This window comes from Nicotiana sylvestris, chromosome 3 (genome assembly GCF_000393655.2).
Source record: "Nicotiana sylvestris chromosome 3, ASM39365v2, whole genome shotgun sequence".
Taxonomy (NCBI): domain Eukaryota; kingdom Viridiplantae; phylum Streptophyta; class Magnoliopsida; order Solanales; family Solanaceae; genus Nicotiana; species Nicotiana sylvestris.
Window position 1 is genome coordinate 123,036,538 of NC_091059.1, and position 144,179 is coordinate 123,180,716.

Genomic DNA, 144,179 nt, shown 5'->3' on the forward strand with positions numbered 1-144,179 from the left:
TTTGAGATCGAGCCTTATGCGGGTCAGATAAATACCCAACATCGGCATAACCAACAAGATCGGGATTGCAATCATTGCCATAAAATAATCCCATATCGATAGTCCCTTTTAGATATTGCAATATGTGTTTGATCCCATTCTAGTGTCTCCTTGTAGGAGCAGAGCTATATCTTGCTAAGACATTAACCGAAATAGTTATGTCAGGCTTTGTAGTGTTAGCAAGATATATTAGTGCACCAATTGTACTAAGATATGGTACTTTAGGACTAAGAAGCTCTTCATTCTTTTCTTGAGGTCAAAACGGGTCCTTATTCACATCAAGTGATCGAACAATCATCGGAGCACTTAATGGATGTGCTTCATCCATGTAAAACCGTTTCAATGCCTTTTTAATGTAGGCAGATTGATGAACAAAAATCCCATTTGTCAAATGTTCAATTTGCAAACTGAGATATAATTTTGTCTTTCCGAGATCTTTCATCTCGAATTCCTTCTTTAAATAATCAATTGCCTTTTAGAGTTCTGTAGGAGTTCCAATAAGGTTTATGTCATCGACATATACGGCAAGTACAACAAATTCCGATGTTGTTTTCTTTATAAAAACACATGGACAAATGGCATCATTTATATAACCCTCCTTTAATAAATACTCACTATGACGGTTATGCCACATTCTTCCTGATTGCTTTAGACCATACAAAGATCTTTGTAATTTGATTGAAAATATTTCCCGGGACTTTGAATTCTGTGCGTTAGGCATTTTAAATCCCTCGGAAATTTTCATGTATATCTCATTATCAAGTGATCCGTAAAGGTAGGCTGTAACTACATCCATTAAATGCATGTCAAGCTTTTCATGGACAGCAAAACTAATAAGATAACGGAATATTATAGCATCCATAACAGGAGAATATGTCTCTTCATAATCGACACCAGGCCTTTGTGAAAATCCTTGTGCAATAAGGCATGCCTTATATCTTTGTACCTCATTTTTCTCTTTCCTTTTGCGTACAAAGACCCATTTATAGCCAACAGGCTTAACACCATTAGGTGTTTGGACTACAGGCCCAAAAACTTCACGTTTTGCAAGTGAACTTAACTCTAATTGGATTGCTTCTTGCCATTTTGGCCAATCAAGTCTTTGTCGACATTCTCCAACAGATTGAGGTTCAAGATCCTCACTTTCTTGCATAATGCTAGATGCAACATTATATGCAAAGATGTAATCTGCCACTATATCCATTCGATTCAAATTTGTCTCAATATCGATTGGATTTATTGATAGTTCCTTATTTTCTTGAGTCTCAGGCTCATTGATTTCCTCATGAATCTCAGGATTGGTTAAATCGTGAATTTCTTTATGAGACTCTTTCGTAGTGTCATCTTGATCATTTGTTTTCCTTTTTCTAGGATTTCGATCCTTAGAACCTAATGGTCTGCTACATTTTAGGCATGCTTTTGACTCATTAGCTATGACACTAGAAGATTGTCCAATAGGGACATCAATACGGATTGGAACATTCTCTGCAGGGATATGTAATTTTGTTATCCTTTTCAGATCCGTAAATGCATCTGGCATTTGATTTGCTATTTTCTGTAAATGGATAATCTTTTGCACCTCTGTGTCACAAATAGAGGCACGTGGATCAAGATGAGACAATGATGTATTTTCCACAAAATTTCACGTTTGGTTTCACTAATTTTGGGAAAAATGCCTCATCGAATCGACAATCTGCAAAACGAGCAGTGAACAAATCTCCCGTTAATGTTTCAAGGTATCGAATAATGGAGGGCGATTCAAACCCAACATATATTCCTAACCTTCTTTGGGGACCCATCTTGGTGCGATATGGGGGTCTACAAGCACATATACAGTGCATCCAAAAATTCTTATATGAGATATATTAGGTTCATGACCCAAAACTAATTACAACGGGGAATATTTGTGATAATTTGTCGGTCTGAGACGAATTAGCATTGTTGCATGCAAAATGGTGTGACCCCAAACAGAAGTGGGCAACTTCGTTTTTATGAGTAACGGTATTGTTATCAATTGCAGACGTTTAATTAAAGACTCTATAAGGCCATTTTGAGTGTGAACATGAGCTACGGGATGTTCCACTTTTATCTCAATTGATAAGCAATAATCATTAAATGTTTGGGATGAAAACTCAGCAGCATTATCAAGTCTAATAGACTTAATTAGATTATCGGAAAATTGTGCCCGTAATCGGATTATTTGTGCCATTAATTTTGCAAACGCGAGGTTGCGAGATGACAATAGGCATACATGAGACCATCTAGAAGATGCATCTATTAAGACCATAAAATATCTAAACGACCCACTAGGTGGGTGAATAGGTCCACAAATGTCCCCTTGTATACGTTCTAAAAACGCAGGGGACTCAATCCCAACCTTTGTTGGTGATGGTCTTATAATTAACTTGCCTTGATAACAAGAAGTGCAAGAAAATTCATTATTTAAAAGAATTTTCAAATTCTTTAATGGATGCTCATTTGAGTTTTCTATGATTCGTCTCATCATAATTGATCCAGGATGGCCCAATCGATCATGCCAAAGTACAAAAGTATTGGAAGCAGTAACCTTTTGGTTTAAAGTAGAATGTGCCTCAATTGCACTAATTTTTGTCCAATATAGGCCACAAGATAAAGATGGGAACTTCTCAATAATTATTTTCTGGCCAGAGACATTCTTGGTAACAATGAGATATTCTATAGTATTCTCATCTATTGTCTCAATATGAAATCCATTTCTGCGGATATCTTTAAAACTCAACATTTTCCTCTTGGACTTGGAGGAGAACATTGCATTCTCTGTGATAATTATTGTTCCCATGGGCAGAGTTATAGTAACTCTCTAGAGCCTTCAATTAGATTACTACTACCAGAAATTATAGTAATATTTGCCTTACACATACTTAAATGAGAGAAATATTTCTTCTCTTTGAATATTGTATGTGTTGTACATGAATCAATTAAGCAAATATTTTTACAATTGAACTTTGATCCAAGTTTGCTTTGAAAGATATCCATATTTGCTTCTCGTAGTTTGACATACAAAAGAAGTATATGAATAAATATTAGTATTTTTCGAGAAAAATGAAAAAGAAATAAAGTTAAACCAATAATTCAATATCAGCCTTTAATGCATTTTCTGGCAAATTCTAATTATTATACAAATAATTACGCAAAAAATAATACAAGTACACATATGACTAATACAACTACAACAAATTTATTTACATGTATAAATTATTTGCATTTTCCTACACATTGTATGAAAAACAATAGATCCGTGTAAGACTCATAAAAAACAATTGAGGGTGAAGTAACAAAAGTTGTTCAGGGTGCTTGTAAAACTTTTCTTAAAGAGAATTAAAGCAACGCAAAGGAAAGTTAAAATTATTAAAAGATCACTGAGACTAGAATACTAATTAATAGGATATTACTCATTGTTTGTGAAATTTATAAAATTTCGGAAATAAAAATATTCTTAAGAATGACATAAGAAGAATTATAAAGTGCAATAAAAATTACGAGATGTTTATTCATTACATACTACGAGTAGGAAAGCATAAAACTTAAATTACTCAATCATCTCTAACCACAGATCCATCACCGATCAAGTGGTTTATTTTTTTCATCAGTGTGCTCCAAAAAATCTGCCATATCCAAGTGGGTGATGTCAAATTCATTGTCATAGACAAGATTGGCTTCAGGGCCTTTATTCTTCAGAGATGCTTAATAAAGCTCAACCAAATATTTTGGTATGCGATAAATTTTTGCCCAATGCCCTTTTCCACCGCAACGATAGCATTTAGTTTCTGAACCCTCTGCGTTTCGCTTCTCATCTTTTCCTTTCCATTTTTGGAAGTTATTTTTCGGTGGAGGATGATTAACACCAGGAATTTTTTTCCTTGGATATGGCCACGACCACGAATATGACCACGACCTTTTCCACGATTAGCATAATGGGAATACACCTCATCCTCTGTAGACCCAGTGGGTCGATTTTCGTGATTTCTCATAAGCAATTCATTGTTTCGTTCAGCCACAAGTAGAAGATAAATCAACTGAGAGTACTTTGTGAAGCCTTTCTCTCGGTACTGCTGTTGCAAGACCATATTGGAGGCATGAAACATTGTAAACATTTTTTCAAGCATATCATAGTCGCTGATATTATCTCCACAGAGTTTCAATTTAGAAGTAATTCTAAACATAGCAGAATTATATTTAGAAACAGACTTAAAGTCTTGGAGCCTAAGATGAGCCCAATCATATCATGCTTGTGGAAGAGTGACCAACTTTAAGTTGTCATATCTTTCCTTTAAACCATTCCACAAAACAAGTGAATCTTTCACTGTGAGATATTCAATTTTCAACCCTTCATTAAGGTGATGGCTGTCACACCTCCTTTTTGCGCGCCCGCCCCGAAGGGTAAAATGCGCGAGGGAGTTTTTCCAATTTAAGTGACAATATTCGAAATGGGATTATTTATTTAATTCAGAGTCGCCACTTGGGAAAGGTTTGGCTTTTGGTGTCCCAAGTCACCGGTTTATCTTGAATCCCAAATCGAGGAAAATATTCGACTTTCCAAATGAAGTCTGCGAAGCAGAAATTCTAAGTAAGGAATTCTGTTGACCCGAGGGAAGGTGTTAGGCACCCTCGAATCCCGTGGTTCTTGCACGGTCGCTTAAATGTTATAATGGCTAGATATCTGATTTAATACATGTTATTACTTATGTGCTTTCATTAAGTTTAAACCGCTTTTATTATTATCATTTTTATAGAATTGCAATGTCGTAAAAATGCATCTCGAACCACGTCACAGTCAATGCACCCATGGTTGTTAATACATTACGACTCCGTTGAGATTTGAATTTGGGTCACATAAATGCGCACCCGAGTTTAAGAACGTAATTTAATTAAGTCGCGCCTAAAGAGTCTAACGCGTTTATTGTCTTTGGGGAAGGCAGTGAAATTCACTAAACGGTCCATCCCAAATTCTAAGTATTTTATTATGACCAGTTATTGAGGGCCCCGCAATTTGCATTGTTTTATTTGGTGAGGCTAGTCTCATTTTATGAAAGGATAAATGTACAATGACTACATTTTTTCTATTATGTCTCTATAAAATAAAAGAGGAAAGATCTTAATTTATTTACATGCTTGAGTTGTTATAGTCGGGTTTCGAATATGATTCATAAATCTAAAAAATGATGCAAGCAGGGCAGTCCGTTGCCAATGCGGGCCTAGGCCCAACGTGTATGACATAAAACTAGACCCGGGCCGTCTTATTCACATGTTACTACCTAGTTACATTATACTAGGCATGTTCTCAGTTTGTCAAATTAAAAAAAAAACTTAGCAATCTAGTTTTAATCCTAAACAAAAAACATGCTGAAATTAACCAATACTACTAAACAATATTCCTACAAGTTCCGAAATGGTCTATTCGTTTGATTTTTAACTAGACGGAGTTACTACACCATTCATTTATTTTTAGGCAATATATATAGATAGTTCATCCGTTAAACTATCGTCAGATGTTCCACTATATATATTAAATAGCTACATGATTCTGATTTTTGTAAGCTAAATAATTTATATATACAAATAAAATTCAGAATATAATAAAAATAAATTTAGAACTTCAACTCTTCATTTTTCGTATTCATGCTTCCTGTTTCAGTTTACAATAATCAGCGTGTCAGTTGTGTACATGATATTGGAAGCAAAAGAAAAGGGAGATCAGCAGAAATTCAGTAGCATACAACAACAGCAACCCCAACAACCAGTAACAACCAGCAACGAGAAACTTAGTGACAGATTTTAAAATCGAGACAAAAATCCAGAAACAACAACAACAATCAACGGACAGAAGCAAAGGGAATCTTTTCAGATTTTTGAAAGACTAATTAGTGTTTAACCCTAAATTTGTCAATCCGTATGTCAGAATATTTGGATTGTATATCAGGTGTATATTCTTCTTCTTTTGAATTTCCAGAATGTTTTTTTTTTTATCTTTTTTTCTAAATTCTTAGTATTTTTTCGGAATTTTCTCTCTCTTAAAATTTTCTTCTGTCCTCTCTCCCTAAATCTGATTCAAGTCCCTCTATTTATTTCCCATCCCAAACACTTAAATCAATTAATAAAACCACCACTTTCTCCTTCCAAACTCACTATCTTTCCACTCATCCCCCACTACATTAAACAAATATATCAACTCAACCCATTATATCTTGTCCCCCATGCCTACCATAAACAATTATCATATTCTCCTCCACTACATCTTGTCCCCCATGCCTAATATAAACAATTATATCACCCACACCCCATTACATTTTGTCCCCCATGCTTAACATAAAGAATTACAAAAAATATTTAATTACCAAACTACCCCTCCGACCTTATTGCAATTACCATCTTACCCCTGAACGTACTGCAATTTACCAAACTACCCCCATCAGCTATAACAAATCAATTAATCAAACTCAACCAAAATATAGTCAGTATGACCAATTCTACACAAATTCAAACAACAAATCACATGAACACGATTTCTGAACCAATTCAACAACAAATCACATGAACACAAATTGAACAAAATCAAATTAATGTGTGTAAATTAACCATATTGGGAACCAATCCTGGTTAAATTAGGCCCAAAATTGATGAACAAGGAAAAAACAATATTAACAACACAATACATGATTCATACTAAATCAACAAATAAAAAACCAAAACATAAACTCACATTAAATCACTGGATTAAAAATGAACTTCAAACAAAGATGAACATGAATTAAATCTATTTTAAACAACAAAACATGACGGATTCAAATGACTAAACCAACATATTTCCCTATTACAACTAAATTCTTTTAGACAAATAATAAAACAAAATCGAAGAAGAAACAATTATGAATTTAAACTTGAATCTAACAAACATTAACAATTTCTGAAAAAATACATAACACATGAAACAAACTGAAAATAATTAATTAAACTTCAATTATAATCTAACGAACATTAATCTAACAATTTCACATGAACAAACTGAAAAATTAACAAAACAATGAACACGAACAAAACAAAAATCAAATATTTACCGATTTTAGATTTGATAACATCAAAATAAAATACAAACAAAAGTGAAATTCAAAAACCACTAACTGGATCGAAACGACAAACAACGACTAACCAAGACGAACTCGGATGGACTGTTTTGACGACCCCAACCAAAACTCGAACAAACGACGACGAAGACGAACCTAAGAAGCAACTGAAGGAGGTGAAGCAGAAGAACACAGCCATGGGAGCGATGAAGCAGCTGCGGGCAGCATGGTCGTCAATGGGGTTTGGGTTTAGGTGTGAAATGGATGGTTGGCCATCGCGGAAGCAGCAGATGCAGCAACGTCAGCTGCCATGGTAGAAGGAGGAGAAGCAGCGGCGACGAGCCTCGATGAAGCTGGAAAATGCAGCAGTGACAGCAGTTGTCCATGGCTGGACGTAGCAAAGAAGAAACAGTAGCAGCTGGCCGTTTGGATGGAGAAGATGACGAAGCAGTGGCAGTGTCAAAAAATGGAAGAAAAGAAGCAGCAGCAGCGGCGAAGAGGAAAGTACGCAGCAGCAGCTAGCAGGCAGCAGCAGGTCGTTTGGTTGTTTAAATGGTGGACGCGGGCAGCAGCAGCATCGAGGAAGGGGGGTAGTCGTCGTTTGAAGCTAGAGCTTGAGGGGTCGTTCATGGCGAGGTGTTGCATTCGACGAAGAAGATGAAGACATGGCGACCAACGACCATGCGAGCTCATGCTCGAGCTCGACGAGGCAGCGACGATGGTCGTTTGGAGCTCGTTCGACGATGGTGTTGGAGCTTGTTCTGGGCGTGAGGAGGTGGAAAGGCTGCCATGGTTGTGTGTTTTTGAGTTTGGGGAAGAAAAAGATAGGGAGGGGGGGATGGTTTAGGTTCTTAGGGTTTGGGTTTCTTTTTTTTTTTGTTTTGTTTTGTGTTGGACCAAAAATGAAAAAATGAAGATAGGGGTGTTGGGTATTTGGGTTAATGGGGCGGACCGGGTCGACCCGCGTGGAGATGGACCGGGTCATCGGGAAAGGTTGGACAATTTTTTGGGCTCGTGGTTTGAAATTGAAGAAGAGGCCCAATTCCGATTTTCTTTATGTTTTCGCTCTCTTTCTTCTTTTATTTTTCTAAAACTAAATTATAAAAATACTTAAATTATTATTAAGAACTAAATTATGTTATAAAAGCGCAAATTAACTCCCAATAACAATTAACGCACAATTAAGTAATAATTAAGCATAAAATTGTATAATTGGACATTAAATGCTAAAAATGCAAAAGATGCCTATTTTTGTAATTTTTAATTTTTGTAAAACAAACTTAATTAGTAACAATTATAGAATTAAATCCTACATGCAAAATGCGACATATTTTTTGTATTTTTATTAATTTACCAAATAAACATGCACAGACAAATATAAATAATTATCCAAAAATATCACAAAATTGCACACCAAGGAAAATCATTTTATTTTTGAATTTTTTGGGAGTAATTCTCATATAGGGCAAAAATGACGTGCTTACAGCTGCCCCTCTTTGCCCGAAGACACGAAGGGTTTTTGTGCAAAGATAAAGTGAGCGATTTTTGCCCATCCGAGTACTCCGTATGAAGCATTTTTGAAAAAGATTTGACCGAACCTTTGCTTCAGAGGTTTCCTACAAATCCTGGGCTGAACAGGAATCAAGTCAATGTAGTTCGGGAAACTGTGGTAGCTGGGACTACCCTGGGATTGCGATGCTTGTTGTTACTGCTGTTGTTGTTGCCACTGTTGCTTTACTGATCGCCTTATTACAACCAAATGAAAATTGAAATTGAACTAACTACTTATGCGTGTCAACCGCTAGTTACAAGATTCCTATCTATAATTCTTTTGCAACTTGATCTTGGGTCTTAGCTGATTCTGCTTGTAGACTTCGATCCGAATCTTGATGCTTGCAAGTTGTAGGCGCTTGTTTATTTCTTCAGTATTGAATGAAACGGAATTGGCGGAGCTCGGAAATTTGATCCAATTTTTGAGCGACCTGCCCTTTGTTTGTTCCAATATGTGGGAACATCTTCTTTTTGTCCTTTTCTTTATTCAAGATTGAGACTCATCCCGTAGGTCATCTCGATCAATGTGCCTCGAGGTCAAACCTGGTGAGACAAACAAAACAAACGAACAAAATTTTTCTGCCCCAGTTTCACTAGGAAAATTTCGTGAGTTAATTGCCATAATAATCTATAGCACTGATGCGGGGATTGGAAAAAACCCTAGTCTACGAAGTGCAACTCAGGGATTGGAGCCCTAATGTCGCAAAAGGTAAAAATGCACAACTTAGGGATTGGAGCCCTAATGTCGGCTTAACAGAAAAATGCTCAGTTCAGGGATTGGAGTCCTAATGCTGGCTAAACAGAAGAACGCTCAGTTCAGGGAGTGGAGCTCTAATGCTGGCTGAATGGAAACTTGCTCAACTTAGGGATCGGAGCCCTAAATTGGGAGGATTTCCAGGTTATGCTGGAAAGGGTCCACGGGTTATGCCGGGAAGATTCATCGGGTTATGCCGGGAAGATTCATCGGGTTATGCCGGAAAAGGTCCACGGGTTATGCCGGGAAGATTCATCGGGTTATGCCGGAAAGATTCATCGGGTTATGCTGGAAAGATTCAACGGGCTATGCCGGAGAAGTCATCGGGTTATGCCGGAAAAGGGAAAGAGATCCCTGGGTTATGCTAGGGAGGTCCACGGGTTATGCCGGGGAAGTCATTGGGTTATGCCGGAAAAAGAAAAGAGTCCTCGGGTTATGCCGGGAAAAGGGAAAGAGGTCCCTGGGTTATGCCAGGGAGGTCCACGGGTTATGCCGGGGAAGTCATCGGGTTATGCCGGAAAAGGAAAAGAGTCCTCGGGTTATGCCGGGGAAGTCATCGGGTTATGCCGGGAAAGGGAAAGAGGTCCCTGGGTTATGTCAGGGAGGTCCACGGGTTATGCCGGGAAAGGGAAAGAGGTCCCTGGGTTATGCCAGGGAGGTCCACGGGTTATGTCGGGGAAGTCATCGGGTTATGCCGGAAAGGGAAAGAGGTCCCTGGGTTATGCCAGGGAGGTCCACGGGTTATGCCGGGGAAGTCATCGGGTTATGCCGGAAATGGAAAAGAGTCCTCGGGTTATGTCGGGGAAGTCATCGGGTTATGCCGGAAAAAGGAAAGAGGTCCTCGGGTTATGCTGGGGAAGTCATCGGGTTATGCCGGAAAAGGGAAAGAGGTCCCTGGGTTATGCCAGGGAGGTCCACGGGTTATGCCGGGAAAGGGAGAGAGTCCTTGGGTTATGCCGGGGAAATCATCGGTTTAGAAAAAATGCAGGAAAGAATCGGGAGGAGACTTCCCTTTTGGGTTGATTATTGCAGCATAGCTATTTCTAACCCTTGCGCATTTCCTTTTGGCTGCACCTGCCTCTCGCAGGGTTGTACCTGCTTCCTGCTTAGTTCATTTTGTATCGCAACTGCTTCAACTTCAAACAAAGGAAAATTGTTAATTTGAAATTGTGGTCGGTTTTGTGGCCTTCATTGTTTTTCTTGGTCCCAATCCTCATTTCTGTTGAGAAAATTCGCCATTGATTGGCTTCCAAGGCGACCTCCTTTCAAACTGATAAGACTCAATATTTCAGAATTTCACGATGATTTGCGCGTGTACGGCTCTGTTTCTTCCGTCTCACTCTGCTTGGGGATTTTGAGGTAATCAAACGTCACGATCAGTCGGGATTGGACTGACGCATCATTGAGGCCGGGTATGTTCTCCACCTCTTACTAGACAGAGCCCTGTGAAACCGGTCCTGCCACCTTTTCTTTCTAGCATGTTTTGGGGCTTAGGGTTAAACCGAAAAGGAATCCAAAGAAAGGTAAACAAAGAGCGAAGAAATGAATTTAAAAAGAAAAGCGTCCTTTTCGGGGAAAAGAAAGACTTATCTGAGGTGCATGCTGGCTTTAAATTGACATAACCTGCTTTTTGGACTGGATGCCCGACTCTCACGAACCTACATTTTCTCACGAACCAAACGGATCTATGTTTCCAAACCAGGGAACCTTGCCAGAACCTTCTGTGGTGAAATCCTCTTTTCGGCCGACAGCGCCCTTTGCGAGTTTTCGCTAGCCGACCTCTCTCATTTCTCTTCTTACCGTCGCCTTATAGTGCTCGTCATGAGTTTTCACTAATAAGACTCTCTCATTTTGATTTCTCTGCTCGCCATCGCCTTATGGTGCCTGTAGGTTTTCACCAATAAGACTCTCTCATTTTGATTTCTCTGCTCGCCATCGCCTTATGGTGCCTGTAGGTTTTCACCAATAAGACTCTCATTTTATTTCTCTCATACTGACTGCGTCGGATCTGAGCAACTGCGTCCTTTGATTTTAAAGAAACTTTTGCCGATTGATCGGAAGGACTTGCAACAGGTTTGGGGTCAAAAGAACTTGGATCGAATTACAACTTTGGAACCGTCCAGGCGGGATTATCGCCGAATTATTATAACGTCTGCCCCAGTTTAACTTTTGGGGAAAAACTGGATTTTTGTTTTGGTGTGACTGAACCCCATAGAGAGGCTGCCTACGTATCCTTTCGGAATCAAGTCAAACGTAGTTCAGGCGACTTTCATTTTTATGTTTTTTTTACTAGCACTTCCGGGTTCCAAAGAGGGTAATGAAAGAAAGGTAAACGGCTCAAAGGGTTAGCAAAGGATTTGAGTGTTTGGGTAGCGGGAATGAAAGCCTTCGTCCTCTCAATTGTGCAAAAACAATCAGAGCAAGTTCAGACATAGTATCTTTTTACTGCATCCGCATTCACGGCAATTAGGAGCATTCACGGCAATTAGATATAATGCTCCCCTGGGCAATATTTTCCTGATGATGTATGGACCTTTCCAATTAGGAGCAAATTTTCCTTTCGCTTCCTGGTGATGTGGAAGAATGCGCCTTAACACCAGTTGACCTACTTCAAAATTCCTGGGTCGCACTTTCTTGTTGTAAGCACGGGCCATTCTTTGTTGGTACAACTGCCCGTGACAGACCGCAGCCATTCGCTTTTCATCGATCAGCGTTAACTGTTCCAAATGGGTTTTGACCCACTCACTGTCTTCAATTTCAGCTTCAACAATGATCCGGAGAGAAGGGATTTCTACCTCTGCCGGTATTATAGCCTCGGTCCCGTAAACCAACAAGTATGGGGTTGCCCCTACTGATGTGCGTACTGTAGTGCGATATCCCAACAGGGCGAAAGGTAATTGCTCATGCCATTGTCTGGAACTCTGGGTTGTCTTCCTCAAAATCTTCTTAATGTTTTTGTTCGCTGATTCAACATCGCCATTGGCCTTGAGCCGATAAGGAGTGGAATTCCTATGCGTTATTTTGAACTGTTCGCACACATCCTCCATCAAATGACTATTCAGGTTTGCTGCATTATCTGTGATTATAGTTTTAAGAATACCGAAACGGCAGATAAGATTTGAATGTATGAAATCCACCACGGCTTTATTAGTGACTAATTTGAGAGTGACAGCCTCGACCCATTTTTGTGAAGTAGTCGATAGCGACCAATATGAATCTGTGCCCATTTGAAGCTTTGGGCTCAATCGGACCAATGACATCCATACCCCAGGCAACAAATGGCCAAGGTGCAGACATGGGATGCAGTTCTGTGGGAGGTGCGTGAATTAGATCTCCATGCACCTGACACTGATGACACTTTCGAATGAAGCTGAAACGGTCCTTTTCCATGGTCATCCAGTAATACCCGGCCCGCAGGATTTTCTTTGCCAAAATGTACCCGTTCATATGAGGTCCACACACTCCTGCGTGTACTTCATACATGATTCTGCCTGCTTCTTCAGCGTCAACACATCTTAATAAGTTGAGATCAGGGGTTCTTTTATACAATATCTCACCGCTCAAAAAGAATCCACTTGCCTGCCGCCTAATAGTTCTCTTATGATCTCCAGTAGCATGTTCGGGGTATTCTTGTGTTTTCAAGAACCTCTTAACATCCTGGTACCATGGCTGGATACTTGGTCCTGCCTCGATGGCATTGCAGTAACCATGCCTTTCCCTGATTTGATTTCCAAGGGATCGATGTGGGCGTTGCCTGGATAAGGCAACATTGAAGCTAAAGTGGCAAGTGCATCGGCTAATTTATTGTGACATCGTGGGATATACCTGAACTCTACTGATCTGAACCGCTTGCTGAGATCCTCTACGTGTTGCCGGTAAGAATAAGCTTGACATCTCGAGTTTCCCATTCACCCTGGGCTTGCCGGATAATCAAATCAGAATCCCCCATAATCAACAAATCCCCAACATCTTGATCGATAGCCATATTCAAGCCCATGATGCAGGCTTCATATTCAGCTGTATTGTTCGTGCAAAAGAAACGAAGCCTAGCTGTAGCCGGATAATGTTGACCAGCAGGTGAGATCAAGATTTCCCCTATTCCTACACATTTGGCATTTACGGCCCCATCAAAGAACATCTTCCAAATGTGAGTGTTTTCCGAGACCACTTCTATGGTATTTATTTCTTCATCTGGAAAATAAGTACTCAATGGCTGGTATTCCTCATCAACTGGATTTTTGTCCAAATGATCTGCTAATGCCTGGGCTTTCATTGCCGTGTGGGTGACATAGACTATGTCAAATTCAGTAAGCAAGATTTGCCACTTGGCCAGTCTTCCAGTAGGCATTGGTTTCTGAAATATATACTTCAAAGGATCCAGCCTGCTTATGAGGCAAGTAGTGTGAGTTTGAAGATAATGTCTCAATTTTTTAGCAACCCACGTCAAAGCACAACACGTTCTTTCCAGCAGAGTGTACTTGGCCTCGTAGCCGGTGAATTTCTTGCTCAAGTAGTAAATCGCCTGCTCCTTCTTTCCGGTTATGTCATGTTGCCCGAGGACGCAACCGAAAGAATTTTCCAAGACTGTCAGATACAAGAACAGGGGTCTCTCTGGCTCTGGCGGGACCAAAACTGGGGGATTTAAAAGATATTCTTTGATCTTGTCAAAGGCTTCTTGACACTCAGCCGTCCATTTGATCACTGCATCCTTCCTTAATAGCTTAAATATGGGCTCACACGTGCTAGTTAGCTGGGCAATGAATCGACTAATATAGTTTAACCTACCCAACAGACTCATCACGTCTTTCTTCGTTCTTGGGGGAGGTAAATCTCTGATAGATTTTATCTTTGTTGGATCTAACTATATACCTCTCCTGCTTACTATGAAACCCAAAAGCTTGCCTGATGGGACTCTGAAGGCGCATTTGGCCGGGTTCAGCTTCAAGTCATACTTTCTCAGTCTCTCGAAGAATTTCCTCAAGTCTTGGATATGATTGTCCCGAGTCCTGAACTTGATTATCACGTCGTCCACATACACCTCTATTTTTTGATGCATCATGTCATGAAAAATGGCAGTCATGGCTCTCATGTAAGTTGCCCCGGCATTCTTCAGACCGAATGGCATAACCCGGTAACAGTAAGTGCCCCATGGTGTAGTGAAGGCAGTCTTCTCGGCGTCTTCTTCATCCATCAATACCTGATGATATCCAGTGTAACAATCTACGAAAGACTGGATCTCATGTTTTGCGCAATTATCAACAAGGATGTGGATGTTGGGCAATGGGAAATTGTCTTTGGGACTTGCTCTATTCAAATCTCGATAATCCACACATACCCGAGTCTTCCCATCTTTTTTCGGCACTGGAACTACATTCGCCAACCACGTGGTGTACTGGACTACCCGAATTACTCCCGTTTTCAGCTTCTTGGTGATTTCTTCTTTAATCTTGTCACTGACATCAGTTTTGAACTTTCTTTGCTTTTGTTGAACTGGAGGACAATCAGGGTGAATTGGAAATTTATGCACCACTAGATCAACGCTTAATCCTGGCATGTCATCGTATGACCAAGCAAACACATCTTTAAATTCAAAAAGGAGTTGAACTATCGCGTCTCGCGTTCTCTCGTCCGTGTGATGCTTATTTTGGTCTCTCGAATTTCCTCAGGAGTTCCCAAATTAACTGGTTCGGTGTCATTCAGATTCGGCTTAGGTTTGTTCTCAAAGTGTTCCAATTCTCGATTTATTTCCTTAAAAGCCTCTTCTTCATCGTATTCCATTTCATGGTTCATTATTTCGCAGCTAGACTGCATGTTTGGATCCGGGCATGAAGTCCGCAAGCATATCATGTTATTTAAAACCGCATTATTAGAACTGAAAGAAATAAAACAAAAAAAAAATCAGAGAGAATAAATAAGATAAAAGATGAAATATTTATTTCATTTCATTGAATTTTGAAGATAATAGGGTTTACATCAGAATTTAAGGACAGGAAACTAAAAGGAAATCATTCGAGTTACACCCCAAAATAACTCGTGATGCAGAAAAGGTGGCAAGACTGGTCTACCAGGATTCCCGCTTGATCGGAAACGGAGTAGCCTTCCAGTTTTGCAATTTGGCACCAGGCCCCATGTAAAGCACCTCAGCGGTGCTCGAGCCTTCTCCCGACTGAACCATATGGGTTTCGTACAGCATTTGCCTCATAACCCCACAGATTTCTTCAATATCCTCTGTCGTGAAGGTCTCATCCTCTCTTTCTTCATTGTACTTGGGTCTGACGAATGTTCTGTAAAGATGCGAAATTGGCTGAGATAAAACCCAACCATTGGTCTTCCGTTGGTTTGCCCATATTACGTCAGCTTCTTCGGCGTAAAAACCAACACCGAAGAACTTTTCGGCGGCAGGTAAAGTGATAGGTTCGGTGATACCTTGCAACGATGCCCCGAGTCCCTTCCCCAGTTTATAACCATGCCTGATCATTTCCTTGGCAACCATAACTGACGCTTTTGAGAGAAAAGGTTGAGGGTAAGGGCTTCTTTCTTCGCATTGGTCTGCGACCACAACCTCGAAAACTTGATAGACTATGTGTTCACTACCCTCCTTAGCTTCGAGGCATGGAACCGACGGGTCTCGATAAATTGAATGCTCATCCTCTCCGTGGACTATAATCTCTTGATTTTCATATACAAATTTTACCATCTGGTGGAGAGTAGAAGGTATGGCTTCCGTCGCATGAATCCAAGGCCTTCCTAGAAGGAAATTGTAAGAAGTATCCATATCTAGGACCTGAAAGGTCACCTCAAAATCCACAGGTCCAATAGTTAAAATCAAATCGATCTCGCCTAGGGTGTCCCTTTTGATGCCGTCAAAGGCACGAACACATACGCTGTTGGACCTGATTCTCCCTGTCTCGATCTCCATTCTTTGGAGAGTCGAAAGGGGACAGATATCTACTCCGGACCCGCCATCCAGCATGACCCTCTTCACATAGTACCCTTCACATTTAACTGTTAGGTGGAGGGCCTTGTTGTGAGCGGCCCCTTCCGAGGGCAGATCATTTTTGCTGAAGGAAATCTGATTGATCATGAAGAATCTTTCTGCCATCCTCTCTAGCTGTTCCACGGTAGTTTCAATTGGGACGTAAGCTTCGTTGAAGGTCTTGATCAACACTTTCTGATGCTCAGTTGAATTCATTAATAGAGACAACAACGAGACCTGAGCGGGAGACTTTCGGAGTTGGTCAATTATCTCGTAGTCCGCAGTTTTCATTTTCCTGAAAAACTCTTCCGCTTCCTCGGCGCTAACTGGTTTCTTGAGTGGGAAACGCTTCTTTGTAGAATCATTCAACTCCTCCAGGTTGAGGTATTTCTCAGTTGGGTTAGTTTCATTCACTTCTCCCAGGATTTCTTTTCCTTTGTAGGTTACTACCGCCTTGTTATAATTCCACGGGACGGTAGTAGGATCTGTCATGGGCCTCTGCGGCGCGCGTCCAATAATCACGGGCTCATTCAGCCTTGGTGAAATTATTGGCCCCCGTTCCGCATAGGTCCCTTTGGGCACATACATTTTAGATCCTTTGTTCAGCTCAAACCTTCTTGGAGGGCTCAATGTCACTTGTCCTTTCTTCGAACCTCGGGGGACATAAAGGACGGCATCTTTCGAGGGTACTACCTCAGTTTTGGTTTCCACTGCTTTTTTTGTGTTTTGAGGGGGTTTTTTACTCTTCTTGTCCACCTTTTCTTGCTTTGCATACGTCTTGGGCTTTTTCTCAATGTCGGCGATTGCAATGATGGCTTTCAAGACAAGATCAAACTCTTTATCTTCGCAGATCATCCCAATAATCGGTCCATTGTTGTGAGCCGGTAACGGATTGTTGGTCACATTAGGAATGTCTTCGTCCTTTAACACTATCCGCTTTTGTTTTATGAGGTTTTCAACAACCCTTTTCAAAGTCCAACAGCTCTCAGTGTCATGCCCTTCCACTCCAGAATGATAGGCACATCGGGTACCAGGTTGGTAAGAGGGTGACTCTGGGTTTTGCCTATTTGGGAGTACGGGTTGTAACAAACCCATTTGGACCAATTTAGGGAAAAGTTTGGAATATGACTCACCAATAGGTGTGAAGTCCATTTTCCTGGGCGGCTCTCGAGTGCGGGCGTTGTAGGGGAGATTATTTTGTGGAGGTCGGGGATTATACTGAGCATGGTGGGGAGGTTGATTTCTTGGAAATTGAGCTCGCTTTTGGTGAAATTGTTGTTGTGGCCTAATATATGGTTGTGCATTCATTACTGTGTAGGGATGAAGGTTCATAGCATAGGCCGCATCTTGATGGGGGTAGTAGTGTTGCGGGGCTCTTTCAGAGAAATGAAATCTGGATGGATGGGGTTTTCTTACACTCGAAGTTGCCATTGTTGCTTCTTCCTTCTTCTTTTGGTTTGCTCCTCCTCCAGACCCGCCTTGGATTGCTTGGGAGGTGGCCCTTATAGCAGACTGACTCAAGATTCGCCCTGTTTTTAACCCATTCTCCACCATTTCACCGATTTTGATGGCTTCAGCAAACGGCTTTCCCAATGCAGACATCATGTTTTGATAATAATCAGCCTCTTGGGCTTGAAGGAAAACGCTGACCATTTTTGTTTCATCCATCGGAGGTTTGACTCTGGCCGCTTGTTCGCGCCATTTGACAGCATATTCTCGGAAGCTCTCCGAAGGCTTCTTCTTTAGATTTGACAATGAATTCCTGTCGGGGGCAATGTCGATGTTATATTGAAACTGCCTGACAAAATCCCTAGCCAAGTCGTCCCAAATGTGCCAACGAGATACTTCCTGATCCGTATACCATTCAGAAGCAATGCCGATCAAAGTTTCTCCAAAGTAAGCCATAAAAAGTTCTTCTTTTCCGCCCGCTCCCCGCAACTGGTTGCAGTACCTTTTGAGGTGGGCTATGGGGTCCCCATGCCCGTCATATTTCTCAAACTTTGGGGTTTGAAACCCAAGGGCAGATGTACGTGCGGGAACATGCACAGGTCAACGTAAGATACGCTTTTTTGCCCGCTCAGACCCTGTATATTTTTGAGCGTTTGCTCCATGCTTCTCATTTTTCTGGTCATTTCCTCTTTTTCAGGCATTTTCTCAGCTTTCTCCTGTCCTGCGATAAACTCGTACCGAGACGGCTGAGGGTAAGCGTTGGTAGTGAACTGGCTAGGTTCCAATGGAAGAGGTGGTGCTTGAAATGTGAAGGATGATAAATCGATGTTAGGCCTGGGTAAAACAGGTTGTGTCGTGGCTGAACAAGGTGAAGCAGTGAATATGTTTGAAACCGCACCGGCAGCTAACACCTGGGGGCGAGACTCAGAAGGTGTTCCAGTAAAGTAGGTTGAGATGGTAGGAAATCCCAGTGGGGTATTTGGATAACTTGTGGGGATGTTGGAGGTCCCACTTGCCCTAGGAAAAAGCTCAGGGAATCCAGGGATCGCACTTGGTGGCTCTTTTCCATTGGCCCAGGCGTCCCACATTTCCATCATGCGGAGACGCAGAATCCTATTTTCCTCGACAGTTGCTGACTCAGAAGTTGGGATGACTGAGATTGAACTTTCCTCCGAAATAGGAATCGTTGGCAGAGGAATTTCTGAAGACATTTCGACACTTCCCTTTGACCTTGTGAAGTATGTATGAACACTTCCTCTTGATTTAGCGACGGGTGGCTGAACGCTTCCTTTTGACCTCGTGAAGTACAAATGTGAGGCCAGATTACCACAAAACCAAACCACTTTTCTAGGAACCTGAACTTATCAGCAAACAAACGGTTAGTTTGAAACAAATAACAGACAGGTAATCTCACATTGGGGTGTGATGCACCTATACAGTTAGGTGAGTTTCTTCATGCTTGCAACAAAGACATGTGTTATTCCGGCTTCTACTTAGGCTTTCCTTTTATTTATCACCATTTTATTTCTTTGTTTTTTTTATTATTGTTTTCATTATTTGTAGTAAAAAATGTGACCGGATCCGATGAGGATTGCCTACGTATCACGATACCGCGTGAATCAGATCTTGCGTAGTTCGGGATAGAGGAGTGTAAAAGAAGCACACATTTTATTACTAAAGCAATCCATTACAACCAACATTTGAAAAAGGGAAAATAAACAAACCTTGAAAATAAGTACAGACTCAAACAGACTAATGCACCCTGATGCGAAAAGACGGACAGAAGATGCTAAGATGCAGACTCGACTTATGAATACATTAAGGTATCGAGAATTGGCGCCCGCGGGGCATCGTTCAGCCTCGCCGCGGTCTTAGGTATGAGATCCCTTTCAAGTTTTTCCAGCTCATGCATGGTCTGCTTGACATAAACCATTACTGCCGAGAGAACGGTAATGCTGGTCATGTTTTCAAACCGTAGACACCTTCTGATGATGGCATGGGCAATGGTCCTAATCTTATCTCTGGTTCGCCTCTTTTCTATAAGCAAGCGTTTCATCTGATCACTGCATGTTTTTAACGCCTGAGAATCCTGCATATGCTGATTCTTCAGTTGCCGCACTTCTACTTCCATTTGGGCCAACAAGTCGTAATAGTGTCTGCTTTCGATTTGGAAATCCTCGGCCTGCTGAACTGCTTTAACCTCAAGTGCAACCACTTTTCTCTTCATGTTGGCAAGAGTTTTCTCGTGGTCGTGTTTCAATTGATTCAAGTATCGGCGATGCTTATCTGCTCTTGTTCTCCATTGCACTTTGAGCTCTGCCATGACGTTTTCAGACTCTTCTAAACCATCTCGCCATTCCCTGACTTCACTTCTCAGCCCTTTTATCAACTGCTCGTCTGATCGACTCCTTGGTTGTTTATCAAGAGCCATTCTCAATTTCTGGATTTGGGCCCCAAGTTCTTCATTTTCTTGGGCTAATCTATTCTTTTCGCCTCGATCTGCAGCGACCTGCATACTGTTATTGAATTTCAGACTTTCAACCTGTTGTTTCAACTCACCGATCTCTGTCCGATAATTTTTCTCCTTTGCTAACCAGTTCCATTGCTCCTGGGATGACTCAGCGAAATCTCTGAGATGAGGTCTTTTAGCTGGTCTCTCGTAGGACATGTCACCCCTAAACCAGGCGTGATACCCCAGGGAGACTTCTCCTTTAGCTGTATCCAACACACAAGTGTTTGCCGTCAGATGTTGACACTCACTCCAGATCTGGCGAACTTCTTCTTCGGGGAATTGACCGTCCGGACTGATTTCAACCACTTGGGTACTCAAGTCTTCATCTTTTGGCACTACTTGATACCTCCCAAGTTGCCTCAAAATCCGATACGGTGCATAGGGTTGGATGCTTTTAAGTCCCATCAACAGAAAGTGGGTCCTGGTTGCCGGCATGTATATGATTTCCTCAATAGCCAGCCATCCGAGCGTCCACTGAATTTGGTCGGCAGTGAGAGTTCGGAAGAATGACGTCCAAGCTGTGACTCCCTCGGGCAGACTAACCCCTTCGATTCTTGTGTAGAATTCTCCAATACAAGTCTTCTCGGGCGAACCGTAACCCAAGAGCGGGGAGCGGTGGCACAAATGATCGGTCATCCACATTTGCAACAATAGGTTACATCCTTCGAAAAAGTCGCCTCCGGCTCGGAAAATAGTGAGAGCCCGGAAGATGTCAGCCATAATCATAGGCGCTAGAGTACTCTTATCATGGGTGAGCAAGGTACTGACGACCCCAACTACTTTTAGATCGATGTTTCCGTATTTCCTTGGGAATACTATAAGGCCCAAAAAAGCTATCATAAAAGCTACCAGCCTGTGTTCATCCCACTTTTGTCGGTTACCTCTACTGCATAGTTTGAAGTCTGGCATATTGAACCCGCCCACGTGGCCGTATCTAGCATATATGAGGCGGAGACTGCAGAAACCTTTGGCGAGATCTGGATGGTGAAATGTTTGGGGTATTTTTAGGAAATCCAGAAATAGGTGTACCGTGACGGCCCTAGGAGCAATCAAGTACTTGAACCTTAACGGAGCTTCATCACTTCCGATGTATCCCGCTATTTCTTCCAATGTAGGGGTGAGCTCAAAGTCCTAGAAATGAAATACATTGTGTGCTGAATCCCAGCAAGTGACCAATGATCTGATAATATCACCCCGAGGCTGGATGTCTAGTAAATCCGGGAGATCTTTCAGATATTTCTTTACTTTGCCTTGCCCTTCCTTGCCTAGGTCATTCCACCATAATCGCAACTCAAAAGGGATCTTGGTCATTATCGAAAAGGGTTTGTTTTGTATCGTGCTCATCCTGCATATTTATTAAGGTGATTATGCCAACGAAAAACTTTTATTAGACTCAAAAAAAATAAAACTATCTATGTTTTTTTTTAAAAGATTTTGTTTTCAAAATAATGGACTCGGTTTTCAAATGCGGCCTTTTAGCACTTCTGGAACGAAGATTTTAAGGCTGCGAAGATCAACCGGTCAAAAATCAAAAACGATGACCAAAGATGACCGATTATGCAATGTCAGCCTTCCGCCGTCCCTTTCGGGAACATTCGGCTGTTTTTGACAACAAAAACATCACTTGATTTATTTTTTTATTTTTTTTTAGAATGGTGACCCGACATTGGGGACATGGCCTCACAGAGCCTCGGGGACGAGGATTCCAAGGCTGTCGGGCAAATTGGTCAAAGTTCAAAATGACCAAAAATGGCTGTTTGTGCAAAGTCAGCCTTCCGGCGTCCCTTTCGGGAATATTCGGCTATTCTTGACAAAACGGCATCACCCTACTCATTTATGATGAAGTTAAAATTCTGACATTTTGGCTATTTCTGAAAAAGGGGAGGTTGGACCCGATGAGGGTTGCCTACGTATCTCACACCCTGTGAGAATCAAACCGGCGTAGTTCGGTCCGATCAGGAATAGAGGAAATAAACTAAACCCCCTCTGAATACAATCTTTTAAAGAAAAGGAAAAAATATATTTATTTATTTTTCTGGATTTTTATATTTTGTTTTATTTTTGAAAAGAGATAAAGACCAAAGAAAATCTTTTTAAGGAAGTATTTGGACTATTAGTTTTAATTTATAAAAGAGATACTACAAAAGAAACAACATTTTTTTTTGAATTTTGAATTTTTCCTTCTTTTTTTTTTACTTTTAAATAAATATATATATTTTTTTTTTTGATATTTTTTTTTTGATTTTGAAAGTGATTAAAAGAAAAAAAAATTTATATGTTTTTTTTAATAAATCAAACTAAAAGACAAATTTTTGTTTCCATTTTTTTCTTTTCTCTTTTTTTTTTAGAAAATTCCAGCGAGGTTTTGACACTACTTGGACATTTCCAAAAATAGTTGATTATCTCCCTACGCTGCTACTATTTTTCCTATTTTTTTGAATTTATTTTTTTAAATCGGTCTGCATGCAGATCTGAAGCAAATAAATGCGCCAAACAAACGGGATGCAGCAGGATGGTCTTTTCATTTCAGGTTGCCTGTCCTAGACGGACCCAACCCCTGTGTTGAGTCCCCTATGTAAAATGCAACATGATGCAAATAAGCGTTCCTACTAGGGATTCGGTATGAGGTTTCGTTATACTAGGTTTATAACCTGGGTATATGTTCTAGACTGTGTACCCGAGCGGACAACTCGAGTCGAGGAGGGGGCAACTTACCGGGAACCAAAAGGCCATCCGGCTTCGTAACTTGTCCGAGCCTCTTTTTTTTTTATTTCAGGGTATTTACACTAATAGAATGGGGAGTCTCGACCAGCGAGCTTCTCCCCGGAGGTAAGAAGAGAAGGGTTTCGGCACAGTTTATATACAGTTCAGGTAATATCAAAGCGGTAAAAGACAATATTTAGCACGTTATGTCAAAACATGTAATAAAGATCAGATAATAAAGCCAAATATAACAATTATTCTAAGCTCGAATTCTTGAACCCTGAACCAGTGGTTCTGGGTTAATGTCCCCAGCAGAGTCGCCAGAGCTGTCACACCTCCTTTTTGCGCGCCCGCCCCGAAGGGTAAAATACGCGAGGGAGTTTTTCCAATTTAAGTGACAATATTCGAAATGGGATTATTTATTTAATTCAGAGTCGCCACTTGGGAAAGGTTTGGCTTTTGGTGTCCCAAGTCACCGGTTTATCTTGAATCCCAAATCGAGGAAAATATTCGACTTTCCAAATGAAGTCTGCGAACCAGAAATTCTAAGTAAGGAATTCTGTTGACCCGAGGGAAGGTGTTAGGCACCCTCGAATCCCGTGGTTCTAGCACGGTCGCTTAAATTGTTATAATGGCTAGATATCTGATTTAATACATGTTATTACTTATGTGCTTTCATTAAGTTTAAACCGCTTTTATTATTACCATTTTTATTGAATTGCAATGTCGTGAAAATGCGTCTCGAACCACGTCACAGTCAATGCACCCATGGTTATTAATACATTCCGACTCCGTTGAGATTTGAATTTGGGTCACATAAATGCGCACCCGAGTTTAAGAACGTAATTTAATTAAGTCGCGCCTAAAGAGTCTAACGCGTTTATTGTCTTTGGGGAAGGCAGTGAAATTCACTAAACAGTCCATCCCAAATTCTAAGTATTTTATTGTGACCAGTTATTGAGGGCCCCGCAATTTGCATTGTTTTATTTGGTGAGGCTCTTCTCATTTTATGAAAGGATAAACCTACAATGACTATATTTTTTCTATTATGTCTCTATAAAATGAAAGAGAAAAGATCTTAATTTATTTACATGCTTGAGTTGTTATAGTCGGGTTTCGAATATGATTCATAAATTCTGAAAAATGATGCAAGCAGGGCAGTCCGTTGCCTATGCGGGCCCAGGCCCAACGTGTATGACATAAAACTAGACCTGGGTCGTCTTATTCACATGTTATTACCTAGTTACATTATACTAGGCATGTTCTCAGTTTGTCAAATTAAAAAAAAAAAACTTAGTAATCTAATTTTAATCATAAACCATTTACATGCTGAAATTAACCAATATTACTAAATAATATTCCTACAAGTTCTGAAATGGTCTATTCGTTTGATTTTTAACTAGACGGAGTTACTACACCATTCATTTATTTTTAGGCAATATATATAGATAGTTCATCCGTTAAACTATCGTCAGATGTTCCACTATATATATTAAATTGCTGCATAATTCTGATTTTTGTAAGCTAAATAATTTATATATACAAATAAAATTCAGAATATAATAAAAATAAATTTAGAACTTCAACTCTTCATTTTTCGTATTCATGCTTCCTGTTTCAGTTTACAATAATCATCGTGTCAGTTGTGTACCTGATATTGGAAGCAAAAGAAAAGGGAGATCAGCAGAAATTCAGTAGCATACAACAACAGCAACCCCAGCAACCAGTAACAACCAGCAACGAGAAACTTAGTGACAGATTTTAAAATCGAGACAAAAATCCAGAAACAACAACAACAATCAACGGACAGAAGCAAAGGGAATCTTTTCAGATTTTTGAAAGACTAATTAGTGTTTAACCCTTAATTTCTCAATCCGTATATCAGAATATTTGGATTGTATATCAGGTGTATATTCTTCTTCTTTTGAATTTCCAGAATGTTTTTCTTTTTTATTTTTTTTTCTAAATTCTTAGTATTTTTTTCGGAATTTTCTCTCTCTTAAAATTTTCTTCTGTCCTCTCTCCCTAAATCTGATTCAAGTCCCTCTATTTATTTCTCATCCCAAACACTTAAATCAATTAATAAAACCACCACTTTATCCTACCAAACCCACTATCTTCCCACTTATCCCCCACTACATTAAACAAATATATTAACTCAACCCATTATAACTTGTCCCACATGCCTACCATAAACAATTATCATATTCCCCTCCACTACATCTTGTCCCCCATGCCTAATATAAACAATTATATCACCCACACCCCATTACATTTTGTCCCCCATGCTTAACATAATGAATTACAAAAAATATTTAATTACCAAACTACCCCTCCGACCTTATTGCAATTACCATCTTACCCCTGAACGTACTGCAATTTACCAAACTACCCCCATCAGCTATAACAAATCAATTAATCAAACTCAACCAAAATATAGTCAGTATGACCAATTCTACACAAATTCAAACAACAAATCACATGAACACGATTTTTGAACCAATTCAACAACAAATCACATGAACACAAATTGAACAAAATCAAATTAATGTGTATAAATTAACCATATTGGGAACCAATCCTGGTTAACTTAGGCCAAAAATTGATGAACAAGGAAACAACAATATTAACAACACAATACATGATTCATACTAAATCAACAAATCAAAAACCAAAACATAAACTCACATTAAATCACTGGATTAAAAATGAACTTCAAACAAAGATGAACATGAATTAAATCTATTTTAAACAACAAAACATGACGGATTCAAATGACTAAACCAACATATTTCCCTATTACAACTAAATTCTTTTAGACAAATAATAAAACAAAATCGAAGAAGAAACAATTATGAATTTAAACTTGAATCTAACAAACATTAACAATTTCTGAAAAAATACATAACACATGAAACAAACTGAAAATAATTAATTAAACTTCAATTATAATCTAACGAACATTAAACTAACAATTTCACATGAACAAACTGAAAAATTCACAAAACAATGAACACGAACAAAACAAAAATCAAATATTTACCGATTTTAGATTTGATAACATCAAAATAAAATACAGACAAAAGTGAAATTCAAAAACCACTAACTGGATCGAAACGACGAACAACGACTGACCAAGACGAACTCGGATGGACTGTTTTGACGACCCCAACCAAAACTCGAACAAACGACGACGGAGACGAACCTAAGAAGCAACTGAAGGAGGTGAAGCAGAAGAACACAGCCATGGGAGCGATGAAGCAGCTGCGGGCAGCATGGTCGTCAATGGGGTTTGGGTTTAGGTGTGAAATGGATGGTTGGCCATCGCGGAAGCAGCAGATGCAGCAACGTCAGCTGCCATGGTAGAAGGAGGAGAAGCAGCGGCGACGAGCCTCGATGAAGCTGGAAAATGCAGCAGTGACAGCAGTTGTCCATGGCTGGACGTAGCAAAGAAGAAACAGTAGCAGCTGGCCGTTTGGATGGAGAAGATGACGAAGCAGTGGTAGTGTCAAAAAATGGAAGAAAAGAAGCAGCAGCAGCGGCGAAGAGGAAAGTACGCAGCAGCAGCTAGCAGGCAGCAGCAGGTCGTTTGGTTGTTTAAATGGTGGACGCGGGCAGCAGCAACGTCGAGGAAGGGGGGAAGTCGTCGTTTGAAGCTAGAGCTTGAGGGGTCGTTCATGGCGAGGTGTTGCATTCGACGAAGAAGATGAAGACATGGCGACCAACGACCATGCGAGCTCATGCTCGAGCTCGACGAGGCAGCGACGATGGTCGTTTGGAGCTCGTTCGACGATGGTGTTGGAGCTTGTTCTGGGCGTGAGGAGGTGGAAAGGCTGCCATGGTTGTGTGTTTTTGAGTTTGGGGAAGAAGAAGATAGGGAGGGGGTGATGGTTTAGGTTCTTAGGGTTTGGGTTTCTTTTTTTTTTGTTTTGTTTTGTGTTGGACCAAAAATGAAAAAATGAAGATAGGGGTGTTGGGTATTTGGGTTAATGGGGCGGACCGGGTCGACCCGCGTGGAGATGGACCGGGTCATCGGGAAAGGTTGGACAATTTTTTGGGCTCGTGGTTTGAAATTGAAGAAGAGGCCCAATTCCGATTTTCTTTATGTTTTCGCTCTCTTTCTTCTTTTATTTTTCTAAAACTAAATTATAAAAATACTTAAATTATTATTAAGAACTAAATTATGTTATAAAAGCGCAAATTAACTCTCAATAACAATTAACGCACAATTAAGTAATAATTAAGCATAAAATTGTATAATTGGACATTAAATGCTAAAAATGCAAAAGATGCCTATTTTTGTAATTTTTAATTTTTGTAAAACAAACTTAATTAGTAACAATTATAGAATTAAATCCTACATGCAAAATGCGACATATTTTTTGTATTTTTATTAATTTACCAAATAAACATGCACAGACAAATACAAATAATTATCCAAAAATATCACAAAATTGCACACCAAGGAAAATCATTTTTTTTTGAATTTTTTGGGAGTAATTCTCATATAGGGCAAAAATCACGTGCTTACAGCTGCCCCTCTTTGCCCGAAGACACGAAGGGTTTTCGTGCAAAGATAAAGTGAGCGATTTTTGCCCATCCGAGTACTCCGTATGAAGCATTTTTGAAAAAGATTTGACCGAACCTTTGCTTCAGAGGTTTCCTACATATCCTGGGCTTAACAGGAATCAAGTCAATGTAGTTTGGGAAACTGTGGTAGCTGGGACTACCCTGGGATTGCGATGCTTGCTGTTACTGCTGTTGTTGTTGCCACTGTTGCTTTACTGATCGCCTTATTACAACCAAAGGAAAATTGAAATTGAACTAACTACTTATGCGTGTCAACCGCTAGTTACAAGATTTCTATCTATAATTATTTTGCAACTTGATCTTGGGTCTTAGCTGATTCTGCTTGTAGACTTCGATCCGAATCTTGATGCTTGCAAGTTGTAGGCGCTTGTTTATTTCTTCAGTATTGAATGAAACGGGATTGGCGGAGCTCGGAAATTTGATCCAATTTTTGAGCGACCTGCCCTTTGTTTGTTCCAATATGTGGGAACATCTTCTTTTTGTCCTTTTCTTTATTCAAGATTGAGACTCATCCCGTAGGTCATCTCGATCAATGTGCCTCGAGGTCAAACCTGTTGAGACAAACAAAACAAACGAACGAAATTTTTCTGCCCCAGTTTCACTAGGAAAATTTCGTGAGTTAATTGCCATAATAATCTATAGCACTGATGCGGGGATTGGAAAAAACCCTAGTCTACGAAGTGCAACTCAGGGATTGGAGCCCTAATGTCACAAAAGGTAAAAATGCACAACTTAGGGATTGGAGCCCTAATGTCGGCTTAACAGAAAAATGCTCAGTTCAGGGATTGGAGCCCTAAGGCTGGCTAAACAGAAGAACGTGCAGTTCAGGGAGTGGAGCTCTAATGCTGGCTGAATGGAAACTTGCTCAACTTAGGGATCGGAGCCCTAAATTGGGAGGATTTCCAGGTTATGCTGGAAAGGGTCCACGGGTTATGCCGGGAAGATTCATCGGGTTATGCCGGAAAAGGTCCACGGGTTATGCCGGGAAGATTCATCGGGTTATGCCGGAAAGATTCACCGGGTTATGCCGGAGAAGTCATCGGGTTATGCCGGAAAAGGGAAAGAGGTCCCTGAGTTATGCTAGGGAGGTCCACGGGTTATGCCGGGGAAGTCATCGGGTTATGCCGGAAAAGGAAAAGAGTCCTCGGGTTATGCCGGGAAAAGGGAAAGAGGTCCCTGGGTTATGCCAGGGAGGTCCACGGGTTATGCCGGGGAAGTCATCGGGTTATGCTGGAAAAGGAAAAGAGTCCTCGGGTTATGCCGGGGAAGTCATCGGGTTATGCCGGGAAAGGGAAAGAGGTCCCTGGGTTATGTCAGGGAGGTCCACGGGTTATTCCGGGAAAGGGAAAGAGGTCCCTGGGTTATGCCAGGGAGGTCCACGGGTTATGTCGGGGAAGTCATCGGGTTATGCCGGAAAGGGAAAGAGGTCCCTGGGTTATGCCAGGGAGGTCCACGGGTTATGCCGGGGAAGTCATCGGGTTATGCCGGAAATGGAAAAGAGTCCTCGGGTTATGTCGGGGAAGTCATCGGGTTATGCCGGAAAAAGGAAAGAGGTCCTCGGGTTATGCCGGGGAAATCATCGGGTTATGCTGGAAAAGGGAAAGAGGTCCCTGGGTTATGCCAGGGAGGTCCACGGGTTATGCCGGGAAAGGGAGAGAGTCCTCGGGTTATGCCGGGGAAATCATCGGTTTAGAAAAAATGCAGGAAAGAATCGGGAGGAGACTTCCCTTTTGGGTTGATTATTGCAGCATTGCTATTTCTAACCCTTGCGCATTTCCTTTTGGCTGCACCTGCCTCTCGCAGGGTTGTACCTGCTTCCTGCTTAGTTCGTTTTGTATCGCAACTACTTCAACTTCAAACAAAGGAAAATTGTTAGTTTGAAATTGTGGTCGGTTTTGTGGCCTTCATTGTTTTTCTTGGTCCCAATCCTCATTTCTGTTGAGAAAATTCGCCATTGATTGGCTTCCAAGGCGACCTCCTTTCAAACTGATAAGACTCAATATTTCAGAATTTCACGATGATTTGCGCGTGTACGGCTCTGTTTCTTCCGTCTCACTCTACTTGGGGATTTTGAGGTAATCAAACGTCACGATCAGTCGGGATTGGACTGACGCATCATTGAGGCCGGATATGTTCTCCACCTCTTGCTAGACAGAGCCCTGTGAAACCGGTCCTACCACCTTTTCTTTCTAGCATGTTTTGGGGCTTAGGGTTAAACCGAAAAGGAATCCAAAGAAAGGTAAACAAAGAGCGAAGAAATGAATTTAAAAAGAAAAGCGTCCTTTTCGGGGAAAAGAAAGACTTATCTGAGGTGCATGCTGGCTTTAAATTGACATAACCTGCTTTTTGGACTGGATGCCCGACTCTCACGAACCTACATTTTCTCATGAACCAAATGGATCTATGTTTCCAAACCAGGGAACCTTGCCAGAACCTTCTGTGGTGAAATCCTCTTTTCGGCCGACAGCGCCCTTTGCGAGTTTTCGCTAGCCGAACTCTCTCATTTCTCTTCTTACCGTCGCCTTATAGTGCTCGTCATGAGTTTTCACTAATAAGACTCTCTCATTTTGATTTCTCTGCTCGCCATCGCCTTATGGTTCCTGTAGGTTTTCACCAATAAGACTCTCTCATTTTGATTTCTCTGCTAGCCATCGCCTTATGGTGCCTGTAGGTTTTCACTAATAAGACTCTCTCATTTTATTTCTCTCATCCTGACTGCGTCGGATCTGAGCAACTGCGTCCTTTGATTTTAAAGAAACTTTTGCTGATTGATCGGAAGGACTTGCAAGAGGTTTGGGGTCAAAAGAACTTGGATCGAATTACAACTTTGGAACCGTCCAGGCGGGATTATCGCCGAATTATTATAACGTCTGCCCCAGTTTAACTTTTGGGGAAAAACTGGATTTTTGTTTTGGTGTGACTGAACCCCATAGAGAGGCTACCTACGTATCCTTTCGGAATCAAGTCAAACGTAGTTCAGGCGACTTTCATTTTTATGTTTTTTTTTACTAGCACTTCCGGGTTCCAAAGAGGGTAATGAAAGAAAGGTAAACGGCTCAAAGGGTTAGCAAAGGATTTTGAGTGTTTGAGTAGCGGGAATGAAAGCCTTCATCCTCTCAATTGTGCAAAAACAATCAGAGCAAGTTCAAACATAGTATCTTTTTACTGCATCCGCATTCACGGCTGTGTTGGGATCTTTTCCTTCAATATCACCTAGATATAATGCTCCCCTGGGCAATATTTTCCTGATGATGTATGGACCTTTCCAATTAGGAGCAAAATTTCCTTTCGCTTCCTGGTGATGTGGAAGAATGCGCCTTAACACCAGTTGACCTACTTCAAAATTCCTGGGTCGCACATTCTTGTTGTAAGCACGGGCCATTCTTTGTTGGTACAACTGCCCGTGACAGACCGCAGCCATTCGCTTTTCATCGATCAGCGTTAACTGTTCCAAACGGGTTTTGACCCACTCACTGTCTTCAATTTCAGCTTCAACAATGATCCGGAGAGAAGGGATTTCTACCTCTGCCGGTATTACAGCCTCGGTCCCGTAAACCAACAAGTATGGGGTTGCCCCTACTGAGGTGCGTACTGTAGTGCGATATCCCAGCAGGGCGAAAGGTAACTGCTCATACCATTGTCTAGAACTCTGGGTTGTCTTCCTCAAAATCTTCTTGATGTTTTTGTTCGCTGCTTCAACAGCGCCGTTGGCCTTGGGCCGATAAGGAGTGGAATTCCTATGCGTTATTTTGAACTGTTCGCACACATCCTCCATCAAATGACTATTCAGGTTTGCTGCATTATCTGTGATTATAGTTGTAGGAATACCGAAACGGCAGATAAGATTTGAATGTATGAAATCCACCACGGCTTTCTTAGTGACTAATTTGAGAGTGACAGCCTCGACCCATTTTGTGAAGTAGTCGATAGCGACCAATATGAATCTGTGCCCATTTGAAGCTTTGGGCTCAATCGGACCAATGACATCCATACCCCAGGCAACAAATGGCCAAGGTGCAGACATGGGATGCAGTTCTGTGGGAGGTGCGTGAATTAGATCTCCATGCACCTGACACTGATGACACTTTCGAACGAAGCTGAAACGGTCCTTTTCCATGGTCATCCAGTAATACCCGGCCCGCAGGATTTTCTTTGCCAAAATGTACCCGTTCATATGAGGTCCACACACTCTTGCGTGTACTTCATGCATGATTCTGCCTGCTTCTTCAGCGTCAACACATCTTAATAAGTTGAGATCAGGGGTTCTTTTATACAATATCTCACCGCTAAAAAAGAATCCACTTGCCTGCCGCCTAATAGTTCTCTTCTGATCTCCAGTAGCATGTTCGGGGTATTCTTGTGTTTTCAAGAACCTCTTAACATCCTGGTACAATGGCTGGATACTTGGTCCTGCCTCGATGGCATTGCAGTAACCATGCCTTTCCCTAATTTGATTTCCAAGGGATCGATGTGGGCGTTGCCTGGATAAGGCAACATTGAAGATAAAGTGGCAAGTGCATCGGCTAATTTGTTGTGACATCGCGGGATATACCTGAACTCTACTGATCTGAACTGCTTGCTGAGATCCTCTACGTGTTGCCGGTAAGAATAAGCTTGACATCTCGAGTTTCCCATTCACCCTGGGCTTGCCGGATAATCAAATCAGAATCCCCCAAAATCAACAAATAACCAATATCTTGATCGATAGCCATATTCATGCCCATGATGCAGGCTTCATATTCAGCTGTATTGTTCGTGCAAAAGAAACGAAGCCTAGTTGTAGCCGGATAATGTTGACCAGCAGGTGAGATCAAGATTGCCCCTATTCCTACACCTTTGGCATTTACGGCCCCATCAAAGAACATCTTCCAAACGTGAGTGTTTTCCGAGACCACTTCTATGGTATTTATTTCTTCATCTGGAAAATAAGTACTCAATGGCTGGTATTCCTCATCAACCGGATTTTCGGCCAAATGATCTGCTAATGCCTGGGCTTTCATTGCCGTACGGGTGACATAGACTATGTCAAATTCAGTAAGCAAGATTTGCCATTTGGCCAGTCTTCCAGTAGGCATTGGTTTCTGAAATATATACTTCAAAGGATCCAGCCTGCTTATGAGGTAAGTAGTGTGAGTTTGAAGATAATGTCTCAATTTTTGAGCAACCCACGTCAAAGCACAACACGTTCTTTCCAGCAGAGTGTACTTGGCCTCGTAGCCGGTGAATTTCTTGCTCAAGTAGTAAATCGCCTGCTCCTTCTTTCCGGTTATGTCATGTTGCCCGAGGACGCAACCGAAAGAATTTTCCAAGACTGTCAGATACAAGAACAGGGGTCTCTCTGGCTCTGGCGGGACCAAAACTGGGGGATTTAAAAGATATTCTTTGATCTTGTCAAAGGCTTCTTGACACTCAGCCGTCCATTTGATCACTGCATCCTTCCTTAATAGCTTAAATATGGGCTCACACGTGCTAGTCAGCTGGGCAATGAATCGACTAATATAGTTTAACCTGCCCAACAGACTCATCACGTCTTTCTTCGTTCTTGGGGGAGGTAAATCTCTGATAGATTTTATCTTTGTTGGATCTAACTCTATACCTCTCCTGCTTACTATGAAACCCAAAAGCTTGCCTGATGGGACTCCGAAGGCGCATTTGGCCGGGTTCAGCTTCAAGTCGTACTTTCTCAGTCTCTCGAAAGAATTTCCTCAAGTCTTGGATATGATTGTCCCGAGTCCTGGACTTGATTATCACGTCGTCCACATACACCTCTATTTCTTGATGCATCATGTCATGAAAAATGGCAGTCATGGCTCTCATGTAAGTTGCCCCGGCATTTTTCAGACCGAATGGCATAACCCGGTAATAGTAAGTGCCCCATGATGTAGTGAAGCCAGTCTTCTCGGCGTCTTCTTCATCCATCAATACCTGATGATATCCAGTGTAACAATCTACGAAAGACTGGATCTCATGTTTGGCGCAATTATCAACAAGGATGTGGATGTTGGGCAATGAGAAATTGTCTTTGGGACTTGCTCTGTTCAAATCTCGATAATCCACACATACCTGAGTCTTCCCATCTTTTTTCGGCACTGGAACTACATTCGCCAACCACGTGGTGTACTGGACTACCCGAATTACTCCCGTTTTCAGCTGCTTGGTGATTTCTTCTTTAATCTTGTCACTGACATCAGTTTTGAACTTTCTTTGCTTTTGTTGAACTGGAGGACAATCAGGGTGAATTGGCAATTTATGCACCACTAGATCAACGCTTAATCCTGGCATGTCATCGTATGACCAAGCAAACACATCTTTAAATTCAAAAAGGAGTTGAACTATCGCGTCTCGCGTTCTCTCGTCCGTGTGAATGCTTATTTTGGTCTCTCAAATTTCCTCAGGAGTTCCCAAATTAACCGGTTCGGTGTCATTCAGATTCGGCTTAGGTTTGTTCTCAAAGTGTTCCAATTCTCGATTTATTTCCTTAAAAGCCTCTTCTTCATCGTATTCCATTTCTTGGTTCATTATTTCGCAGCTAGACTGCATGTTTGGATCCGGGCATGAAGTTCGCAAGCATATCATGTTATTTAAAACTGCATTATTAGAACTGAAAGAAATAAAACAAAAAAAATAAAAAAAAATCAGAGAGAATAAATAAGATGAAAGATGAAATATTAATTTCATTTCATTGAATTTTGAAGATAATAGGGTTTACATCAGAATTTAAGGACAGGAAACTAAAAGGAAATCATTCGAGTTACACCCCAAAATAACTCGTGATGCAGAAAAGGTGGCAAGACTGGTCTACCAGGATTCCCGCTTGATCGGAAACGGAGTAGCCTTCCAGTTTTGCAATTTGGCACCAGGCCCCATGTAAAGCACCTCAGCGGTGCTCGAGCCTTCTCCCGGTTGAACCATATGGGTTTCGTACAGCATTTGCCTCATAACCCCACAGATTTCTTCAATTTCCTCTATCGTGAAGGTCTCATCCTCTCTTTCTTCATTGTACTTGGGTCTGACGAATGTTCTGTAAAGATGCGGAATTGGCTGAGATAAAACCCAACCATTGGTCTTCCGTTGGTTTGCCCACATTACGTCAGCTTCTTCGGCGTAAAAACCAACACCGAAGAACTTTTCGGCGGCAGGTAAAGTGATAGGTTCGGTGATACCTTGCAACGATGCCCCGAGTCCCTTCCCCAGTTTATAACCATGCCTGATCATTTCCTTGGCAACCATAACTGACGCTTTTGAGAGAAAAGGTTGAGGGTAAGGGCTTCTTTCTTCGCATTGGTCTGCGACCACAACCTCGAAAACTTGATAGACTATGTGTTCACTACCCTCCTTAGCTTCGAGGCATGGAACCGACGGGTCTCGATAAATTGAATGCTCATCCTCTCCGTGGACTATAATCTCTTGATTTTCATATACAAATTTTACTATCTGGTAGAGAGTAGAAGGTATGGCTTCCGTCGCATGAATCCAAGGCCTTCCTAGAAGGAAATTGTAAGAAGTATCCATATCTAGGACCTGAAAGGTCGCCTCAAAATTCACAGGTCCAATAGTCAAAATCAAATCGATCTCGCCTAGGGTGTCCCTTTTGATGTCGTCAAAGGCACGAACACATACGCTGTTGGACCTGATTCTCCCTGTCTCGATCTCCATTCTTTGGAGAGTCGAAAGGGGACAGATATCTACTCCGGACCCGCCATCCAGCATGACCCTCTTCACATAGTACCCTTCACATTTAACTGTTAGGTGGAGGGCCTTGTTGTGAGCGGCCCCTTCCGGGGGCAGATCATTTTTGCTGAAGGAAATCTGATTGATCATGAAGAATCTTTCTGCCATCCTCTCTAGCTGTTCCACGGTAGTTTCAATTGGGACGTAAGCTTCGTTGAGGGTCTTGATCAACACTTTCTGATGCTCAGTTGAATTCATTAATAGAGACAACAACGAGACCTGAGCGGGAGACTTTCGGAGTTGGTCAATTATCTCGTAGTCCGCAGTTTTCATTTTCCTGAAAAACTCTTCCGCTTCCTCGGCGCTAACTGGTTTCTTGAGTGGGAAACGCTTCTTTGTAGAATCATTCAACTCCTCCAGGTTGAGGTATTTCTCAGTTGGGTTAGTTTCATTCACTTCTCCCAGGATTTCTTTTCCTTTGTAGGTTACTACCGCCTTGTTATAATTCCACGGGACGGTAGTAGGATCTGTCATGGGCCTCTGCGGCGCGCGTCCAATAATCACGGGCTCATTCAGCCTTGGTGAAATTATTGGCCCCCGTTCCGCATAGGTCCCTTTGGGCACATACATTTTAGATCCTTTGTTCAGCTCAAACCTTCTTGGAGGGCTCAATGTCACTTGTCCTTTCTTCGAACCTCGGGGGACATAAAGGACGGCATCTTTCGAGGGTACTACCTCAGTTTTGGTTTCCACTGCTTTTTCTGTGTTTTGAGGGGGGTTTTTACTCTTCTTGTCCACCTTTTCTTGCTTTGCATACGTCTTGGGCTTTTTCTCAATGTCGGCGATTGCAATGATGGCTTTCAAGACAAGATCAAACTCTTTATCTTCGCAGATCATCCCAATAATCAGTCCATTGTTGTGAGCCGGTAACGGATTGTTGGTCACATTAGGAATGTCTTCGTCCTTTAATACTATCCGCTTTTGTTTTATGAGGTTTTCAACAACCCTTTTCAAAGTCCAACAGCTCTCAGTGTCATGCCCTTCCACTCCAGAATGATAGGCACATCGGGTACCAGGTTGGTAAGAGGGTGACTCTGGGTTTTGCCTATTTGGGGGTACGGGTTGTAACAAACCCATTTGGACCAATTTAGGGAAACGTTTGGAATATGACTCACCAATAGGTGTGAAGTCCATTTTCCTGGGCAGCTCTCGAGTGCGGGCGTTGTAGGGGAGATTATTTTGTGGAGGTCGGGGATTATACTGAGCATGGTGGGGAGGTTGATTTCTTGGAAATTGAGCTCGCTTTTGGTGAAATTGTTGTTGTGGCCTAATATATGGTTGTGCATTCATTACTGTGTAGGGCTGAAGGTTCATAGCATAGGTCGCATCTTGATGGGGGTAGTAGTGTTGCGGGGCTCTTTCAGAGAAATGAAATCTGGATGGATGGGGTTTTCTTACACTCGAAGTTGCCATTGTTGCTTCTTCCTTCTTCTTTCGGTTTGCTCCTCCTCCAGACCCGCCTTGGATTGCTTGGGAGGTGGCCCTTATAGCAGACTGACTCAAGATTCGCCCTGTTTTTAACCCATTCTCCACCATTTCACCGATTTTGATGGCTTCAGCAAACGGCTTTCCCAATGCAGACATCATGTTTTGATAATAATCAGCCTCTTGGGCTTGAAGGAAAACGCTGACCATTTTTGTTTCATCCATCGGAGGTTTGACTCTGGATGCTTGTTCGCGCCATTTGACAGCATATTCTCGGAAGCTCTCCGAAGGCTTCTTCTTTAGATTTGACAATGAATTCCTGTCGGGGGCAATGTCGATGTTATATTGAAACTGCCTGACAAAATCCCTAGCCAAGTCGTCCCAAATGTGCCAACGAGATACTTCCTGATCCGTATACCATTCAGAAGCAATACCGATCAAAGTTTCTCCAAAGTAAGCCATAAGAAGTTCTTCTTTTCCGCCCGCTCCCCGCAACTGGTTGCAGTACCTTTTGAGGTGGGCTATGGGGTCCCCATGCCCGTCATATTTCTCAAACTTTGGGGTTTTGAAACCCAAGGGCAGATGTAAGTGCGGGAACATGCACAGGTCAGCGTAAGATACGCTTTTTTTCCCGCTTAGACCCTGTATATTTTTGAGCGTTTGCTCCATGCTTCTCATTTTTCTGGTCATTTCCTCTTGTTCAGGCATTTTCTCGGCTTTCTCCTGTCCTGCGATAAACTCGTACCGAGACGGATGAGGGTAAGTGTTGGTAGTGAACTGGCTAGGTTCCAATGGAAGAGGTGGTGCTTGAAATGTGAAGGATGATGAATCGAAGTTAGGCCTGGGTAAAACAGGTTGTGTCGTGGCTGAACAAGGTGGAGCAGTGAATATGTTTGAAACCGCACCGGCAGCTAACACCTGGGGGCGAGACTCAGAAGGTGTTCCAGTAAAGTAGGTTGAGATGGTAGGAAATCCCAGTGGGGTATTTGGATAACTTGTGGGGATGTTGGAGGTCCCACTTGCCCTAGGAAAAAGCTCAGGGAATCCAGGGATCGCACTTGGTGGCTCTTTTCCATTGGCCCAGGCGTCCCACATTTCCATCATGCGGAGACGCAGAATCCTATTTTCCTCGACAGTTGCTGACTCAGAAGTTGGGATGACTGAGATTGAACTTTCCTCCGAAATAGGAATCGTTGGCAGAGGAATTTCTGAAGACATTTCGACACTTCCCTTCGACCTTGTGAAGTATGTATGAACACTTCCTCTTGATTTAGCGACGGGTGGCTGAACGCTTCCTTTTGACCTCGTGAAGTACAAATGTGAGGCCAGATTACCACAAAACCAAACCACTTTTCTAGGAACCTGAACTTATCAGCAAACAAACGGTTAGTTTGAAACAAATAACAGACAGGTAATCTCACATTGGGGTGTGATGCACCTATACAGTTAGGTGAGTTTCTTCATGCTTGCAACAAAGACATGTGTTATTCCGGCTTCTCCTTAGGCTTTCCTTTTATTTATCACCATTTTCTTTCTTTGTTTTTTTTATTATTGTTTTCATTATTTGTAGTAAAAAATGTGACCGGATCCGATGAGGATTGCCTACGTATCACGATACCGCGTGAATCAGATCATGCGTAGTTCGGGATATAGGAGTGTAAAAGAAGCACACATTTTATTACTGAAGCAATCCATTACAACCAACATTTGAAAAAGGGAAAATAAACAAACCTTGAAAATAAGTACAGACTCAAACAGACTAATGCACCCTGATGCGAAAAGACGGACAGAAGATGCTAAGATGCAGACTCGACTTATGAATACATTAAGGTATCGAGAATTGGCGCCCGCGGGGAATCGTTCGGCCTCGCCGCGGTCTTAGGTATGAGATCCCTTTCAAGTTTTTCCAGCTCATGCATGGTCTGCTTGACATAAACCATTACTGCCAAGAGAACGGTAATGCTGGTCATGTTTTCACACCGTAGACACCTTCTGATGATGGCATGGGCAATGGTCCTAATCTTATCTCTGGTTCGCCTCTTTTCTATAAGCAAGCGTTTCATCTGATCACTGCATGTTTTTAACGCCTGAGAATCCTGCATATGCTGATTCTTCAGTTGCCGCACTTTTACTTCCATTTGGGCCAACAAGTCGTAACAGTGTCTGCTTTCGATTTGGAAATCCTCGGCCTGCTCAACTGCTTTAACCTCAAGTGCAACCACTTTTCTCTTCATGTTGGCAAGAGTTTTCTCGTGGTCGTGTTTGAATTGATTCAAGTATCGGCGATGCTTATCTGCTCTTGTTCTCCATTGCACTTTGAGCTCTGCCATGACGTTTTCAGACTCTTCTAAACCATCTCGCCATTCCCTGACTTCACTTCTCAGCCCTTTTATCAACTGCTCGTCTGATCGACTCCTTGGTTGTTTATCAAGAGCCATTCTCAATTTCTGGATTTGGGCCCCAAGTTCTTCATTTTCTTGGGCTAATCTATTCTTTTCGCCTCGATCTGCAGCGACCTGCATACTGTTATTGAATTTCAGACTTTCAACCTGTTGTTTCAACTCACCGATCTCTGTCCGATAATTTTTCTCCTTTGCTAACCAGTTCCATTACTCCTAGGATGACTCAGCGAAATCTCTGAGATGAGGTCTTTTAGCTGGTCTCTCGTAGGACATGTCACCCCTAAACCAGACGTGATACCCCGGGGAGACTTCTCATTTAGCTGTATCCAACACACAAGTGTTTGCCGTCAGATGTTGACACTCACTCCAGATCTGGCGAACTTCTTCTTCGGGGAATTGACCGTCCGGACTGATTTTAACCACTTGGGTACTCAAGTCTTCATCTTTTGGCACTACTTGATACCTCCCAAGTTGCCTCAAAATCCGATACGGTGCATAGGGTTGGATGCTTTTAAGTCCCATCAACAGAAAGTGGGGCCTTGTTGCCGGCATGTATATGATTTCCTCAATAGGCAGCCATCCGAGCGTCCACTAAATTTGGTCGGCAGTGAGAGTTCGAAAGAATGACGTCCAAGCTGTGACTCCCTCGGGCAGACTAACCCCTTCGATTCTTGTGTAGAATTCTCCAATACAAGTCTTCTCGGGCGAACCGTAACCCAAGAGCGGGGAGCGGTGGCACAAATGATCGGTCATCCACATTTGCAACAATAGGTTACATCCTTCGAAAAAGTCGCCCCCGGCTCGGCAAATAGTGAGAGCCCGGAAGATGTCAACCATAATCATAGGCGCCAGAGTACTCTTATCATGGGTGAGCAAGGTACTGACGACCCCAACTACTTTTAGATCGATGTTTCCGTCTTTCCTTGGGAATACTATAAGGCCCAAAAAAGCTATCATAAAAGTTACCAGCCTGTGTTCATCCCACTTTTGTCGGTTACCTCTACTGCATAGTTTGAAGTCTGGCTTATTGAACCCGCCCACGTGGCCGTATCTAGCATATATGAGGCGGAGACTGCAGAAACCTTTGGCGAGATCTGGATGGTGAAATGTTCGGGGTATTTTTAGGAAATCCAGAAACCGGTGTACCGTGACGGCCCTAGGAGCAATCAAGTACTTGAACCTTAACGGAGCTTCATCACTTCCGATGTATCCCGCTATTTCTTCCAATGTCGGGGTGAGCTGAAAGTCCTAGAAATGAAATACATTGTGTGCTGAATCCCAGCAAGTGACTAATGATCTGATAATATCACCCCGAGGCTGGATGTCTAGTAAATCCGGGAGATCTTTTAGATATTTCTTTACTTTGCCTTGCCCTTCCTTGCCTAGGTCATTCCACCATAATCGCAACTCAAAAGGGATCTTGGTCATTATCGAAAAGGGTTTGTTTTGTATCGTGCTCATCCTGCATATTTATTAAGGTGATTATGCCAACGAAAAACTTTTATTAGACTCAAAAAAAATAAAACTATCTATGTTTTTTTTAAAAGATTTTGTTTTCAAAATAATGGACTCGGTTTTCAAATGCGGCCTTTTAGCACTTCTGGAACGAAGATTTTAAGGCTGCGAGGATCAACCGGTCAAAAATCAAAAACGATGACCAAAGATGACCAATTATGCAATGTCAGCCTTCCGCCGTCCCTTTCAGGAACATTCGGCTGTTTTTGACAACAAAAACATCAGTTGATTTATTTTTTTATTTTTTTTAGAATGGTGACCCGACATTGGGGACATGGCCTCAAAGAGCCTCGGGGACGAGGATTCCAAGGCTGTCGGGCAAATTGGTCAAAGATCAAAATGACCAAATTTGGTTATTTGTGCAAAGTCAGCCTTCCGGCGTCCCTTTCGGGAATATTCGGCTATTCTTGACAAAACGGCATCACCCTACTCATTTATGATGAAGTTAAAATTCTGACATTTTGGCTATTTCTGAAAAAGGGGAGGTTGGACCCGATGAGGGTTGCCTACGTATCTCACACCCTGTGAGAATCAAACCGGCGTAGTTCGGTCCGATCAGGAATAGAGGAAATAAACTAAACCCCCTCTGAATACAATCTTTTAAAGAAAAGGAAAAAATATATTTATTTATTTTTCTGGATTTTTATATTTTGTTTTATTTTTGAAAAGAGATAAAGACCAAAGAAAATATTTTTAAGGAAGTATTTGGACTATTAGTTTTAATTTATAAAAGAGATACTACAAAATAAACAACATTTTTTTTTTGAATTTTGAATTTTCCCTTCTTTTTTTTTACTTTTAAATAAATATATATTTTTTTTTTGATTTTTTTTTTGATTTTGAAAGTGATTAAAAGAAATTTTTTTTTATATGCTTTTTTTAATAAATCAAACTAAAAGACAAATTTTTGTTTTCATTTTTTTCTTTTCTCTTTTTTTTTTTTAGAAAATTTCGGCGAGGTTTTGACACTAATTGGACATTTCCAAAAATAGTTGATTATCTCCCTACGCTGCTACTATTTTTCCTATTTTTTTGAATTCATTTTTTTAAATCGGTCTACATGCAGATCTGAAGCAAATAAATGCGCCAAACAAACGGGATGCAGCAGGATGGTCTTTTCATTTCAGGTTGCCTGTCCTAGATGGACCCAACCCCTGTGTTGAGTCCCCTATGTCAAATGCAACATGATACAAATAAGCGTTCCTACTAGGGATTCGGTATGAGGTTTCGTTATACTAGGTTTATAACCTGGGTATATGTTCTAGACTGTGTACCCGAGCGGACAACTCGAGTCGAGGAGGGGGCAACTTACCGGGAACCAAAAGGCCATCTGGCTTCGTAACTTGTCCGAGCCTCTTTTTTTTTATTTCAGGGTATTGACACTAACAGAATGGGGAGTCTCGACCAGCGAACTTCTCCCCGGAGGTAAGAAGAGAAGGGTTTCGGCACAGTTTATATACAGTTCAGATAATATCAAAGCGGTAAAAGACAATATTTAGCACGTTATGTCAAAACATGTAATAAAGATCAGATAATAAAGCCAAATATAACAATTATTCTAAGCTCGAATTCTTGAACCCCGAACCAGTGGTTCTGGGTTAATGTCCCAGCAGAGTCGCCAGAGCTGTCACACCTCCTTTTTGCGCGCCCGCCCCGAAGGGTAAAATACACGAGGGAGTTTTTCCAATTTAAGTGACAATATTCGAAATGGGATTATTTATTTAATTCAGAGTCGCCACTTGGGAAAGGTTTGGCTTTTGGTGTCCCAAGTCACCGGTTTATCTTGAATCCCAAATCGAGGAAAATATTCGACTTTCCAAATGAAGTCTGCGAACCAGAAATTCTAAGTAAGGAATTCTATTGACCCGAGGGAAGGTGTTAGGCACGCTCGAATCCCGTGGTTCTATCATGGTCGCTTAAATGTTATAATGGCTAGATATCTGATTTAATACATGTTATTACTTATGTGCTTTCATTAAGTTTAAACCGCTTTTATTATTATCATTTTTATAGAATTGCAATGTCGTGAAAATGCGTCTCGAACCACGTCACAGTCAATGCACCCATGGTTGTTAATACATTCCGACTCCGTTGAGATTTGAATTTGGGTCACATAAATGCGCACCCGAGTTTAAGAATGTAATTTAATTAAGTCGCGCCTAAAGAGTCTAACGCGTTTATTGTCTTTGGGGAAGGCAGTGAAATTCACTAAACAGTCCATCCCAAATTCTAAGTATTTTATTGTGACCAGTTATTGAGGGCCCCGCAATTTGCATTGTTTTATTTGGTGAGGCTCTTCTCATTTTATGAAAGGATAAACCTACAATGACTACATTTTTTCTATTATGTCTCTATAAAATGAAAGAGAAAAGATCTTAATTTATTTACATGCTTGAGTTGTTATAGTCGGGTTTCGAATATAATTCATAAATTCTGAAAAATGATGCAAGCAGGGCAGTCCGTTGCCTATGCGGGCCCAGGCCCAACGTGTATGACATAAAACTAGACCTGGGTCGTCTTATTCACATGTTACTACCTAGTTACATTATACTAGGCATGTTCTCAGTTTGTCAAATTAAAAAAAAAACTTAGCAATCTAATTTTAATCCTAAACCATTTACATGCTGAAATTAACCAATATTACTAAGCAATATTCCTACAAGTTCTGAAATGGTCTATTCGTTTGATTTTTAACTAGACGGAGTTACTACACCATTCATTTATTTTTAGGCAATATATATAGATAGTTCATCCGTTAAACTATCGTCAGATGTTCTACTATATATATTAAATAGCTACATGATTCTGATTTTTGTAAGCTAAATAATTTATATATACAAATAAAATTCAGAATATAATAAAAATAAATTTAGAACTTCAACTCTTCCTTTTTCGTATTCATGCTTCCTATTTCAGTTTACAATAATCATCGGGTCAGTTGTGTACCTGATATTGGAAGCAAAAGAAAAGGGAGATCAGCAGAAATGCAGTAGCATACAACAACAGCAACCCCAGCAACCAGTAACAACCAGCAACGAGAAACTTAGTGACAGATTTTAAAATCGAGACAAAAATCCAGAAACAACAACAACAATCAACGGACAGAAGCAAAGGAAATCTTTTCAGATTTTTGAAAGACTAATTAGTGTTTAACCCTTAATTTCTCAATCCGTATATCAGAATATTTGGATTGTATATCAGGTGTATATTCTTCTTCTTTTGAATTTCCAGAATGTTTTTCTTTTTTATTTTTTTTTCTAAATTCTTAGTATTTTTTTCGGAATTTTCTCTCTCTTAAAATTTTCTTCTGTCCTCTCTCCCTAAATCTGATTCAAGTCCCTCTATTTATTTCTCATCCCAAACACTTAAATCAATTAATAAAACCACCACTTTATCCTACCAAACCCACTATCTTCCCACTTATCCCCCACTACATTAAACAAATATATTAACTCAACCCATTATATCTTGTCCCTCATGCCTACCATAAACAATTATCATATTCCCCTCCACTACATTTTGTCCCCCATGCCTAATATAAACAATTATATCACCCACACCCCATTACATTTTGTCCCTCATGCTTAACATAAAGAATTACAAAAAATATTTAATTACCAAACTACCCCTCCGACCTTATTGCAATTACCATCTTACCCCTGAATGTACTGCAATTTACCAAACTACCCCCATCAGCTATAACAAATCAATTAATCAAACTCAACCAAAATATAGTCAGTATGACCATTTCTACACAAATTCAAACAACAAATCACATGAACACGATTTTTGAACCAATTCAACAACAAATCACATGAACACAAATTGAACAAAATCAAATTAAGGTGCATAAATTAACCATATTGGGAATCAATCCTGGTTAACTTAGGCCAAAAATTGATGAGCAAGGAAACAACAATATTAACAACACAATACATGATTCATACTAAATCAACAAATCAAAAACCAAAACATAAACTCACATTAAATCACTGGATTAAAAATGAACTTCAAACAAAGATGAACATGAATTAAATCTATTTTAAACAACAAAACATGACGGATTCAAATGACTAAACCAACATATTTCCCTATTACAACTAAATTCTTTTAGACAAATAATAAAACAAAATCGAAGAAGAAACAATTATGAATTTAAACTTGAATCTAACAAATATTAACAATTTCTGAAAAAATACATAACACATGAAACAAACTGAAAATAATTAATTAAACTTCAATTTGAATCTAATTAACATTAAACTAACAATTTCACATGAACAAACTGAAAAATTAACAAAACAATGAACACGAACAAAACAAAAATCAAATATTTACCGATTTTAGATTTGATAACATCAAAATAAAATATGGACAAAAGTGAAATTCAAAAACCACTAACCGGATCGAAACGACGAACAACGACTGACCAAGATGAACTCGGATGGACTGTTTTGACGACCCCAACCAAAACTCGAACAAACGACGACGAAGACGAACCTAAGAAGCAACTGAAGGAGGTGAAGCAGAAGAACACAGCCATGGGAGCGATGAAGCAGCTGCGGGCAGCATGGTCGTCGATGGGGTTTGGGTTTAGGTGTGAAATGGATGGTTGGCCATCGCGGAAGCAGCAGATGCAACAACGTCAGCTGCCATGGTAGAAGGAGGAGAAGCAGCGGCGACGAGCCTCGATGAAGCTGGAAAATGCAGCAGCGACAGCAGTTGTCCATGGCTGGACGTAGCAAAGAAGAAACAGTAGCAGCTGGCCGTTTCGATGGAGAAGATGACGAAGCAGTGGCAGCGTCAAAAAATGGAAGAAAAGAAGCAGCAGCAACGGCGAAGAGGAAAGTACGCAGCAGCAGCTAGCAGGCAGCAGCAGGTCGTTTGGTTGTTTAAATGGTGGACGCGGGAAGCAGCAGCTTCGAGGAAGGGGGCAGTCGTCGTTTGAAGCTAGAGCTTGAGGGGTCGTTCATGGCGAGGTGTTGCCTTCGACGAAGAAGATGAAGACATGGCGACCAACGACCATGCGAGCTCATGCTCGAGCTCGACGAGGCAGCGGCGATGGTCGTTTGGAGCTCGTTCGACGATGGTGTTGGAGCTTGTTCTGGGCGTGAGGAGGTGGAAAGGCTGCCATAGTTGTGTGTTTTTGAGTTTGGGGAAGAAGAAGATAGGGAGGGGGGGCGGATGGTTTAGGTTCTTAGGGTTTGGGTTTTTTTTTTTGTTTTGTTTTGTGTTGGACCAAAAATGAAAAAATGAAGATAGGGGTGTTGGGTATTTGGGTTAATGGGGCGGACCGGGTCGATCCGCGTGGAGATGGACCGGGTCATCGGGAAAGGTTGGACAATTTTTTGGGCTCGTGGTTTGAAATTGAAGAAGAGGCCCAATTCCGATTTTCTTTATGTTTTCGCTTTCTTTCTTCTTTTATTTTTCTAAAACTAAATTATAAAAATACTTAAATTATTATTAAGAACTAAATTATGTTATAAAAGCGCAAATTAACTCCCAATAACAATTAACGCACAATTAAGTAATAATTAAGCATAAAATTGTATAATTGGACATTAAATGCTAAAAATACAAAAGATGCCTATTTTTGTAATTTTTAATTTTTGTAAAACAAACTTAATTAGTAACAATTATAGAATTAAATCCTACATGCAAAATGCGACATATTTTTTGTATTTTTATTAATTTACCAAATAAACATGCACAGACAAATACAAATAATTATCCAAAAATATCACAAAATTGCACACCAAGGAAAATCATTTTATTTTTGAATTTTTTGGGAGTAATTCTCATATAAGGCAAAAATCACGTGCTTACAATGGCGCAAGAAAATCAAGGCCTTAGCACAGTCTTGGGTAGATGCTTTATCTTTATCTTTAATGGCCTCTCCAAGACCCATTGCATCTAAATGAATTTCAGCATCCAATACCCATGTCATATAGTTCTTGCCCGAAATTTCAAGGGCAACGAACTTTCTTTTCATAATATCAGACATAATTTAAAAAAATACAAATTTGAGAAAAATTATACCTTAATTTTCTCAAAGATCTTCTTGAGATGGTAGAGCCTCGTGCTGATAACGTGTTATAAAATATAACCCAAAATAACAATATAGAACAAGCAAAAACAAACTAAGAGATATAGAGAGAAAGAGAGGAAGAGAGATTCTTATTTCTTCTTCAATTGTGTGTATTTTCCTATCTATTACAAGGCCTTTATATAGGCATAAAAAGTGAAGAAAATATGTCATGGAATATGTCATTGAACATACAAAATATGTCATTGAATATGTCATTAAGCATTTGAGATGAAGATCATGGAAGAAGAGTAGACATCCACCATAATGTGATATTTATCATACCAAAAATAAAATACTACGATTATTGCTATATTTTTCGGTCTTGATTTTATTTTCTCAATGCAAATTTATTGTCTACAAAAAAAATTTAGAATTGACTTAAATACAAGCTGGAGTTTTACACTGATTTTGCGGGTCCCATGGGAGCTGCTTGTACAGTCTCGCGAAAACGAGAATATCTCTCTAATCCGATATCGTATTGATGTACAATTAAATGAGTTAGAAACTAGACTCATAGATCTTCAATTTGGTACGTAGATCACCCGTATTCTAAGTATATTTCGAGAAAAGTTCAGCTACATTTGACCTAATTTTTAGCACATTTATGAATGTAACTTGTGATGACCTTTGCCAACTTTTGTTGCACAACTCGCTTGACTTTAAAATATAAAACACGACTATCATATGACTAAAATAACTCATAAACTAACCTCGTTATAATGTTAAGCACCCTAGTCTCATTCCAAAAGTACATTTTATAACATTTCAACTAGTCGACTTTCGACGAAACTTATTTTTTTCAATTTGTTTAGCTTCTAAGCCTTCCAACCCTTTTGGTACTTGGTATTCATGATCTTAAATATTTGTAACCTCCACGGTAACATGATTAACTTACTTTGTAAACTTTTTAAAAATAATTTTATTTCTGAACTTACATCAATTGACTTACGACGTACTCTTACATATCAAAATATGGGTGTAACATAAGGTATTAGTAAATGGTGTATATAATAGGGGTAGTTATTTTTAATATTCACAAAACGACTTGAGGCCACCAATATTTCGTTTCATTGCTCTCCAGTCCTCGCCTACAATTGTTTCTGATGTGTGATGCAATCCCAGGACACTTGCTTTCACTTGTGATACAATTACATTTGTTTGCCTTTTTCTTTTCTAATTTGGGACATGTAGATGAGAGATAACTAGAGGTGGCAATTTGAGGTTGGGCTGATTTTTAGCTCAAATTAATCCATGAGTAATTTTGCTAAAATATCTTTAAAATATTTTTTTTATTTGATATGTTGTATATGGCCATAACAAAAAGAAAAAAAAAAGAGTCTTATTTGATCATTAAACAATTCATAAGAAAATAATATACATTAATTAAAGCTTGGTAAATGTTGGGCGGGTTGGACTATGACTCAAATTTTAGCCCAACTTGACCCAACCCATTTCAGGTTTGGACGGGTTATTGACCCGCCTATTTATTAATTCAACCTATTTTGACCTGTTCAAAATCATTCCTACCCATCCATTTGACACCCATAATTAGATTAGAAATAATTAGTCTTTTTGTCCTTTAAATTCAGCTTGATGAGAATAGGGAAGGACCTAATCAGATTTGTAATGCTTGCAAGCTGGAAGTAAGGATCAAAATCCGTAACATATTTAGTTTTGTAGACAAAAACCACTTAGGAGAGTGATGAGATAACAAAAATTTCTTTACTCTTAATTGAATGTATCATATTCGAACAATAAAAATGAAGAATTTTTGATTGAGAACGCTTTGCTTCCCTTAGTAAACTTACTCGAATTCGTGATAGTCAAGTTAGTAAACTTTTGATGCCAAACAATTAATTTTAAAAAGAGAATGTCCGAATGGTGAACCCCTTAAAATTTTGTGGATGGGCATTTAACATTGTTTTCACTACCCCAAAGTCTCCTTTCTTCCTTTTGTTATGCAAAAATTATTTTACTATGCTATAGTTATAACAATAGTCATATTGACCAAATTTTATAAAACTTTCATCTAGAAAGTCTATTGCCCTTGACATTATAAATTCCCCTATTTATGTAATACATTTTATATCATATACTGTATAATATATTTTTACTTAGGTATTTTACTTATAACTAAAATAACTTATATTATTTGATTTATTATTTTATAATATATTCGACATTTAATTTTTCCTTATTAATTCTCAAGATATATAGATAGCATTACTAAATCTGTTAGTAACATTATTGTGAATAAATCTCAAGTCAACATTCTTAACCATACCTATTGAAATATCTTTAAAACAAAATCATAAAAATAAAGCTCACAGATTTATCAGCCAGGCAATATTTGTTAATCAAATAAATAAAATATTCACATTTAGCACACTGACTCATCAAATTAACATTTTCAAAAAAAAATATTAATAGATAAAAGCTTTAGACTTAATATTAAACACAAATATTTTTGAATTTTTTAAAAAGTTTTACTTATTATAAAAAAATATCATTTGTTAACTAAATTTTTTATTTATTATTTCAAATAAATATTTTTGTCGTTTTTATGTTTCAATATATGTTCATGTTTGAATATGATTAAATAAATTGAGTGCTATGACAAAATTAAACGTACGGATATATTATAAAATAATGAATAAAATAATATAAATTTATTTTAATTATAAGTAAAATACCTAGATAAAAATATATTATATAGTATATAATATATAAGGTATTAGATAATGGGAGAATTTAGAATGCCAAGAGCATAATTAACTTTTCAGGTGAAAGTTTATAAAATCTGATCAAAGTGACTATTATGATAACTAGAGCATAATAAAATAATTTTTGTATAACATAAAAAAAAATTAAATAATAAACACAAGATTGAATGACTTTTAATTAATAAAAAAAAAGTAACTTTAGGGTAATTAACGACACATGAACCATGACATTTCACACTACTAAAATTCCAAAGTCCCTTTAATTCTTTAATGAAAAAGTTGTACTGCAGCCTTCTCCTTGCTGTACAGACGTTTCACAAGGTGACACCTAAACACTTATTTTTGTTATAAAAGAATTGCTAACTACCAAATCATTCCAAAATAATATAATTTAATAGTAGGACTCGGATTCATTCAGTTGTTTAGTGTTTAGATCTTAACTTAAAACATGGAGATTGGAGAGTGCTACATTAGTTTGTTTCGACTTTCATCTCAATCTCATGATTTAATTTTTGTGTGCATATCCAGTTGTATGATAAGTATTGATCACGCCCAACTATGCCTTATAAAAAGAATAAGCGGACGTTGCAAATATAATCTAAGTATTTAGCACAGAGTCAAATCTACAGAGAATTAACCGATCAATTACTTTTGTTAGACTCACTAAATTCTATAAAATCAACTTTCCAAATATTTTGAATAACAATTGATTATATTTTTACTAACTATAACTGAATGAAATTAAGTAAACTAAAGACTAACTATGATTGAGTTGTAAATAATTAAGAGAAGGATCTAAGGTTGTGATTTCCCCAATTGATGGAATCCTTTCCTGTCATATATCATACAGATTTGCATAGTCATCTCTATCAATCATGAGCACTCTTACTACCGTAATTCTCTCCCGAGTAATTACGACAATTTACTAGACGCACTCTCCCGTGTTACGCTAGCTAGCCTTTATTACAGCTCACTTTAGATCACACCCAAGGCTCTGTTATCCCTAATCTTGCCTTTAAACCCTCGGTTAGTGATTCCTCATATACTTTGGGAGTGGTGTTGCTCAACAATTACGTAAATTTACACTCTTTCCCGAGTAATACATACTAAATAGGCGCAGCTAATTGAGGATCCTATCAATTAACTACAACAAGAACGTAGTTGAACAAACAGAGATTAAACCGCGCAAACTATATTAACATAATACGAAGTTCATCCTTCAACAGGTTCCATCAAAACCCTAGACTAAATATTTAGCTACTCATAGCAAAGCAAGCTAAAACCACAAAAGTATTCATAATGTGCAAATAAAGGTAACAAAGAGAAGATTGAAAAACTCTAATGGTTGATTGCTCTTCTCACACTTGTTCTTACCTCCAATTCAGTCTAAAAACAAGCTCAACCTTTGCTTGAGCGAGTTTGTTGAGTTTATAAAGGGTTAGGATAAGTTTTCCCCGATTTACACTTTAGTCCCAAAATTTTTGGGCGATTACACAGTTGACCGCGACCGCGGCAGAACGCAGCGCGACCGCGGTGAAATGCAACTATTCTACCTCAATCGTTTGGCCTACCACGTTCAGCCGCGGTCGACCGCAATCGCGGTGGCCTCTTGTCCAGTCCTCCTTTGCCTCTTTCTTGCTTATTTTTGTTTGGGTTCTTCTTGATTGACCTTATATCCACATTATTGACTCCAAAACACTCCATAGTTTCTTCCTAACTTGGATTAGTTCCTGCAAAGCAAAAGAACACCAATTAGAGTATTTTGTTATTATTTTGCCTTTAAAACAACAATAAAATATGGTACATTTAGAGTGTAAATAGCGTCTATATAGCATACTATCAACACTCCACACTTAAACCGTTGCTAGTCCTCTAGCAACAAATCACACTCTATAGGCCTAATCGTCATTGGGTCACTTCCCTACTCCTTATACGAAGAATAGTTCACATGGATAGACCACTTCAGCACAACCTCCTCAGCTCAAGAGTGGACTCCTTTCTAGTCACGCAATACCCGTAAATAGCTCTTCTACTCTCAGTCAGAGGTCCAGACTTACCTTACCTTCATGAATCATGTGTTTATTCACTACAAAAGAGACTTATATCGTTTACAAACCACACACTGAGGAATTCGAATACAACATTTCACTCACTTTCCAAACCAAACGAGGCTACCATTTCGCTTTGCACACACACATGGCAAGTTGTAGGCATTGAATGTTAACACATAATACATAAAGCCTCACTCACACATGGAACATGACTCAATTCAGTTAGGATCATCAGACACTCTATTCTAAGTACTTGAGCCATTCAAGAACACATAATTTAAGGCCTTCTTTGAGTAAACTAAAGAGCCTAAGTGTCATACTAAAGCAGTCTTTATTCAAGGTACCATAGAGTTAAGGATCCCTATTTCCATTTTTGTTTCTCGCCCAAGACTTCCTAAACTAAAAATAAAAAAAAAACTAACTACATCCGGTTCAAATAGAAATCCTTGGAAAAGAACCGTGGTTTAAAGAAAAACCAAGGGGGAGTTGATACACTACCTAACAAATGAAAATCTTTTGTTTTTTTTTGTTCGACTTAAATCCCTCAAGAGACCGTCGAGAGGTGTCCGTCTTCGGTCCAAGTTGACGTTAACTAACATAAACCAACAATACCAAACAAAAACAACACCATACAAATTTATACAATTTATACAACAACAACCATCCCCCACCCCACACTTAAAGTTTTGGCATGTCCCCATGTCAAAGAATGTAAAGCAGAGTAAGGTAAGGGGACTTCCCTGTGTTCAATCCTGATTAGAGACGGTGCTAGGATCGAGGTGACACGCTCTTCCTAGTGACCGAAGCCAGCCCGTGATCTTTTTCTCCGACCTAGCATGTTGAGTAGTCAAATTGTCAACTCTAGTACCCAGGTCAGTGACTGAAGTGCGGAGGCCAGCCATTTTTTGCTCCATGGCTGCCATGCAGGTACTTCGGCGGGCCTGTGATGGGCCCTCCTCATCAGTAATCAGCTGTGTTGGGGCGGCAGCGTCCTCAGCATCCTCACCAGCATCATCCTCATCATCAACCACTACTACTGGTTCTCTCCCAACTGTGATTTCGCTAGCCCGAAATGGGGCTTTCAATGGCAATTTCCCATCTACTCTGAGATTTTCAGGAATTCGTGCAGCACGACATAGCTTAGTAACCAGAGAGGGGAAGTAACCTTTGAGTACTTCTAGGGAGTGAATGAACATCTCATCATGAAGAAGCTTGGCGACATCAAAATCATGATGAGTCATAAAACAGTAGATAACCGCTGCTCTTGGCCCATTGACATCGGTAGTGTTGTTGGAGGGCAGCAAATGACTGTTGATAATTGTGAGCCAACACTTAGCTTCCCAAGTAAGAGACTGGGAGTTCAGTGTAATTCGGTGCTTTATTCATATTGGCTCCCTATCAGCCACACATATTACTTCAAGAATCGGTGCCTACCAAATAGTTGGGCGGTGATAACCCTGGTAATAATCTGTATCCCTAGTGAATACTGGCAGCCATTACACTCGGCGGATGGCCGCAAGGGACGCATTCACCCGGGTGTTTTGTACTATGACCACCCGATCAATATGATCCAGGCAGTTTGCGAAAAACTCCCTTACTATCAGTACATTTGCCTACTCTGGTTCCACAAAGAAGATGTCCAACTGACACCTCCTCAACTTTGCAAAGATACTTGGGCATTCCACTTGCAAGCCTTGCCGGTCAATATGTACTTCAGGTAAAAATTTCTTGGACTCCTTGGCGTTATACCTGTCCTCAGCTGGTTTGGAGACAAACCTAGCGCAGTCAAACTGTTCCGCACTAGCTTGACCCCGAGCTCTAGAAGAACTGCTCGGTCCACTAGTGGAGGGCCCTGTGCTACTTCTCTTCCTAGATTGATGCATAGTACCTGGGTTAGTAGAAATTGAGATTGATGGAAGATGGAGTCTTGTGGGGGGTGTGTGTGTGTGTAAGAAGAAGGGATTATGTCTTGAAGAGAAGAAGAAGAAGAAGAAGAAGAAGAAGAAGAAAGAGAGAGAAATAGTGGGTTAGGGTTTGTAAAGAGAAGGAATAATGGGGAAAGTGAGGGTGATCGTGTGAAATTGGGTGTTTAAGAGGAGGGGGAAAGAAAATAAAATAAAAAAATCTTGTTTTTAAAAAAATTGACTCACTTGGGCGACAGTGGTTTCGCGAATCACTGCGGTCACACCGCGGCCCCATGAGTGAAGGGGCGTGAAACAGAATGATCTTGTTTTACTGCGGTCGTGCCGTAGTTTCACCGCGGTCGCGGTGGATCGAGAAATCCTAAGATAGAATACTCGTCATTTACCGCGGTCGCAATCACAAGCCCCTTTTTTTATCAGGATGTTAGTTTCCTATACCTCTGGTACAACATCCAACAAAAGACAAGAAAACAAAAGAAATCATGGGTTGCCTTCTACCCAGTGCCTGATTTAACATCACGGCACGACTCAGATGAGCATATTTAAGGCTCGTTCGACCTATGAGGTTCAGTCAGATGGATCACTGACACTTCCCTGGATGCATCCATGCCCACATATAGTTTCAATCTTTGCCCATTGACTCTAACTGTATGAGAGTCTTTATCTGAAGCAATCTCTACGGCACCTGAAGGGAGCACTTCGACCACTCGAAATGGTCCAGACCATCGTGACCTGAGTTTACCTGGAAATAGCCTTAATCTTGAGTTATAAAGCAACACCATATCTCCGAGCTTGAAATTTCTCTCAACAATGTTCTTTTCATGCAACCTCCTCATTCTCTCCTTGTACAACCTCGTGCTCTCGAAAGAAAGATATCGGAACTCGTCGAGCTCATGCAATTTTATGACTCTAGTTGTTCTCGCAGCCTCAATGTCCAGATTCAGCTGTTTCATTGCCCACCAAGCTCTATGTTCTAGTTCCACTGGCAAGTGACAGGCCTTCTCGAATACCAACCTGTATGGTGACATACCAATTGGTGTTTTGAAAGCAGTTTTGATCCACTGGCCTAGAGTGCATCATCTAGCGTTTTTGCCCAATCAGTTCATGTGGTATTCACAGTCTTGGTCAGTACTCTCTTTATCTCTCTATTCGACACTTCGACCTGTCCACTGGTCTGAGGATGATAGGGGGTTGCCACATTATGGCACACATCGTACTTTGCTAGCAATTTCTCGAAGGCTCGATTGCAAAAGTGAGTGTCTCCGTCACTGATAATAACTCTCGGGATCCCGAAACAGGTGAATATATTCTTCTTCAAAAAACCCACCACCACTCTTGCATCATTGGTGGGGAGTGCTTCAGCTTCCATCCATTTGGACACGTAATCTATAGAAACAAGTATATATTTATCGCCAAAGGAGCTGACAAAGGGGCCCATGAAGTCCATCCCCCATACATCGAACACTTCAACCTCTTGAATTGGGTTCCCGGTTCGCTGACATTCATCACAACCCTTCACCCATATATGTGCATCCTTAAACACTGTTGGCCAATAGAACCCTACTTCTAGAACTTTATCTATCGTCCTAACTCCTTCAAAATGCCAGCCATATGCCGATGCATGACATGCCTGCAAAACAGAAGATTGTTCTATCTCGGGGACACACCTCTGGATCATATTGTCAACACAAATTCTAAAAAGATAAGGTTCATCCCAGTAATACATACGGCAATCACGATAAAACTGTCTTTTGCCCAGAGGAAAGGTTATAGGGAACTATACCGCTTGCTAGGTAGTTTGCAAAATTTGCATACCATGGCACTTCCTCAAGGCTTGTGGCGAGTAGCTACTCGTTTGGAAAGGTTTCCAGAATATCCTCTATCTCTACTGAGTGTTCAGCTCCTTAAAGTCGCGATAGATGATCAACAACCTGGTTTTCCGTGCCCTTACGGTCACGAATCTCCAGGTCGAACTCTTGCAGTAATAGCACCTAACGAATCAGGCGCGATTTGGACTCCTTCTTCTCAATAAAGTACCTGAGAGTTGCATGATCAGTATATACAATTACCTTAGAGCCAATCATGTATGATCTGAACTTGTCGAATGCAAACACCACAACCAGCATTTTTCAGTCACAGTGTAGTTTAGCTACGCTCCACTCAATGTTCTACTGGTATAGTAAATTGGGTGCATTAGCTTGTCTTTCTTCTGTCCCAGCACTACCCCCACTGCATAATCACTAGCATCACATATGAGTTCTAATGGTTGCTCCTAGTCAGGGGCAACAACGATGGGTGTTGTGACTAGCCTCTTTTTCAACTCCTCGAATGCTACCCTGCAATCATCAGAAAACAAGAAAGGGTGATCTTTTTCTAACAACTTACAGAGAGGGTTGGCAGTTTTGAGAAATCTTTTATGAATCTCTAGTAGAAATTGGCATGCCCGAGGAAGCTTCTGATTGCCTTGACTGAAGTGGGGGGTGGCAACTTTGCTATCACGTCAACTTTAGCACGATTCACCTCGATTCCCTTGCTTGATACCCGGTGTCCCAAGACTATGCCCTCTTGTACCATGAAATAAAATTTTTCCCAATTAAGTACTAGGTTAGTCTCAATACATCTTTTCAACACTTGGGTCAGATTTATAAGGCACACATCGAATGAGTTTCCCACCACTGAGAAATCATCCATGAAAACCTCCATTATGCGTTCGACCATGTCAGTGAATATGGCCATCATGCACCTTTGGAATGTGGCGGGTGCATTACATAGGCCAAAGGGCATCCTCCGAAAAGCATAAATGCCATATGGGCATGTGAAGGAGGTCTTCTCTCTGTCCTCTGGTGCAATGGAGATTTGATTGTACTCTGAGTACCCATCCAGAAAACAGAAGTAGGATCTCCCTTCCAATCTGTCAAGCATCTAATCAATGAAGGGAAGTGGGAAGTTGTCTTTCCGGGTGGCCAGATTTAAATTCTTGTAGTCCATACAAATTCTTCATCCTGTGACGGTTCTTGTAGAGATCGGCTCATTGTTATCATTTTTGACAACCGTCATACCACCCTTCTTAAGAACACATTGTACCGGGCTAACCGAGTTGTTGTCAGAGATAGGGAAAATGATTCCCACATCCAACCACTTAATCACCTCTTTCTTCACCAATTCCTTCATGTTGGGGTTCAGCCTTCTTTGGTGCTCCCTGGAAGGTTTGTGCCCCTCTTCCAGCAGAATTTTATGCATACAGTATGTCGGGCTGATCCCCTTAATGTCTGCCATGGTCCACCCAATGGCAGTCTTGCGCTCCTTGAGTACATGCAAAAGTTGTTGTGCCTGCACATCTAACAAACTAGATGATATAATAATAGGAAATAAGGAGTTAGGTCCTAGGAACTCATACCTGAGATGGGCGGGCAGTGGCTTCAACTCCAACTTTGGTGGTTCTTCTATGGATGGCTTGGCTGGAGGAGTTTCTCTGTTTTCTAAGTGCAGGGGCTCGAATTCAAGTGTTCTATCCCAAAACCCTCTGCCCTCTAAAGCCAGCACCCATTCTACAAATTCTTCCCCATTCACCTCATCTAAATTTACAAGACAAGTAGCAAGAGGATCCTCAATAGTCAACGTCTCATCATCAGCTTCTACGATCACATCCACGGCATCAATAAGAGAACAATTGGTGATTTCACTTAGGCGCCTCATAGATTTATGCACATTGAATGTTATCTCCTCATCGTTCAACCTCATATTGAGCTCCTCAGTTTCACAATCAATGAGAGCTCTCCTTGTGTCCAAGAACGGCCTTCCCAAAATTATGGAAATATTTTCATCCATCTTGCAATCCAGAATCAAAAAATTTGTAGGGAACACAAATTTACCTACCTGAATGAACACATCATCCAAGATACCAGAAAGTCTTTTCACGGTCCTGTCAGCTAGCTGCAACAACATAGATGTGGGTGTAGCACTTCCAATCCCCAATCTCTTATAGATCACCAGGGGCATAAGATTTATGCTAGCCCTCAAATCACAAAGTGACTTGGTAAAAGCAAAGTTACCAATGGTGCAGGGAATTGTGAAAATCCAGACAACTTCTCAACAACTGGTCTAGTCACCACAGCACTGCAGGTCTGAGTTAGAGTCACTGTGGCCAAGTCTTGGAAATCAAATTTTTGGGAAATCAAGTCCTTCATCATTTTTGCATAACCAGGAATCTCCTTCAAAACATCAACCAATGGAATATTTACCTGGATTTGTTTCAGCATCTCCAAGAATTTCTTGTATTGTTCCTCTTTCTGGTATTTGGCCAACCTCTGTGGGAATGGTGTTGGAGGTCTCTTCTTCCTAATGATTTGGGTATTCTCTTTATCAGACACCACCTCAACTACCGGTTACTGGGCTGTCTCAGCTTCTCTCTCAGCCTTAATTTGTGTGTTGGTTTCTTCCTGGGCAGACTGTACTGTCACCTCTGTCAGTTTTGTTGAATCATCTAGCTCAATGGACATTGGTACAAGTGTCTCAGCCTGTCTGCTCTCTTGAGCCCTATCTTGCTCCAAGTCTAAGTCTCTGCTATTACGTAGACTCACTGCCATCAGCTGCTTCGGGCCTTGATCTTTTGGATTTATCTGAGTGTCTGCAGGCAATGTCCCATGAGGACGATTATTCAAAGACATCGAAATCTAGCCCATCTGCACTTCAATATTCTTTATTGCTGACTCATGTGCATCTACCCTTTCACTCATTTTTGCATTTGACCCAATAACCTGCTGCATCATTACCTCGAGTCTAGCAAACCCATCTTCCTGTCTCCCACCATGTTGCTACTGAGGAGGATGAAAACCTTGCTGCTGATTTTGATTGTTGTATCCCTGTGGTCGTTGGTAGGCACCATATTATTGTGAAGTTGCATACCTCCCATATTTCTATTGTTGAGTTGTGGCTGGACTGGCATGTATGGCTGATTCTGTTGGCCCCAATTCTGACCACCCTATCTCTGGCCTCCATAATTCGACCCATAATTTATGTCCTCCGGGTAGTGATGATGATCACTTTGTGCATTTCATTGGTTACCAATTGGCTGACTAATGCAAGATGTGCATAAGCCCCCATTGGTAGTATCAACAATGTGTACCTGCTGCTTTTGCCCCGACTCTTCCATCTTTTTGGTGAGTATACTCATTTGTGTCATTAATGTGGCCATATTTTCAGCAAGAGTGTTGGATAGATCTAAGAGCACTGAGTGAACTACTGGAGTTATAGGTGCATTCCTGGTTGTCCATCCCGAATTGTTGTGCCATCTTGTCTAGCAGGCTTTGGCTTTCTCTCCATGTTTTGCTTAAGAATACTCCACCAGTTAAAGCATCAACATTAGCCTTCACACTGTCTGTCAAACGCATGTAAAATCGCTGCCCCAACATCTGATCTGGAATACCGTAGTGCGGACATATAACCAACATCCTTTTGAATTATTCCCGTGTTTCTTGCAATGTCTCCATTGATTTCTATTTGAAGCTCAAAATTTCATCAATTTGCTGAGCAATCTTGTTGGGTAGATGAAACTTATTCATAAATTACTTGACTAACTCCTCCCAAGTCGTGATGGAATTAATGGGGAGCGAGTTTAGCCACGTCTGGGCAGCTCTTGTCACTGAGAATGGAAACAACAGCAGCTCTATTGCTTCCTGAGTTACGTTTGGCTGCCTTTGAGTTTTGCAGATTGAAATAGTCCCTTGTTTTGCAATAAGTGCAGGATGTTGTTTGTGATTTGAAACGACTCGGCCTGTATCTATAGGACTAATATCATTGTAGCCAAATTCTCTGTTGTGGGTTGTGCCCAGTCCTATAGAGCAGCCTCTAGCACAACAGGTGCCACTGGCGCCAATGGTGCAGCTGGCTCTAACATGTTATCCCCCATGTCTGGTTTGAGTTGTTCAGTTGATTTTTGTTGTTTGTTTTTCCAGTTGGCCTGATTCAAGGCCTTAAAAACTTTCTCGGGATCTGATAATGCTTCAAATACTTCACCAGTTCTTGATGAGTTTCTAGGCATGCACCTCTACAACCAAGTCAACAAACGTTAAAATTTCAATATATAGATAAAAAATAAAGAAAATTGACTATACTAAAAAAATTTATATTTCTTCCAACTGTAATTGATAACACCGTTAGTTCCCCGGCAATAGCACCAAAATTTGATCACGTCCAACTATGCCTTATAAAAAGGAAAAGCGGACATTGCAAATATAATCTAAGTATTTAGCCAGAGTCGAATCAACAGGGAATTAACCTATCAATTACTCTTGTTAGACTCACTAAATTCTACGTAATCAATTTCCAAAATATTTTGAATAACAATTGATGATATTTTTACTAACTATAACTGAATGAAATTAAGTAAACTAAAGACAAACTGCGATTGAGCTGTAAACAATTAAGAGAAGGATCTAAGGTTGTGATTTTTCCTATTGATGGAATCCCTTCCTGTCATGTATCTTACATATTTGCATAGTCATCTCTATCAATAATGAGCACTCTTACTACCGTAAATCTCTCCCGAGTTACGCTAGCTAGCCTTTATTACAGCTCACTTTAGATCACACTCAAGGATTCATTATCCCTAATCTCGCCTTTAAACCCTCGGTTATTGATTCCTCATATATTTTGGGAGTGGTGGTATTCAAAAATTACCTAAATATGCACTCTCTCCCGAGTAATACATACTAAATAGGCACACCTAATTGAGGATCCTATCAATTAACTATAACAAGAATGTAGTTGAACAAATAGAGATTAAACCGGGCAAACTATATTAACATAACACGAAGTTCATCCTTCAACAGGTTCCATCAAAACCTAGACTAAATATTTAGCTACTCATATCAAAGCAAGCTAAAATCACAAAAGTATTCATAATGTGCAAATAAAGATAACAAAGAGAATATTCAAAAACTCTAATTGTTGATGTTCTTCTCACACTTGTTCTTGCCTCCAATTCAGTCTAAAAACAAGCTTAACCTTTGCTTGGGCGAGTTTGTTGAGTTTATAAAGGGTTAGGATAAGTTTCCCCCGATTTACACTTTAGTCCCAAAATTTATAGGCGATTACACAGTCGACTGCAGCCGCGGCTGAACGTGGCGTGACTGCAGTGAGATGCAACTATTCTGCCACAATCGTTTGCCCTACCGCGTTCCAGCTGTGATCGCGGTGGCCTCTTGTCCAGTCCTCCTTTTCCTCTTTCTTGCTTATTTTCGTTTGGGTTCTTCTTGATTGGCCTTATATCCACATTATTGACTCCAAAACACTCCATAGTCTCTTGCTAACTTGGATTAGTTCCTGCAAAGCAAAAGAACACCAATTAGAGTATTTTGTTATCATTTTGCCTTTAAAACAACAATAAAGTATGGTACATTTAGAGTGTAAATAGCATCTATATAGTATACTATCAAGTATGCTTTATCAGTGACATTTGTTTGCAACAAATTTTAGTAAGACGAAAAATAAACTGCAACAAAAAATAATATAAAGAAAAAAAGAGATACTATTGATAAATATTTGTGAGTACAATTCAATGTGTCCCTTTATTCTCCTCTCTAAAATTCTCCGTGATTCGAGTGCTTGAGAAGCGTCTACATTTTCCAAGAACGTCGAGTAGCACTTTGTTCTTACGGGTTGATCTCCAGGAAGAACTCCGTTGATCACTCCTTTGTCGAAGAACATGCACTTGATGATTGATCTCTCTGTTTGTGGATGCCTTCACCAATTGTGGAGTGTTCTTCTCCAACTTTGAATGTCCTCTGAGAGTTGTGTAACCCCTCTATCTATAGTTGTAGAGAGTGGACAGTCTAGCTACATATGAACTCTCTTGCTTGATTCTGATTGGCCCATGTCATTTTAGCCACTTGGCGACTTGTAGTTGGTTCTTGCTTTTTGACTTGGATTGCCACATCATTTAACATATGGCATCACCTTATTGGCCTACAGTTTGACTGGATATGCCATGTCACTTGCCACGTGGGTACAAGTCTGGGCCATAAGATGAAATGGACCTTGGGCTTGAAAATAATAAAATGGACTAATTTAACTTGTAAAGTCCAAATTAATTATTTAACCCAATTGAATTTAATCCAAATTTTGTATGGATTAGACCTAATAAATTTTATATGTCTACAGATGCCTCCTACTTCAAGATTTGTCGACTGTAGGCTTGTCGAAAGTCGAAGATGGGCTTGAAGTATCCATGAGAAGAACACTTTCTTTCTTGCCCATAAATAAAGGACTTGAATTCTTTGGGAAATCGTGACTCTCCCGTGAAGCCTAAATCGAATTAGAAAAAAAAAATTGACGCCAAGTGTGTTGTACTTAAACAATACTTTATTAGGAACCTTTATAGCAAAATTATGGTACCCAAAACATGGTCACATTGAACAATTTTTGACAATTCCACCAATGATCGATTTCTTATGACAAAATCACGTCAGACTAATGCTTGAAGCTTTCCCCTCGTCCACTTTGACTTGAATTCAAATACATCTTAGAAGTTACCTTCTAATGAATATTTACCATTTAAAACTTTCAATAATTTCCTATTTTACTTTAAGAAGAATTCTTTTTTCATAAGGAAAGTTCCACTATCTTAAACAATCTATATAAGGGATTTTTGTTTCCTTTACCTTGACATATGAGAGTCGTGAACATAGGGTTTCTTTCATGCTTAACACGGCTGCTCATAGTCTACTTTCACTTCTTTCTTCGTTTATTTTTTTCTCTAAACAGAAAGAATATCAACCATGCCCTTTTTAATTGAAGTACCAGTCAGCCATCTTTGTATCCTTGCGAAAACAAATTCATATTTTGCTTTAGGAGACTTCAAATCATAAACCCCTTGCTTATACTGATACTAGACTCATAGGACTGAAACATATCAAAAAATTAGCACGAATCTCCTTTTGTATCAGCTGGAATTAATTTTCAAAGTCGATTTACACGTCTGGCCCCTGTTGAGCTCACAGCTTTGCGCACTCTCAGCAAAAGATTCATATCTTGAGATTGAAGAGTCCAAATCGTGAGCCGCTTGATTCTACCGATTCTATACTCAAATAAATCTAACATAACAAAAATCAAGAGCCAAATTCCTTATGTATTGTCTGGAATTAAATTTTGAATTTGGCATACACGTCTGTCCTGCTGATCTCACAGCTTTGCACACTCTGCGCAAAACAAAAATCGTATCTCGAGATAGGAGCGTTCAAATCACAACCCGTTTGCGGCTCTGAAAATTAGATTCCTGGATTTACAACATATGTAGAAATCACAGTCAGGATGTCCCTAGGTTTTCCCAGATAATTTGCTGAATCTAAAATATGAGTTCCGACATGCTGGCTCGAGTTTTCAGCTTTGCGTGCTCTTGCTAAAAAAATGCATATCTCAAGATAGGAGCATCCGAACTACAAGCTGTTTACACCACTGGTAAGAAGACTCAGTGAGATGCAAAATCTATAAACGTCTAAGCTCCTGCCCATTTGATCCAGACGCAACAAATCTTTGATCAATCAAGTGCCGAAATCGAGAGGATTGTTCGAGCATCATATTTCTTTTTTTTCTTTTTTTTGTTGCAGGCTCGTAGATGATATACATGGCGAGTTCTCCAATATGCATCATGAGAAGAAGGGTATGGTCACCACTCCTTTTTTGTAGGTTCATGAAGCATATGATCCATCGAGATTTGATGGAGAAGTGCACGTCACAATGCTCACCATGGCGAGTTTTTGTTGCAGGCTCAAAGATGATATACATGGCGAGTTCTCCAATATGCATCATGCGAAGAAGGGGATGTTCACCACTCTTTTTTTGTAGGTTCATGAAGTGTATGATCCATCGAGATTTGACGGAGAAGTGCACATCACAATGCTCACTATCCGCATTGAAGCGTCGTGTCATTGATACTTATACTTGCTGCTGAATCAAAGCTTTGTGTCATTGGCACCAATCAATCATGTGGGATCAACAACTTCGTATCACTAGCATCGTGTCAGTGGAAGAAGAAACGTCATGCTATGGCACCGATATCCATTAATCAAGTTGATCGTCGTGCTACTCGCACTGTATCTGCAAAAGCGTCATCTTGTTGGCACCAAGGGCTCCAAAATCTTTTCTTAATTTTGCAGGTTTTCAAGAGAGTATAACAGCAACTTGGTACATCCCTTCTTGCAGCTTGACGAGAGATATTTAGAGTATTCCTAAGCGAGCTTGATCGACGAGCCATATCCCCACTTTGCGACATACGAGCGAGAACATGGTGCATCTCAGCCTTGCGACTTGGCAAGAAAGAGGCTTGGAGCTCGACCGACCATATTTCATCCTTGGCGGGCTAGTGCTTGTTGAACCTTTGCAAAATTATTAATTCCTTGATGTAGGAGCAATGAAATCTGAAGCTTCTTGCTTTCAAAGAATCAAAACTTTAAATGTTACATCCTTTAAAGAATTCACGGATAAATTCCTTGAGGATTAGCCGGAGTCGACTTTTGAAGCTGGTATACATATCTGACATTTTGACTTTACAGCACTGTATGTTGTCATCAAAACATATATATCTCAAGCTAGGAATGTCTAAATCGAAAGTCATCTACGCTATTGTAAAGAAGACTCGGAGATAATGTAATCATCAAGATGTCATAGAAACATTCCTAGCAGATTGTCTACAGCAACTTTCTGAACTTGACCCATCTGTCCGCGAAATTGCTTTTCAGCTTTGCGAGCTTTGGTGGAAAAATTCATATCTCAAGTTAGGAGACTCAAAATTGGGATCCGTTTGCGCCATTAGAAATTATATCATAGAGCTGCAATACGTATGAGTTTTGTGGCAGAACTTCTTTCGAGCTGGAAACAGAAAATTCTCAAAATCCACCTAGCTGCAGTAACTTTCAGATTCATGTAGTTCCGACAACAAAAATCGTATCTTGAGTTAGGAGCCTCCGAATCATAAACGGATCATGTTATTGGAAACTAGACATCTAAATCAACAAAATATAAAATGTTTGGGGTAGAACGTCTTCCGGATGGACCACAGTAGTTTTCCAAATTAGATCTCGTCATCCGTTGAGTTCGCTTCCCATCTCTATGCTCTCTGAGTTGTCCTATGAATGTTGTTGTTTTATTGAAATTGACTCTACAGTCTTAAATATAGTAACTTTAGCTATTGTTCTTCACAAATCTTATCTTTTTATTTATTTCTTTTGCAGACTTGCAAAGAAGTTCAACGAGTCTAGATATCAGTCTGAGATGTCATACAAGATGCGGAGTCACCCCTTCACCAACTGTTGCACTTGATTTGTTGACGGTTTTGAAGTTTATCAATGGCGGCTCCCATGGAGATTGAAGGTTTTTTCAAGAGAGATGACTTATTATATATGAGACATTGAGGATAGTGTGTTAAACTGTGGACATCATATGGACTTGGAAGAAGCATTCAAGACGAGTCGACCACAAAAACTAGGTTACGGTCATTTTCATGACTTAGGCTTTTGTATAGGAAAACGTCTAATTCCTTTTGTCTCTACATTTTTTGATGTATCAACTTTTGTACTATTGAAGCAATAAAATATCTTTTATACTTCAAAGCAAATAGTCTCTTTTCCTCATAGATATGTGCCTCTACACTTGGAAGAAATAATGTAATGATCTGATGTTGCTAACTTTTATTTTTTTAAAACTCATGCGACTGAACTTAGAACGAAACTCTAAGATGCCTACGTTCCTCAGTGAAGAGGATCAAGTCATAACTTAGTTCAGAGGGATGAGTTGTTTTTGGTCTTGACTTTTGCCTAAGCCGCTTCTTTCGAGGTTTTCAACCTAGTAGAATCTTTTTTTTTTTGTCATACACAATTTAGACTCATGTGGGCAAGGAGTGTAGCAACGTGCAGTTTACGCTCATGCATCAAGAAGCATCATGACTTGCAGTTTAGGCTCATACATCGAGGAGCGTTGGTGACCTTCATGGGAAGTACTGCTTCAGAAATTTTCCGTTGATCGGACCAACTCTAAGACCATCCTTATCAACGATTTTGTATGCTCCACTTGAATAGGCTTCTTTCACAACATACGGCCCATCCCATTTTGAGGTAAACTTGTCACCTATGCGTTTGTTGAGGATTATGGGTCGTCGAATAGCTAGGACTAAGTCTCCCACTTGGAATAATCGTGGCCGCACTTTTTTGTTGAAGGCTCTAGCTAGTCGAGCTTGATAGCACTCCAATTTTTGTTGTGCTTCTAATATTTTCTCATCCAATGCCTCTAATTCTGCTAGGTGAAGTTGAGCATTCTCCTCAGACGTGAGTCCTTCTTGGATTGCAATCCGCAATGATGGAATTTGTTGCTCCAACGAAAGGACTGCTTCCACGCCATATACTAAAGAGTAAGGAGTTGCTTGTGTAGCAGTTCTGAAGGTTGTCTGGTATGCCCACAAAGCTTCACCAATTTTCTTATGCCAATCTATCTTGTTCTTTGCAACAAATTTCTTCAAAAGGTTACCAAGCGTCTTGTTAAAAGCTTCAGCAAGGCCGTTGGCGGGTGCATTATAAATTGAAGATTTATGTTGTTTGAAACTGAACTTCTCGCATAGACTCTTCACGAGCTTGTTGTCAAATGGCGTTCCATTTAGTGATTATGTATCTTGGTATGCTGTACCTAAAAATTATATATGACTTGATAAAATTGACAATGGTTTCCTTTTTCACCTCCTTGAGTGGAACAACTTCAGCCAATTTAGAGAAGTAGTCAGTAGCGGTCAATATGTACATCTCTCTCTTTGATGACTTTGGAAGTGGTCCAACAACGTCAAGTCCCCATGCATCAAAAGGCCATGAAGCTACAGTTGGGTGAAGAGGATCTGGAGGTTGGTGGATGTAGTTGGCATGAAATTGACATGCTTAACATCTTTTGGCATGATCCATGCAATCCTTCACCTTTGTCGCCTACTAGTAGCCCATCCTATTGATGAGAAAATGGAGCTTGGGACCAGATTGGTGTGGTCCACATGAGCCAAAATGTACTTTCTCCATCGCTTGGCGGGCTTCTTCTTTTTCAAGACATCCCAAGAATAGTCCTTCAAAAGAGAGGCAAAACAATGTCCCCTTATAGAAGATGAATCGTGGTGCTCTTCGTTTGATGTCTGTTCTTTGTCGCGGATCTTCAGGTAACTTTCCATGTTCAAGGTACTCTATCAGTGGTTGCCTCCAATCTTCTTCTTCAATCATCACTCGAACAGACGTGTGATGGCTTTCGTTAATTTGAAGATCTAGAAGTCTAAGAATAACCCATTAATGACATACGTATACCTTTGTTGACTCATTCTCTCCAAGTGCCATCGTCGTAGCCAAGTTAGCCAAAGCATCAACCTTGTGATTTTCTTCTCTAGAGACATGGTTTAAGAACACTTGGTCGAATTTTTCAAGTAAACCAGAAGCATATTGATGGTATGGCAATAGATCTTCCTTCTTTACCTCGTAACTCCCCAAAAGTTGGTTGATGATAATCTTAGAGTCGACGTAGATCTCCAACTGTAGAATCTTCATTTCTAATGCCATTTCGAGACTGATGATCAAATCTTGGTACTCTGCGGTATTGTTGGAGTGTGTTTCACCTAAAATAAAGGAGAATGGCAAGACTTGTCTTTATGGAGAGATCAACACAACACCTTCCCCCGCATCATTACGACGTGCAGATCCATCAAAGAACATTGTCCATGGTGGAAATTCTTTGATGAAGAAAACATCTTCCTCTGGAAACTCATCTGAAAGCTCCCATTCTACCGGAAGAGGGTGATCAGCCAGAAAATTAGCTAGTGCTTGTCCTTTCACAGCTTTTTGAGGTGTGTATGTGATCTCATATTGGTTAAACAATATGGACCATCTTGCTAGGTGTCCAGAAAGAACAAGTTGAGTCATCACAAACTTCACGGGATCTGCTCAAGAGATAAGTTTGATGGTGTATACTTCAAAATAATACCTTAGCTTCTTTATTCCATAAAGTAACGCTAAGCATATTTTCTCAACAAGTGTATAGTTCAACTCAACTCCTATCAGAGTTCGACTAAGGTAGTACAAGGCTTGTTCCTTTCCTTCCTCATCTCTTGAGCAAGTGCTGCTCCAAGTGAACGTTCATGTGCCGTGATGTAAAGTATCAATGGCTTCCCAAGCATAGGTGCCCCTAACACAGGTGGATTCAGCAAGTATGTTTTAATGCTTTATCCTTCCTCAATAGATGATTGAAGGGATGACACCGTCCGACTAGGATGAACCTCCGGATGAATGCTAATTTTCCTTAGAGACTTCGAAGCTCTCTTACGTTCTTTGGCTTGGGCATTTTTTGAATGGCATCAATCTTTGTAGGATCAACTTCAATTCCACAATGACGCACAATGAAGCCAAGAAACTCTCCTGAGGTAAATTCAAATGCACACTTGAGTGGATTCATCTTCAAGTCGAATTTTCTTAACCTTTCAAAAACAATTCGAAGGTCTTCAGGGTGATAACTGATAACTAGGGAATATGATGCATTTACACTCCTTCTTGCTTAAGTTTTGATTAGAAATATGTACAAAATAGTCCCACACAAGTTGTGCTTGATTGTAGGTATGATCAACAAGGTGAGAAGATGTCAAAGATCAGCTCAAAAAGGAGTGAAACTTGCACAAGTACCAAGACAAGACAAAGCTCAGTCAAACAGGGCCAGTACGGCCGCACATCATTCTGTGTGGTCTGCATAAGTGAAGTTCAGAGAGGGTGTTATTCAGGACAAAAGGCAATGCGGCCGCAAGGGGTTTTGTGTGGTCCGCATTGGGATCATTGTGGCCGCACTGGATTTAGTGCGGTCCGCAGAGCCAAGGTTCAGAGAGGTGGTGTTTTGGAGGTCGAAGATAAATGCGGTCCACGGTCTTTTTTGTGCGGACCGCAATGGAAGCCACCGCGGCAACACTCGATTTCGTGCGGTCTGCATTGCCCAAGTTCAGAGAGCTGGATATTCAAGTCTAGAGCCTTAGTACGGCCGCACTTGATTTTGTGTGGTCCGCACTAGCCCCGCAGGGGTATTTTGTCCAAGAATTTTAGCCTAGTATAAATAGATTATTTTCCCATTTTTAGGTCATCAGATAGTTTTTGTATTGGGATGCGCTCGTGACTTCGCTTATTTTATCTATTTTGAGTAATTTTAGCTTCATTTCAACATTGAATCTTCAAGTTTAACTTAGTAATTAATTAATATGAGTTTTTCTTTACCTATTTCTTTGTTTTCTTCGCTAATTTTGAGTAGCTAGACCCATAAGCTAGGGTTGTGGCTCAACCCTAGTGTGGGTAATTGATGGGTTCTGTTTTGATGTGTGATTATCTATGGGTGTTTGATATTTGGACTAATTTCATGTTTAATTGCTGAATTAGTGGTTGCAAACACTAGTTTGTGTTTAGTTGACTTTGGCTCTTCTTGAGAAAGAGAGCCTAAGTCTCTGAAATTGGTCCAATGAGGAATTAGGGCATACTCAAGAGATTGATAGCCCCAATTAAAGGGTTAAACCTAGAGATAGTAATACCCGACTTGAACCTTGATTTTTTGTGCAAATTTGCATACCCAATTGGTTTTGAGAAAGTCAATTCGTGCAAAAATCACTCGAACTACCGAGAGGTATAGAGTGAGTAGAATCGTGCAATAGTTTAACCTTAGCTTATTTTAGTTTAATTGAGCATTGTAGTTTTATAAAATTAGAATCATAATCCAAACCAAAAATGTGTAAAAGTACAATTTGGAGAAAATACACAACTCCACTTTAGATAAACACCCAACTCCAATATCTAGCTCCCTGTGGAAATCGATCCCGACCTTAATCGGGTAAAAGCTACTTCGACCTCTCTCGCTACTCCATAGTAGTGCAGGGTTGGCCTTGATCACTTTTTGGTGCCGTTGCCGGGGAGCTAACGGTTTTGGCTATCTATCTACATAGTTTTGTGTATTGTTCTTCTTTCCTTCTGTGTTACTAATTTGTTTGAGTCGCAACTTCAGGTACAAAATGGTAGCAAACTTAAACAATGCACCTTTTGCAGATCTTCCGCCGGGGGAGGAAGTAGATGACAATGTTGAAGATGAGGTCCCTATTGTGCCTCAAGGACAAAGGAGAGGCCGCCAGGCCAATGATAATATTCCAGACCCTCCCCCGCCACCCTCAAGAGTGGCTCCTCGAGTGCTTCCAAACCAAGGCTATGCAAGTGCAATTGTCCCGCCCCGGATCCGGGCGGCCAATTTTCAAATAACCAATGTGATGCTGACATTGCTAGAGCAGCGTGGGTATTTCATGGGCTCTGCAAATCAAAATGCTTATAAACATCTCAAGGGGTTTGTGGATACCTGTTGGGGGAGCAAGCAATCTAATGTGTCCGAGGATGCATTACGGTTGAGACTCTTCCCATTTTCACTTAGAGGGAAAGCACTTGATTGGCTTGAGCGACTTCCCCACCATTCCATCACTACTTGGGATGAGTTGGCGGATAAGTTCATTGCAAAAATTTTCTCACCAAGGCATATGGCTACATTGAGAGATGAGATCTTGGCGTTCAAGCAAGAGCACACGAAACATTTGCATGATATTTGGGAGCGCTATAGAAAAATGGTGAAGGAATGCCCCAACAATGATATGACTGAGGCGATGATCCAACAAACCTTCTACCGGGGCATTAACATAACAAACCAATGCATAGTGAACCGACTTGTCGGGGGAAACTTTATGAAGTTGTCTTATGATGAGGCTTGTGACATTCTTAACGAGATGGCTGACACTTCTTATGCATGGCAAAGTAGAGCCAATGTGCCCCATGGTGACCCCACGGTTACTCATTTGCACAAGGAGTTATATGATCATGGGCATGCTATAGCTAAGTTGACAACTACGATGAACCAACTAGCAAAGGCACAGTTGCAACAAGTTCAAAATCCTCGCCAAATGAATGCCATGGAGGGGGTTAACATGCTTGTCAACAAAAGAAAACAAAGAGGTCAACAGAACCAAGGGAATTCTGAGCAATTTGACAATGATTGTGGTGGATTTCAAGATGATGGTTTTGATGGGTAGAATGAAAAGGTGAAATACGTGAATAATTATGAAGGCCAAAGAGACAATTCTTCCAACCAACAACAATGGAGACCCCAAGGCAATTGGGGCAATCAACAACAACAAGGCAATGGTAATTGGGGGAACAACAACCAAAACAATAACTGGGGCAATCAGAGCAACAATCAAAACAGCCAAGGAAATTGGAATGGTAATAACAACAATTGGGGTGGTAACAACAATCAAGGTGGATGGAATAATGGAAATCAAGGAAACCGAGGGCAAGGCTTTCAAAGGCCCCCAATGTACCAACAACCGAAAAATTCACCCCCATTTCCATCTCAAGGTCCTAGTTCTTCTAGCAATGATATGGGTAGAATTGAAATGATGTTCGAACAAATGATGAAGAAGAATGCGGATTTGGATGCTCAGTTGTCTTCTCACAATACTTCCATTAGAAATTTAGAGGTGCAGCTAGGCCAAATCTCTCAGTCCTTGAATACTCACCCTAAGGGTGCTCTACCAAGTGATATGGTAGTGAATCCGAAGGGCGGGAAAAATTATGTCATGGTGGTAACTACAAGGAGTGGACAAGGCGGTGATGTGAATGCCTCCAAACAAAAGCAAATTTTGAGTGATGATGTTGAGTTGCAAGAAGATGAAGTTCCTTTGGTGGTTGAAAATGTGATTGATGATAATGCGAATAAAGAAGTGAGGATTGATATTAAAGATGCCAAGGTGGAAACTCAAAATAATGTGAACCCGTCTAGGGAACACATAATAGACATGCCGGAGCCAGTTGTGCCGAAAGCCAAGGCTCCTTTGCTAAGGCCACCTCCGCCTTATCCTCAAAGGCTCGTAAAAAAAATGAAAATCGGTTTAAAAAGTTCATTAACATGATGAAGAGCTTATCCATTAATGTGCCTTTGGTGGAGACTCTTGAACAAATGCCGGGCTATGCTAAATTCATGAAGGACTTGGTGAAAAAGAAACGGTCCATGGATTGTGAAACTATAAAGATGACTCACCAAGTTAGTGCAATAGTGCATTCAATGGCCCCGAAGCTTGAAGATCCTGGTGCTTTCACCATTCCTTGCACTTGGAAGTGCGGACTTTGCTAAGGCTTTATATGATTTGGGGGCTGGTATCAATTTGATGCCTTACTCAATTTTCAAAACTTTAGGTATTGGGAAACCTAGGCCGACTTCCATGAGATTACAAATGGCAGATAGAACGATGAAGAGACCATTGGGTATTATTGATGATGTGCTTGTCCGTGTGGACAAATTTATCTTGCCAGCTGACTTTGCGATCTTGGATTGTGCGGTGGATTATGAAGTTCCTATCATATTGGGGAGACCTATCCTTACTACGGGGAAGGCCTTAGTTGATGTGGAAGTAGGGGAACTCACCTTCCGAGTGGGTGCTGCAAAATTGGTCTTTCATGTATGCAAGCCAATGAAGTAGCCCAACAGTTTCGATGTGTGCTCTTTTGTGGATCTTGTCACGGTAGTGATAGTTGATGATACCAGTGCAATGATCAATGTGGAGGACCCTTTGGAGGCCGTATTGTTGAATCCTGATGTCAATGATGATGAGGGCCGAGTTGAGTGTGTGAATGCTTTACATGAAATGGGATCTTACCCTTACCAGCCTAGGAAACTCTTTTTGGATCTCGAGAGTAGGAAAACTCCACCAACAAAACCTTCAATTGAGAAGCCGCCGGTGTTGGAGTTGAAACCATTTCCCCCACACCTCAAGTATGAGTTCTTAGGCCCTAGTTCTACTTTTCCAGTTATTCTTTCCTCTTATATTACTAACATGTAGGTTGATGCCACATTGGCGGTGCTTCAAAAGCGGAAAAAGGCAATTGGAAGGACTCTAGCTGATATTCGGGGAATAAGCCCCACATTCTGTATGCACAAGATTATAATGGAAGAAGATGCGAATCCCTCCTTGGAATATCAAAGGAGGTTGACAGAGGCAATGCAAGAAGTTGTGAAAAAGGAGGTGATCAAGTGGTTAGATGTCGGGGTATCCCATCTATGATAGCTCTTGGACTTCGCCGGTGCAATGTGTACCGAAGAAGGGCGGCATGACCTAGTTGTAAATCACAAAATGAGTTGATTCATACCAAAACCGTCACCGGTTGGAGGGTATGCATGGACTATCGCAAGTTGAATAAAGTGACCCGTAAGGATCACTTTCCATTGTCTTTTCTTGATCAGATGTTAGACTGACTTGCTAGGTGTGCCTTCTACTGTTTCTTGGATGGGTATTCTGGGTACAACCAAATCTTAATTGCTCCAGAAGATCGGAAGAAGACCACATTCACTTGTCCATATGGCGCATTTGCCTTTCTCGAATTCCTTTTGGGTTGTGTAATGCACCGACTACATTCTAGTGGTGTATGATGGCCATCTTCACTGATATGGTGGAAGACATTTTGGAGGTGTTCATGGATGACTTTAGTGTTGTGGGTGGTTCATTCGATGAGTGCTTAAAGAATCTTGATAGAGTTTTAGCCCGCTATGAAGAAACCAAACTTGTTCTCAATTAGGAGAAATACCACTTTATGGTGGAAGAGGGCATAGTTCTTGGGCATAAAATTTCAAAGCATGGTATTGAGGTAGACAAAGCAAAAATTGATATGATTTCAAGGCTCCCTCCCCTACATCTGTCAAGGGAGTTAGAAGATTCTTTGGGCATGTGGGGTTTTACCGGAGATTTATCAAAGACTTTTCAAAGGTAGTGAATCTATGTAAGCTATTGGAAAAAGATGCCAAGTTCGTGTTTGATGAAAAATGTATGCAAGCCTTTGAACTTCTCAAGCATAAGTTGACCACCACTCCTATCATTACCGCACCTAATTGGAGCTTTCCCTTTGAGCTCATGTGTGATGCGAGCGATGTTGCAGTTGGGCGGTTTTGGGTCAAAGAGTGAACAAAATATTTCATCCAGTGTAATATGCGAGCAAGACAATGAATGATGCTTAAGTGAACTACACGATGACCGAGAAGGAACTTTTGGCTATTATGTTCGCAATGGAGAAATTTCGACCGTATCTCATGGGTCCCAAGGTCATAATCCATACCGACCATGCCGCATTCTGGTATTTGATGACGAAGAAGGATTCTAAAGCTAGAATGATGTGCTGGGTCTTGTTACTTCAAGAGTTTGATTTGGAGATTATGGACCGGAAGGGTAGTGAAAACCAAGTGGCGGACCATTTGTCCCGCTTGGAGGAGGAGTGGAGGTCTCATGATGGCCTAGAGATCAATGATTCATTTCCTGACGAACAACTCCTTTCGATGTCGATGAATGGTATGCCATGGTTTGTGGACGTCTCTAATTTCCTAGTGACTGGTATAATCCCGTGTGATCTCTCTTCTAACCAAAGGAAGAAGCTCAAGCGGGATAGTTTGGATTTCTATTGGGATGAGCCGTACTTGTTCAAGATTTGCACAGATGGTGTGATCCGAAGGTGTGCCCCAGAGGAAGAGCAATTTAGTATCTTGGAGGCTTGTCATTCCTCTCCCTATGGTGGCCATCATGGTGGAGCAAGGACGGCTTCCCAAGTTCTTAGTTGTGGGTTTTATTGGCCAACTTTGTACAAAGACGCAAGTGAACTTGTGAAGAGGTGTGACGAATGTCAAAGAGCAGGAGGAATTTCGAAGAAAGATGAGATGCTAATAACTAGGGATTTTGACGTGTTTCATGCTCCTTCTTGCTTACGTTTTGATTGTAAATTCTTACAAAATAGTCCCAAAAAGGCTCATAAGTTGTGCTTGATTGCAGGTTTGATCAACAAAGTGACGAGACGTCAAAGATCGGCTAAAAAGGAGTGAAACCTACACAAGTACCAAAGACAAGACAACTCAGGACAAACAGGCCTAGTGCGGCCCCATTACACTTTGTGTGGTCCGCACTAGGGTGATTTAGAGAGCTAGATTTGAAGGCATCAAAGCAGTGCGGCCGCAGTACATATTGTGCGGTCTGCATTGAAGACACCGTGGCTGCACTACCATTTTATGCGATCCGCGGAAGCAAACTTCAGAGAGATATCAAGTGCCAAGGTTCAAGCCAGTGTAGTCCGCAATCCATTCTGCACGGACTGCATTAGAAGCCTCCGCGTCCGCGGTCCATTTTGCACGGTTCACGGAGCCTGGGTTCAGAGAGTTGAAATTTTAGAGTCAAGATCCTAGTACGTCCGCACACCATTTTGTCCAATTTTTCCAACTTAGTATAAATAGAACTTTTTTTCATTTTTAGGGTATCAGCTATTTTCGAACTGAGCTGCGCTCGTGAGAAGACCATCTGTAGCCATTTTGGGCATTTTTACTTAGTTTTTATCATTGAATCTTTGTATTTACCTTAGCAATTAATTAATATGTCTTTATCTTCATCTATTTCTCTGTTTTTCTCTTCAAGCATGAGTAGCTAGACCTATTAGCTAGGGTTGTGGCTCAACCCTAGTGTGGGTAATTGATGGGTATGGTGATTTAGGGCTAGATTGACTATGGGTGTTTGTTATTTGGGTCAATTTTATGATTTAATTTATGAATTGGTGGTTGCAAACACTGGTTTGTGCTAAGTTGACTTGGTTCTTCTTGAGAAAGAGAGTCTAAGTCTCCAAAATTGACCCAAAAAGGAATTGGGATGGACTCAAGAGAATTGATAGTCCCAATTAAAGGGTTAAACCTCGAGAGAGTAATTACCCGACATGAACCCTAGTTGCTTGAACAAATTTGCCTACCCATTTGGTCTTGAGAAAGTCAATTGGGCAAAATCACTCTCTCTACCGAGAGGTGTGAGAATGGGTAAAATCGTGCAGCGGTTATAGCATATTTCCCCAATCATGTCAATCGTTCCTTAGAAGCAATTACCCTTCAATTGGCCACCTAGGAGGATGCCACTACCCTAGTGCCTTTTTATCCATTAGATACAACTTTTAGCAATTCTCGTTTAGCATAATCTAGTTGGAATTATAATTAGTAGTTGATAATAGTAGCTTATTAAAGAAAAGCCCAAAAATGATTGGAAGTGATATTTGGAACAACTACACAATCCCAATCTAAATAGATACTTGACTCCATTCCTAGCTCCCTGGGGAAATCGATCCCGACCCACAAACTGGGTAAAAGCTATTGCGACCCTCTCTTCCTACTTTTTTGTAGTGCGGAGTAGGCAGTGATCAACTTTGGTGCCGTTGTCGGGGAGCTAACGGTTTTGGCTATCCATTTAGTTAGTTTTGTGTATTGTTCTTCTTTCCTTCTTTGTTACTTACTTGTTTGTGTCATTACTCAGGTACCAACATGGCTTTAAACAACGCTAATGACCCTCTTGGAAACATGATAGCGGGGGAGGAAGTAGATGATCTTGAGCAAGATGAGGTGCGTCTTGCACCTCAAGGTCAACGGAGAGGCCGGAATGCCAATGCTAATCCAAATGACAATATTCCAGACCCTCCCCGGTTCCTCTAAGAGTGGCTCCCAGAGTATTACCGAACCAGGGCTACGCAAGTGCAATTGTCCCACCCTGAATCCGGGGGGGGCAACTTTCAGATAACCAATGTGATGTTGACCTTACTTGAGCAATGTGGGTACTTCACGGGCGCTGCAAATCAAAATGCCTACAAACATCTCAAGGGGTTCGTAGATACATGCTGGGGGAGCAAGCAGACGAATGTGTCTGAGGATGCGTTGAGATTGAGACTTTTCCCGTTCTCACTTCGGGGGAAGGCATTAGATTGGCTCGAGAGACTCCCCAACCATTCCATCACAACTTGGGATGAGTTGGCGGATAAGTTTATTGCCAAATTCTTTTCACCGAGTCATATGGCGGCACTTCGAGATGAAATATTGGCCTTCAAGAAAGAGCCAATAGAACCTTTGCATGAAATTTGGGAGCGGTATAGGACGATGGTGAAGGAATGCCCAAATAATGATATGACCGAGGCCATGATCCAACAAACCTTCTACCGGGACATAAATACTACAAATCAATGCATTGTGAACCAACTGGCCGGGGGCAATTTTATGAATCTTTCTTATGATGAGGCATGTGAAGTACTTGATGAAATGGCAGACACTTCTTCAGCATGGCAGAGTAGAGCAAATGTGCTCAAGGTGACCCTACGGTTATCCATTTGCACATGGAATTACATGATCATGGGCAAGCGATAGCTGAGCTTACTACTACTATGAACCAATTGGCTAAGGTGCAGTTGCAACAAGTTCAGAATCCTTGCCAAGTGAATGCCATGGAGGGTGTTAGTATGCTTGTCAACAAGAGAAGGCAAAGGAGGCAACAAAATCAAGGAAATTCTGAGTAATTTGTTGATGAATATGATGGGCGTCAAAATAATGGTTATGATGACCAAAGTGAAGAAGTACAATATGTCAACAACTATCAAGGCAATAGAGGCAACTCTTCAAACCAACAATGGCGACCCCAAGGAAATTGGGGCAATCAACAACAAAGTGGTGGCAATTGGAACAACAATTGGGGTAATCGAAACAACAACCAAGGCAATTGGAATGGAAATAACAACAATTGGGGCAACAACAACAATCAAGGTGGGTGGAACAACAATGGAAACCAAGGCAACCGGGGGCAAGGCTTTCAAAGGCCCCCAATGTACCAACAACCGAACAATGCACCCTCTTTCCCTTCTCAAGGTCCTAGTTCTTCTGGTAATGATATGGGTAGAATTGAAATGATGTTCGAGTAGATGATGAAGAGGAATGCGGATTCTGATGCACAGTTAGCTTCTCACAACACCTCTATTCGAAACTTGGAGGTGCAATTAGTCCAAATCTCTCAGTAATTGAATACTCGCCCGAAGGGTGCTCTACCAAGTGATACAGTACACCCAAAGGGTGGGAACAATCATGTTATGGCAGTCACAACAAGAACTGGGAGAGGCGGTGATGTGAATGCCTCTAAGCAAAAGCAAGTCGTATGATGATGTTGAGTTGGAAGATGACGAAGTCCCTTTGGTAGTTCAAGATATGGTTGATGAAAATGTGAACAATGAAGTGAGGATTGATGTTCAAGAAGTTGAGGTGGAAACCAAAAATGATGTGAACCCGTCTAGGGAACACATAATTGACATGCCGGAGCCAATTGTGCCAAAAGCCAAGGCTCCATTGCCAAGGCCACCTCCACCTTATCCTCAAAGGCTCGCAAAGTAGAAGAATGATAATCAGTTTAAAAAGTTCATTGACATGATGAAGAGGTTATCTATTAATGTGCCTTTGGTGGAGGCACTTGAACAAATGTTGGGTTATGCAAAATTCATGAAAGACTTGGTTACAAAGAAGCGTTCTATGGATTATGAAACTATAAAGATGACTCACCAAGTTAGTGCTATAGTGCATTCAATGGCCCCGAAGCTTGAAGATCCCGGTGCTTTCACCATTACTTGCACCATTAGGAGTGCGGATTTTGCCAAGGCTCTATGTGACTTGGGAGCTAGTATCAATTTAATGCCCTACTCGATTTTCAAAACTTTGGGTATCGGGCAACCTAGGCCAACCTCAATGAAACTTCAAATAGCGGATCAATCAATGAAGCGACCTTTGGGCATTATTGATGATGTGCTTGTCCGGGCGGACAAATTCATTTTGCCGGCCGACTTTGTCATTTAGGATTGTGAAGTGGACTATGAGGTTCCTATTAACTTGGGAAGACCTTTCCTTGCAATAGGGAAGGCATTGGTTGATGTTGAAGCGGGTGAGCTCACTTTCCGAGTGGGAGATGAAAAGGTCGTTTTCCATGTTTGCAAATCTATGAAGCAACCCAATAGCACCAAGGTGTGCTCATTTGTAGACCTTGTCACAACTGTGATTGTGGATGATACCAGTGCTATGATCAATGTGGAGGATCCTCTTAAGGCCGTGCTATTAAATATGGATGTCAATGATGATGCAAGTAGAGTGGAGTGCGTGAATGCCTTACATGGGATGGGCTCTTATTCTTATGAGCCTAGAAAATTGTCTTTGGATCTTGAAAACCGGAAAACTCCACCAACAAAACCATCAATTGAGTAGCCATCGGTGTTGGAGTTGAAATCACTTCCTCCATACCTCAGGTATGAATTCTTGGGCTCAAACTCTACTTTACCAATTATTCTTTCTTCTTGTCTCACTAACATGTAGGTTGAGGCCACTTTGGTGGTGCTTCAAAAGCGGAAAAGGGCAATTGGATGGACTCTAGCTGACATTCGGGGAATAAGCCCCACATTTTGTATGCACAAAATTATCTTGAAGGATGATGCAAAGCCTTCCTTGGAGAATCAAAGAAGATTGAACGAGGCTATGCAAGAAGTGGTGAAGAAAGAGGTGATCAAATGGTTGGATGTCGGGGTTGTGTACCCCATTTCTGATAGCTCATGAACTTCTCCGGTGCAATGTGTACCGAAGAAGGGTGGTATGACTATGGTGACCAATGAAAACAATGAACATATTCCTACTTGGACAGTCACAGGTTGGAGGGTTTGCATGGACTACCTGAATCTAAACAAGGTGACCCGAAAGGACCATTTCCCATTGCTATTCCTTGACCAAATGCTTGATCGTCTCGCAGGGCCATTTCCCGTTTCCCATTGTAATGTTCCGGCGACATTCCAAAAAGATGCATGATGGCTATTTTCACTGACATGGTGGAAGATATATTGGAGGTCTTCATGGATGATTTCAGCGTGGTTGGTGATTCCTTTGAAGAATGTTTGAGAAATTTGGATAGAGTGTTGGCCCGATGTGAAGACACAAACCTCGTAATCAATTGGGAAAAATGCCATTTCATGGTTGAATAGGGTATAGTGTTGGGTCAAAAAATCTCAAAGCATGGAATTGAAGTTGACAAAGCCAAGATAGAGGTGATTTCAAGGCTTCCTCCCCTCATTTCAGTCAAAGGGGTGAGGAGTTTTCTTGGGCACGCGGGTTTTTACCGGAGGTTTATAAAAGATTTTTCAAAAGTGGTACACCCTTATGCAAGTTGCTATAAAAGGATGCAAAGTTTGTGTTTGATGAGGGATGTATGAAAGCATTCGAGCTTCTCAAGCTTAAGTTGACCACTACCCCTATCATTACCTCACAAAATTGGAGCTTGCCTTTCGAGCTCATGTGTGACTCAAGTGACGTTGTGGTTGGGGCTTTTGGGTCAAGGGGTTAACAAGATATTTCATCCAATGTACTACACAAGCAAGACAATAAATGAGGTTCAAAGGAACTATACAGTCACCGAGAAAGAGTTGTTGGCTATAGTGTTTGCAATGGAAAATTTTCGACCACATCTTATGGGGGCCAAAGTTATAGTGCACACTGATCATGTCGCCCTTAGGTATTTGATGACAAAGAAAGACTCCAAGGCAAGATTAATGAGATGGGTGTTACTACTTCAAGAGTTTTATCTAGAAATTGTGGACCGGAAAGGTAGTGAGAATCAAATGGCGGACCACTTTTCCCGTTTGGAGGAGGAGGGGAGGCCTGGTGATGGCCTTGAGATCAATGATTCATTTCCCGACGAACAACTCCTTGTGGTGTCAATGAATGATATGTCATGGTTTGCCAATGTTTCCAATTACCTTGTGACTGGAGTAATCCCGTGTGAGCTCTCTTCTAACCAAAGGAAGAAGCTCAAGCGGGATAGTTTGGATTTCTATTGGGATGAGCCATACTTGTTCAAGATTTGCACGGATGGTGTGATTCGTAGATATGTCCCGGAGGAAGAACAATTGAGTATCTTAGAGGCTTGTCATTCTTCACCCTATGGTAGCCATCATGGTGGGGTGAGGACCGACTTGAAAGTTCTTAGTTATGGATTCTATTGGCCCACCTTGTTCGAAGATGCGGGTACGATTGCCAAAGAGCTGGCGGAATTTCAAAAAGGGATAAGATGCCTCTCAATACCATTCTTGAAGTAGATATCTTTAATGTTAGGGGCATCGATTTCATGGGTCCATTTGTTAGCTCTTGTGGGAATACTTACATTCTCGTGGCGGTTGACTATGTCTCAAAATGGGTTGAAGTCGTGGCTTTGCCTATCAATGAAGCCCGGAGTGTTGTTGCATTTCTTAAAAAGAGCATCTTCACAAGCTTTGGCACTCCTCGTGTGATTATTAGTGATTGGGGGTCTCACTTTTGCAATAAAGCTTTCGACACATTGCTTTCCAAGTACGGTGTCAATCATAAGGTTTCGGCCCCTTATCATCCTCAAGCTAGTGGTCAAGTGGAAGTATTCAACAGAGAAATCAAAAGTATCTTGTTAAAGACGGTCAATGCAAATAGGACCGATTGGTCGAAGAAGTTGGATGACGCTCTATGGGCTTATCGGACGGCTTACAAAACTCCAAATGGGATGTCTCCGTATCGGTTGGTGTTTGGAAAAGTATTCCATCTTCCGGTTGAGTTAGAGCACAAGGCAATGTGGGCTTTGAGGAAGTTGAATCTTGAATGGGATGTTGCAGCTAATCTTCGTGTTGAACAACTCAATGAACTCGATGAATTTAGATTCCATGCCTACTCCAGTTTGTCCTTGTATAAGGACAAGATGAAGTACCTTCATGACAAATATGCTCGTGGAAAGGAGTTCAACTTAGGTAATTTGGTTCTCTTGTTCAACTCCCGGTTACGTCTATTTCCGGGAAAGCTCAAATCCAAATGGAGTGGACCGTTTGAAGTTGTGTTTATGACCCCTTTTGGTGCTCTTGATTTGAAAAACAAAAATGGCGAAGTCTTCAGAGTTAATGGGCACCGGGTCAAGCATTATCTTGGAAAGTTTGATGACAGCCACGTGGTGGCGCTCCTTCATCTGAAGTGATGTGGTGGTAACATGCGTCGTGCCGCGACATTAAATCAGGCGCTTTTTGGGAGGCAACCCATGTGTTTTTCTTCTTGTTTTCTTTGATTTTCTTTGTAGTATAGGATTGATTTTTGGGTTGACTAATTGTGAGATGTTGCAGGGATTGTGTTGAGGCAGTGCAAGACATAGTAAGAAAATGTTCAGTCTCTAAAGTTGCCAGTATGGCCGCACTACACTATGTGCGGTCCGCACTGGTGAAGGCCAAAGTGATACCTCTCTGAAGTTGGCCACTGCAGCCGCACTACACTTTGTGCAGTCCACAGTGGACCACTGCGGCCGCGGTCTGTTTTGTGTGGACCGCAGTGGGATACTGGGCCAAGCTTGATCATAACAGCCCAGTGCGGATCGCAGTCTATTTTGTGTGGTCCGCGCTGGTAAGTGAGGCTGGGCCCCAGGGGCTTTTCTATAAATAAACCCTGGGGACCCCTTTTTTACTCTTTTCGCAAAGATTGAATCTCAGAGCATATTATTACTGTTCACTCCCTGATATTGATCATGAAAACTTGCTTAGCATTGATTAACTTCACTCCACCTTATAATCTGGTAACATTACACTCATTTCTTCCATGTTTAATTTTGTAATTTTGTTCTATTTTCATTTTCCTTTTCTTAGCTTATACTTCATCTTCTTCCTCCGTAATTAGTTCGACTCTAGGATTAGTTTAGTTTAAAGGTTGATTTCTGTGGACTTAGTAGTTTTATGGACTGGGTAAATTGTTTAGGGACAATAATTTAGTGGAAAATTGGACTTTAAGGCAAATCTAAGAACCCTAACTCAGTGCCACTTCTGGGCACGTTGTGCGGACCGCGGTCATTTTTATGGGGTCTGCGGTGCCCTAGTGCGGTCAGCAGTACCACTTTGTGCGGACCGCACTGATGATCTTGTGTCAAGGTGACGCTTTCCCAGTGCGGCCGCGGTACAATTTTGTGCGGGCTGAAATGGTCACATTTAGAGGAAGGGTAGTCTGAACCCCATCCCTGTGCGGACCACGGTCATTATTGTACGGTCCGCGATGGTCCCTCTGCGGCCGCACTCCATTTTGTGCGGTCCACACTGGGCTATTTCTACAACCTGGCTGCAACTTTTCAATTCTGTCTACAATTCTTTCTGCAGAAATGTTGCTCACTGCTTCTATTAATACTAACAATGTGAGATGACTGTGTTTGCAGATAATGGTTAAACAAAGAGGAAAAGGCTCCAAACAACCTGACAGAGGCGATTCCTCCCGGGAAGGGAAGCAGAGATTGGTTAAACTCACTCCCCAGGCTCGTCAAAACATAAAGAAGATGAGAAAGGCAATTAAGGCAGCTGATAGAGCCTGTGATCAGTTGGGGAGTGAGTATCTACCCTCCCAAGATATCTCTTCAGACTCAGTACCAACACATTTCTACTCAAGTTTCAGATTGACAGATGACACTCCTCCACCATCACCCACTTCCCAAGCACCAGGGCATGTTTCTACTGAGTCGTCTGAGGGCTCAGCAGCCGGCAGTGGTGAATACTCCACCTCCCCCACAACTTCATTATCTGGGGAGGGTGCAGACGGAGGTGAGGAGGAAGTGCAAGGGGATGAGGAGATAGCTGAGGGTGGTGAGCCTCAGGTTGGGGGCATTGCCCGAACTAGAAAACCTGAAGTTTGGGAGGATAGGTTCGTGAGCCAGGTGACGTACCACAAATTTAGGGAGTGGTGGCCGGTGAGAAAATTGATATCGGAGCGGAGTTTCATTGACAATGATCTTTTACCCCACAACCCTGACGTGCATAGACAGTTCAGAACGAGAGTAGGTTGGGAGCACTTTTTAGATGAGTGCGTGGATGCCAATGAACACTTAGTCAAAGAGTTCTACTGTAATGTAGCCCACATAGTAAAGGGTTCCAAAGTGACTAAGGTTCGGAACCGCAAGGTGTTGTTTGACGGGAAGTCGCTCAACGAATACCTGGGTTTCAATGAGGAAGATAAGTCTCTTTATATGGCAAAGCTGGAGATGGGTGAGGAGGTCTGTCCATGGTTAGCTCAGTACTTGGCAATCCCAGGTACCGTTCCGGAGTGATTGACTGCTGGGGTCAAAATACTACAGAAGACCCTAAACTTTGAGGCGAGGGGCCGGGAGACATTTGTGTGTAGCCGGTTAGACCCTACTACCCATGACCAGACACTTCCTCTCCACCGGGCTGTTTTGGTTGCTTCCATTATGGCGGGGTACCCCATCAACGTGGGGAATGTGATGCCCCGAATCATTTCTATAGTGGGTGTCGAGAGCGACCGGAACTATCCCTTCCCCAACACCCTTACTATGTACTTCCGGGACTTGCAGGCGGACAAGAGGCCATACGACATCAAGGTCGAGGCGACAGCCCCGTTCTCCTAGTACAGCTTGAAGGGGAATGACAACCCCAAAGACAAGAACTACAAAGCCCATGCTTCTGCCCCAATTGGCCAGCCTAAAGAGCCAGTTGTGGTAGAGACCCCCGCTGAGCCTGCCTCCATTCATACTGAGATACCTCCTGGACCTTCCACATCAGCAGGACCAGAGATCCCATCTACCCGGGCCCATCCCATCACTGCCCACCGGCTGAGCCAAGCCCTTCTGAGTATAAACAACTGGATGTAGACTGCCTCATCCAAGTTGTCCACATTGACTACCATAGTAGAGGCTTAGTCAGCTCCTCCAGTCTCACAGGTGCCCCAGTCGATAGAGGATGCTTTGAAAGAGATACTTGAGAACCAGAAGAAAATTCTCACTACTCAGGAGACATTGACCAAGGCAGTCGATTCACACAGCAAGTCTCTCAAGGAGCTTTCTCGGGAGCATAAGAAACTTAGGAAGACACGGGCCTCTAAGGAGTCTGTGAAGGAGCTGCGGGAAAATGTAGATAGACTGAAGGCAGACCAGCTGCCTTTGGACCTGTTACTCGATGACCCAGTCTCAGCAGCTCATCCACAGCCAGAGCAGAGCTAGAGTCCTCCGAAGAGGAGGAAGATCCCTAGAGTAGATGATGCCATCATCTAGTTAGCGGACCCACCGGAGGCTTCCTCCAGTTAGCAATAGGATGTACCAGTTCCATAGCCTATCGAAGTCCAGGCCCAGGTCCCAGTAGCAGCAGAGCAGACCACCGGGAACCAGTTTTAGGTTCCCGAGCACATAGAGGACCCAGGGACCACCCATGAGCATATGCAGACAGACACGGCTTAGGGAGTCTTCATATCCTTTTTCTATTATTTTTTATGCTTATTTGGATTAGTTGGCATTGGGGACAATGCCAGCTTTTATTTGAGGGGGTGCGCCCTACATTTTTGAATGACTGTATATATTGATTCATTTTATGCTTTCTTGATTTTCACATTTGATCTGTATATAATTTGATATTTAGTTACTTTTATCGCATTTTTCATCTTTCTTTAGGTGTGTATATAAAATTACATCATTGTATATATTCATCCCCATTGTATATTCAAATCCCCTATTGTATATATTCGTTCCATTTTCGCAAAATATTTCTGTTTTTAGCTTCTTATTTATGTTCGCAGCTTTTTTCTTTGTTTTGGACGTTTTCAATAAGCCTTGGGTTTTCTTAATGGCACGGTTCTTTCCAAAGGTGGAGTGTTGTGTGAACCGGGTGGCTTTTCCCAATAATGGATGGCATGACAACCTTCTTAAGGGTTTGAGTCTGTTTTTATTTTTGTTTTTAGTAGTTTATAGTTAAGGATACCTCAAGCAAAGCTTCACTTGGGCCTAACACAGTTGCCTTTGATCCCATGGTCAAAGACAAAATGTTGTGTTTAGGATGGTGAAAGTCGTGACCTAGAGACTCTTGTGTTGACCGATAATCATCAAGTGGTTTTTCGGACCATTGTGTGCTCAAATCGTATCTAAGGTCATTGTGGGCCCTCGACTCTATGTCTTTAGCGATCCTTTAGCTTGTGTGGTGAGAAATTGAATTGCGAGTCCATGTCCCGAGCCAATGATCTAGAAGTTGCCCTGAATGTTTGTTGAGGAGAAATCTTAAGTGAAATTTGACTTGAGACGTGATTATAGGCCCTCCTTGATCCAAATAATAGCCTGAAAAATTCCATAGCCTACCAATGATATGATCCCTAGTTAACCCTTTCGAGCCTTAGACCTTTTTCTTTCAAGAACCATGAGACAAGACTATACCCGTTCTAAAAGATACCCTCTCTTGGCACCCGATCTTTCCTTGAGCATATGGAAAAAGTATAAGTTTGGGGGGAGAGACGAGGGTGGCAACAAAGTGGTAAAAGGCACAAAAATGAAGAAAAAGAAAAGCAAAAGACAAAAAGAATGCTCAATGTCAAAAAGAATAAAAAGGGATTCAAGAAAAACAAAAGAATGAAAGGTATGGAAAGTTGAAAAAGGAGAAACGGTTTGAATTGCATAAGAAAGAGTGACAACGTGTCTCTCTAACCCGTTAAAAGAAGTGAGATGACTCAAATAGTTAAGAGAATGTGTGCCAAATGAATCAAAAGAATTGCTTAAGGGAAGATGGAACCCACTTAGATCAAAATATTTCCTACCCTGAGCCAAAAGCCTTCACAATGACTCCGCAAAAGCCCTATATGATCTTGAGTTGAATGAAGCTTACATTAGTGGATACTTACATAAGGGGCAAGCATATGGTACTTAGAGCCGGACTTGTGACCTTTTCTTGAGAGAGATGAGTGAATTCTCATTAACCTCGATTTGTGTGCCAATATTCTAAAAGGTGAGGTTTTCTTAGGGAGAGTTGAGGATGTGTGAGTTTGGGTTCCACAATGACTAAAGTAGTTGATAGAGTTCTTTGATGTAATAAGTCAACTCTTGATGCTCTTGTGTCACACTTGATCCATGGTTTTTCAAAGGTTAAATGTTGTTAATGATCATTTGTATTGAGGGAAATTGTTAGTCCCAATTGATGCTAGTTGAGGTTACTTTAGGATATCTGAAAATTCTTAGATTTTCCCTTAAGTGGTAGGTCTTATTTTGTTTACTTGAGGACAAGCAAAAGCTTAAGTTTGGGGGAGTTGATAACTAGGGATTTTGACGTGTTTCATGCTCCTTCTTGCTTATGCTTTGATTATAAATTCTTACAAAATAGTCGCAAAAAGGCTCATAAGTTGTGCTTGATTGCAAGTTTGATCAATAAAGTGACGAGACATCAAAGATAGGCTCAAAAGGAGTGAAACCTGCATAAGTACCAAAGAAAAGACAACTCAGGACAAACAGGCCTAATGAGGCCGCACTACACTTTGTGCGGTCCGCACTAGGGAGATTCAGAGAGTTGGATTTGAAGGCATCAAAGATGTGCGGCCGCAGTACATATTGTGTGGTCCGCTCTAAAGACACCGCGGCAACACTACCATTTTATGCGGTCCGCGAAAGCAAACTTTAGAGAGATGTCAAGTGCCAAGGTTCAAGCCTGTGCGGTCCGCAGTCCATTCTGCGTGGACCGCATTGGAAGCCTCCGCGGCCGCGGTCCATTCTGTGCAGTCCGCAGAGCCTGGGTTTAGAGAGTTGAAATTTCAGAGTCAAGAGCCTAATACGGCCGCACACCATTTTGTCCAGATTTTTCAGCTTAGTATAAATAGAACTTTTTTTCATTTTTAGAGTATCAGCTATTTTCTGAACTGAGCTGCGCTCGTGAGAAGACCATCTATAGCCATTTTGCGCATTTTTACTTAGTTTTTATCATTGAATCTTTGTATTTACCTTAGCAATTAATTAATATGTCTTTATCTTCATCTATTTCTCTATTTTTCTCTTCAAGCATGAGTAGCTAGAACTATTAGCTAGGATTGTGGCTTAACCCTAGTGTGGGTAATTGATGGGTATGGTGATTTAGGGCTAGATTAACTATGGTTGTTTGTTATTTGGGTCATTAAACCTCGAGAGACTAATTACCCGACTTGAACCCTAGTTGCTTGAGCAAATTTGCCTACCCATTTGGTCTTGAGAAAGTCAATTGGGCAAAATCACTCTCTCTACCGAGAGGTGTGAGATTGGGTAAAATCGTGCAGCGGTTATAGCATATTTCCCCAATCATGTCAATCGTGCCTTAGAAGCAATTACCCATCAATTGGCCACCTAGGAGGATGTCACTACCCTAGTGCCTTTTTATCCATTAGATACAACTTTTAGCAATTCGCGTTTAGCATAATCTAGTTGCAATTATAATTAGTAGTTGATAATAGTAGCTTATTAAAAAAACAAAAATGATTGGAAGTGATATTTGGAACAACTACACAATCCCAATCTAAATAGATACTCGACTCCATTCCTAGCTCACTGTGGAAATTGATCCCGACCCATAAATCGGGTAAAAGCTATTATGGCCCTCTCTTCCTACTTTTTAGTAGTGCGGAGTAGGCAGTGATCAGATGCCTCTCAATACCATTCTTGAGGTTGATATTTTTTATGTATGGGGCATTGATTTTATGGGCCCGTTTGTTAGCTCGTGTTGGAACACATACATTCTTGTGGCGGTGGACTATGTTTCAAAGTGGGTTGAAGCCGTGGTTTTTCCCAACAATGAGGCCTGGATGTTGTTGCATTTCTCAAAAAGAGCATTTTTACAAGGTTTGGTACTCCTCGTGCAATCATAAGTGATGGGGGGTCTCATTTTTACAATAGAGCTTTTGACACTTTACTTGCAAAGTATGGTGTCAATCACAAAGTTTCTACTCCTTATCATCCTCAAGCAAGTGGCCAAGTAGAAGTCTCAAACAGGGAATCAAGAGTATATTGTCAAAGTCGGTCAATGCAAATAGGACCGATTGGTCAAGGAAGTTGGATGTTGCTCTATGGGCTTATAGGACTGCCTGCAAGACTCCGATTGGTGTCTTCGTATCGGTTGGCATTTGGGAAAGCTTTCCATCTACCAGTTGAGTTAGAGCATAAGGCCATGTGGGCTTTGAGGAAGCTAAATCTTGAATGGGTTATGTTGCAGCCAATCTTCGTGTGGAGCAACTTAATGAACTTGATGAATTTCGATCCCATGCCTACTCCAGTTAACCTGCGTCGTGCCACGACATTAAATCAGGCGCTTCTTAGTAGGAAACCCATATGTTCTTCTTATTTTTCTTTGATTTTCATTGTAGTATAGGATGAATTTTTGGACTGACTGGTTGTGAGATGCCACAGGATTGTGTTGATGCAGTGCAGGACAAAGTGGAAAAATATTGTTCAAGTCTGTGAAGTTTGCAATGCGGACCGCACTACATTTTGTGTGGTCGCAAAGAACTTAGTACGGGGGCACAAAATCAGTGCGGACCGCACTGATGATGGATGAAAAAAATGCCAACTCTCTGAAGTTTTCCATCGCGGCCGCATTACATTTTGTGCAGTCCGCGGTGGACCACTGCGGCCGCAATGGTATTTTGTACGGACCGCAATGGTTGCCTTTCTCAAACTTGTACAATGTTGTGTGGTGCAGACCGAACTACATTTTGTGCGGTCCACGGTGGGTAGGTAAGCTGGGCCACAGGACTTTTTCTATAAATAGTACCTGAGGCCCACCTGTTGAACTTTTCGATCTTTTTACTCTAAAAGCCCTTAAAATCACTGTTCATCAGTAAAATTGCACAAATTCATCTGCATAGTCTCGATTAATCTTCAGTACTTCTCACATCTGGTAACTTTAACTTCTTTTTAGTTGTTTAATTTATTTATTTTCTTTTAGTTTTTATTTTACTAGCTCTTCGTCTACTTTTCCTGTATTTCTTTAAATTTGGTGAGATTAGGTTAGTTACTTTCTTGTTTAAAGTAGGATTAGGCAGTTAAATGACTAGACCAATACTGAGGGACCCTTTAATAGGTGAAAATTTGGACATAAATTGAACATTTCATAAACCCTAGGTTGGTGCTGTGTTTTGTTGCTCAGTGCGGACCACGGTGGAAATTGTGCGGTCCGTAGTGCCCTTGTGCGGTCCCCAATGGAATTTGTGTGGACCGCATTGAAGAATGTTCTGAAACCTTATCATTGAGGACCACGACCGCATTGCATTTTGTGCGGTCTGCGATGCCTCAATGCATACCGCATTGTCATTTTGTGCGGACCGCGATGCCTTTATTCAGAGAGAGGGTAGTCTGAACCCCACCTCTGTGTGACCCACGGTGCCATTTTGTGTGGTCTGCATTGGCCTCTATGCGGCCGCACTGCATTTTATGCAGACCGCATTCTGCAATTTCTACTGTCTGCAACTATTTTTCCTGCAACACTGAATTACATTGATTATATTGATACTAACAAAGTATGATTGAATTTGTTTGCAGACAATGGTGAAACAAAGAGGCAAGGGCGCTAAACAAGCAGGTAGAGGAGAGTCCTCTCGGGGTGGGAAACAAAAGATGATAAAGTTGACCCCCTAAGATCGACAAAACATAAAAAAATACAAGGAAACTCATCAGAGCTACTGATAGGGCTATTGATTGGTTAGGGAGTGAGTACGAGCCCTCCCGAGAGGCATCATCAGATTCAGTGCCAGAGTACATTGCTGACTGGCTAGAAAGAAACAAACTGAGAGACACTCCTCCAGCATCCTCCACTACTCAAGCTTCAGTGCATGTATCTTCTGAGTCGTTTGAGGGCTCAACTGAAGGCAGTGGGGATGAGTACGCCACCTCTCTCATAGCTTCATTATTCGGAAAGGGTGCAGTAGGAGAAGAAGAGGTAGTAGGAGAAGGGGGTTAACCTCAGGTGGGAGGAGTAGCGAGAACTAGAAAACCGGAGGTGTGGCAAGACCATTTTGTGAGTGAGGTGGCCTACCATAAGTTCAGAGAATGGTGGCCTGTGAGAAAATTGATTCTGAAGCGAAGTTTTATGGATAGAGACCTCTTGCCTCACAACCCCAATATGAGAAGACAGTTTAGAGAGAGAGTGGGGTAGGAGTATTTCTTAAGCAACTGTGTGGATGCAAACGAGCACCTGGTCAAAGAATTCTACACCAATGCTGCCCACATCAAGAATGGCACCAAAGTGACTAAGGTAAGAAATTTGAAAGTGTTATTTGATGGGAGAGCAATAAATCACTACTTGGGCTTCAATGAGGAGGATGAATCAATGTATCTAGAGAAGATGGCATTAGGTGCGGCTCATCCTTGGTTGGCACAGTGCTTGGCAATCCCAGGTACCGCCCATGATTGGTTGAATGCAGGAGTGAAGATCTTAAGAAGAAGTTTGAATTTCGAGGCTAAGGGGTGGGAGACATTCGTGTGCAGCAGACTGGACCCTACTACCCACGATAACTCACTCCCTCTTCACCGGGCGGTACTGGTAGCATCAATTATGGCGGGGTACCCGATTAATGTCAGGAATATGATGTCTCGGGTTATTACGCTGGTAGTGAGTGAAGGTGATAGAAACTGCCCCTTCCCCAAATTCTTAACCATGTACTTCAGTGACCTAGAGGTAGATAAGGGGAAATTTGATGTCGAAGTGAAAGCAAGGGCACTGTTCTCATGGTACAGTATGCAGGGTGATGACAACCCTAAAGGTAAGAACTACAAGGGAATAGCCACTACTTCAACTGGCCAGTCTGAAGAGCTAGCAATGGTAGTGGCTCCTACTCAGCCTTTTTCCACCTTAGCGGACATGCCCCCTAGTCCATCCACTTCGGCAGTTCCAGACATACCCTCTACTTCAGCCCACCCAGTGATTGCCCACCGTCTGAGCCAAGCGCTTCTCAGCATCAACAATTGGATTTAGACAGCTTCCTTTAAGTTGTCTGTCCTTACTACTACAGTGGCAGCTCAGTCGGCACCTCCGCCTCCAAAGTTCCCACAGTCTATTAAGGACACCCTCAAGGATATTCTAGACAACTATAAGAAAATCCTTGATACTCAGAAAGTGCTTACGGACGCTGTAAATTCTCATTGGAAAGCTCTAAAGGAGCTTGCTTGGGAGGCCAAGAAGATGAGGAAGACGCGTGCTTCCAAGGAGTCCGTGAAGGAGTTAAGGGTTGAGGTTGACAGGTTGAAGGTAGATCACCTGCCTTTGGACTTATTGCTAGATGTCCCGGTGCCAGCAACCCATCCCCAGCCAGTGCAGTCAGAGAGGCCTCCCAAGAGAAAGAGGGTGATTCCCCGTGTAGATGACACAGTCATACAGTTGGAGGACCCACAGGGAGAGTCCTCTAGCCAGCCCCAGGAGTTAGCCCAGGTCTCGGTCCAGGTCCCAGCAGCAGAGCCACAGGTCATATGGAGCCAGTCTCAGGTTCCCGAGCTTACAGAGGACCTAGGGACAACTCAGGATCCTGTGCAGACAGACGGGCCATAGGGAGTTTATGTATCCTCTTCCCTTTTATTTTTGGTGTTTATTTTGCTTAGTTGGCATTGAGGACAATGTCAGCTTTCATTCGAGGGGGTAGGCCCTACTTTGATTTGTTGGATGACTGTATATATTTGACAGATTTTATGCTTTCTTTATTTTTCATTTTTGGTATGTATATAATTTTAGCACTTCATTACATTTTTCGTACTTTTTATCTTGGGTATGTATATAAAAGTATGTTCCATTGTATATATTCATCTCCCTTATTGTATATTCGACTAAACCCCCTCTTGTAAATATTAATTTTACTTTCCGCAATTTTTTTCTTTCTTAGCTTCTTATTTGTGTTCGTAGCTTCTTGTTTTGGATTTTTGCAATAAGCCTTTGGTTTTCTTAATGTCACGGTTCTTTCCAAAGGTAGAATATGTGTGAACCGGGTGGCTCTTCCCGATGATGGATGGCATGACTACCTTCTTAAGGGTTTGAGTTTGTTTTTCCTTTCTTTTTGCTTTCTAGTAGTTAGTGGTAAGGGTGCCTCAAGCAAAGCTTCAATTGGGCCTAGCACATTTGCCTTTGATCTTATGGTCAAAAAAAAATCGTTGTGTATATTAGGGTGAAAGTTGTAACCTTGAGACTCTTATGTTGGCCGATAATCATCAAGTGATTTTTTGAGACCATTGTGTGCTCAAATCATATCTAAGGTTATTGTGGGCCCCAACTCTGTGTCTTTAGCGATCCCACAGTTTGTGTGGTGAGAAATTTGCATTGCAAGTCCAAGTCCCGAGCCATTGGTCTAGAACTTGCCTTGAATATTTGTTGAGGCGAAATCCTAAGTGAATTCTGACTTGAGACATGATTATAGGCTCTCCTTGATCCAAATGATAGTTTGAATGATAGTTAATCTCCTCTTGGGCTTCGATCACTGGTTCTGAAATTTGGTATTGATCATTGCCTTGATCTTCATAGATATCAAGAGAGAATAAAGTTTCTTCATTAGGTTCATCATCCACAGAGAATATAGATTCAAGGTCCTCCTCTTTTCCAAGATGTATGCCAGTGTAATCTTCAATCTCTTCAAGGAGTTTGACAAATCTTCTTGATTGGAGACAATTTTTTGCAAAATGTCCAATCTTATGGCAAATAAAGCATCTGTTCACCAGATTGCAGAGATTCCTCTGATACCACAGTATAAATACTTTAAGATCTGGTGCAATGTTATCAAAATCCTTGAAGACGTTGCATTTGAATTCCATGAAAATATAATATTGATGGCATAGGTACCAGAAAAATCATAATAGTTCTTGTGGAAAATCCTTAGCTTGAGCTATAAATATATGGTAGAACGGATATTCTGGATTGACCCCATATGGCTTGAGAATGGATCCTCCATATTGTCAGAAAACTTGGAGCTCATAATATGTTCTTCTTTCCATAATAATTGATGGATGAAAGGGATCCATGAGGTAGAACAACTCCAGTGGATGGTCTGTTGGCTTTGATGAACTTGTTCCTGGTATACTTGAAAGCATGAAGATGTGGCTAATTACCTTTTGCTTTGACTTCAGTTTTGCTGGGGAAAATCTTTTTGAGAATTCTTCCGGTCGAGACAGAAAATCTGCGAGAGTATTATCTTTTCCTTTCAGGTGCTTGACTTGAAACTTGTATAAAAAGAACCATTGGGCCCATCTGAGAATCTGAGGATTGTGAATAATTTTTGAATTTAGCTGGATCATCTTTGGGAAGGCCTTCATATCCATCTCTATTAGAAATTCTATATGGATAAGGAAGAAATTGAATTTCTTGATTCCATTATTTACTGCAAGAATGTCCTTGAAAGTGGAGTGATAATGTTGCTCGGAATCTTTGAACTTTCTACTAGCGTATCCGCATATTTTCCTCTGGCCATCTTTTTCTTCAAATAGAACAGCACTCCACTATTCATGGCTGGCATCAGTTTGCAGTATCTTCTTTCCATCTGAAGGGATGTAGAGAGACTTGACATTTTTAGATATCTCTTTTATTTTTTTGACTGCTTCATCCTGTTTCTCTCCCCATGATGGAACATTTTTCTTGAGCATTTCTGTGAGCGGTGAAATGTATATATAGATATTTGGGATAAAATCTCTTACATAATTTATTACACCCAAGAACTGTTGGATCTGCTTTGTTGTGAGGTTGGTATCCAGGAATTTGAGTAATTCCTGACATATATGTGGTCCTGGACTATATTCCCCTTGGGCAAAATGCATTCTGAGAAAATCAATCTCCTTTTGAGCAAGAACCATCTTTTTTGCTGAGAGCATGATTTCGTACTGTGTTACCAATGCCTCAAATTAACGAAGCAAGTTGACATGTTCCTCCAATGTATCACTAAATTACAGGATGTCATCAATTTAAACTAAAAAGGTACGAAGGATGGGTTGGAAGATTTTTATCATGGCCTTTTGGAACAAAGAGGGTGCAGTTTTTAACCCGAAGGGCATGACTTTCCATTGGAAGTGATGATCGGGGATGCAAAATCCCATTTTAGGTCTTTCTTCAGGGTGGATTCCCAATTGCCAAAATCCAAATTTTAAATCAAACTTGGAAAAACATTGGGCTAAGTGGGAGAAAAGAGTGAGTTTATTTGGGATGGGGAATTTATCATCTTGGAGGAAATAGTTGAGTGGCTGGTAATTAATGACTAACCTGAGTTTTCCTCTTGTCTGTTCAGCTCTTTTGTTGACATAAAAAGCTTCGCATGCCCATTGTGAATCTGATGGATCTATCAGATCAAATTCCAAAAGTTCTTCACATTCTTTTTTTGCAAGCTGAAGATGATCTGGATTCATCCCTGAATGGCTGGCTTTTGTTGGATTGATATTTTCATTCTTCTTAAAAGAGAGCTTGATAAAAAACTCTTCGTTTTTCCATAACGGGCATTTCCCTTTCTTTATGAAATCTTTGTGGGATTCACCACATGAATGTTCAATGAGGTTTTGCTCAATCTCTTTTATTTGTTTGTCGTTGGTGATTTGGAATGGCCTTGAAATCTCAGAATAAAGTCTGAACTGCTTTTTAAAAGCTATCCCGTTAGCCTTGATCTGGAGTTGACCTCTAAGTTGTCTGTAAATGACGAATCCAATAATAAGATCCTTTCCTGGTACATCAGATCCTAGCAGCTTGGTTTTGTACTTCAACCCTGGAAAGAACTCGATTGTGACCGGGTGCTTTGTAATGACAGTTGTGGTCAAGATTGCATTTGATGCAGTGTTGAAATCTTTAAAATGCGGCACCCATTGATTTTCAGGGAGAACAGCAGGATTCATGAGTGAAGAAGCAGCTCTGGTGTCGATGAAAGCAATAACTCGAGTTGGTTTATCCCATTTGGATGAATAGACTTTGAGTTCTACTTGAGGAACGACTACGAGAGCATTAATCTCCTCATGGGCTTCGATCACTGGTTCTGAAATTTGGTATTGATCATTGCCTTGATATTCATAGATATCAAGAGAGAATAAAGTTTCTTCATTAGGTTCATCATCCATAGAGAATATAGATTCAAGGTCCTCCTCTTTTCCAAGATGTATGCCAGTGTAATCTTCAATCTCTTCAAGGAGTTTGACAGATCTTCTTGATTGGGGACAATTTTTTGCAAAATGTCCAATCTTATGGCAAATAAAGCATCTGTTCTTCTTGTGAAAATTTCCTGGCCTTCTGCGTCTGAAATATTTTGTGCGTCTCTTGGACCTTGATTTCCCATCTGGAATTCTTAGCCATCTGAACCTCCTGAATTCTCTCCTTCGCCTGGATGTGTGGCAGGAACATCCTGATGTGGTGATTAGATCAGATTTGCAGCAAGCCTTGTCAAGCGCTGGATAATTTGCTTTAGGGCTGAGCGCTTTGTACAAATGTCATCCAATGCGACGAAAATAGCTTGCCTGATGTAACCAATTTGTGGGAATTTTATGGACTGAAACTTATCTTCAATGATGGTCATGGTTCGGCTTGCCAACAACTTTGGAAGGGAAGAGACAAAGGCTTGCTTTAGATTGATGTCTCCTCCGATTTCAAAGTATATCTTCGCCATTTTTTGAAAATGCCTGTCAATGTCATTTCTGTTGAATGACACACACTTCAACTCGAAGAGTTGTCTTTGCATCTTCTCCTGTCTTTGGCTAGTATCTCCGCAGAAAACTTCATGTAGGATCCTGATGTTGAAGGCAAAATCTTGGGAAATAACAAAAGTATTTTTGTCTTGAATTCCAAGCGAGTTCCACCAATCTCTAAGGATTCCTGAGAACCGTGAAGTGAGTTCTTACAAGATGATATACTTTTCTCGTTCCACCAAATTTTTGGTCACCATCCAAGTATAGAAGTCTTGGATCCTTTGAGGCCATTTTGAAACCTTGACGTCATCTAAGGTGAAAGTGTGAAAGCCAGTTCCAACTAGTTTTGACGTCATGGGATCATATCTTCTTTCTGGGATTGGCTCATCTATCATGCCTTTTTGTTCCTCATCTACTTTAGATACTTCTGGGTCCCTTGGCTGGTTTACAAATATTGGGGGATTGTCGTCTTCGGAAGAGTTCGTTGTGGATTCATTGCTTGATTGAGAGCTATCTTCCATTGTTTCATCGTCTGCTGAATTCAGAGATTCCGACCATGGAGTATCTTCTTCTGATATGTATCTTCGCTGGAAGACATAGAGGTCTGGAGACTTCTGGTCAGAAATCATCATATTTTCGGGGTTGGACCCTTTTGAACTTTCTCCTTGGTCTCGCCTTTTCTTGAATTGCTTCTGTGCTGCAAGGGCATCTTTCCTTTCCCAAACCATTTTTGCAATATCAAAATCATGTTCTTCTTTTAAGGGTTAGGTGAAAGAGATCGGATTTTGTGAGGTAGATGGGAAAGTAGAAAAGATGTAGTCTAATTTAGGTGGGGAATATGCTTGTGGAGACATAGGGAAGAAGGTAGGTTTTAAGGGGAAAACTGGGGTTTTTTGTGGCTCAAAATGGTCATTTCTCAGAAATTGAATTTGTTCTTTGATGGAAATCATCTCCTTTTGTTGTTGTTGGAAGAACTGAAAAAGTGAAATTCCTGGTGGACAAATCTCATATTGTAAATTTGTCAATCTTAGTTCCAAGGCTTTGATTAGTCCGGCATGGTGAGACGACGTCTGCTCCATCTTTTTCTCAGTTGTTTCCACTTTGCTCATCATTTTGTTTTGTGTATGGGCCACGTTCTTTATGGTATTGCCTATGTTGTTCAACAGCTTGTTTTGGCAGATGGAGTTTTCTGATTGCCAGTTCATTGTTGCTTCGATGTCACTTGTTGGGGGTTTTTCTCCAGTAGGTAGCACTATGTTTTTCTTGGGAATTTTTGGAGCATGGCTTATACCCTCTTTTTCAAAAGGTTGAAGTGAAGAAAAATCTTGGGTATGACTGGAGCTTGAAGGACTTAGCATGAATATCTGTGATTCTGTGGGATTTATGATTTTTTGAATTGGTAAAGTTTCAGGTTCATGTGGCTTTTTGGATTCTGGGGTATGAGATGATAGTGATTTGGGTTTGGGTGTGATTTTACTGTCCTCCCAACTTGGAGTGAATTTTTCTAGTAAATTTTGGCCATTCCTGGGGTTTGTAACTGACAAGAAATTCATATTTACCTGGACGGCTTAATGAGCCAATTGAAGAATCGTTATTCTCATATTTGGCTCGAAATTGTTTTTCAGTGGTGTTCCCCTTATTCTTGGATTTTGGTTTGGTTTTGTTGAGGCTGAACCTTTCCCAATAATGCTGGTGGTGTTCATCATATTCTCCAATTAGATCTTCCAAACAGTCTTGACAGTCGCAATCAAGATCCCAAGGGCAGTGTCCCGTACAGGGGCATTTAACCACCAAGTCCTTTTTCCTTCTTTGTCAAAATTTTGACACCAGTCATGTTCTTCCATGATGCTTTGTATATTCCAAAAGAACTCTCCATCAGATTCAGGGTATGTGTCTGTTGTATCTTTGGGTTGAATCATTTGGCAAGAGAAGATGGTTTTATTGGGTTTTTTTAGATGGTAATGGTCAAAGCTTATGCAAACGATTTTGTCATTTCTTTTGGTAAAAGTTGGTTCACCAGATTGCAGAGATTCCTCTGGTTCTCTTAACTTTTCATAATTTGTGATCCAGGAATCAGGAAGAATTTTGACAAGTTCATCTCTAGAAATTTGTCTGGGTATTTGGGTGCACATGGTGTTTCCTTTGGTAGCATCAATAATTAGGAGAAAAGCATTTTCTCCTCCGGGAAGGCAAAGATCCATGGCATGATTTTGGACTCGCCATGCCGTTTGGTGATGAAGAGTGGCTTGGATGGAATCTTTGGCTTGAGGGGCTCTTTGGATTTGTACTTGGATTTTTAGAGCTTCGGTTAAGTATGGATCATAAAGGGACATGTTAAAATTTGGAAAGATAGTTATGAAGAAAGTCCCAGCATTCAGGGTAACTTCTGCAGTACCCAAATTTTCATGTTGGTACTCCAAGTATCTTTTATTTAGAAGAGAAAGTCGAGCTACAACAGGTTGACCTTTTCTTCCATGATATGTTAAAGCGATTCGGATAGCACCAAAATGGATATGGGTAAAACCATGATCTCTCCATTGCCTGGGAAAATCCTCTGGGATTTGAAGAGTGATAAATTGTTCCTCTCGAGTGGCAAGAATAGGATGTTGGTCAAGTTTTAAGGCAGCAACATATTCTTTGACTCCTTTTGGTCTATGTTAGACTAAGGAACGAATTTGGGTCCAGGGTGCAAATGATTTTTTGGCGAAAGCTGAGTAAGGGTTTATGAGGGGTAGTTCAGTGGCGGATACTTTTTGTTCATCGGGTAGGATATCTACTTCATAGAGGTAATCATATTTTTTGGACAAGGTTTTATATAGAGTAGGAGACATATTCATTTTTGCTAAGGAAGAGGACGATGGAAATGACTCAGACATATTTAGTAAATTGTTCCTCCCTCTGAAAGGATGGGCTGGCTCTGATACCACAATAAAAGGAACAAAGCACGAGACTTCAAGAAAGAAAACTACCAATGATAAAATTCCTAGTCAACCCTTTTGAGCCTTAGACCTTTTTCCTTCAAGAACCAGAATACAAGCCTTTACTCATTCTAAAAGATACCCTCTCTTGGCATCCGATCTTTCCTTAGCACATGACAAAAGTATAAGTTTAGGGGGAGAGATGAGGATTGCAACAAAGTAGTAAAAAAAGGCACAAAATGAAGAAAAGGAAAGGCAATGAAAAAGAAAGAAAAGCAAAAAGACAAAAAGAATGTTCAATATAGAAATGAATAAAAGGATTCAAGAAAAACAAATAATAAAAGGTGTGGAAATTTGAAAAAGGAGAAAAAATTTGAAATGAACAAGAAAGAGTGACAGTGTCTCTCTAACCCCTTAGAAAGAAGTGAAATGACTTAAAAAGTCAAGTGAATGTGTGCTAAAATGAAACAAAAGAAGTTCTTAAGGGAAGATGGAACCTACTTAGACCAATCATTTCCTACCCTGAACCAAAAGCCTTAACTATGTCTCCACAAAAGCCCTATATGATCTTGAGTTGAATGAAGCTTACATTAGTGGTGACTCACATAAGGGGCAAGCATATGGTACTTAGAGCCGGACTTGCGACTTTTTCTTAAGAGAGATGAGTGTATCTCCATTAACCTCGTTTTGAGTGCTACTCTCTTAAAGGTGAGGTTTGCTTGGGGAGAGTTGAGGATGTGTGAGTTTGGGTTCCACAATGACCAAAGTAATAGAAAGAGTTCTTTGATGTGTTGAGTCAACTCTTGATGCTCTTGTGTCGTACTTAATCCATGATGTTTAAAAGAGTAAATGTTGTTAATGATTCATTTGTATTGAGGGAAATTGTTAGTCCCAATTGATGCTAGATGAGGTCACTTTAGGACAGCTGAATTTTCTTAAATTTTCTCTTAAGGGGTGGGTCTTATTTTGTTTGCTTGAGGACAAGTAAAAGCTTAAGTTTGGGGGAGTTGATAACTAGGGAATATGGTGCATTTTACACTCCTTCTTGCTTAAGTTTTGATTAGAAATATGTACAAAATAGTCCCAAAGGCTCACAAGTTATGCTTGATTGCAGGTTTGATCAACAAGGCGACAAGATGTCAAATATCAGCTCAAAAAAGAGTGAAACTTGCACAAGTACCAAGACAAGACAAAGCTCAATCAAATAGGGCCAGTGCGGCCGCACACCATTCTGTGTGGTCCGCACAAGTGAAGTTCAGAGAGGATGTTATTCAGGCCAAAAGGCAATGCGGCTGCAAGGGGTTTTGTGAGGTACGCATTGGGATCATTGCGGCCGTACTCGATTTAGTGCGGTCCGCGGAGCCAAGGTTCAGATAGGTGGTGTTTTGGAGGTCGAAGATCAATGCGGTCCGCGGTACTTTTTTGTGCGGACCGCAATGGAAGCCACCGCGTCCACACTCGATTTCGTGCAGTCCGCATTGCCCAAGTTCAAAGAGCTGGATATTCAAGTCAAGAGCCTTAGTGTGGCCGCACTTGGATTTGTGCAGTCCGCACTAGCCCCGCAGGGGTATTTTTGTCCAAGATTTTTAGCCTAGTATAAATAGATTCTTTTTCCATTTTTAGGTCATCAGATAGTTTTTGTACTAAGCTGTGCTCGTGAATTCACTTCTTTTATCTTTTTTGAGTAATTTTAGCGTCATTTCAACATTGAATCTTCAAGTTTAACTTAGTAATTAATTAATATGAGTTTTTCTTCACCTATTTCTTTGTTTTCTTCGCTAATTATGAGTAGCTAGACCCATAATCTAGGGTTGTGGCTCAACCCTAGTGTGGGTAATTGATGGGTCTTGTGTTTTGATGCTTGATTGTCTATGGGTGTTTGATATTTGGACTAATTTCATGTTTAATTGCTGAATTAGTTATTGCAAACACTAGTTTGTGTTTAGTTGACTTTGGCTCTTCTTGAGAAAGAGAGCCTAAGTCTCTAAAATTGGTCCAACGAGGAATTGGGACGTACTCAAGAGATTGATAGCCCCAATTAATGGGTTAAACCTTGAGATAGTAATACCCGACTTGAACCTTGATTGCTTGTGCAAATTTGCATACCCAGTTGGTCTTGAGAAAGTCAATTCAGGCAAAAATCACTCGAACTACCGAGAGGTATAGAGTGAGTAGAATCAAGCAATGGTTATATCATACTCCCCAAATGTGACAATCATGCTTTAGACTCAAGAATCCGTCAATTGACCACCTAGGCAAAAGTCACTACCCTAGTACTTTTTAATCATTTGAACCACTTGCAATAGTTTAACCTTAGCTTATTTTATTTTAATTGAGCATTGTAGTTTTATAAAATTAGAATCATAATCCAAACCAAAAATGTGTAAAAGTACAATTTGGAGCAAATACATAACTCCACTTTAGATAGACACCCGACTCTAATATCTAGCTCTATGTGGAAATCAATCCTGACCTTAATCGGGTAAAAGCTGTTTTGACCTCTCTCGCTACTCCATATTAGTGCAGGGTTGGCCTTGATTAGTAACGCCTACTCTTCGTCTTCACCACTAAGTCATCGACGTAGCATTCAACCCTCTTATGAAGCATGTCGTCAAAGATGTTTTGCATCGCGCATTGGTAGGTGGCACCAACATTCTTCAGACCAAAGGGCATCACTTTGTAGCAATATATCACTTTTGGAGTTCGGAAAGCAGTACACTCTTCATCTTTTGGAGACATTCTTATTTGATTGTATCCGGAGGACCCATCCATGAATGACATAGCTTCATGCCATGTTGTAGCATCAACTATGAGTTCAATAATTGGTAGCGGGAAGTCATCTTTTGGACATGCCTTGTTTAGGTCTCGAAAGTCAACACAAACATGTATTTGACCATTCTTCTTCTTGACAGGTACAATATTTGATATCCATGATGGGTACTTCACCTCTCGAATAAATCCCGCCTCGATGAGCTTGTTGACTTCGACTTCAATTTGTGATACAAGCTCGGGTCGAAACATGCGTTGTGACTGCTTCATAGGGCGTGCTCCACTTTTGATCCCTAAAGGATGAACAGCTGCCTTAGGACTAAGACCAAACATTTCTTTATACAACCAAGCGAAGACATTTTTGTACTCGGTCAACAACTTGGAGTATTCCTCCTCCTCTTGAGGCGTAAGCAGCGCACTAATGAAGGTGAGGCGTGGATCTTTCGGAGTACCTAAATTGAGTTCCTTAAGCTCATCCACAGTTGATTGCCCGCCATCTTCTAGTTGAGGGGGAGCCTCATGTACTTCATCACCGACGTTAAGGCATGGGCTATCTTATACAATTATGTGATAGGACATTTCCACAAAGTCTGACTTTTCTCTTTGACTTCCTTGGATGGTCAGCATGGCTTCTTTCTCTTTATTTGCTTCTTTATGAGGCTGGAAAGTGTAAACAATGGTTCTCCTTTGCACCTTCAGTGGACCATCTGCGGATATTGACAAAATAGACTTCCTTTTCATACGTGATGGGAAAGCACTACAGATATCTATGTCAGCAACAACTTAATGATCTCGTTCCTCACGGACTTGCTCCTTGTATTTTGACAGTATCTTTCTAGATGGAAACTTCCTTGTTGTCCCTAGGCGATAAAAGACGGAGGTCTTTGAGGTAGTGGAAACTTCTTTTAGATTTTTGGAAGCTACACGTTCACCTTTGTGACTTAGCCTTTCAAACACCGAGACTGGAGGGGTTGAGCCTCCAATGCGATCAAATACTGAAGCTCGTTGTTTTATTTTCTTTCCCTTAACTTCCTTCATCTCCTCTATCAAGGTGTATTATGATGAAGCTATCGCTTTGCTTCTCTTTGATGAAATTCGAAGAGGCTCTGCCAAATTGAACCCCAACCCAAACTTTGGAGTGGCGACGTAGTGCCCTTACTTTCTCAATTTCATTTGGGACTCATTGAGCCCCATGTATCTTTTCACCAATGACTTCGTCTTTGAGTTCTCCTAGTTGTGATGGATTGGAGAAGTCATAACTAGACTTTTCAAGCAGTATGAAGGCCTTAGGATCAAAGTGCCTTTTTATTTTATCAGCTTAGAGATTGCCTTTAGCAGACTCACCAGTCACGAATGGGATTTGTGCAACTGGGATAGTCATATGCTCCTTCAATTGTTGGATATCTTTGTGACTCATTTGCTTCTTTGGAGTACATTCCTATAGCAAAGGTTTCCCTTTCTTTCGACGCTCACGTGAACATAGCAAAAAATCAGATGCTCCTTAGTCTTTGTCTGTATGTCACCTTCAGATGATGATATCTTAATGGAGACTTCTTTCGTTCCCTTCTTAGGCAGCTTGGTGGTAGTCCATTGAGCCTCATTTTCCTCTTCTGCCTTAACATCAACTTCGTCATCTGATGATGGTTTCTCCACTTTTGGTCCACAAGAATCTAGGTAGAATTTTGCTTCTGCAAAGTATGACTCCTTCTCAGTGAAAGGCTTGATGTCTGCATCAATTTTGACTATCTCACCATCTCTTCTGTACTTCAGACATTGATGCAAAGTAAATGATACCACCTCATTCTCATGAATCCAAGGACTTCCAAGCAACAAATTGTATGATGTTTTAGCATCTATGACGTAAATCAGGGTGTTTGAATTCATCTCACTAATGGATAATCCTACGCGGATCATACCTATGGATCGTTATCCTCCTTGGTTGAAACATTGGATTGTTAGGTTACTTTTGGATAGCTCATCGGTAGAGATCCCAAGCTTTTTTAGCACCATCTTTGGCATGATGTTAACAGCCGAACCATCATCAACAAGTATACGATTGAGATGTTGTTCCCAAATAGACCCTACAACAAACAAAGGTCTGTTATGTGTCTTAGACCCCAGCAGAAAGTCATCATCTGTGAATGAAATTGTTGCACAACATGGGACAACTTTTCCGTTATCATGATGTTCATATGTTTTCATTGGAGCAAGCTCACCGTTGCTTTCCTTTGTTTCGTCAGTACTAGAAACTACATGAGTTGCACTAACGTGACCTCCATGAAGGAATTTTCCCGGAAAGAATTCATGTAATGTGATGGCCTTTAGGAACTTTGGCGATAAGGTACTACTAATCTTCTTGCTAGTAGAAGATTTGATATTTCTTGGTGATTGTAACCTATCTACATTGCTCATCATCTCTCTTGAATTAGGAATTCGTAGCCTCAAAACTGCCTGATGTTTTCGCTTCTTGTGAGTGACTAGAATCCAACCCTCATCATCTTTGTCTTTGGAGTGATTGTCTAGCTCTAGTGAACCTTCAAGAGTTTTCCTTGGAAGATCAACTTCAACGGGCTCGAAACTTCCAAATTGTAAGAAGGCAGTGCTTGACACGTTATGCAATTTTGAACACTTCATTTCCTTGAGCACGATACTTGCATGATTTGCTTCTTCTGTTTCATCCATGTCTATGATGATTTTTCCTTCACTTACAAGAGCCATAATTTTCTCCTTCGAGACAAAGCATTTCTCAGTAGGGTGGCTAATGACGCGATGTAACTTGCAGTATTTCGGATCGCCAACTTTTCCAATTTCCTCTAGCCTTTTTGATTCAAGGAGATTGATGACTTTCTTGTCCAGTAGTTCATCAAGGATTGTGGGTACGTCTCAATCTGGAAATGGATAAACCTTCGCCTCTAATTCCTTCAATGTGAGACGATGATTATCCACTTTGGGATATTGACTCGGGGTCTTATCCTCCTTCATTTTTTGCTTAGTAGTGACCTTTACAGAAGTTGCTTTCACCGCCATTGATTCTTTGGTTTGGTTTTTTGATGCAACATTTTTCTTGAAGTCCTTTTTATTAGTAAATGGAGATGTCTTTCCATGAATTGCGATGCTTAACTCCATGTCGTGCGCTCGTGTTTCAAGTTCTTCAAAAGTTCGCGGTTTTATCCCTTGTAGAATGTACAAAAGGCCCCAGTGCATTCCCTGAATGCACATCTCCACAGCAGATATCTCTGAAAGGCGATCTTTGCAGTCCAAACTTAACGCCCTCCAACGATTAATGTAATCCACTACAAGTTCGTCCTTCCTTTGCTTGGTGCCTATCAACTCTATCATGCTTACAATTCTTCGGGTACTGTAAAAATGATTGAATAATTCCTTCTCAAGTTGCTCCCAGCTATCAATGGACTCGGGCTCCAAGTCAATATACCAGTCAAATGTGTTCCCAATCGGAGAACGAACAAATTGTTTTACCAAAAGGTCACCATGCGTTCCAGCATTACTTCAAGTCTCGACAAAGTGGGCAATATGTTGCCTTGGGTTCCCTTTGCCATCAAATTGATGCAGCTTTGGTGGTTGATAATTGGTGGGCATGGTTAAACAATCAATCCTCTTAGTATAAGGCTTAGAATAGTACAACGAACTTTGCGATGGTCCGCCATATTGAGCTCTGATGGTGTTTGTTATCATGTCTTGCAATTGTTGGACAGATAATGCCAGAACTGAAGTAGATTGCTTTTCCTTTTGAATGTTTAACTTTGCAAATGATTCCTCAACAGCTATTTTCTAGGAGGTGAAGATAGGTGAACGAGGAGGAACATGGCTCGACTCTCCAGGTGCATAAGGCTCCAATTTGTTCATGAGTTGAGCGATTTGAAGGTCTTTGTCTTTAACAGATTTCTTCAAGACCTCTATAGTTTGTTCCACCATGGCAAACTTTTCGTCCACATTAGTTACATCAGTCATCAAGGCATTGACTTTCGTTGAAATTGAAGAATCCACCAAATCCTCAAATTCGCCAAGGTTTGAGGCTGTTTGAGAAAGTTCATCAAACATCGAGAATGGGGTGTTGACCCCAGAGATTGCGGTTGCGAACGTCATATGAGATCTTCTTTTCTTTGCCATCTCCAAGGAGGCGAAATATTCGGATCCGTCCAACCCACTAGCCTTGAACTTCCTTCAAGTGATTGGGCCAACATAACTGAGCTCAGCGGATGCGGCAACAGTAGCATCTTTGCATGAAACATCACACTTGTGAAAGGCTATTGTAGTAGTAGATCTTGTCACACCTCCTTTTTACTCTACCCCCGGAAGGGCGTAAAGGAGTTTTTCCAATTAAAGGACAATCGAAACGGGATTATTATTAAAAGATTCAGAGTCGCCACTTGGGAGATTTATGGTGTCCCAAGTCACTGGTTGAATCCCCAATCGAGGAAAGGATTGACTCTGTTCAACAGTCCGTTAACCAGAAATCCGAGTGAGGAATTCTGTTAACCCGGGAGAAGGTGTTAGGCACTCCCGAATTTCGTGGTTCTAGCACGGTCGCTCAACTGTTATATTCGGCTTAATTATCTGATTTTAGTACATTTTCAAATCTATGTGCATTTTTCAACCTTAACCGCTTTTATTCATTTTTAGGAAGATTGCAACGTTACCAAAACACGGCTTGAACCACGTCACATAAATGCACCCGTGGTCTTTGACATATTTTAATATTGTTGAGATTTGGATTTGGGTCACATAAATGCACACCCGAGTTTAAGGAGGTTAATTATTAAAATAACGCGCCTAAAGCAACTACGCATTTGCAACTTTGCGAGGGCTATGAAAATTCGCTAAATGGCGCGCCTCGGTTTCTAAAGGATTAAGATATTAAACAAGCGAGGGCCTTGCGTTATGTAAAGTATTGTGGAATAATTCAACCATTTAAGAATTCCTTAGCTAGTTGGTGATACTTAAATCTCTTTTATTTACATGGATGAGTTGTACAAAATGACAAAAATAAAGATTAAAAGAGTTAACGAAAAGGAATTGTATAGATGACGTCTTCCTCAACCCAAGGATAAAACTACACAATTAGCCTAGTTATCCAATTTATACTTTTAAGCCAACAGATCGAGAAAACCAATAGATTGAGTACATTTAAAGTAATTCAAAAATAATTCTATGCTCTACTGTTGTCACATGAGTGTATTAAGCTAATAAAATAAATTCAAATGTATTTGTCATATAAGTGTATTAAGCTAATAAAATAAATTCAAGTATATTTGTCACATTAAACACCAAAACATGACAAAAATCAGATACAAACAGATAATGTTATCAAAACTAAAACAAAGAAGGAGAAAGAATGAACCTCACTGTCGAAATCTTTCAAATCCAGATTAACAGAAGAACACCCTACAACGAAACATCATCGAATCTTCGAACAAGCAATTGAACACGCGACCGGAAATACAACCTCGAGCACCAAACTGTTTCCCGGATCTGAGCTTGACCGGACAGCCTCAAGAGGATGGTGACATGAATAGGACAACAAGCAGAACTTGATAGATAACGGATTGGATGAACCTCGCCGGAGAAACTCAAATCTCGTCGACAAAACTGACTACGACAAATACCTGTAGCCTAGAATTTGTACTCAACGTTTGAATATTGGTTGCGTTGGCTGTAACCATAACTGGTGTTTGACGTCGAAGCTCCGAATGGAGTTTTACTGTTGGGAATGGCGAGGCTACTCAAAAGGGGTAGGGAGATGGAGAAAGAAGAGAGGGAAGCACCAGCTATGGCTGCTGGTGGCTGGCTGACGACAAAAGATGTATGGAAGGTGTCCTGTTCTTTTGCTTAATAGATCGGAGTTTGGCTAAATGATGGAGAGATCGCTCAAGGGTGTTTAACGACTAAAAGTTTAAGGAGATGACTGCTAGTGGCTGTCTCTCTACAGTGAGAGAACGAGAGTCTCATCGGGGTGGGGGTCGGTTCTCTTACGGCTATTTTCGGCTGCTGCTTGCCTTTTTGCCTTCAGCTTTATTCTTCCGTTTTATAGAGTCTAGGTTTTTTGGTAGGGTTTTTAGGTTAAGGGGTATGGGCCTAGGAATTATGGGCTTGAAAATTATGGGCTAGGTCCAAAATTAGGCCTAAAATGGGTTGCTTGAGCCCAAGTTCTATTCTTTCCGTGAACAAGACAAAATACTACTTTATTTAGTAATTAAACTTACTTAAATAAAAATAATTATTAAAATAAAACTAATCGCTAAAACAAACCTATTTTTTGGTATTTTTCAAAATTATATAAAGATAAAAATAAGGTACTATTTTTTGTATATATTATTTTTTACTTTATGAAAGGTACATAAAAAATAAAATATTTTTTATAATTTTCATTTTCTTGTAATAAAATAAAGTAAAAGAGTCAAAATTACTTAAAATATCTATATTATGCCTCAATTAAATAATCACGTGCTAAAATATGAAAAATCTTGGGGAGGGTCAAAAATCACATGTCTACAGCTACCCCTATTTGACTGGAAAGACGAAGTATTTTCAGACAAAGAACGACTAGACAGGTTTTTTGACCCGACCCTTATTTGGAGAGACTAAAAATAAGAGAGAGGGGAATGTGACCGAGCTTTGGTATCTGAGCTGCCTACATATCCTTGGCTATAAAAGAATCAGGCCACGTGTAGTTCCGAAGTGAGTGCGATGATGGAGTATGCCGAGGTGGACAGCCGGTCGAGGTGTCGTTCCATCTAGGTTCCGGTCCACAGTCCTGTTATTACATCAAAATCAAAAATGAAAAAGACTAACTAAGCCTATCAGCTACGAGTTACAAGATTCCTATCTACGAGTCTTCTGAAGCTTGATCTTGAGTCTTGGTTGGTTCTTCATGCGGACCCTGATCTGAATCTTGATGTTTGTTAGCTGCAGGTGTTGATTCAATCTTCTTCAGCTTTTCAAACCAAGACGGGACATGCAGAGCTTGTGACCTCAGCCTTGTCTTGAGCAGCTCACATCTTTCATTAACTTCTGCATTTGGATTCACTCCTTGTCTTTCTTTTTGTTTTTTTTTCTTTTTATTCTAGATGGTGACTCACTTCTGTTGATCATCTAGGACTGTTGACTCGCATTCTTGACGCGAGCTTCTTTTGTTGCTGACCTGAATTGCATTCTGAATTGAATTCCCTTTTTTCAGGTAGGTGCATGATTGCTGAACTTGAACCATCTTCTCTTGTTACTTGACATTGTTTTCCCTTGCACCTTGAACCATTTTCCCTTGAAACTTGAACTGTCTTCCTTCGAAATTGCTTTCCCTTAAAACTTGAGTTGTCTTCCTTCAAAACTACTTTCCCTTGAAACTTGAGTTATCTTCCCTTGTTCTCCAGGTGGGCGCCTGATTACACCAAAATAGACAAAACAAAAGAAAATTTTTCTGCCCCAGTTTGCACTAGGAAGATTTGTGAGTTGTTAGCAAAATTGTAAACCACTTGTAATATTGATGCAATGATGAGAGTAAACTAAAGAATAGACTAGGAAAACTATAAACTAAGCTTGACTTAATTAAAGACTGGCCCTATTCTCCAGGCGGAGCCCCCTGATTTCAGGAAAAATAAACACTAATTACTTAAGAAAACTAAAAATTGACCCCCTTTTTTTTCAAATCCAAACTTCCTCTTCTCTTTTTTTTCTTTTTTTTTCAAAATATCTTAGGAGAAAATTCGTCAGACTAGGTTTTCTATCTTAGGAGAAAGATTCATCAGACTAAGATGTTAATCCTAGGAGAAAATTCATCAGACTAGGTCATTTTCTCTTTTTTTTGGTATCTTAGGAGTAAGATTTATCAGACTAAGACGTTTACCCTAGGAGAAAATTCATCAGACTAGGTTTTCTATCTTTGGAGAAAAATTCATCAGACTAAGATCTTGATCCTAGGAGAAGATTCATCAGACTAGGTTTTCTATCTTAGGAGAAAAATTCATCAGACTAAGACATCTATCCTAGGAGAAAGTTCATCAGACTAGGTCTTCTATCTTAGGAGAAAAATTCATCAGACTAAGATTGTGATCCTAGGAGAAAGTTCATCAGACTAAGATCTTGATCCTAGGAGAAGATTCATCAGACTAGGTTTTCTATCTTAGGAGAAAAATTCATCAGACTAAGACATCTATCCTAGGAGAAAGTTCATCAAACTAGGTCTTCTATCTTAGGAGAAAAAATTCATCAGACTAAGATTTGTTTTTTGTATCTTAGGAGAAAGATTCATCAGACTAAGATGTTTATCCTAGGAGAAAGTTCATCAGACTAGGTTTTCTTATCTTAGGAGAAAGATTCATCAGACTAAGATTTTTATTGGAAGGAAAATCCATCAGACTAGGACATATTACCCTAGGAGGAAAATGTAAAGAGCAATGGCATGACTTTATGTATATTAACAAGACAAATAAAGGCAAATATTTGAGAAACTTCCCTTCGTCGGCTCTTCTCTTCTTTTATTTGTCTTCTTTTTTTTTTTTGCTTTTTTCTATTTTTCTATTCTTCTTTTTTCTTTTCTTTTCCCTTCTTTCTTTTTTTTTCTCTTTTTCTCTTTTTTTTTGGAACCTCTTTCCTTGCACTGCTTTGTTCCTGTTTCAAACAAAGAAAATTTTGTCAGTTTTGAAAGTGATGGTCGGTTTGTGGCCTTGAGTATTGAGCAACTTGACTTTTGCTCGATCAGCCTGAGTCGGTCTCAAGAGACTTTTGTTCTGCACCAACTCTGATTGTTTCACACCCAGTACTGTTTGTATTTGCAACTCAAACAGCCTTATCCCAACTGGAGATCTTTGCTTAGGTGGCCTTTTCTGATATCTTGAATGATTTCCTGCTTTTGAGCAATTTGTCTGTCAAAAAGAATCAGCAGTTATCTTTGCTTGCGCCAAGTAGGCTGACAAGAGTTTTTTTGGGGGGAGCCGTTGCATGAATCCTCAAGGCACGTTGACAGTAGCAACCAAGTGTGCCGGCCAAATTTACTTTGTGCAACTGAAAAGCTGGCAGCTGATTTTGAAATTTTTTCTTGCTTGTTTTGACAAGGACTGACTCAGAGTGGAGGACACAAATTATGCAAAGAAATAATATTAACAAGAAATGTCCCTGTCGGGAAGGATAGAAGGAAGGTTTTTTTTTATTTTTTTTTCTTTTTTTTTTCTTTTTTTTCCAATAACTAGCCTTAATGATCATGACATGCATTTTGGACTTAACGGCCGATCTATCAAACTAATTCAATCTTCCATTTTGCCATTCTTATGAGCTTTGAAGTCGGTCCTATCTGTGCCAATCCTTTGCATTAGCTTCATGACTCACTTTTGACTAATGGTGCCCCGAGGAATTTTCACCAACAAGTCTCTCTCATTTATTCATATCTACTTACCGTTGTCTTACTGTGCCCGTGAGGGTTTTCACTAATAAGACTCTCTCATTTTTCTTTTTCTTTTTCTTTCCCTCTTTTTGTGAGCAACTTGACGATGTTCTACGTCGTATGACAACTGTTGCTCATTGCATGCGTCTCTTGGAATTCTTGAAGGCATATTGGGAGGTCTTTATTTGAAAGGTTTTTGGATAGGGTTGGAAAGAAAGGTCGGCATGAAGGCTCAAAATAAACTCAAAATGAGGGGTTGTAGACATACAACTCGTGGAATCGACTCTTTCAAAAAAATGAAATAAAATCTTTGCCCCAGTTTCAGATGCTGGGGATTTTGGATTTTTCTATTTTTTCTATTTTTCTTTTTCTTCTAAATTCTTATTTGGCTGGATCGAACCGTGAGGCTGCCTACGTATCCTTTTTAAAGGAATTAGGTCTAACGTAGTTCAAACATCTGACCTAAACTATTTTTCATTTTTCTTTCTGTTTCTTTTTTCTTTTTCTTTTTCTCTTTTTTTTCTTTTCTTTTTCTTCTCTTTTTTTTTCTTTTCTTTTTCCCTTTTATTTGCCCCAGCTTCTATTTTTGAGGGCATGGACCTTCGACAGTTCTTTTTTCTTCTTCTTCCTTCTTTTTTTTTCACTTGAACTTTCAAAGAGCTGCCTCAGTTTGTACTCTTGGGGCATGGACTTTTTTTTCTTTTTTTCTCTTCTTTTTTTTGACTCTAAACTTGATTCCAAAAGAGGGTAGTCAAAGAAAATAACACAGGCTCAAAAGGGGTGACAAAGGGTATAAAGTGTTTGGGTAGCAGAAAAAGGGCCTCCCAGCCTTGAGAACGCTAAACATAGTATCCCTTCGCAATCACGACATTGATGAACATGTTTGTATTCTTGGTGTGCCGTGGTCACAAGACATTTCTTCATACCTTAGTGACAAACTTTCCAACAAACTTCAATTGATTAAACATCCTCAAGACCGATCTTCACAATAATTTGAAGGTGAATTTTACTCAACCTTAGTTCCAAAGTATTCCAACTCTCTATTCATCCTCAAAAGTATTTTTTTTTAGTTATCAAATTCCAGATTAAATCAGTTCCTAAGATCTGGCCAAAATTTCTGCATGCATGTCATGTCATTAAGACTAGCGGGAAAAGAACTAAGCATGGAATGATACAAAAGGACAAATTGTATTTCATTGAGTAAACAACAAGACAAACAACCTAAAATCCGAGTTACAACCCTAAATAACCCGGCTAATGAAAATAGCAACAGAACAGAAAGACAAGACTCACACAAACAGAATAGAGGGATAGAAGGGTTTGACTCAATAAAACAAATAAAATATGGATTACAACCCTGAAATAACCCAGATAATAGAAAAAACATCAAAACAAACTACCAAGATTCCTTCCTAGTGAGGAGGGAATGACTTTTCAATTGCTAAGCTTGACATTTAGCCACAAATTTGCTCATCAGGATCAGCAGAGCCTTCTCCAATTTCAAAATCATTAACTTCAGTTAGCAAATTCCCGAGAGGACTCTCATACTCCCTGTCACCACGCATCATTCCCACAAAGTGTGCATCATCATGTGCAGGTAAAGGATTCTGCACGATATTCTGGGCGCCACTGTCTTGGATCACAATCAGTTTTTCCTGGATCATCCTTTCTATTTCTCTTTTCAAATCCCGACAACTTTCAACATTGTGCCCCTGGGCATTGGAATGATATTCACACCTCTTAAAAGGGTCAAAGCTTCTTGCACGTGGGTCCACATGATTTGGAGGAATAGGTGCAATCATGTCATAATGCTTTAATTTCTCAAACAAGCTTGCATAGGACTCTCCTATTGGTGTAAAATTATCTTTTAACCTTTGTTCTCCTTTATACCTCTGGCTTGGATGTGGGTTATAGGGCACCTGAAAATTTTGTGGAGGCTGTTGTAAATTTCGTGATGCTCGTGCTCGCCTTCTGGGGTGTTTTGGTGGCTGGACAACATACTGAGGTGGAGCGACAGAGTATTGAGGGTTATGAGGTGGATAATACTGCTCAGGGGAGTCATGGAAAACTTGAGGAGGCTGCTCATACCTTCGAGATGTTCTCCTGGGACTTCTTCTCAACCCTGATGTCATCATGATTTCTGCAACCTTCTCATTTGTGTCACTAAAATTATCATATTCAATCGGGACAGCCTGAGTTGCGGCTCTGAGAATTGCTTGACTTATAATTTTTCTTGTCTTAAGACCATTCTCAATCATTTCCCCCATTTTGATTGCTTCCGATAAGGATTTGCCCACTGCGGCCATCATGTTTTGAAAATAATCTGGCTCTTGAGCTTGAAGGAAGACAGTGATTAACTCGTGCTCATACATGGGTGGCTTAACTCTGGCCGCTTGCTCTCTCCATTTAATGGCATATTCCCTGAAACTTTTAGTTGGTTTCTTCTTTAAGTTTGAAAGGGAAATGCGGTCTGGGGCAATGTCGATGTTGTATTGGAACTGTTTGACAAAGTCCTGTGCCATGTCATCCCAGACATACCAGTGAGACGTGTCTTGATCCATAAACCATTCAGAGGCTACTCTTGTAAGGCTTTCCCCAAAATAAGCCATCAATAATACTTCATTTCTTCCCACACCTCTCAGTTGATTGCAATACCTTTTTAGGTGGGCTATGGGATATCCATGTCCATCATACTTTTCAAATTTGGGAGTCTTGAAACCAGGAGGCAAGTGGACATCGGGGAACATACGTAGATCTTTGAAGGCAACACTCTTTTGACCTGTCAACCCTTGCCTTTTTTTCAATCGTTGTTCTAAGATTTTCACTCTTTGGGTCATTTCTTCTTGTACCACCTTTCGGGCAGGCTTCTCAATGTTTGTAGGAAGATCAAATGAGTACGAGTGGTACTCAGGAGAGTGGTACTGCTCTTGCTGTGTAGCAAATTGTGACTCATGACGAGGCTGTCCTTGACCACTGACCCATGCTTGACACATTTCGGTCATTTGCTGTTTCAGTATTCTATTTTCCTCAACCATAGCAGACTCTTGTTGAACCCTCTAACCCTGAGTATCTTGAGCATTTGTAACGGCTTCGATGTCAGTTGTCATTTTTCTTTGGATCTTGTGTTTCCAGCTTACCACAAACCGACCACCTCAACTTTCTTCACAATTCAAAACAAAACATATTAGAATGGACTTAGTCGGTCCTTATTATTATCATTCTTCCCCTTTTCTTTTTCACCTTCTTTTCCCTTTTTTTCAAAATTATTTGATCGAACCTGATGTGGGTTGCCTACGTATCATGTGGGAACATGAATCAGATCTTGCGTAGTTCGGTAGTTCGGGAAGATCATGAATAAAGTAAATAAACTAACTTTTTTTTAATTTTTTATTTTATTTTTTCGAAAGAAAGACTTATAAAGAAAAAAGGGAATATTTTTTTATTTTGATTTTTCTTCAGCATTTTTGCAAAGTAAGACTTCTAAAGAAAAAAAGATTTTTTGAATTTTTTTCTGGAAGTTTGAAAAAAAACTTCTAAAGAAGAAAGAAAATATTTTTTGGAATTGTATTTTGAATTTATGAAAGAAATACTTCTAAAAAAAGAAACTATTTTTGAATTTATTTTATTTTCAATTTTGAAAGAAGAATGAAAATATTTTTGGATTTTTGGAAGAAATTAAAAGAAAATATTTTTTGTATATTTTTTTTAAAAAACAATTAGGGTCTAAAAGAAAGGCTTTCTAAAGAAGCAAGTAATGAAAAAAAAATTGGATTTTTTGAAAATTGAGGTCTCAAAAAAAGACTTTTCTAGAGAGGAAGTAAAGGAAAATATTTTTGGATATTTTGAAAATTATGGGCCGGAACCGATGAGGTTTGCCTACGTATCTCACATCCGGTGAGAATCAGACCCGCGCAGTTCACCCAATTTTGACGGAACAGGAGAAAATATGACTTATTTTGAAATGACTTTTCTTTTTTTTTTTCAACAGAATTTCAGGGTAATTTAAATACTACTTCTCACTCTCTTTTCTTTTCTCTTTTTTTCAATTTTCATTTTTTTTCATTTTCTTTCCCTATTCTAGAAGTCAGTCAGCATGCAAGCCGAAGCAAATGAATGCGTAAATAGCAAGTAGGATGCATCAGGATGGTCTTTTCATTTCGGGTACACCTGTCCTAGACAGACCTAACCCCTATGTTGAGTCTCCAAAGTCAAATGCACATGATGCAAACAAACGTTCATACTAGGGATCCGGCATGAGGCTGAGTTATTCTGGGTTTAAAACCTAGGTGTATTGTTCTAAACCTGGCTTACCCGAGCGGACAACTAGAGCCGGGGGGGGCTGCGTACCGGTAATCAAAAGATCATCCAGCTTTGCAACTTGTCTGAACCTCGTTCTATTTGGATATGACACTAACAGAAAGAAGTCACGACCAGCGTGCACTCCTCGGGAGAGAGAAGAGAGGGGTTTCGTAGAAGTTTATATACAATTCAGATAATATCAAAGCGGTAAAAGAAACATTTAGCACATTAGGCCCAAACATGTAATAAATTCAGATAATAAATAAGGTCAAATATAACAATTCATATAAGCTCGAATTCTTGAACCCTGAACCAGAAGTTCTGGTTTCTTTGTCCCCAGCAGAGTCGCCAAAGCTGTCACACCTCCTTTTTACTCTACTCCCGAAAGGGCGTAAAGGAGTTTTTCCAATTAAAGGACAATCGAAACGGGATTATTATTAAAAGATTCAGAGTCGCCACTTGGGAGATTTATGGTGTCCCAAGTCACCGGTTTAATCCTGAATCGAGGAAAGGGTTGACTCTGTTCAACAGTCCGTGAACCAGAAATCCGAGTAAGGAATTCTGTTAACCCGGGAGAAGGTGTTAGGCACTCCCGAATTCTGTGGTTCTAGCACGGTCGCTCAACTGTTATATTCGGCTTAATTATCTGATTTTAGTACATGTTCAAACCTATGTGCATTTTTCAACCTTAACCGCTTTTATTTATTTTTAGGAAGATTGCAACGTTATCAAAACACGTCTTGAACCACGTCACATAAATGCACCCGTGGTCTTTGACATATTTTAACATTGTTGAGATTTGGATTTGGGTCACATAAATGCGCACCCGAGTTTAAGGAGGTTAATTATTAAAATAACGCGTCTAAAGCAGCTACGCATTTGCAACTTTGCGAGGGCCATGAAAATTCGCTAAATGGCGCGCCTCGGTTTCTAAAGGATTAAGATATTAAACAAGCGAAGGCCTTGCGTTATGTAAAGTATTGTGGAATTATTCAACCATTTAAGAATTCCTTAGCTAGTTGGTGATACTTAAATCTCTTTTATTTACATGGATGAGCTGTACAAAATGACAAAAATAAAGATTAAAAGAGTTAACGAAAAGTAATTGCATAGATGACGTCTTCCTCAACCCAAGGATAAAACTACACAATTAGCCTAGTTATCCAATTTATACTTTTAAGCCAACAGATCGAGAAAACCAACAGATTGAGTACATTTAAAGTAATTCAAAAATAATCCTATGCTCTACTGTTGTCACATGAGTGTATTAAGCTAATAAAAGAAATTCAAGTGTAATTGTCATATAAGTGTATTAAGCTAATAAAATAAATTTAAGTATATTTGTCACATTAAACACCAAAACATGACAACAATCAGATACAAACAGATAATGTTATCAAAACTAAAACAAAGAAACAGAAAGAATGAACCTCACCATTGAAATCTTTCAAATCCAGATTAACAGAAGAATACCCTACAACGAAACATCATCGAATCTTTGAACGAGCAATTGAACACGCGACCGGAAATACACTCGAACGGAAACCTCGAGCACCAAACTGTTTCCCGGATCTGAGCTTGACCGGACAGCCTCAAGAGGATGGTGACATGAATAGGACAACGAGCAGAACTTGATAGACAGCGGATTGGACGAACCTCGCCGGAGAAACTCAAATCTCGTCAACAAAACTGACTACGACAAATGCCTGCAGCCTAGAACTGGTACTCAACGTTTGTATATTGGCTGCGTTGGCTATAACCATAACTGGTGTTTGACGTCGAAGCTCCGAATGGAGTTTTACTATTGGGAATGCCGGGGCTACTCAGAAGGGGCAGGGAGATGGAGAAAGAAGAGAGGGAAGCACCAGCTATGGCTGCTGGTGGCTGGCTGACGACAAAAGATGCATGGAAGGTGTCTTGTTCGTTTGCTTAGGAGATCAGAGTTTGGCTAAATGATGGAGGGATCGCTCAAGGGTGTTTAACGACTGAAAGCTTAAAGAGAAGACCGCTAGTGGTTGTCTCTCTACAGTGAGAGAACGAGAGTCTCATCGGGGTGGGGGTCGGTTCTCTTACGGCTATTTTCGGCTGTTGCTTGCCTTTTTGCCATCAGCATTATTCTTCATTTTTATAGAGTCTAGGTTTTTTGGTAGGGTTTTTAGGTTAAGGGGTATGAGCCTAGGAATTATGGGCTTGAAAATTATGGGCTAGGTCCAAAATGAGGCCTAAAATGGGTTGTTTGAGCCCAAGTTCTATTCTTTCCGTGAACAAGACAAAATACTACTTTATTTAGTAATTAAACTTACTTAAATAAAAATAATTATTAAAATAAAACTAATCGCTAAAACAAACCTATTTTTTGGTATTTTTCAAAATTATATAAAGATAAAAATAAGATACTATTTTTTGTATATATTTTCTTTTTACTTTATGAAAGGTACATAAAAAATAAAATATTTTTTTGTAATTTTCATTTTCTTGTAATAAAATAAAGTAACAGAGTCAAAATTACTTAAAATATTTATATTTTGCGTAAATTAAATATTCACGTGCTAAAATATGAAAAATCTTGGGGAGGGTCAAAAATCACATGTTTACAGATCTGAAGTTTGTAGTTTTCAACTTGCAAGAAGGAGAGATGAAGGGCAGAATTGGTCCCACTGGGCGTGCCAAAATTTGTTTGCAATAAATTTCCGTAAGACGAAAAATAAACTGCACCAAAAAATAATATAAAGAAAAAAAAGATTTTTTTGATAAATATTTGTGAGTACAATTCTATGTATCCCTTGATTCTCCTCTCTAAAATTCTCCGTGATTCGAGGGCTTGAGAAGCGTCTTTCTCGAATGTAGGATGATGCGGACCTCCTTGTGATGTATTTAATCGCCAAGAACGTCGAGCAGCACTTTGTTGTTATGGGTTGATCTCCGGGAATAACTCCGTTGATCACTCATTTGTCGAAGAACTACGCACTTGATGATTGATCTCTCTGTTTGTGGATGTCTTCACCAATTGCGGAGTGTTCTTCTCCAACTCTGAATGTCCTCTGAGAGTTATGTAACCCCTCTATTTATAGTTGTAGAGAGTGGACAATCTAGCTATATATGAACTCTCTTGCTTGATTCTAATTGGTTCATATCATTTTAGTCACTTGGCGACTTCTGGTTGGTTCTTGTTTTTTGACTTGGATTGCCACATCATTTAACACATGGCGTCACCTTATTGGCCTGGAGTTTGACGGGATATGCCATGTCACTTGACACATAGTACGAGTCTGGGCCTTAAGATGAAACGGACCTTGGGCTTGAAAATAATAAAATGGATTAATTTAACTTGTAAAGCCCAAATTAATTATTTAACCCAATTGAATTTAATCCAAATTTTGTATGAATTAGACCCAATAAATTTTATATGTCTACAACACTCTTACATCTGAAGTAGTAATTCGCTTATTATATGCGGATCATAGCTTATATCCATTGAACTACTTCTGACTCATGATGAGTTAGTGGCAGCTGCTTTAAAACAGTATTGCATCATAAAACAATAAACAATATCGATTAATTGTAGCAAGGTTGGACTAATGAATTAAAACAGCTTTCGCTTTCAGATGTAAACACTACCAATGATTTGTAACAAGGTTGGACCATTGAATTGAATTAATTAAAACAGCTTTCGCTTTCAAATGGAGAACTAGGGAATCCATCAAAACGTGCGAAATGTAATATTGATTTGATTAGTTGATTGGATCAATCAACACGTGGTTTTCTCCCTACCCGTCAAACTAAAAGGTATATCTAACATGTCAAGGTAACCTGATTTGTCATAGTGCAGTCCGAGGGACCAAGCAATAATAAAACTAATATATATTTATATATGTATATACTTTATATTTTTCGTACTTATATAGAGAGAGAGATTGAGTCGAAAATAATGAATACGGTTAAATCAAGCTAAATCGCTGATGAAAAGATGGGATCAAGTATGTACTGTTGTGTAGTATTTAGGGATTGATTGGTATGATGTATAAGGAAATTAATCAGTTTATAGAATTTTGGATTGTGTTTATATAGTGATTGGTTGTGTTTTGCAAACAAGGATAAATAATCTGTGTATAACTGAATACACCAATTGGTGTGTTAAGTTACCGTCAACAACAGGAAATAATTAATCCATATATAATTTATATATGTATAAAACATTAAATTGGATAAAATTATTCTTATCTTTTTCCTAGAAACCAACCAAGGTTAGGCAACCAAGAATATAACAGTAAACTCATCGGTTTTCAATTGGAAAAATAAATAAAGATCAGTTTTAGTGTCATGAACCAAACACCTAACCAGGAATAATTTATGTATTACTAATTTATATATATTATAAAATAATAAAATAAGAAGAGTATTATAGAGAAAAGTAGAGGAAGAAATCTTATTGATTTGAGATGATTTACAATGGAATAGGATCCTTCTATTTATAGGGAAAGAGTGACTTAGGCACCAAGTGAAATTCCTAAAATCTCTCTAAAATATAGACATTCACCATAAATACAAATCGATTTATAACACTCATCCTTGAATGTCTATACAACAGATAATGTGTCTCGTTGAAAACTTAACTAAAATAAAACTCAGTGGAAAAAAATTTAGTGAAGGAAAAAGAGTACACATATCTAACAATACGTCTTTTGGTTGCCTCATTAAACACCTTGCAACGAAAACCCAGTGGGACAAAACCTTGTAAGGAAAAAAATAAAACGTATATTAACTCCTCCTTATGAGAGCATCAATTCACATCTTTAAAACTGTGCATTCCATTCTTGTGTACCATCTTCAAAAGATCGTTGGTAGAGATTTGATAAATAAATCAATCATATTAACTTGAATGAATATATTGAATCTTAAAATCATCATTCTTGATAGATATATAATGTCGTGGAATGGTTCTTCAATATCTCCATAGAGGTATTCTCGCTATCACATTATCATGCTTATAGTTATAACAAGATACATATGTGCACAAATTGCACTGAGGATATGAGTACTTCAAGATCAAAAATTGTATATGCTTCAAGCAATTTAAATCCTTCAGGGATTATCATATAAGTATAGTCATATAAGCCATTTAAATAGATTTTAGATGCATATCAAGTTTTCATGTCATGCCGACATATAAAGTATATGAAAGTGATTGCACACACCTATTGACTTTATACTTTCGAGTGTTTGAACTATATGTCCAAAACTACATGTCTTCATATGGAACCAAATTCTATTTGAATTGTTTCTCCAGCATTAAGGTCCTCATATATATGTAGCGCTATTATAGATATCGTCGACAAATATTGTATATTGGTTCCAACCTCCTTATTTTTCATAAAGACATAACATAGAGATCTCTTCATTCATATATTCAGGTACCTGAATCTCTCATGAGATTTTATGAAGTGTTATGTCATGTGATTTTCTAGATCACTTGCCTCCTTTATTATAATTATTTTAATCATTTGCTCATCTTCTTTATCAAGAAGTTTATTTGAAATCGATTTGTCTATATGCTTTAAGCGTACCATAGACTTTGTCCTTCTAGGACTTAATAGGAGCAGTTGCAATGAGAATATAGTTACTTTCTTTGGGTCAGCAAATGCGTCTGGCATACTTTGCAATAAATTGCAAATGATTTATCTTTTTATGAAATTCAAGTTCATATTATTTTATTCGAGGATCTAGATGTACACATGATAATTCATTCCAAGTAACTTTTTCTGTCTCCCCCTCATGTTAGAAAAACTTACTTTCGGAACTTTGAAAACCCACCTTTGTGTATTATGGTGTTAATCAAAATACACACCGTACATCAATAATAATAAGATGGAATTATTTGGTTACTGACCCAGAACCACTTGGGGAGAATGTAATATACTTTCGTATATAACGCATATCAAACTGATATACATAACTTTGTTCTCATAATCAATAGTTTAGCTATTAAGCGGAGGCACTCAATAATTATTTTCTTAAACTAACTGTGATATAAACCAACTTATCAAGATAAACTGTCTTGAATAAAAAATATGGAAATTATGCTCAAAATTAAATTACTGAGCAAGTTAAACTCGCAAACATCGACCAGGTTGCGGGTTAATAATAATTGCACATGTAACTATCTCATTGATGCATCTTATGTAGTATACATCGCAGGTAAATGAGCCCATATTCACCTATGATATTTTCAGTATTCATGGGATTCAATCCCAATTTTAGTTGGTCTATTAATTAATGAGAACAAGCAACATAAGAGAATTCGTAAAAAACTTTCTAGTTCTTTAATATTTACCCATGTGAATTCTCTTTTATTTTTGCACATCATACTTGAATTGATAGGTCTAAACCAATTATGCCAACTAAATAAATTATCACTATTGATTAATTTCAGGTTTACGACATGACGTGTGCAATTATTAATAAACTCTAAGTTTATTAGGATATGAATTTTTATATCCATAAATATCTACTCTATTGTGATATTCTTTTATTTGTGTAGTACAACTCTTGGAGAATAAAGCAGGTAACTTTTCACATATATATTACGCCGTAACAAGTTGTAGTAATACAAGATATTGAATCTTTCCTTTATTTATATCTCAATATAACCAACCGCTTTCGTGAATACTTTAGAAACTCAATTAAGTTTCTTTAAGACTTACTACGACATAATAAATTAACATGATAATTAATTGTATTTCTCCAATATAGTAATAATTGGCTCTTACAGAGATCTCAATTAATTTGGTACTACCACATATTCATCAACGTCCATATGGTGAATATCTCTTTTAAAGAGAAAGTTATACCATTATGGTCATGGTTAAAATTATATGCAAGATCTGTTTCTTGCATTATTGTTATCCTTTAATAATCACATTGCCAAAATATTTTGGCGTACAATAGGTACGTGACCAATGACCACTCATGCCATAATAATGACATTATTTTCTTATATCATCTCAAACCTCCTTCTAGAGGTGAGTGTGGTATATTCACTACCACTAGCACGTTCATATTCTTCCAAGAATGAATATGTATTCATAAATCACATGTTGTCACATTCAAATCATGAATGAACCATAATCATCTATATGTGCTTTACAAGATCTCATGTCAAATCGATGACAAACATTACTTTGATAGAGTGAAGGATTATTTTGATAATCCTTATTATTCTCATTGTCATAATGATGACGATTATAATTTCGTCTATTGTCATGTCCACATCCATTGATACCTTCACGGTAATAATTTTATCTTCTTTCAGACTTATTGCATATTGCTACCACATTCTCTTAAAGGAATGAGAATGAAGAAAATTCAATGGGATGAGTTTCCACTTCTTGTACTCATAATCATACATGAATTTGATCATGGCAAGATAGAGAAATTTTACCACTTTGGGTGGTTATAATTTCTTACAAACTCCATTAGAGTTATAATCAAAATTTATTGTTTTTTCTTGTATTTAAAATTAAATTATAGAATTTCAAGAATTTAAAAGAGAAAAATAAGGTAAAATACTTACCTTAAATCCAGAATTTATTCCTGAAGGAAGTTCATATATCAATTGACAATCATTATGCTCAATCCCAAAGCTTCTACTCAATTGGTTAGAGTCATGTGCTGATAACGTGTTATGAACAATAAAAGAAAAAGAAGAATATTGCAGAGAAAAGTAGGGAGAGAGAATTCTTATTGATTTGGGATCAATTACAATGAAATAGAACCCCTCTATTTATAGGGAAAAAAATTGACTTAGCCACCAAGTAACAAACCCTAAGATCTCTCTAAAATATAGACATTCACCATAAATAAAATATTATTTATAATAATATATTATTAATCCTCGCATAATTAATTCTTATATTACAATCCATGTATAATTAGTCGTAGTATCAAACGATCTCTTAGGCTTTATTTGTTTTTTTAAGATTAAGACGTCTGAATCTGAATACACATTTGAATATTAAGATGTGTATTCAGATCTGAATACTAAATGATTAAGATTGTTTGATTTTTAACATCTGAATGTATAAAATTTATGTTTATTTGAAAATTAATAAACATAAAATTCAAATAAAATACTAACTATCTAATATTACATCACTAAAATATATAGCTTTTTAAAATATGATAGATGTTGGTGGTGATGGCTAACGGTAGTGCTTGATGCCGACTAAAAGCGGTGGTTGGTGGTAGATTTGGTTGATGGTGGTAGTTTAGGGTAGTAGCTAATGGTGATTGGTAGTGGTAGCTATTATGATTGAGGATGGTGGTGGTGGTTGGTGAGTGGTGATAGTTAATAAAGGCGGGTGGTGGTGGTGGTGGTAGTTATGATTGAGCAAGATGGTGGTGGGTGGTGGTAGTTTATAATGATGGGCAGTACCAGATATGGTTATTGATGGTGATGGGGTGGTTAGTTGTGGTAGTTGAGGTGGATGCGTGTTGGTTGTGTTGAGAATGATGGTGATGAGAGTGGTGGGGATGGTGGGTAGTGGTAGTCGATAATGGTGGCGGCTATGATTGAGGATGATGTTGGTGGTGGTGGGTGGCATGGTGGTAGTTGATACTAGTAGCCGATGACGGCAGTTAATGAATATAGATGATAGCATCTTAATGAAATTAAGTCTCTATTATAGATCTTAATGATACAGACCTATTCAGACACTAAGTGGTTGTGAAGCAAAAAAACAAACACATTTATGTAACATCCCGGAAAAAAATATTCGAAGTACTTAAGCGCTATTAAGAAAGTTGATGTGCGTTAATTATATTATTTGGTATGTGTGACGACCCGACCCGTCGTCACGTGAGTTACTGCCTCGTTTCCCCCATTTTATGCTTCTTCATGTTTCGTTATCGGTATTCGGTGTGTGGAGTTAAATCGGGTTGGTTTTGATAGGAAATGAGACACTTAGTCTCTTTAAGGAAGGCTTGTTTTGGAAAAGTCAACCGGATGTTGACTATTGAGTTAGAGGGCTCGGATGTGATTTTCGGTGATTCTGTTAGCTTCAGGGGTTGATATGTGGCTTAGGAGTGTGATCGGAATTGATTTTGGAGGTCCGGATTAGAATTAGGCTTGAATTGACGAAGTTAGTATTTTGGCGAATTCCGGTTGGTAGGTGATATTTTGATACGGGGGTCGGAATGGAATTCCGAGAGTTTCAGTAGCTTCGTTAGGTGATTTTGGATGTGTGTGCAAAATTTCAGATCATTCGGAGGTGTTTTGGTCGGGTTTTTGATCAAATGCGTATTTCGGAAGTTTTTAAGAAATTTAGGCTTGAATCCGATGTAATTTGATGGTTTTGGTGTTGTTTGTGGTGTTTTGATGATTGGAACAAGTTTAAATGATGTTTTAGGATGGGCTGGCACTTTTGGTTGAGGTCCCGGGGGCCTCGGAGTGATTTCGGATGGTCAATCGGACCAATCTTGGTTTTTGAAGTTGCAGATTTCAGCTGAGTGTTGCAGAACATTTTTGTTCTCTGCGATCGCAGGAGTGCAATTGCGACCGCATAGAAGGTTTGGGGAAGGCCGTTCTAATTTCTCAATGCGATCGCGGAATAGGGTATGCGATCGCATAGGTTGAGGAGGTCGTTCATTGCGATCGCATGAGGAGTAATGCGATCGCGTAGTGTTAAATGGACCTGAGGTTCTGGGGGGTACTTTGTTCAATGCGATTGCGGAGTAGTGTATGCGATCGCATAGGTTTGATTGGTGAAGCCGTGCGATCGCACTTAAGGGGTCGCATTCGCATAGGACATTTTGGAGGCCAGGGAAAGTTGAGCTATGCGATCGCAGAGGCTTGGATGCGATCGTATAGAGTAAAATCTGGGCTGACAGAAGGGTTTTAATAAACATTTCACCCGTGAACCAAGTCCCATTTCCTCCATTGTTGAGTAACCTTGGGAACTTCTGACGAGTATTAAAGAGGGTTTTGACTGGGAATCGATTGGAGGTGAGTCCTGTAGCCTAGAAATGTCATTTAATTGTAGATTCAACATCTAAATTCATGAAAATTTGATTAAAAGGGGAAGGATTAGGGCTTGACTTTTGAAATAGAAATTTGGGGGTTTGAGGGAGCATTTGAGCTCGGATTTCGGTAAATTTGATATGTATAGACTCGTGGCGAGATAAGGAATCCCGCGATGTCAATTTTCTGATTTTTTGAGAAGTGAGCCCGGGGCTCGGGTTTTGCCAACTTCGTGATTTTCGATATTTTTCGAGTCTTTTCGATTGGGTTGTATTCCCTTAGCCTATTGTAATGTATTACTTATGGTTTTGATCAGATTCGACGCTCGAGGAGGTTGATTTGCGAGGCAAGGGAGTAGCGAGCTAGGATTTCGGCCTGCTTGAGGTGAGTAATGAATGTAAATGATGTCCTGAGGGTTTGAAACCCCGGATTCGCACATCGTAGTGCTATATTGAGGTGAGACACGCGCTTGATGATGAGCGCGGGTCGTTTACTATTGGGGATTGTGACTTGGTCCGTCCCGAGTGATGCTTCTACTGTGTATTTGATTAAAGCTTATTTGTTATCATCATTATTTGGACCGATTGTCATATTTGGGCTTCTTGACAATTCTTTGAACCCTCCGTGGAGTTTATTTACTATTTCCTCACTATTTGACTTACTACTTGAACTCAGTCGTACCGTTTTCTACTGTCTTACAACTCAGCCACTTTTACTCGATTTTTGAAACTAAAAGATATATTAAATGATGTTTTGGGCTGAGAACTACTATTTTACTATTGCCCGAGTAGCTTATATGATTTATGGACTGAGTACGGCCAAGGGCCAGATGTGAGGATACTATGGGATCGGGCTGCGCGCCGTAGCAGTGTTATACTGATATTGATATGAGGCTGAAGGCCTAGATTTGATTCCACGAGATGGCTTGATATTGTGCTTGGGCCGCAAGGGGCCCCTCCCAGAGTCTGCACATCCCTAGTGAGCGCCGTCGACGATAAATAAATGGAGCGGGCTGCACGCCACAATGGGTACTATAGGGTATCGTTCTATTTGTTGATTTCTCTTTATATGTCTGTCACTTAACTGCTTATTTGTTGTAGTATTTCTACATTTCGCTTCCATTGGTTTATTACTCTCATATTACTTGCTTTTAAACTGCCGCAGTGTAGATTACTCTATGTTTTTCATGATTTCTTATTCTCAGTCATTATTTATGCTTATTACTCACTGGGTCGGAGTACTCACATTACTCCATGCACCTTACGTGCAGATCCAGAGCATCTAAGGCTGAGTGAGGATTATTTTAGTTGAGCAGTGCATATCCGGGAGCATCGAGGTAGCTGCATGGCGTCCGCAACCCTGATCTCTCCCTTCTATCCTTGTTATTAATTAGTATTCCCTAGATGGACATGTATTAGGATGTTAAACTTGTACTAGAGGCTCGAGACTTGTGACACCAGATCTGTATGGGCTATGTAGTGGTATTATCATCTGACTTTCCGCATATTTAACTCGTTGTCTTAAACTCTTATTGGAGTAATTTAGCAATTTAACTGTGCTAACTGATAATGATTTTCATAAGAAAACAGAAAAGGTTGTTAGTTGGTCAGGCTTGCCTAGCAGTATGTTGGGTGCCATCACGACCGGGGTTGGGGTCGTGACAAGTTGGTATCAGAGCCTAGGTTACTAGGTCTCGCGAGTCTGGAGTCGGTTTAGTAGAGTCTCGCGGATCGGTACGGAGACGTCTGTACTTATCCTCGGGAGGCTGCATAACCTATTAGGAAAATTCCACATTCTTGAAATTCTTGTCGTGCAAACTTGTTGATCTGAATACTAAATTTCTCCTTATTCCATTATCTCACAAATGGTGAGGACTCGAGCTACCGGACGTGCCGGACGACCACCAGTACCACCTACTGAGGATACTAGAGGCCGTGGATGCAATCGTGGTCGTGGTAGAGGCAGAGCAGCAGGGGCAGCACCTGTGGATCCTTTAGTTGTCCCAGCTCAGGACCAGGCTCCAGCAGCACCAGTGCAGGCACCAGTTGTGCCCATTGTGATACCGGGTCTCCTGGAGACATTGGCCCAGATATTGACAGTTTGTACGGGCCTGGCTTAAGTGGTTTCATCCACCACAGTAGCAGCAGCTACTTCGCAGGCCGGGAGAGGCAATCAGACCCCCGCTGCTTGCACACCTGAGCAGGTAGTGCAGGGATTACAGACTCCAAAGGCACCTCCAGCTCAGCTAGTGGTACCCGTTCAGGAGTACAGGGTTCCAGTTATGCCAGATGATGAGCAGCGTTGTCTCGAGAGGTTCAGTAGACTTCAGCCTCCTTCTTTTAGTGGTGCTCAGGGCGAGGATGCCCAGGGTTTTCTCGACAAGTGTCAGTGTATGCTTCGGACAACAGGGATTCTTGAGTCCAGCGGTGTGGCTTTTACTACATTTCAGTTTACTGGATCGGCCTACACTTGGTGGGAGGCGTATGAGCGGCGTAGGCCGGCAGGTGCAACACCTTTAACTTGGCAGAAGTTCTCCACTCTCTTCTTGGAGAAGTGGATACCGCAGTCTCAGAGGGAGGAGCTGCGTAGACTATTTGAGTGGCTTCGCCATGGAGATATGACTGTGTCTCAGTATGAGGCAAGATTTTCTGAGTTGGCTCGTTATGCCTCATGGATAGTTCCGACTGATCGAGAGAGTATTAAGAGGTTCGTAGATGGTCTTAATTATCACCTTCATATTCTGATGACTCGAGAGAGAGTTCTAGGTATTTCCTTCGAGGATGCACTTGATATTGCTCGCGATATGGCTCGCCGTCAGGAGAGAGAGGAGAGGTAGGCCAAGAGTCCTCGAGGTTCTGGCAGTTTCAGTGGCGCTCTTTTGAGGGGCCAGTTCTAGCAGGGTCGGGGTCATTCTTTTAGGCCCGCTCAGTCAGCTCGACCTGAGTACCGAGGTGGATCTTCTGGTCATGGTTATCAGGGTTCTCAGCAGAGTCAGCCCTTTCTCAGCGCTCTTCCAGCATAGAGTTCGTCTTGTGCTCCATCTGCTCAGGGTTCTTCCAGGCCTAGTGCATCAGCTAGCCACTCTAGCACGAGGGGTTCTCTTCAGTCCTAGTTCCCAGCACCTGGGAGTTGCTATGAGTGTGGAGAGTTCGGGCATATGCGGAGGGAGTGTCCTCGCTATGCTGCTAACTTATCTCAGCAGAGGGGTCAGCCCTCGACTTCTGCTCCAGTTACTTCACCACCCGCCCAGCCAGCTAGGGGTAGAGGTCAGGCAGCCAGGGGTCGCCCTAGAGGGGGAGGTCAATCAGGGGGAGGTCATGCCCGTTTCTATGCACTCTCAGGCAGACCCGACGCCATTTCTTCGGATGCTGTCATTACAAGTATTGTTTCAGTCTGCCACAGAGATGCCTTTGCATTATTTGATCCCGATTCCACCTTTTCTTATATGTCATCATACTTCGCTCATTATTTGGTTATGCCCCGTGAGTTTCTTGCTTTACCTGTTCATGTATCTACCCCGGTGGGCGATACTGTTGTTGTAGACCGTGTGTACCGGTCATGTGTGGTGACTATTGGGGGTCTGGAGACCCGAGTAGATCTATTGCTATTGAGCATGGTGGATTTTGATGTCATTTTGGGCATGGATTGGCTATCCCCGTGTCGTGCTATTCTAGACTGTCATGCTAAGACAGTCACTTTAGCTATGCTGGGTGTACCGCGAATCGAGTGGCGTAGTGTGACTGATTATGTTCCTAGTAGAGTGATATCCTTCTTGAAGGCCCAATGTATGGTTAGGAAGGGTTTCCTTTCATATCTAGCATTTGTGAGGGATGTTGGAGTCGAGACTCCTAGTATTGATTTTGTTCCAGTTGTGAGGGATTTTCCCGATGTTTTTCCTGCAGACCTGTCGGGCATGCCACCGGACAGGGATATCAATTTTGGTATTGACCTGGTGCCGGGCACTCAGCCCATTTCTATTCCGCCGTATCGTATGGAACCAGCAGAGTTGAAAGAATTGAAAGAAAAGCTTCAGGAACTCCTAGATAAGGGGTTCATTCGGCCTAGTGTGTCACCTTGGGGTGCACCCGTTCTGTTTGTGAAGAAGAAGGATGGCACAATGAGAATGTGCATCGATTATAGGCAATTGAACAGAGTAACAATTAAGAAAAAGTATTATTTGCCTCGCATTGATGATTCATTTGATCAGCTTCAGGGAGCGAGAGTGTTCTCCAAGATTGATCTCCGTTCGGGCTATCCCTAGTTGAAGATCAGGGATTCAGATATTCTTAAGACTACTTTCAGGACCAGATATGGTCATTATGAGTTTATTGTTATGTCTTTCGGGCTAACCAATGCCCCAGCAGCATTCATCCATTTGATGAACAGCGTATTCCGGCCTTATCTCGATTCATTCGTCATAGTCTTCATTGACGATATTCTGGTGTATTCGCGTAGTCAGGAGGAGCATGCGGAGCATTTGAGAGTTGTGTTGCAGAGGTTGAGAGAGGAGAAACTTTATGCAAAATTCTCCAAGTGTGAGTTTTGGCTCAATTTAGTGGCTTTCTTGGGGCACGTGGTGTCCAGCAAGGGTATTCAGGTTGATCCAAAGAAGATAGAGGCGGTTCAGAGTTGGCCTAGACCGTCCTCAGCCACAGAGATTCGTAGCTTTCTTGGGTTAGCAGGCTATTATCGCCGGTTTGTTCAGGGATTTTCATCCATTGCATCGCCCTTGACCAAGTTGACTCAGAAGGGTGCTCCATTTGTATGGTCAGACGAGTGCGAGAAGAGCTTTCAGAAGCTCAAGACAGCTTTGACCACAGCTCCGGTATTGGTGTTACCATCAGCTTCAGGTTCTTATACCGTCTATTGTGACGCTTCGAGAGTTGGGATTGGTTGTGTGTTGATGCAGGAGGGTAGAGTGATTGCATATGCTTCTCGTCAGTTGAAGCCCCACGAGAAGAACTACCCTGTTCATGACTTAGAGTTGGCTGCCATAGTTCATGCTTTGAAGATTTGGAGGCACTATTTATATGGCGTATCTTGTGAGGTATTCACCGATCATCGCAGTCTTCAACATTTGTTCAAACAAAAGGATCTTAATTTGAGGCAACGGAGGTGGCTTGAGTTGCTCAAGGATTATGATATTACCATTTTGTATCACCCTGGGAAGGCCAATGTGGTGGCCGATGTGTTGAGCCGGAAGGTGGTTAGCATGGGGAGTTTGGCGTACATTCTAGTTGGGGAGAGGCCCTTTGCAGTTGATGTTCAGGCCTTGGCCAATCGGTTTGTGAAACTAGATATTTCGGAGCCTAGTCGGGTGTTGGCTTGTGTGGTTTCTCGGTCTTCCTTATATGATCGCATCAGAGAGCGTCAGTATGATGATCCATATTTGCTTGTCCTTAAGGATAGAGTTCAGCATGATGACGCCATAGATGTGACCATCAGTGATGATGGTGTGTTGAAGATGCAGGGCCGGATTTGTGTGCCCAGTGTGGATGGGCTTAGAGAGTTGATTCTGGAGGAGGCCCATAGCTCGCGGTATTCCATTCATCCGGATGCCGCGAAGATGTATCAGGATTTGAGGCAGCACTATTGGTGGAGAAGAATGAAGAAAGATATCGTGGGATTTGTAGCTCGGTGTCTCAATTGTTAGCAGGTGAAATATGAGCATCAGAGACCGGGTGGCTTGCTTCAGCAGATGGTTATTCCCGAGTGGAAGTGGGAGAAGATTACTATGGACTTTGTTGTTGGACTTCCACGGACTTTGAAGAGGTTTGATGCGATTTGGGTGATTGTGGATCGGCTGACCAAGTCTGCGCACTTTATTCCTGTGTGTACTACCTATTCTTCAGAGCGGTTGGCAGGGATTTATATCCGGGAGATTGTTCGGTTGCATGGTATTCCGGTTTCCATCATCTCAGATAGATGTACTCAGTTTACTTCGCAGTTTTGGAGGGCCATGCAGAGGGAGTTGGGTACTCAGGTGGAGTTGAGCACAGCATTTCATCCTCAGACGGATGGACAGTTCGAGCATACTATCTAGATATTGGAGGACATGTTGTGTGCTTGTGTTATTGATTTTTGAGATTCATAGGATGAGTTTTTGCCACTTGCAGAGTTTGCTTACAACAACAGCTACCAGTCGAGTATTCAGATGGCTCCATATGAGGCTTTGTATGGGAGGCGGTGTAGATCTCCTGTTGGTTGGTTCGAGCCCGGCAAGGCTAGGCTATTGGGGACAGATTTGGTTCAGGATGCCTTAGAGAAGGTGAAGGTGATTCAAGAGAGGCTTCGTATAGCACAGTCGCGTCAGAAGAGCTATGCGGACCGGAAGGTTCAAGATGTATCGTACATGATTGGTGAGAAGGTCTTGCTGAAAGTTTCGCCCATGAAAGGTGTTATGAGGTTTGGGAAGAAAGGCAAGTTGAGTCCGCGGTTCATTGGGCCTTTTGAGGTGCTTTGTAGGATTGGGGAGGTGGCTTATGAGCTTGCTTTGCCACCCAGCCTGTCGAGTGTGCATCCGGTATTTCATGTTTCTATGCTCCGGAAGTATATTGGGGATCCGTCTCATGTTTTGGACTTCAGCACGGTTCAGTTGGATGATGGTTTGACCTTTGATGTGGAGCCAGTAGCTATTTTGGGTCGCCAGGTTTGGAAGTTGAGGTCAAAGGATATAACTTCAGTGAAAGTGCAGTGGAGAGGTCGGCCCGTGGAGGAGGCTACCTGGGAGACCGAACGGGAGATACGGAGCAGATATCCTCATCTGTTTGAGGCTCCAGGTATGTTTCTTAACCCGCTCGAGGACGAGCATTTGTTTTAGTTGGGGAGGATGTGACGACCCGGCCCGTCGTCACGTGAGTTACTGCCCCGTTTCCCCCATTTTATGCTTCTTCATATTTCGTTATCGGTATTCGGTGTGTGGAGTTAAATCGGGTTGGTTTTGATAGGAAATGAGACACTTAGTCTCTTTAAGGAAGGCTTGTTTTGGAAAACTCAACCGGATGTTAACTATTGAGTTAGAGGGCTCGGATGTGATTTCCGGTGATTCAGTTAGTTTCGGGGGTTGATATGTGGCTTAGGAGTGTGATCGGAATTGATTTTGGAGGTCCGGAGTAGAATTAGGCTTGAATTGGCGAAGTTAGTATTTTGGCGAATTCCGGTTGGTAGGTGAGATTTTGATACGGGGGTCGGAATGGAATTCCGAGAGTTACAGTAGCTTCGTTAGGTGATTTTGGATGTGTGTGAAAAATTTCAGATCATTCGGAGGTGTTTTGGTCGGGTTTTTGATCAAATGCGTATTTCGGACGTTTTTAAGAAATTTAGGCTTGAATCCGATGTAATTTGATGGTTTTGGTGTTGTTTGTGGTGTTTTGATGATTGGAACAAGTTTGAATGATGTTTTAGGATGGGTTGGCACTTTTGGTTGAGGTCCCGGGGGCCTCGGGGTGATTTCGGATGGTCAATCGGACCAATCTTGGTTTTTGAAGTTGCAAATTTCAGCTGAGTGTTGCAGAACATTTTTGTTCTCTGCGATCGCAGGAGTGCAATTGCAATCACATAGAAGGTTTGGGGAAGGCCGTTCTGATTGCTCAATGCTATCGCAAAATAGGGTATGCGATCGCATAGGTTGAGGAGGTCGTTCATTGCGATCGCATGAGGAGTAATGCGATCGCGTAGTGTTAAATGGACCTGAGGTTCTGAGGGGTACTTTGTTCAATGCGATCGCGGAGTAGTGTATGCGATCGCGTAGGTTTGATTGGTGAAGCAGTGTGATCGCAGTTAAGGGGTCGCGTTCGCATAGGACATTTTGGAGGCCAGGGAAAGTTGATCTATGCGATCGCAGAGGCTTGGATGCGATCGTATAAAGTAAAATTTGGGCTGGCAGAAGGGTTTAATTAAACATTTCACCCGCGAACCAAGTCCCATTTCCTCCATTGTTGAGTAACCTTGGGAACTTTTGACGAGTATTAAAGAGGGTTTTGACTGGGAATTGATTGGAGGTGAGTCCTATGGCCTAGAAACGTCATTTAATTGTAGATTCAACATCTAAATTCATGGAAATTTGATTAAAAGGGGAAGGATTAGGGCTTGACTTTTGAAATAGATATTTGGGGGTTTGAGGGAGCATTTGAGCTCGGATTTCGGTAAATTTGATATGTATAGACTCGTAGCGAGATAAGGAATCCGGCGATGTCAATTTTCTAATTTTTCGAGAAGTGGGACCGGGGCTCGGGTTTTGCCAACTTCGTAATTTTTGATATTTTTCGAGTGTTTTTGATTGGGTTGTATTCCCTTAGCCTATTGTAACGTATTACTTGTGGTTTTGATCAGATTCGACGCTCGAGGAGGTTGATTTGCGAGGCAAGGGAGTAGCGACCTAGGATTTCGGCCTGCTTGAGGTGAGTAATGAATGTAAATGATGTCATGTGGGTTTGAAACCCCAGATTCGCGCATCGTAGTGCTATATTGAGGTGAGACACGCGCTTGATGATGAGCGCGGGTCGTTTACTATTGGGGATTGTGAATTGGCCCGTCCCGAGTGATGCTTCTACTGCGTATTTAATTAAAGCTTATTTGTTATCATCATTATTTGGACCGATTGTCATATTTGGGCTTCCTGCCAATTCTTTGAACCCTCCGGGGAGTTTATTTACTATTTCCTCACTATTTGACTTACTACTTGAACTCAGTCGTACCGTTTTCTACTGTCTTACAACTCAGCCACTTTTACTCAATATTTGAAACTAAAAGATATATTAAATGATGTTTTGGGCTGAGAACTACTATTTTACGATTGCCCGAGTAGCTTATATGATTTATGGACTGAGTACGGCCAAGGGCCAGATGTGAGGATACTATGGGATCGGGCTGCGCGTCGCAGCAGTGTTATACTGATATTGATATGAGGATGAGGGCCTAGATTTGATGCCACGAGATAGCTTAATATTGCGCTTGGGCCGCAAGGGGCTCCTCCCGGAGTCTGCACATCCCTAGTGAGCGCCGTCGATGATAAATAAATGGAGCGGGCTGCACGCCGCAGCGGGTACTATAGGGTACCGTTCTATGTGTTGATTTCTCTTTATACGTCTGTCACTTAACTGCTTATTTGTTGTAGTATTTCTACATTTCGCTTCCATTGGTTTATTAATCTCATATTACTTGCTTTTAAACTGCCGCAGTATAGATTACTCTGTGTTTCCAGTGATCTCTTATTCTCAGTCATTATTTATGCTTATTACTCACTGGGTCAGAGTACTCACATTACTCTCTGCACCTTGCATGCAGATCTAGGAGTATCTGAGGCTGAGTGAGGATTATTTCAGTTGAGCAGCGCATATCCGGGAGCATCGAGGTAGTTGCATGGCGTCCGCAGCCCTGATCTCTCCCTTCTATCCTTGTTATTAATTAGTACTCCCTAGATGGACATGTATTAGGTTGTTAAACTTGTACTAGAGGCTCGAGACTTGTGACACCAGATCTGTATGGGTTATGTAGTGGTATTATCATCTGACTTTCCGCATATTTAACTCATTGTCTTAAACTCTTATTGGAGTAATTTAGCAATTTAACTGTGTTAACTGATAATGATTTTCATAAGAAAATAGAAAGGGTTGTTAGTTGGTCAGGCTTGCCTAACAGTGTGTTGGGCGCCATCACGACCGGGGTTGGGGTCGTGACAATATGCAGATAAGGACTATTAATATGATGGATATCAATTGGATATGATAATAAGTGTACAAGGCATATTATAAGTGATTTGGGGTTTAAGGAGAGGCCTAAGTCCAAGCCAAGTTGAAAATTTTCATTTTAGACGAAAGTTTCAAATGAGCACGCACAAGACCAAACTTTAAAAGAATATATATATATATATATATATATATATAAGGAGTTATGTGATTCAAAACCTATCAAATAAAAGATCTTTGAGTCTAGTTTCTAACGCTTCAAACCGTTCGTCATTTGGACACTCCTACAAGAAGTTATGGCAAAATTACCAAGCGCTGCCGAAAATTGTACTATCGTGCCGCCCCACGCGGTGCCCGGCGCGCCACGCCTGTAGGGAATTCCAGAATTATCCAAAATTTTATTTCCAGACACATTGTGCATAGCCGCCCCGTGCCCCGTGGCGTCCCACCCGCCGCGGCTGTACAAAAGCGAGATTTTAAGACCCGAACCCCATTTCATTTAACTCATTTGGGGTTTGTTTTTTGGGATATTCTGGTGCTTTTAGAGAGAGAGGGAAGAGCAATTCTAGAGAGAGGAAGAATCTCAAGTACCTTGTTCATCAAAAATCTCGTCCAATCCTTGTAATCCAACAAGAAATCCCCCAAGTTCTTCATCAAAGAGGTAGGGATTTATACCCTATTTTCAATTTCGTTTTTGGGTGATTTTGGAGCAAGAATTCACGGGGAAACTTGTGATAAGTCATTTGTAGTCATTGCTAATCAATAATATAGGATTATCATCGAATATCCCGACTAGATTACTTATTTTTGGGGTGAAATCCGAAGGTTTGAGCCTAGGGATTTGAAAATTTATTTGAGGATTTAATTGATGTCAGAATTTGGTAAAATTTATATGGTGGGACTTGTGGTCGAACTAGCGTTCATATTCCGTAACTTTTGTCAAGTTCCGAGATGTGGACCCCACTAGTGATTTTTGGGTGTAATTTCGGATTTTGTGGAAAAATTAGTATTTTCATATGAAACTAATTCCTACAATTTGTATTGAAAGAATCACATTAATTGTGGCTAGATTCAAGGCGTTCAGATGTCGAATTGCGAGGCAAGGGCACATCGGAGTAAAGAACTTCACGGTTTGAGATAAGTAACTCTTTTAAACTTAGTGCTGAGAGTATGAAACACCGAATTATGTGTTATGTGATTGATGTTGAGGTGACGCACATGCTAGGTGACGGGCGTGTGGGTGTGCACCTTGTGAATGGTGACTCTGTTGTTTCCAGGACACTGTGTAGTGGTCCTACTTTGTTGATATCTGTGTTTTCACCATGTGAGTTGTACATCATGCTAGTTATCATGTTTAGGCTTTATGCTGATATTGTTGAGACTCATAGTGGTTGTTTCTTGTTGTCATCTCACTGATTTCATTGATATTTCATACTCAGTAATATTTATTTATTCATATAATATCTCAGTCTCAATTATTATTATTGATACATTATATCATCATTTTTGGGCTGATTTTCATGACATTTTGACCCCGAGAGACTGGAGAGATTGATAACTAAGTGAGGCCGAGGGCCTAATTGTGAGGATGATTATGGGATCGGGCTGCACGCCGCAGTATGTTGTTACTGATTTATGATTGAGTGAGGCCGAGGGCCTGATTGATTTATGCCACGAGATGGCTTGTTATAGCGCTTGGGCTGAAGGAGCCCCTCCGGAGTCTGTACACAACCCAGTGAGCGCAGGTACCTACTGAGTGCGAGCGCCGAGTGACTTGGGAGGATTGAGTGATTGTGAGGCACGAGTGATTGTGAAAATTGAGTGACTGGGAGGACTGAGTGACTGAGAGGATTGAGTGACAAGGAGGACTGAGTGAATTGATACTCTGAGAGTATACATATGGTTTTAACACTATTTTGCATTGCATTGACATGCACATGGAAATATAGGCATAGAGATGTACTTTCCTCATGCCATTTGAAAAATGAAATCTCCTATTTTGAATGAAAGTTTTATGGGAAAAATCATAGTCTTCAAACTTACTCATATTTTGGTAATTTCAGTGAAAAGAATTGAGTTTCACTATTATACTTGAAAAGAAAATATTTTTTTTTTTGGACTGTGAATGAGCTGAGAATTTTATTATTGAGTTATGCCTTGTGATGCTTTAACTATATTGTTATGAGATGTTACTGGATATTGGAGTGGACTCTGACCTTGGTACAAGCTCGTCACTACTTTCAACCTAAGTTTAGGTTTGTTATTTATTGAGTACATGAGGTCGGTTGTACTCATACTACACTTCCTGCACATTGCGTGTAGATTTCGGATGTCGACATTGCTGTGTTCGATGGGAGCTGACTTGGAAAATGTATCGGCGTCCCTGTTGTAGCTGCCTCTTGTTCATGGTAGCCTTAGATTCATTAAACTCTGTTTATGTACTTTTCAAACAGAAGATGTATTTATTTCATATCAATTTTGTATTTATTTCATATCAATTTTGTAAATTTCACTATTAGAAGCTTATGATTTGTACTACCAGTCCTTGGGAGTGTATTTGAATTTGTTAAATATTTATTAAATCAGATTGTGGTTATTTGGCTTACCTAGCAGGTGAGGTTATGTGTCATCACGACTAGTTGGATTTTGGGTCGTGACAATTTAATGATTAAGATCTAAATAATTAAGATTCAGACTTTAAAAACAAATGCACTTAATATCTGAGATATAAATTATTAAGATTCAGACCTTCATTAAATGCAAATAAATGAGGCCTTAGTGTAGTAGGCCCGGAGAGGAAAAAACTTTTCGACCAGCACAAGAAACGGCCAAGATAGGAGTCCAATTTCGTCCCCAAAAAACTCAAAGCTGTTTCACAATCATATGCTCTTTCCCCAGAGTCACAATACTACATCTTAAATTCAGCCCATGACGACAACACATTGAAAACAGCCGTTTGTGTCATACCGTCATTTTCCTAACAAGATATTAGACTACAATGTTACTCTTCACTCGCATCGCATGCTTTTTTTTTCCATTGCATGTTAATAATATGACAGGCAATCAAATCATGAACTAGCTCCCTTAGTTGATTTGAAACAACTTATAATAAATGAAAATGCTAAGAGCATCTCATGTTAGATGAGAAAATAAGTTATTATCTCTTCGTATAGTTTTGAACAATTTTCTCATTTAATTTTTGAGGTTGAGTTACAATAAATACTCCATCCGTTTTAATTTATGTGAATCTATTTACTTTTTAGTCCGTATAAAACAAAAAATAACCCTTTTTCTTTTTGAAAAATAATTTACCTTTATGCAATAATTTATAGCCACACAAAATATATGTGCCTCATTTTACATCATAAATTCAAAAGTTTTTTCTCTTTTTTTAAATTTCGTATCCAATAAAATGGGTTCATATAAATTAAAACGGAGGGAGTATATATTTTTCAACGAGAAAAAAAAAATCAATCGCAGCTTATAAGTCATATTCAGTTAATATTGGAGGTTGACTTAGGTCAAAATCTAGTTCCTCTTAACTAAGGTAAAGATAAAGAACCTTCAACAGCTTATTGGTCAAATTCAGCAAAAGAAGGAGTAGAATGTTCTAATTCTAAGAGCTTCCTTGGAAAGCCACCTAGGTATTGGATTTGAGTGTAATTGGGTGTAATTACACAATTTGACATATTTGTTTAGTCAGGTAATTACTTGGTCAGCATGAAATTGAGTGTAATTGGAGGGGTATAATTACACTCTCCAATTCTCAAGGGGAAGGTGAGAATTGGTGGTAATTACACTATGTAATTACAAGGCTGCTTTTAATTTCTTTCCCTTTTATTTTTATTTTATTTTTTCTTTATAACTTTTTATTTCTATTTTTTTTTTAATTTTTAAATTTTATTTTTACTTTTTTTGAAATTTTAAAATATATTTTCTGTGTACCTTATTTACATTTTATTTCTCTACCTTTACTTTATTTGATTCCATGAAATTGCTTATATTTTATTTAGTATTTATTTTATTATTTTATTTTTTGAAACTACACCTCCTAATATTAGAAATAATGGGTCATTAACAAACTAGGTAAATACTGAGTGATGCAATTAAAGTGAAATTTCGTTGTTGAATGTGGTTATAAACTTATTATGTTTCCCAATCTTAAGTTGTATTGGAACTTATTATTATTATTATGTTGGAATTTGACATATGTTAAACTTTTTTTTTGGATTTTAAAATTGTGTTATATTCATGGTTCCAATTAGGGGTGTACAAAGGAAACCGACAAACCGCACCAACCCGATAATCCGAGTCAAATCAAGAAAAAAAAACCCGACTATGGTTTGGTTTGATTTAGTTTGGTGTTGGAAAAAAAACCCGACCATAATTGGTTTGGTTTGGTTTTAACTAAAGAAAGTCAAACCGAAAACAAACCAACCCGATATTATATATGTAAAAAATTTAGATATATTGTGATGTAATTTATAAATATTTCTTAAAAAATTTCATAATTTTATCTTTGAAGGTATTATTTTAAGGTTGGACTTAGAACTTTTGATTGTTCCAATAAGTTTTATAACTATTAATATTAGTAAATTAAATAATGCTAACAAAAGCCCAAACCAAAATTAAATCAATACTAATGCTAATAAAAGGCATTCAATTCAATAGTCAACACTATGAACGAGAATGTATTGAATATCTACTTTTTGTTTTGCAATAATTTAGATTTAAATGCATAACCTATTTTTATCTTTTCTTTAGCGTTTAGTCATGTAATTTAATACTTCCTTATTAGTCTACTTACTTTAGCATGACTTAGTACTTTTAGATTATGTTTATTTTTATTATGATTTTTTAATTAGCAATATCTATATTACATAATTTTATTGTCTTTATTGTTGAATATTTTAAGATAATGCCATGACACATCTCATGTTTTGTATTATTTTCTTGGAAAATACTTTATATAGTTGTATCTTACTAGGATTAAAGGAATATTTTGAGCACAAATTATATGTATTGTTCTACGAAGATTTTACCGGAAAAGAACCCAAAAATCCAAATAACCCGAAAATCCGAGAAAACACGAGAAAAATCGAGATTGAAAAATCCGAGTTTTATTGGTTTGGTTTGGTCTTTAGATTTAATAACCCAACACAATTGGGTTGGTTTGGTAATCGTAAAATCCGAACCAACCCGACCTATGTATACTCTAGTTCCAATTTACTTGTTTTAGTAGTATTGACTCATATTGCATGTTGTTCATTTGAATAATGTTATGACATTATATTTATAAATACTAATTTATTTTATCAAACATGAATTCCATGATATTTTACAAAACAGATGTTTTTAGTTTTGTAAGTACCTAAATTAAATATTATTTATTTAGAATATATATAATAATTATTTTTACAATATTAGTTATAAATATATGATTACTAATTAATGTATATTCACGAAAAATATACATCTTAAATACAAAATATAATATCATTTATACTTATAAAAATTTATAGGCATATATTTATTATATTAACTTATAAGTTTTGATAATGACTTTATTTAAATTTTTATCTAATTGTGTAATTATACTTGTGCAACCAAATAGTAAACTTGTAATTACACTGTAATTATACTATGATAAATAATCAAGTTATCGTAATTACACAACTATATAATTATTAAGTTGTATAATTATCACCCTAGTAATTACACCAATTCCAATTACCTTATGGCTTTCCAAACAGACCCTAAATCTTTGCCTTAACAAAATGAATATGGTAAGGAAATTGAGTTTACTGTAATTATCAAATACAAAGTGACACGTATGTGTATAGTTGGTACCAGAGGCGTCGATTTGGCTACTAGAAGCCGTTTAAAGCTTATATTTAGGGACACATGTTCCTTGGAATAAGGGAAAAGCCAAAACACAACACCATTCGATTTTGATTAAAATCTCTCCTCGCTTTCTTCTCTTTTTCCCCTTATATCTCTACCATTTTCCACCGTCTTCGCCGTCTATCAAACAACCTTAACTTTCACTTGGAAATTTTCCGGCCAAATTCGCCGGAACAATACCCCTGTTTACTATTGTCATGCTTCCTTATTTCCATAACTCTCCTTTAAAACCCAAAACTCCTGATATTCCTGATCGCAAAAGCTTAATTTACTTCCTTCAACCCTTGCTCTCCTTTCACAATCCCCGTACATGGCTTATTCTTACCATCCTCCTCCTTCAAATTCTCCTCCTCCTCAATGTCCGCTCCCTCCCGTTCTCCATTTACATAACTTCCCACCCCCACCATATCCCCCCTCCCTTCACCCTCCCCACTACATCTTCCGCCGCCGCTATTTTAACCATCACCGAAGTTGATACTATTACTAACTTGTGTCCTTTAGGTAAAGTATATGTCTACGACCTCCCTCAGTTATTCAACGCGGAGTTAATACAAAATTGCCACGAATTAAACCCATGGATTTCGCCATGCGAAGCGCTGTCGAACGACGGTTTTGGCGGCAGAGCCACCGGACTTTCGAAAGTTGTTCCGGAAAGCCTTATCGGGTCGTGGCATTGGACGGACCAGTTTGCATTGGAGCTAATTTACCATAACCGTATGGTAAACTATCGGTGCAGGACTATGGAGCCGGAATCTGCTACGGCTTTCTACATCCCGTTATACGCTGGACTAGCGGTGGGAAAGTACTTGTTTAAGAAGAACTCCAGTGCAAAAGATCGTGATATGCATTGCGAGCTGATGCTCATCTGGGTCCAGAATCAAACCTATATGAAGCGTAAAAACGGTTGGGATCACTTCATATCCATGGGCCGCATCTCATGGGATTTCCGCCGATCGAAAGATAAAGATTGGGGTTCTAGCTGTATATACATGCCGGGAATGCGTAACATCACGCGCCTTCTAATCGAGAAAAACCCTTGGGACTATTTCGATATTGGTGTGCCTTATCCCACCGGATTCCACCCCAGCACCGCTAATGACATCACCCAGTGGCAGAACTTTGTCCGTTCGCGTGAAAGAAAAACTCTCTTCTGCTTTGTTGGGGCGACACGTGGACTTATAAAAAATGATTTTCGAGGTTTATTACTGAGTCATTGTTACAGCGAGTCGGACTCGTGTCGAGTTTTGGACTGTGCTGGGTCGAAATGCTCCAATGGCACTTCTGAAATTCTAGAAACTTTTCTCGACTCGGATTTCTGCTTACAGCCTAGAGGTGACAGTTTCACTCGGCGGTCTATTTTCGACTGCATGGTGGCCGGTTCAATTCCGGTCTTTTTCTGGAAGAGAACGGCTTATTACCAGTACGAGTGGTTTTTGCCCGAAGAACCAGAGAGTTACTCGGTTTTTATAGATCGGTATGAGGTAAAAAGTGGGTCATCCATTAAAGCAGTTCTTGAAAAATTCAGCAAAGAACAGGTAAAGTCGATGAGGGAAAAAGTGATAGAGAATATACCGAAGATAGTTTATGCTAAACCCAATGGGGGTATAAATGGCATTAAAGATGCATTTGATATTGCAGTAGAGGGAGTATTGAGGAGAATTAAGAAACAGGAAGGAGGGTATAAATGGTAATAAACTATGCAAATGGGGAAATTAAGGTTTAGGTAGATATGGGAGTGCAACAGCTTTGCAGGTGCATGGCCATGGCGGCAGTTGAGTTTAGTTACTGTTTTCCTGCCACAGATACACCATTGGAAAGCAGCTGCAGTTTGGGACGAAGTTGACATAAACTTTTACTTATAATTTTGTAATTTTTATGTGATGTATTTATGTAGTATAAGTAGCTTATATTAGCGGCGAAGTTAAAAGAATTTTTTCAAAGGTGTTCAAATTTAAAAGAAATGAAAAAAAATTCTGATAAAGTGTGTTCAATATTTTACTTGTGTATACAATATAATTTTTCGACGGTGGTCAGATTACCTTTTGGGACAGAATGGTATAAAATAAATGGGGAGAAATATGTTGACTGCATTCTGACCGTGGTTGCTGTAATAGTACTGTACATTCCAAAACTTAATTTCATGCATTATGAATGTGTTAAATAAGATGCATATTGTGTACATATTTTATATTGAGGTTTAAGGTTGTGATAGTCTTTGGCATTATTGTTTGACTCAAAAGATGTTAAAATTCTTTTGGACAAATCAATTAAAGATGAAGGGATAAATCGTAGCTGGAGATAATAATCTCTAGAATAATAATAAGTGAAGAGAAGAGAGTTGCAAAGCTTCCTTTTTGTTTAAGATTGATAAGTTTCCCCGAATATCGCCCCCGTTACAAGGTCATTTTTCTCCCTTATATATTAGCGAGAAGCCCTTCTCAATTGTAAGAAATAAAATATAAAGAATATTCGACGGAATATTCTTAATGTCCCCTAATGGATTTACGCTTCTACAAGGGTCGTATAGTTTCTTCTTTCGCCTTAAGGTCGTCTCCCTCGGGACGCTTTTTCGAAGGTACTTGGTCGTTTGTGGTACTCATCATAGGTTGAGGTCGGTCAAATTTGGACCCATACAATTAGTGCCTCCGCTTGTCGGGGTCGCGGCCGGATGCGTCCTCGATGAGCGGACTGCGTGCATTCTTTTGGAGAAATTTGACATGTGGGAACGTTATGACATGGCCAATGGGAGTTGGTCATAATGTTCAGCAAAACATCGTGTGGTGCACTTCTCCGGGAAGTGATGTCAGCTTTACGTGCGTCATCATTACGCAGGTTTTCGAGGCGGGGACTGACGGCTTGGTGCTTCGATTCTTGCACTGCTTTGAGGCCAGTCGCCTCGATTCTGTCGCCTCCCAATCCTATAAATAGGTGAAGGATTTGAATTTTGAAAAACTTTAGCCATTCCTCTCTTGAAGACCTCTTTCGTTCTTTCTTATTTGCTCTATTATCCTTATGTTCTTCTTTCATTCACCATCTGAAGCTTCTTTTTCCTTCCTACTTTTGTGTTGATACTCCTTCAAACGATATTATGCCGAGGTCTCGTCGTTCTCGCGAAGAGGTTCCTGAAGCCACCCCATCATCAACGGTGCCTCTTTGTGACAGCAGAGATGTGGTGGTAGGGGAGAGTGACAGCCCTCCTACGGTGGAGGAGCTACTACCAGGCACCCCTTATCCCGGAGTGACTTCCTCAAAGATCCACCTCCCACCCCGAACCCCGTCTTTTCTGAGACGGAGCAGGTCCATATTGATGCTTTTCGTATAAAGTATGACATTCGTGCTCATGTAGAAATGGTTCTAGTGGGGAGGGATTA

The 144,179-nt window shown here is 40.3% G+C and overlaps 4 protein-coding genes across 4 annotated transcripts; 3 read left to right on the forward strand and 1 right to left on the reverse strand.

The window, feature by feature from the left end:
* Nucleotides 1-70,083: 70,083 nt before the first annotated feature.
* LOC138887967 (uncharacterized) lies at nt 70,084-73,168 on the forward strand. The gene is made up of 5 exons (XM_070169760.1): nt 70,084-70,518; nt 70,630-71,466; nt 71,583-71,685; nt 71,792-72,054; nt 73,013-73,168. Exons 1-5 carry the CDS (start codon nt 70,084-70,086, stop codon nt 73,166-73,168), a joined length of 1,794 nt encoding a protein of 597 aa, XP_070025861.1.
* A 559-nt stretch (nt 73,169-73,727) lies between these two features.
* On the forward strand, nt 73,728-79,174 carry LOC138887968 (uncharacterized). Its single transcript, XM_070169761.1, has 2 exons — nt 73,728-74,248; nt 79,093-79,174. Exons 1-2 carry the CDS (start codon nt 73,728-73,730, stop codon nt 79,172-79,174), a joined length of 603 nt encoding a protein of 200 aa, XP_070025862.1.
* Nucleotides 79,175-93,672: 14,498 nt separating this feature from the next.
* Nucleotides 93,673-94,023, reverse strand: LOC138887969 (uncharacterized mitochondrial protein AtMg00860-like). The gene has a single exon (XM_070169762.1). It carries the CDS (start codon nt 94,021-94,023, stop codon nt 93,673-93,675), a length of 351 nt encoding a protein of 116 aa, XP_070025863.1.
* Nucleotides 94,024-140,831: 46,808 nt separating this feature from the next.
* On the forward strand, nt 140,832-142,883 carry LOC104236894 (xyloglucan galactosyltransferase XLT2-like). Its single transcript, XM_009790946.2, has one exon. It carries the CDS (start codon nt 141,006-141,008, stop codon nt 142,497-142,499), a length of 1,494 nt encoding a protein of 497 aa, XP_009789248.1. The 5' UTR covers nt 140,832-141,005; the 3' UTR covers nt 142,500-142,883.
* The last annotated feature ends 1,296 nt before the right edge of the window (nt 142,884-144,179 follow it).

Excerpts from the sequence above, each read along its gene's own strand:
- LOC138887969 (XM_070169762.1), bottom strand. The coding sequence starts at position 94,023 with ATGGTTCTTGCTCAAAAGGAGATTGATTTTCTCAGAATGCATTTTGCC.
- LOC138887967 (XM_070169760.1), top strand. The coding sequence starts at position 70,084 with ATGGCTACATTGAGAGATGAGATCTTGGCGTTCAAGCAAGAGCACACG. Across the intron at positions 71,686-71,791 it reads CCCGAAGCTTGAAGATCCTG|GTATTGGGAAACCTAGGCCG; the intron begins GTGCTTTCACCA and ends TCAAAACTTTAG. Across the intron at positions 72,055-73,012 it reads CTGCAAAATTGGTCTTTCAT|TGGTGTATGATGGCCATCTT; the intron begins GTATGCAAGCCA and ends ACTACATTCTAG.
- LOC138887968 (XM_070169761.1), top strand. The coding sequence starts at position 73,728 with ATGACGAAGAAGGATTCTAAAGCTAGAATGATGTGCTGGGTCTTGTTA. Across the intron at positions 74,249-79,092 it reads GCAAGTGAACTTGTGAAGAG|TCACAGGTTGGAGGGTTTGC; the intron begins GTGTGACGAATG and ends CTACTTGGACAG.
- LOC104236894 (XM_009790946.2), top strand. The coding sequence starts at position 141,006 with ATGCTTCCTTATTTCCATAACTCTCCTTTAAAACCCAAAACTCCTGAT.